General features: G+C 42.3%; 1 pseudogene; it reads right to left on the bottom strand.

Moving 5' to 3' along the window:
* Positions 1-41,781: 41,781 nt before the first annotated feature.
* Positions 41,782-43,930, bottom strand: LOC133376622 (large ribosomal subunit protein eL28-like; annotated as a pseudogene).
* Between the last annotated feature and the right edge of the window lie 100,249 nt (positions 43,931-144,179).

The following is a 144,179-nucleotide window of genomic DNA, read 5'->3' on the forward strand; positions in this document are numbered from 1 at the left end:
CCTGGCGCCGTGGACCAAGGCTCAGCCGGACGTTGTCCCGCCAGATCTGTGGGAGATTGGCAACTTGAGTCGGAGAGAGCGATAAGCCTGTCCATTGCACCCAGTACTATGGCCAGCTACCAGAGAGCAGGTAGGGAGCTATTGGCTTTCAGGGTAGAAAGGGGTTATGTACAGCAGTGGCCCATCCCAGTGGAACACCTCATAGAGTTTTGCATGGAAGGCAGGAGGAAGGGCCTTGCCGTTAAGACTATTCGAGGTAAGCTCTCTGGCCTATCCTTTTTGGCCAAGTCCCGAGGTTTGCGGGACTTTTCTGATGACTTCCGACTTCGTAAGATGTTGGAAGGCTGGGCAAGGGAACACCCCGCCACTTCTGATCTTCGCTCCCCTATTCACCCAGAACTTTTGCTAGGGCTCTTGTCCCAATTTGAATGTTTATGTTCATCGTCTTTTGAGGCCCTGCTTTTTCATGCGGCCGCACTTACACTGTTCTTCAGAGCTTTTAGGATCAGTGAGGTGCTGGCGGGGTCCAGGACTGACCTATCCTCCCGTGCCCTTTTGCTGTCTGACTTTAGTTGGACGGAGGGACAGGCTACCCTCCAGCTACGCTGGTCAAAGACTGATCAGCGCAGGAGGGGACGTATGGTGGCGCTTTCCCCCTCACAGCTGCACGAAATTTGCCCTGTAGCCGCATTAACCAAGTTCTTAACAGTCCGTGGACAACAGCCTGGATACTTATTTGTACATAAGGATGGCCTCCCCCTTTCTAGATTTCAGTTTTGGGCGGTTACTAGGTTAGCCCTTGGGCATATGGGACTCGATCCCAACACGTTTGGAACACATTCTTTCCGTATTGGCGCAGCGTCTACGGCTGCCTGCTTGGGTTTTTTCCCAAGGCCAGTTACAGTCCCTGGGCAGATGGCGTTCTACAGCTTATAGGTCTTATATTCGGCCTTTTCGAGGGGTTCCAAAAACCAGTTTGTGACTTGTTTCTGTCACTGTTATGAGTTTCCATTGTTTGTTTTGACAGGCCGCTGGAAGGGAGACGAAAGAGTGCACATCCTCCTCTGTGGCCATAGTATGGTCTTTTGGGCAGGCAGTTACTTAAAGCCAAGTCCCTCAGTTGGCAAGCATGTGTGACATGCAACAGAGAGGCTACGATGGCCTCAGTTACTAAAAGCCCAGTCCCTCAGTTGGCAAGCATGTGTGACATGCAACAGAGAGGCTATGACGGCCTCAGTTACTTAAAGCCAAGTCCCTCAGTTGGCAAGCATGTGTGACATGCAGCGGAGAGGCTACGACGGCCTCGGTTACTCAGGGCAAGGCCCTCAGTTGGTGAGCATGTGTGACATGCAGTGGAGAGGCTACGACGGCCTCGGTTGCGCAGGGCAAGGCCCTCAGTTGGCAAGCATGTGTGACATGCAGCGGAAAGGCTACGACGGCCTCAGTTGCTCAGGGCAAGGCCCTCAGTTGGTGAGCATGTGTGACATGCAGTGGAGAGGCTACGACGGCCTCAGTTACTCAGGGCAAGGCCCTCAGTTGGTGAGCATGAGTTTATCCCGTAGACACTGGAATTGTATGGGTGACCCTAAGGGGATAAATAGGACCCGCAAAAAAAGTAAATAGGCAGCTCCGTCTTGCTCTATTGGACTCTGGTGGTTTTGTCATTCACCATCCAGAGATAAGGCGCAGTAAGGTTGAGCTATATCGGTCAGATGGCGTTCATATGACCGATGTAGGTAATGATATCCTTTAGAAGACCTGCAGAGGGGCTTGAAGGACATCTTGTCTGAATGTGGGGTAAAGGGTGACTAAACAGAGGTTTGTCCCCTTTCTGTGGCGAGGAAGTGCAGGAAAGGTTGAAGGTGAAGGGCAGCTAGGTGACACCTTTAGGCACCTTTGGAGGTGATAGGCGGTTCCGGAGGCCTGCAGCTCCGGGTTTTACGGCCCGAGGGCAGGATACGGGTCGCCTTTGGGGCCAACAGGTCTCATCCACCCGGAGTTTCAGGGCACCGGGGGGCGGTGACGCAGGTTGGCCTCCCTACGCACAATTGGAGTGTGGTCAGGGCAAGGGGTTGACAGATTGCACCCCTTTGCCCGACACGGGTTTGGGTCGCCCGAATAGCTGCAAGCAGGCTTTGCCTGACTCACCAGTTGAATCCCGCACTTATGTTCCCCTTTGCAGGTTCGTTATCATAATATGAATTTGGTTTAATAAAGTGGCCCATTGTTTAACCCATCATATTGTGTCTGCGTCTTATTTCACCCCTGGGTCGCAACCCCGCTTCGCACCCGGGACTACCGGGTTGTGGGGCGTGTTTGCGGCCTGGGTGAAGCCTGAGCCTCCATGTCTGGAGAGGGCAAGCGCGCCGGACTGGGGTGACGCAGTCACGGCGCGCTTCTAGAGGGGGCGGGGCATGCAAGCTTACTTAAGCTCGTGCCATCCACCCCCTCTCCCTCTTCATAATTGTGGCACCCGCCCTACCCTCCCTCTGCTGCAGTGTGATTCATTTGGTCGCCTCTGGGGCCTAGTAGGAATTTTTGGCTTGCCTGCGTTTTAGCCGGCGAGTTTCTTTTGCCTACTCCATACTGTGGTTAGCAGGAAGGGCATTCAGGGTTAGTACGGGTTTTTTTTCTGTGGTTATTAGGTTGATTTGGCTGTTTGAATTTAATACTTAATGGTCGCTTTATTGAGGAAGTGCGGGAAAGGTTGAAGGTGAAGGGCAGCTAGGTGACACCTTTAGGCACCTTTGGAGGTGATAGGCGGTTCCGGAGGCCTGCAGCTCCGGGTTTTACGGCCCGAGGGCAGGATACGGGTCGCCTTTGGGGCCAACAGGTCTCATCCACCCGGAGTTTCAGGGCACCGGGGGGCGGTGACGCAGGTTGGCCTCCCTACGCACAATTGGAGTGTGGTCAGGGCAAGGGGTTGACAGATTGCACCCCTTTGCCCGACACGGGTTTGGGTCGCCCGAATAGCTGCAAGCAGGCTTTGCCTGACTCACCAGTTGAATCCCGCACTTATGTTCCCCTTTGCAGGTTCGTTATCATAATATGAATTTGGTTTAATAAAGTGGCCCATTGTTTAACCCATCATATTGTGTCTGCGTCTTATTTCACCCCTGGGTCGCAACCCCGCTTCGCACCCGGGACTACCGGGTTGTGGGGCGTGTTTGCGGCCTGGGTGAAGCCTGAGCCTCCATGTCTGGAGAGGGCAAGCGCGCCGGACTGGGGTGACGCAGTCACGGCGCGCTTCTAGAGGGGGCGGGGCATGCAAGCTTACTTAAGCTCGTGCCATCCACCCCCTCTCCCTCTTCATAATTGTGGCACCCGCCCTACCCTCCCTCTGCTGCAGTGTGATTCATTTGGTCGCCTCTGGGGTCTAGTAGGAATTTTTGGCTTGCCTGCGTTTTAGCCGGCGAGTTTCTTTTGCCTACTCCATACTGTGGTTAGCAGGAAGGGCATTCAGGGTTAGTACGGGTTTTTTTTCTGTGGTTATTAGGTTGATTTGGCTGTTTGAATTTAATACTTAATGGTCGCTTTATTGAGGAAGTGCGGGAAAGGTTGAAGGTGAAGGGCAGCTAGGTGACACCTTTAGGCACCTTTGGAGGTGATAGGCGGTTCCGGAGGCCTGCAGCTCCGGGTTTTACGGCCCGAGGGCAGGATACAGGTCGCCTTTGGGGCCAACAGGTCTCATCCACCCGGAGTTTCAGGGCACCGGGGGACGGTGACGCAGGTTGGCCTCCCTACACACAATTGGAGTGTGGTCGGGGCAAGGGGTTGACAGATTGCACCCCTTTGCCCGACAGGAGTTTGGGTCACCCGAATAGCTGCAAGCAGGCTTTGCCTGACTCACCAGTTGAATCCTGCACTTATGTTCCCCTTTGCAGGTTCATTATCATAATATGAATTTGGTTTAATAAAGTGGCCCGTTGTTTAACCCATCATATTGTGTCTGCGTCTTATTTCACCCCTGGGTCGCAATATATCTCTCTAACAATTGTAAATAGGCAAACCATTGAGAACTATATCCTTCCTTTATCAGTTGTTCTCTCTCTTTCATTATATATTCTCCATGTACATTTTCTAAAAGTTCTTGATAAATTAACCATTTCTCTTTTCCAGCCATTTCTCTTCTATAAAATGCTTCTTGACTTGAGACACATAATGGTATTTTCGAGTAAAACCTTGGTTTATATCTATTCCATATTTTCAACAGAGGACGTCTTATAAAATGATTATTAAAATCCACATTAACTTTTACTTTATCATACCATAGATATCCATGCCATCCCCACTTCAGATTATGGCCCTCCAAATCCAATAGTCTTTTATTCCTCAATAATAACCATTCCTTTATCCAGACTAAACAACAGGCAGCATAATAAAGTCTCAAATTTGGTAATCCCAGTCCTCCTCTTTCTTTGGCATCTTGTAATAATTTAAATTTAACTCTTGGTTTTTTTCCCTGCCAAACAAATTTAGAAATATCTTTTTGCCATTGTTTAAAAGGTAAATCAGAGGATATTACAGGTATTGTTTGAAACAAAAACATCATTCTCGGCAATACATTCATTTTTATCACGGATATTCTGCCCATTAATGACAATTGTAATTTATCCCATCTTAACAAGTCTTTCTTAATCTCTGTCCATAGTTTTTCATAATTGTTATGAAAAAACTTTGAATTTTTATTTGTCATAATAATACCTAAATATTTCAACTTTTCCTCTATTTTAAAATCTGTCTTGTCCATCAACTCTTTTTGTTCCCTTGAAGATAAATTTTTCACCAACATCTTTGTTTTTTGATTGTTGATCTTAAATCCTGCTAACGGTCCAAATTCTTTTAATTTGTCCATCAATACATTAATTCCTTCCAAAGGGTTTTCTAATACGATTATCAAATCATCAGCAAATGCTCTCAATTTGTATTCCTCTTTTTTTATCTTTATTCCCGAGATCCTTTTATCTTGCCTTATATCTCTAAGCAGCACTTCCAAGACCAAGATAAATAAAAGAGGAGATAATGTACCCTTTTGTATTTCACATGAGTCCGTTAACCCCCCATTAACAATTATCTGTGCCTTCTGAGATGTATAAATAGATCTAATCCATTTTATAAAATTATCTCCAAAATCCATTTGTTCCAAGACCTTAAACAAAAATTTCCAATTCAAATTGTCAAATGCTTTCTCAGCATCTAAAAAGATCAAAGCTGCTTGTTTATCATTTCGTTGTTCTAAGTATTCCAACACATTCAAAACATTCCTGACATTGTCACGTAATTGTCTTTTAGGTAGAAACCCCGTGTGATCTTCCTGAATAAATTGTTGCAATATTATTTTCATTCTTTCTGCCAAAATCATTGTAAAAATTTTATAGTCATTATTCAATAAAGATATCGGCCGATAATTTTTTGTTTTGGTTAGGTCCTGCTCCTCTTTAGGTATTAATGTTATATTGGCATTTTTCCAACTGTCCGGTATCTTCCCCTCTTGCAAAATAGAATTCATTGTATACTGTAAAGGTAATAAGAGTTCCTCCTCCAAGCATTTGTAATACACTGCTGATAGTCCATCCGGTCCTGGTGCCTTTCCTAATTTAATTTTACTTATAGCTTCAGATATTTCTCTTGACGTAATAGGACCATTAATAGCTTGTCTCTGAAAATCTGTAATTTTAGGCAAATTCTGTTTAAATATATACTCCTCTATTTTTTCAGAGGGAATTTCCTGACACTTGTACAAAGTTGAATAATATTGATGAAAAACCCTTTGGATTTTTACATTGTCTGTCAACATCTCATCTCCTTCTTGTATCTTTAAAATAAGATTTTTTTGTCGTTCTTTTCTTAATTTATATGCTAACCATTTCCCCGGTTTATTTGCAAATTCAAAAGTCCTTTAGCAAAATTTAATTTCCTTTCAATTTCTCTAACTGTCAACATTGACACTTGTTTCTGTAACATTTTAATTTGATTTACAATAGAAACTTTAGTTGGATTCTTTTTCAATTCTTCCTCTTTTTGTTTTATTTCTTCCAAGATTAATTGCATTTTCTGTTGTTTCTTATTTTTTAATTCAGAATTACATTTAATAAAATATCCCCTCATAAACGCTTTACTTGTATCCCAAACAATATTTTCATCTGTTCCTTTATGTAAATTGTGTTCAAAAAACTCTTTTAATTTCTTCTTACATTCTTGCACTATTTTATCATTCTGTAATAAAGATTCATTTAGTCTCCATCTAAATCCAAGATTTTTTTTTTTGAAAGTCAATATCACTGGATTGTGATCCGAAAAGGTTTTTGGTAATATATCCATTTTGGAAATGTCTTTCACTAGGTTTTTAGACATCCAAATCATATCAATCCTCGAGAATGTTTTATGTCTTTCTGAAAAATAAGTAAATTCCTTTGCATTGTCATTTATATACCTCCAAGCATCCACCAATTCTAGATTTTCCATCAATTCAAAACAAATCTTTGGTAATTTACCCTGTGTTTCTTTAATATTTTTCTCAGAAAGTCTGTCCATTTTTGGTAAAATTACTCCATTCCAATCACCCATAACACACCAATGATCATATGAAAACTCTGACAATTTTTCCATAAGTCTTGTGTAAAACCTTGTTTTATCTTCATTGGGGGCATAAATGCCCACTATCAAAATTTTTGTACCCTGTAAAGTAATTTCAACCCCCACAAATCTACCACTATCGTCCAATAATATCAATTTAGGAAACAATTGTGGATTAATATAAAGAACAACACCATTTTTTTTTTGATCCAGCCGAAATAAATTCTTCACCCAAATTTTTACAAATCAAATATTTGGAATCTTTCTTCTTGATATGAGTTTCTTGTAAACAAATTATATCCAATTTTAATTTTTTCAAATAATGAAACACTTTCTTTCTCTTCTGCGACGTATTGGCTCCATTTATATTCCAAGTTAGATATTTGTAATCCATCTTTAAGAACATAAGAACATAAGAAGAGCCTGCTGGATCAGGCCAGTGGCCCATCTAGTCCAGCATCCTGTTCTCACAGTGGCCAACCAGGTGCCATAAGCATATATAAGCATATATAAGCATATATAAAATATAAGCATATATTTTAAAAAGTACCTGATGCTCCCTTTAATCCATCATCTTCATTTCCCTCCTCTTCATGTTCCTGTTGACTTTGTTTCTCAGGAATTATATCCATGTCTTTGAATTTATCTTCTTCCATGTCTTTTGATGCTTTTCTCAGAAAGTCCCTTGCTTTTTGAACAGTATTCAATCGATATTTTTGTTGTTTGAATGTAAAAATCACTCCTTCTGGAACATCCCACCTAAATTGAATTTTACATTGTTTAAGTTTTTCTGTAAAGAAAGCATATTCTTTTCTCTTGCGTAAAAGTCTAATAGGGATTTCTTTCATCACCAGTATTTCCTTGCCATCAATTTTAAAGATATTATTGAAGTGTTGTTGTAATACCATATCTCTGGTTCTCTTTTTTACAAAATGCACAAGCACATCTCGTGGGATTTTTTTCATTGTTGCATATCTTGAATTAATTCTATAAACTTTATCTATTTCCAATTCCATCAGATCTTCATTCCAATCCAAAAATTTTACCAGAGCATTAACCATTTTATCTCTGATATCTTCACCTGTTTCTTCAGGAATTGCACGAAATCTCAAACAATATTCTTTATCTCTCAATTCCATCACAGCGATATGGTCCAAGTTTTTTTCCAATTCCAGATTTAATATATCTGTTCTATTCTCCAAGATTTGCACCTTTCCTTTAACATTTTTTGCCTCCTGTGTTACTTGCCCAATTGTGTCTTTAATCTCATCCAATTCTGTTTTGATATAATCTTTTGTATCTTTCAATTCCATCTTCATTTTATCAAATTCATCTTTAATTTCTTGTCTATCCTGTTTCATCTCTTGTTTGAGATCTTGTTTAAGATCATTAATCCCATCCATTATTTTCTGGAACATGTCTGGGGAGACAGCCCCTTCCTGTGCATCAGTTGAACCTCTTCGCTCCAGGGCCTTAGCTGCTTTCCTAGTTGTCATTCTTGGAAAGAAAACCTTTAGTTTCTGCTATTAACCAATGTTCCCAAACCTAGAGGCAGTCTATTTCTTTTTTTCCCCCAACAACAAAAGAGTTAATATTCCAGGCCTGTTAATATGATCTAGCCAGCAACAGTTCTTATCTCCTGCACGTCCAGGAATGCAAAACAAGTTTGGTTCACAGCGTCCAGCTGTCAGTAACATACACGAACAGCAGATTCGTCCAAAGAGAATAGTCCAAAAAAAAGAAAAAAAAATAGCCCCAGATATATTTCCTTCAAATAATCAAATCATCTTATCGGATAAGTTGCCTCTCATCCGTTGTAATCTTTATATGGTCAATTTCACTTATCCTAAGTATGATTTCAGGGGAGTAAATCCCATTTACCTCAATAATATGCAAATGATCAATCTATTCTCAGCAAACTTGCACAGGATCCCATTTCTTACCTCCTGGATTAAAAAGCAGAGAAATTCACTAATAGGTGAAAAACCTTGAGGTTTAAGAACGTACCTATAGCCCTTGGATATTTCTATCAAACTTCAAAATCAGGGAAATTGGGCAGCTATACTGAATGCACCAGGGGAGCAGGAGACCTGATCTCCTCTCTGAGATATTGTACTGCCCTACAAGTTTGTCAAAATGCAAACACAATTTGGGTTGGTCTTTCACAGTCCAATCCACTTCCTGTGTAGCTTGGAAGAATTTGGTAAAGTGCCTCTGAGCATATGGTGAGTGGTGGCAACACCTGCAATCAGCCCAAATAATAGAAACAAGATGTGTGCTGTGCTGATCTTGTTTTAGCAGGGAGGAAGCAACAATATATAGATATAGTTGATATAGTTCAGATGGTCACTTCAAATATGTTTGATTTCCTTTGCAATTTTAGTGAAGTTTCCTATAGTAAATCATTTTGTTTGCTTCTGTTTCTGTGAATATGTGAAGCACAGCAACACTTTGCAACACTAAAAAAAAGCTCCAAAAACAATTGTGGAATAATGGCACTGACTGTTCTGCAGAATAGTTTCCAAAGGACATGAGGAGTGTCTCAGTTTGCACAAGATAAAACAGTGGGAGATGAAATATATTCTAGAAAACTTCTAGGTGTGCTTTATGGTTTTAATTGACCATGCCCACCTTTCCTTAAGTGGAGTAGTTTAAGCATAGCAGGCTGAAAACATACATCTTGGGTAGGCCAAGTTTGTTTTTTCCAACAGCTAGAGTCATTGCTGAAGTAGCACCATATTGTAATCAGTCTGATTTTACATCAAACTGCCATTTCAGATTCAACAGTTAATGCACCCAAAATAGAAATAGAACATAACCTCCAATTTGAAAAACAAAAGGCTGTCTTCACCATCATATGACATTGACCAATACAAAGGCTTTGCAATTAATAAAAATAAATGTGGCACAGGTTTCTAGAATGAATAATGAGGCAAATAAAATTTTCTAGATTAGATTCTCTGTAGCAACAATAGCGACACAGGAAAAAAGCAAAGTAAGAAGAACACCAACAAACATACAAAAATATAATTATCTTTGGAGATGGCAGGTGTTGCCACCACTCACCATATGGTCAAAGCCTCATGTTACCCAATTCTTCCAAGCTACACAGGAAGTGGATTGGACTGTGAAAGACCAACCCAAATTGTGTTTGCATTTTGACAAATGTGCAGGACAGTACAATATCTCAAGAGAGGAGGTCAGGTCTCTTGCTCCCCTGGTGCATTCACTATAGCTGCCCAATTTCCCTGCTTTTTAAAGTTTGATAGAAAGATCTGTGGGCTATAGGTACATTCTTAAACCACAAGGGTTTTTTTTCCTATTAGTGAATTTTTAATGTTATTTTAGGCTACTTCGGTATGCAGCAGCCAAGGCCAACACCTTCTAGGCACTCCAGTGTTTTTTTTAAAGTAACTTAACTGGAATTGTAGCGATTACTTTTGAGTAACGGTAAAGCAGACCTTGGAAGTAATTTCTTTACAAGTAACGAATTACTTGTACAGGCATACTCCGCTTAACGTCACTTCACTTAACGTTGCCTCATTATAACGTCCATGCTCCATATGCCTGTATTTCTCCAGAAACACAGCGCAGCAGCAGAGGCTTTAGCTCGTGGGGGTGGAAATAGATGGGATCGCGCCACTGCAAATCAGCTGGGAGCCGTGATCGCGATCAGCTGGGAAGCATGGCAGTGCAGCAGCAGAGGATTTAGTGAGGGGGGTGGAAATAGATGGGATCGCGCCACTGCAAATCAGCTGGGAGGCGTGATTGCGATCAGCTGAGAGGCGAGGCAGCGCAGCAGCAGAGGCTTTAGTGCGCAGCTTTGAGGCTCCGCATGAAGGAGAGGTAAAAAAAGTTTTAAAAGGTAGTGCTTCGCTTTAAGGACATTTTCGGTTTACGTACTCGCTCTGGTCCCATTGAGTACGTTAATGCGAAGTATTACTGTAATTCATTACTTTTTTGAGGAATGATGAATGGGTAATTCCTTTACATTTTGATTGTAATAGAACTAGGAGTAATTTTATTACTTTTGTGGAGTAATTGTAATGTTTCCAGCGTTACTTTTGGGCATTACTTGGGGAGGGAAGCAGGGGAAGTCTTCTGCTCCTCTGATTTGTGGATGAAAATCATGTGCCTCAAACTGGGCTTCTGTGCAGCGTCCCTCTTCTCTCATGCTCTATGGGTGGATAGGAGACAATGAGGGAGGAGGTGGAGAGTGAGACTGGGTGGACTGGAGAAAACAATTGTTTAAAAAAATGGATGGTGGTGATGATGAATGGAGTGGAGGGAGAAAGGAGCCAGAGGGCAAGAACATGGATAAAGGAGGAGAAGGAGGCAACAGCAGAATGGAGATAAAGAACTGTGGAGGTGAAAGATTGCTCTGTGTATGTGCGAATAATGTGTTTGCACATGGCATACATAGGGGCCTCCACCACCCTCTCTGGCTACTGTGCTGCATTTTAACTTTTTTGCATCTCAGGGGAAAATGTTTGCTTGGGTGGGTGTCCCTTAGTTGGTGGCAGGGCAGGGTCTGGGAGGTGGTTAAGTGAGAGAGATTATGCTTGCTGGCGGAGGGGGGGTGGGTTGCACTTGGCTTGACATGCAAAGATCTAAGTAGTGGCCTATGCCTCCCTCCCCACCTCCCTTACCAGCAGAGTGACTGCTATTTTAGGATAAAAAGAATTATTCTACTACCTCTGTATGTGTGTGTTTATTTTTAATGTTGTTTTAGGCTACTTAGATGTGCAGCAGCGAAGGCCAGCACCTTGTAGGTGCTTTTTTTTAAAAAGTAATTGAAATGTAATTGTAGTGATTACTTTTTCTCAAAAGTAATCAGTTACTTTCAGAGCAATTGTAATTGTAATGGTAATTACTACTTTTTGGGGCCATTTAATGTAGCTGTAATTTATTACTTTTTAAAAGCAATCTTCCAAGCTGTGCGGTAAAGTAATCAATTCCTTTCAGAATAATTGTAATTGTAATGGTAATTTATTCCTTTTGGGGGCCATGTAAAAGTAATTGTAATTTATTCCTTTTTAAAAGTGATCTTGCAGGCTCTGAACATGGTTTACACAATGCCACTGCTACAACGTTGTATCTGAATGGAAGCCTACAGTAGCTTTTGCAGACACAAATCAAATAAGCTGGATACATGAATGAATGATTCAATTTGATGTATTAGTCTTATGCCACTTTATATTTAAAAAGTTCTCAAAATGATGTATATTTTTTCATACTTGTGCAGACTTGCAGAGATGCAGCAGAGCAGGAAGCTGCTTTCTGCTGAGTCAGAGGAAAGGAGAATCAGGGAGGAAAGATGAGAGAAACACAGCAGAATCTTCTCCTGCTGCTGTTGCCTCCTGCAAAACTCCATCTGCAAGTTTCCTCAGGTGTCAACTGCTACTCCCTGCAAGGCCTTGAGTGCCAGCTGAAGCCAGTTGGGGCTAACGAGGGAGAGCATAACTGCCAGAGGGTGGGGAAGAGAGCTCCCCTTCATGACAGCCACCTGCAGCTAAGGCAAGCGCCTTGGCATACATAAAGTACATCTCTAAATGCGCACTTAGCACCACACTTGGCATCACCAAGGAATCCCGCAGTGCAAAGCATTTTTCCATTTCAGGCTCCTTTTCACATGTGTTGGGGTAAGAGTAGTTGGGGAGCCTGGCATTGAGGTAATATTCAGCAGGGAACATAAGAGCGGTGGGAGGCAGACTGGCCATTACAGGGGAAGAGATGCTTGCTTCCCTTCCGGTCACCCTCCCAATCCCTGGGACACTGGTAGCCATGCTGGGAACTCCCTGGATCTTACTGTCCTGCTGATGAATGCAAGGTCAGTGATGAATAAAACCACTTTAATTGAAGATTTAATCCTGGATGAATGCACTGACATTGCATGTATTACCGAAACCTGGCTAAATGACCAGAGCAGAGTAGGACTTTCCCAGCTCTGCCTACCAGTTTTTGTGGCACTCCAGCAGCCTAGATCCAGGCAACAGGTAGGTGGGGTCGCAATTGTCTGCAGGGAATCCATCTTCCCTGTCAGGTACCCTCTCCCGAACACCCCCAGCTTTGAGTGTGTGTGCCTGGTGTTGGGTCAGGGAGACAGAGTGGGGATTCTGTTGGTGTACTGTCCACCCTGCTACTCAATGGTCTTCCTCCCTGAGCTGGTGGAGCTGGTGTTGAGGTTCTTCAGGCTGATTGTCTTGGGTGACTTTAACATACATGCTGAGGTTAGACTCATAGGTCTGGCTCAGGACTTCATGGCTGCCATGTCAACCATGGGCAGAGCTTGGAAAAGTTACTTTTTTGAACTACAACTCCCATCAGCCCCAGCCAGCATGGCCACTGGATTGGCCTGTTGGGAGCTGTAGTTCAAAAAAGTAACTTTTCCAAGCTCTGACCATGGGGCTGTCTCTAATATTATCAGGACCAACGCATGTGGCAGGACATACACTAGATCTTATGTTTTGTTCAGGACAGGAAAATGGTGATCTGAGGGTGTAGGGGTTCTTAGTGACTCCGTTGTCATAGACAGATCACCACCTGATAAGGTTTAGACTTTGTGCCCCCTATAACCTTTGCAGGAGTGAAGGGTCGATCAAGATAGTCCACCCCCAGAGACTCATAGATCCAGATGGTTTCCTGGATGCTCTGGGGGATGTTCCCAGCATGGCTGGTGATACTGCTGAAGCCCTGGTCAATCTCTGGAATACAGAAGTGACCTGGGAGGTCGACACTATTGCTTCAAAGCACCCTCTCCTACCAAGGAAGGCCCGTAATACACCTTGGTTTACTCAAATCTTAAACCTGATGAAACAGCAGGGACAATGGCTACAGCGTTGATGGAGAAAAACTAAATCTGCTTCTGACCGAACACAGGCTAGAGCTCATTTTTGAGCCTATCATGTGGCAGTGATGGCAGCGAAGAAAGCTTACTTCTCTGCAACCATTGTGTCTGCTCAGTGTCATCTGGCAATGCTTTCTAGGTGGTCCAGGGTCTTTTGGGCTCTGTCCCTACATTAGACTCTGAGCCCTCAGTCACTCATTGTGACATGTTTGCGAGGCATTTTGCAGATAAAATGACTTGCATTCAGACTGGCTTGGACTCCTCGTTAATTACAGTTGTGCCAGATGTCCCAAAGCCTCCTCTGGTCATTTTTCTATGGATACTTTTCAGCTTGTAAAGCCTGAGGATGTGGACAGGACTATGGGAGAAATGAGGGCCACTATGTGTTCTCTTGACCCTTGCCCATCCCAGTTAATTAAATCTACCAAAGTGGGAGTGGCTGGCTGGTTGGCATATTTACACCTCCCTAAGGGAAGATTCTAAGCCTACATTGTTGAAGGAGGCTGTGATAAGACCTTTGTTAAAGAAGCTTTCGTTAGATCCTGCAGATTTTAACAACATCGGCCAGTCCCTAATCTCCCCTTTTTGGGCAAGGTTATTGAGAATGTGGTGGCTGCCCAGCTTCAAGTATTCCTGAGTGATTCAGACTACCTGGACCCTTTTCAATCAGGCTTCAGGCCTGGTCATGAGACAGAGACTGCCTTGGTCACCCTGCTTGATGACCTATGCCGGGCATCAGACAGGGGGAGTGCATCCCTGTTGGTGTTGCTGGACCTCTCGGTGGCCTTCGATATCATCGACCATGGTATCCTTCTGGGCCGTCTAGCTGGGATGGAATTGGGAGGCACTGTTTTACAGTGGCTCCAGTCCTACTTGATGGACAGGACCCAGAAAGTGGTGCTGGGAGACTACTGCTTGACCCCCTGGCCGTTGGCCTGTGGGGTACCGCAAGGTTCCATTTTGTCTCCCATGCTCTTTAACATTTATATGAAACCGCTGGGAGAGGTCATCAGGAGATTTGGAATACAATGTCATCAATATGCTGATGACACTCAACTCTATCTCTCCCTACCACCTGATTGCAGGGTGGGAGTGCTCATCCTAAGCAGGTGCCTGGAGGCTGTGAAGGGCTGGATGTGGGCTAACAAACTGAAACTTAATCCAGACAAGATGCAAGTGTTGCTGGTCAAGGGGAAAACTGCACCAGGGCTAGGGTTGCAACCTATTCTGGATGGGGTTGCACTCCCCTTGAAGGAGCAGGTTCACAGTTTGGGAATACTCCTGGATTCTGCCCTGCTTAAATATCAGGTGGCTGCTGTAGCCAGGAGTGCTTTTGGCCAACTCAAACTGGTCTACCAGCTGCGCCCTTTCCTGGAAGCAATTGAATTGGCCACAGTGACACATGCATTGGTGACATCGAGGCTTGATTACTGTAACACACTCTATGTGGGGCTGCCTTTGAAAACAGTTCAGAAATTGCAGTTGGTTCAAAATGCAGCAGCCAGAATGTTAACTGGAACATGATGCAGGGAGCATATCACCCCTGTGCTTTATCGACTCCACTGGCTCCCAATTTGTTTCTGGGCCCAATTAAAAGTGCTGGTTCTGACCTTTAAAGCCCTAAATTGCCTTGGGCCATGTACCTGAGGGACCACTTACGCCCATATGTACCTGCCCGGGATTTAAGATCATCTGCCTTGGGTCTCCTCTGCGTGCCTGGAGTGAAAGATGTTAGACTGACAGGCATGCAGGAGAGAGCTTTTTCAGCTGTGGCCCCCAAGCTGAAACTGAAAGTGAGCTCAGGGATGGAGTTAAAGGTTGGCATCACTGGTATCAGCCTAGCCTCACAATTACAATCAGAGGCCTCGCCGCCTGTGCTCCTGGGCCCCATTTGCTGCTCTTCAAGGTCACCATTGTGGGTGGATGCATGTTCAATCATAGGAACAAGGTGAAGGTGCTGCAGCTGCCTCCACTGCCTCCACCCTTGCTTGTTTCTCCAGAGTGGTATGGGACCAGGTTAGCCCACTGGAATGGAGAGAGAGATGAGCTTGACTGTTTTTAGCATAGATATTTCTGCTTTATGAGTTTTGCAGTCAGGATTAGAAGTAACACCTGTGGTACCGGTGCTACATAAATGTTAACCAAGCTTCTCAGCCATATTGCCTGGCAGCCTCTAGTGTAGGGATTGAATATTCCATCAATTTCAGTTCTCTGAGTTTCTGATTTTTCTAATCTTAAATTCAGTTCTTCACACTCCTGTAGCAATTTGCATTTTTTTAAAAATGTGAATTTTTGTGCAAATTTCTCCTAATAAAACACATTTTGTATGCAGTTTGACTAATGTACACATTTCTGCAAGCAATGTCTCTTAATATAATGCATTTTTGTATGTTATTTCACTAATGTATTCATTTTTATACACACTTTCCCCTAATATGTGCATTTTTGTAAACACTGGTTGGTTGGAGAACTGCATCAGAAAATTCAGATAAGTTTAAATTTTGAAGGGTGGCTGTGTTTCGGTTCTCATGTTGTTTCAGAAAGTATGGATTTGATAGATTCAGCTTTCAACGTGAATTGAATTTCTCCTCCATTTCTACTCTAGTGGTATCTGAACTCTTAGTAGGGTCTCCTTGTAACATGGGTGAATATGCAGTTGTATTGAACCACTGTGCCTTTAGGTATAAAGTTTCTTTTATTTGGCCTTTTCCTTAATCCTTTTGTCAAGACTGTGGACATGCAAAGACTTTTACTGTTTTGATATTACACATACCCGACCTCAGTGCTGTTCTTTTGCCATTTTTATTTTATTTCCTTTTTTCACTTAGAATAAATGTTATAATTCATCACAACACCATAATATTCCATAGAGTAATAATAACACTTCTTTTCAAATCATATCACACCCCTAGTCTACAACATGCTTTGCAGGAAACTAAAATAAAACATCACATGACAAATGGGCTGTCACGGAAGCAATTTAAATACTGTAAGATTGTTTTGTTGGCTGTGGAAGTGTATTAACTACCTATATAATTCATGTAACTATTATTTGCAAACTTTTTCTCATAGATTATAATTCCTCTTGGGCATTACACTTTTTGTACTTTGCTTGAAAATGTTAAAAGGCATGCATAGATTCTGTAACAAGAGAGAGCTAACATCACAAATAACTGGTAGATTCTGAAACATTAATAACTACTATACCATTTGACTATAAATGTTAATACATTTAGAGACTAAACTTCTGCAGGCAATAGGGATGTAGTTTGTTGGTGCTAGTTTGGTTCTAATTTTGCCAAACTGGCAGCCAGTTACAGTTTATGTAAGTTTATTTTCTGTTATTTTCTACTTTTACCATTTTGATATTTTTTATTGCCGGAAAATAACATTGTTTTTATTTTTTCTACCAATGGTCTGTGTGTTTTTATATTTATATTCAAATGTAAATGAAGCAGGTAATTGCCCATCAAGTAGGTCTCTTGCTTACTTTCTGCCCTAGGACAATCAACTACATCCTCACACACACACAAAGGCCAGGCCCGGCCTCCAGGAGGTCTTCTGTATCTTTAAAAGTTGTGGAGGGGGGAGGGAAAATTCCACCTTGTGGTTTTTCCCATTACAGAGTTGCAAGAACACCTGCACTTGGCTGACTTTCTCTTCTCCTAAAGATACAGGATCAGACTCAGGCCATAGACCTGGCAACCCTAGCTGAGGGGCCTATGATAAGGCTGTGCCAAAGCTTCTGTTGGCATTTGTGCTGGATGAGGAATGGGCTAAAAAGCTTTTTGACCGTGCTGTTACCCTGATAGAGTGGGTGAATCCAATGTTGCTGGCCCTTCACACTGCTCACTTGAGCATACTGCATGGAAGAAAGCAATTAAAGTTTACCATGGCCTGGTGGTGGGAGTCCTTGTGACTGGGTCAGTGCTAAGAGACCAGTTGGGATGCTGCTGGAACCAAATTGGTACCACCACACCCGGTCTCCAGTTGGATATCCCTGTTTGAGTCCAACTTATATATTCAGTGAAATATAACCTTCCCTATGGAACTCCATGACAGTACCAAAACAAAGGCCATGACATTCTTTCCTTCTACTAAGGAGCAGAAGGTAGTATCCAGAGGGAAGATCCCTTTTCACAGGGCAACAGACCAGTGTGGTAGTTTAGGATGAGAGATAGAGAGGGCAAGTAGTCCAAGGAAATAAAGCATACTTCATGGATGAGTGAAGGGGAAGGGCCACAGCTCAGTGATAAGCACATGATTTATGTACAAAAGTCTCCAAGTTTAATCTCCAGGCAGGACTGGGAAGCCCTCTGTCTGAAACCCTGCCAGTCAGTGTAGATCAGCCTTTCCCAACCGGTGTGCCTCCAGATGTTGTTGGACCACAACTCCCATCAGCCTCAGCCAGAATGGCTGAGGCTGATGGGAGTTGTGGTCCAACAACATCTGGAGGCACACCGGTTGGGAAAGGCTGGCATAGATAATTCTCAGCTAGATGGACTAATGGTCTGACTCAGTGCAAGGTAGCTTCCTTGCAACAGGTGCCTACTAATGAACATTAGCACTTTCACGTGAATAAATGAGATGTCTCAGTAGAAATGCTGTTTTATATAGCTTCTTCAAAATTATATAAAAACACCTTAATTCACTGTAAAATTATCTCTTCCTTTACGATAAGGTTATCTGGATTTCTTACTTCTACAAGAAAGGGACTCAAGTGAACAGGTCAGATTTTCATATAGTTTAAAGTCTCCATTCATGACCCAAGAAGAGCAATATTATAAGTACAATATGATTTCCAATTTTACTTATTCCAGGAAGGCAGATGTGTTCAAGCATTTAATGACATCTCCAAAAATATGTTACAAAGAGTTAAACTGTTAACTTTAGTAATGCATACTGGACTGTAATATAGTATTTTTCACTAATAAATCTTTTGCAAGTAAAACTGAGGAGTTTCATATTGTTATAATATTGTAGTTAGGAGTGCCTTTTACCAGCTTCAGATGGCAAATCAGCTACACCTGTTCCAGGATTGGGATAGCTTGATCATTGTTGTCCATGCATTGGTAATCTCAAGGCTTGATTACTGCAATATACTCTATGTGTGGCTACCCTTGAGGTTGGTCTGGAGGCTGCAGATGGTGCAGAACACATTGACCAGGTCACTGTTCTTCAGCCTTGGGTTCCCAGATATTGTTGGACTACAACTCTCATCCTCCCCAGCTAGCTTAGCCACTTGCCAAGGGATCATGGGAGTTGTAGTCCAACAACATCTGAGGACCCAAAGTTGAAGAACACTGGGCTAGGTTACTTGTGGGGGCAAACTACTGCTAGCATATAACATGCTGTTTGCAGAATTCGCACTGGCTGCCAATCTGCAACCAGATCAAGTTAAAGATTTGGGTACTAAGGCCCTAGACAGCTTGGGATCAAATTATTTGAGATACAGCCTTATTTATTATATACCCAGTAGCTCAATGCAGTCTGAAGGAGAGCTTCTCTTGCAAATTCCAAAGTTACCACAAGTCTGCTCCACAGTAACTCACTGAGGGCTTTCAGTGTGGCTGCCCTTGTTCTGTAGAAGAGCATTACTGTCGAGATAAGGCAGGCACCGCTATTTGCACTTTCTGGAAACAACTGAAGACATTTTTGTTCTGATAAACCTTCCCATCTGGATGAATAGGTCTCTGCCATGGGTACCTACTTGGTATTGTTTTTCAATTTATCTGTTATTTTCTGTGTTACTTTGACTATTTTTGTAGCTGTTTGCATTGTATTTTATATATCACCCTGAAACATATTATGAGGAAAGTGATTAATTAACAACAGTACTTACTGTTTTCATTAATGTTCTCATTGTTGCCATAATCTTACTATTTGTGAGCTTTTCCACAGACACACTCACCCTGAACAGTAAAAATTCGAGGTTAAAAATGTTGATTTGGAATATTCAGCAGGGAGGAGGAGAGGCTAACATAAGATCTATTTTTATTGGGGATATATGAGAGTGGAGACGGAGAGAAGAGGAAGATAGTCTAAACAACGAGAAAAAGACATTACTGAAATTAGGAGAAAAACAGCTCAAAAATAATATTCCTGGTTGATGATGACTCCTGTTAGACATTGCCAAGTACTTTATTATGGCATGACAGCACTTCTGAAATCTCTCTGAGAAAAAATCGGAATGTGGCTCCTGGAGGACAATATCCATTGGCAATGCAGGCTTCACCGTGAAGAGAAGCCATTACCTTCTAATTTATTTTTAGTGAGATCAACACGGCCATGGACCTTGCTGTCAAGGGTGATTCTAAAACTCATTACTCAATGAGGTTCCACATGGTTTATCTTGGGGTCTGCGGTTGAGTGATGCTGATATACTGCACTTGTCTGACATTTTAAATATGGCATTTTACGAGAAGGTAGCAAGAAAGGCCATTTGGTTGAACTAATAAGGTAATATTTTTCTCCCATTCTTTTTTTACTACTGACTGGGATATTAGTTAGCCAATTAATCTAAATTCACAGGCACATTTCACTACTCTTTCTAGAGTGGATGCATTTCAACCAAGTGGGGAGGGGAGGAAACGTCTCTGTGTGTATATATACAAACTGTATATATATAGACAGACAGATAGATAGATATTCTTCCACCACCCTCAAAAGCTGCAGAAACTTGCTCCTAATTTTTGCCAGGGACAAACAGATGGGGGACAAGTATGGGTCTGTATTTATTTATTTCATCTACCAAGCAGCTTGAGTATCAAGGGTCAACCTCCTCAGTTGTACAGTGATCTCTGTAAAGGCTAAAAGAATAGTAGCCGGCATCTTTCAGATGATTTTTTAAAAAACCAAACATTGTAAATATCACCCAAAGTTGCTTTTGTACCATATGTAATTTTCTAAAAATAATGCAGTTTAAAGTAGCAGGGATTTTTTCTACTGAAATACTATTCTCACGGCTTAAAATTTGCCATGCCCAATATGTCTGCTCTATAACATCAAAGCAACAATCTCTAATATCAGTCAAACTTCCCACAATTTTAAAAACATATCCAGAGGTCATAGTGTGAAATCTCTCACTTTGCTGTTTAGTACCAAATTTGCCAGCACTAGAATCCAGACATTTTGTGTGGGTGAGTCTGAAATTGCTTGTACATGAACTGAGATACACAATTCCTGTACTTACTCATGAAGAAATCCTATAATACATTTTAGCCATTTCAACAAATGATTTGATGCCCTCTTACATTACAGGAAGCGGGTAAGATGGTCATCTTGGGCTTGTGTGTGTTTAGCCCTTGCTATGGAGAGCTCATTCACACATAAAGAAAAGGCACTTTAGAATACAGAGGGGAGACTCCATTTTTGAATGCTCCTTTCCATGTAAAATTCCCTGCATATAGAAAGCCAGCATGGCAGGTAGAAAGCCAGACTGGAATCCTTCTCCTTGACCTGCTAGCTTCCTACATTCAGGCAGGAGGGTCCAGGCCCGCCCTTAGCATGTGTGGGGCCCGGGGCAAAAGCATAATTGCCCCCCCACATTCTTTCTCTCTATATATTATAAATATATATTTAGAGAGAGAGAGACAGATTTTATTTACGAATATATGTAATTATAATATTTAATTTACATAAGAGGCTAACAACCTATTAAATACAGATATGATTACCTTCACTTCAGGGAATAGGCCTCTAGTCAACCTGTTTGTCCACTGGTCTCTCGACATCTGTATTTCCTTTGTCGATATCTGCTATATATGGCAGTCTATTTCTAGGCATATTTTCCCATCTTTATCTTCCTAACTGAACCTGGCAACCCTAATCTCACCAATATTCAGTCATGATGCTTACTTCCCAATGTACCTTTGTAGAGTTGTGGCTACTCCATAGCCTGATCCTTTGTAGTTTTTCTTGGGGAGTAAGTTTCCTAGTTCAACCATGGGGCTTTACTTGTAGGTAAATTTGTCCTTAGGGTTGTGTGGGTTTACACAAGAGTAGTCTCACTGAGCACATAGGATTATTGCAGTTTTTCAACTAGACCTTTGTTTATTCAGGAGTAAGAGCGGAGCTTGGAAAAGTTACGTTTTTGAACTACAACTCTCATCAGCCCCAGCCAGCATGGCCACTGGATTGGGCTGATGGGCGTTGTAGTTCAAAAAAGTAACTTTTCCAAGCTCTGAGTAAGAGTACAATCCTAATTCAATTTACCTGGGAGTAAGCACCTTTGAATTCTGTACGACTTACTTCTGAGTAGATGTAGTTAGGGTTGCATTGTAATGCCTGCTTGCACATTGACACTAGCTTGTTTGCCTGCTCACTCACTCAATAGGGCTACAATGCAGTACATATTTACCTGGGATTAAGTCCCATTGAACACAACAGAGCTTACTTCTGAGTACACATGTATTGGATTGCAGCCTGGGTCACTTACCTTCCCACCATTTGCCCATAATGCTTGCTTAGAAGGAACAACCATTCAGTTAAACAGGACTTACTCCAAATTAAGTGGGTTTAGGACAGCAGCAAAGAACTGCTCTCTATGTTAATTTCTAAGGGTACTGAAACTTTTTCAGATTTATTTTCTGTACATTATATTAGGTAAGTTGACACAGAGAGGGCAGATAGACAGGTATTTGTGAGAGAGGAAAAGGAAGGCTTCCATTGAAGGTGACAGGAAAAGAAAAAAATACAGAAAAGGGAGAGGAAAGTCAATTCTCCAGGTAAGGAGAACCTTTGTTAACCTTACATTAATAAGCAAATCCTAAGCATGTCTACTTAGAAGTGAGGACAATTTGTTTTGATGGAATTTACTGTCATGTAAGGGTGCACAGGACTGCAACTTTAACATTTCAGTGTTGATTTAGAGTGAAAATAGCTTAGTGGCTTTTTTAAAAAGAATGGTAAAATGGTAAGATTTTGAACCAAAATTAAAAAGGAGGAAAATAATAACCCCTCTCCCCATCTTTTGAACTTCGAGAGGGAGGAGAGAAATAAAGTAAATACCAACGAAGGGCAGTGGAATCAGGGCCTATGACCGGGGGGAAGGGGTCGCCATGGCGCAGTTGTTGACTGAAGGAGGGGAAAGAATTGCATTGCCCTCACAAGTATCAGGGCTCTTTACCTAGGACACGCTGCTCCTGCTCCTTCTCGTTGGGCGAGTGAAGTTTGGGGAGGTAACCCAGCCTTAAGCGAACCTTTTTGCCTTCTCAATGCTCTAGAGCAGAGGCAGTAGCGGCGACTAACAAGCACAGGTCTACTTGGCAATGGCAACAACAAACCACCACAAGAAGACCCAGGCCGGCCTCTCAAGGCGGAACTGAGCACAGAACGCAAAGCGCAGCGGCTAATTGACACTGCCAGAGCAATGGGGAAGAGCGGCAGCCGCGCACGGCAATGGGCGGGTCTGCATCACTAGCCTGCCTTGCCCTGTCGTGGAGTCAGTGGCGAAGCGACGTCCACGGACCGTGACACCACCTCCCTGGCTGCCAAGCACAGATTGCCAAGCACGGGGGCCCCCAAAGCACAGGGCCAGGGGCAACTGCCCTGCTTCCCGGTGCCTTGGGGCGGTACTGGGAGGGTCATTCAGATGAACATTCCTTCACCTCCATTATGAAGGGGTACAGTCTGAAGTTTTGTCCAGCAGGCAGCCTCCATGGATCATTTCTAACTATAATTGCATATTCTGACAAGGGTTCTGCTGGAATCCTTCTCTAGTTAAATGTTAAATGATGTCAGTTTCATGAAACAAACAAACTTCATTTACTGAAGGCTTTAAATCTCATAACAGTTTTTCTCCTATTTGAAAAAGTATCACATAGGACAGAGAGAGAGAGAATGAATGATATCTAGCTTTTCAATCTGTTCCTAGAATTGCAAGCAGATAAATTCTTGAGAAGCACAGAACACCAACTTTAGTTCATAAATCATATAGAGATGCACATGGACAAACAGGAATCTCTGAATATAATTTCACTGCCTTTCAACCATCTGCTACAAAAATATATTTTTTAGATCTTATGAAATTTAATGAATTTAATCAGAAAGAAAAATAGAGATCTCACAACAGCACAAATCCTTTACATGACTAAGAAGTAAGTCCTATTAAGTAGGTTCATAGCTCATAGCTGCCTTGCCCTTCCCCCGCTCTTTCCCAGTGTGTGGCAGCGACGCAGATGGAAGGAGGTCAGGTAAGTGCACAACTCCACTGGGCTGTCTGCTACTGCTAGGATTGCAGCTAACCCACAGATACAATCCTATAAAGTGTCTAGTTCCTTGAATCCACTGAATGTTAATGGTAGATCTGAAACAACTATTCCTTATGAAACAAATATTTGTAGCATTTGTCAATGATTATTAGCACAGCACAGAGTCCAATTTCCAAATGAAACCAACGGTAGCAACACACCAACTGTTCTGCTGGTTCCAGTGCATCTCTACCTCTCACTTCTGAAAATGCTAGTCAAACCCTGCCCCTTTTTACTGTAAACCCTGGTGTGATCAGCTTGAATGCTCTTTTTAAAAAATTCAGCTTCAAAGAGATTTTGCAACTGATTGGCAGATCAGCCCGTTCCCCTCCAGCTGCAACTAATGAAAATGCTTTGATCTGGCGACTAGTGTGTTTACAGTTCAAATGTGAGAAGTAACTTACTTTTGCCATTTTTGTACAGTCTGCTTCTTAAACTCTTTGACATCTGATCTTTTGGTACTGTCAAAATGTGTCTTCTGACTGATTGATGTCATAAATTATGCAATATGTGGTTTTGAAGCATTAGCAAATACAGTACAACATCATTGGTCAAGCAAAGTGAAGCCTTTAGCTTAACGGATCCATTCAACAATTTGTTTGCTTGTCATCTTCTTTGCAATGTTCATGATAAATTTAATTAAGACTGTGATATTGGAATGAAACATGGTACAGATGGTCAAAGCACCATTATACATCTTAAATTTGAATCCCAGCTCAATCCCCTCCTCTGTTTTCAAAGGCGAAGGATGTAAAGCGAATACATTTTTGTAAAATGGGGGGGGAGGCAGCATCTCCTTTGGGAATGAGAACTTACAATGACTGTGTACATTCAGAAGAATACTCCATGTCAAGCAGCTCAATTCATGCAGCCATTTTCAAGGAGGTCAGAAAAGCTCTATACACAATACAATGCAACATAAAAATGATTGAAGATTGAGAGATCACAGTGAAGCATTATGTGCATGTTTATGACAGAATTCTCTGTTCGACGTTTGAACCTTTGTTCAACCCCAACACTGATTTTCAAAGGGAAGAAGAAAAATGAAAAAATAAAGTGTAGTGTGATGTCTTGTCCTGGAGATTGAGACAGTCGATCAAAGGTTTGTGGGCAAGTTCAGATTATAATTCTACATAACATGTTCTAATACAGGATCAAGAAACCAAGGGGGAGTCACAGAAACCAGAAAGACTGCAAAAAGGAGAAACTTTTTCTTAAAAGTGCCAACTAAGAAGATTTATTCTAGCTCATTGCATTTCAGCTTCCTTCTTCAGGAGCAATTCACAAATAATTAAGAATATAATTATAAATATAATTATAAAATATAGAAGTCAAACATTGCCATACAAACAAAATTGTACACCATGTTATTTAAAATACTTGAAACATCCAATAACTTGCCTCATTGATGTAAGACTTCTGCTTGCGCAATGGAACTTCCTTCCGTCTCCACTTCCCACCCCCCCACCCCTGTGCCTCCACCTAAATCTGGTCCAGAGGATTGGCAGAATCCTCAGAACAAAGTTGGGGGCAGCAGGGGGAGGAGAGAGAGGCGAAGTTCTACTGTGCAAGCAGAAATCCTTGCATAAACAGGATGACTTTGTTGGATGCAACACATAACCTAATATAAAAAGAACTAAAAATATGTCGGTAATAAAAGTGGTTCAGACATAACTATTTTTGTTCCAAATCAATTAATACCTCTTCAAAAGTCTAAGCAAAACTCTGCTTAAAATTGTGTATCAAACAGAAAAAAATATCCAAGAAAAATGCAAGATCAGCCTCCTGTACCTGTACCCATTTTCAAGATGCCAGGAAGAGTGATGCCTATTAAACACTGTGCTGCTTCATCAGTTTATTAGATTTGCATGCCAGCTAAATTGAACAAGCCTTCAGAACCTGGCTCAAATGAGGAAAGTGTACAAGCAATTGTTAAACAATGCGCAGGTAGCTATTAAGAAATCTAAGAAGGAATGGTGTTTGACTGAAAAACAAAACAAGTCTCATATATTGCTAGAGGAGATGATATGATGAACTCAGATTTTCTATAGATGAGAATTGTTCCATTTATACTTTAGGATATTTACAGTGCAATCCTCTACATGTCTGCTGTGAGGTAAGTCCTACTGAATTCATTGGGACCTACATCCAGGTAAGTGTGTATAGGATTGCAGCCTTAGTTTTATTTATTTATTTATTTATTATTTGATTTATATCTCACCCTTCCTCCCAGCAGGATCCCAGGGTGGCAGCAATAGTTGCTGCTATTATTACTGGAAATCTTTGTGCAACACTGTTTGTGTAAATATATGTGCTTTGAAGTTACCATTAACAGGAACAGATGACAACATCTGAAGTTGCAATGGAACAATTAAACAGTTGTAAAGTTTCAGAAAAGGATTATTTACCACCAGAACTATTTAAATGTAGGTTGGTGGCAAAATGATTCACATGGAATACTAACAGAAAGTTTCCCTCGCAGGCTAGAATACTAAAATAATTGTGCTTTCCCCCTTCTTTTCTTTTTTTAAAGGATATAAAGTAGATCCAAAGAATTATCAGTCAGTAAGCCTTTTGGATATTTCTTTCAACTTTACACTCATTTTCTATGAAACGCATTAGAATGCTGGGCAGAGTTTAATGGATCCTGCCCCCCACAGAACAAAGAGTGAAGGGTTCTGTGCTAGAAGATTGTTTATAGATTATTCTTTGGTCCTTTTATTCTCCATCATTGGATTGACTGGCCCAGATGGGATTTGTCTACCATAGCATCTGGAGGGCACCACTTTGGCTACTCCTGATATAGATCATAGGCTCCTTATCTCACTGGCCCGCTCATTCCATATGATGGAATCAGGCCTTTAGCATGGCAGCACCTACTCTTTGGAACTCCCTCCCAAACAGATGGAAGGATTTGTCAGTTTTGGTACTCTCTGTTTTCCAATCTTAAATTCACACACATTTATGCAGCAATTTGCATTTTTTTTAAAAAAATGAAAACTATTCAGCATTTTAGTGCAAATTCCTCTTAGTATAAAAAATAAACACATTTTTGTATGCAGGTTTGGCTAATGTACACTTTTTTGCAAACAGTTTCTCCTGATATATGCATGTTTGTAACTATTTGGTTCAAATTTCAAATTTATTAATAAGGCAACCAAATACACAAATAAAATTAATTGTACACAAATAAATGTGTACAAAAACACAAATAAATATTAATTGTACATAAGCATGAAAACCTAACAAATTCAACAATGACAGTAAAATATACACAAGAAACAGAATCTTAAATCCCACAACTGGTCACATATACATGTCTAAGTTGAGCAGCCTTCATTGGGAATTTAGCTATATTGCTTGGAAAAGTTGCTTTTTTGAACTACAACTCCCATCAGCCCAATCCAGTGGCCATGCTGGCTGGGGATGATGGGAGTTGTAGTTCAAAAAAGTAACTTTTCCAAGCTCTGTATTAAACATTACAAACTTGTCCATACTGGACAGCAAATACTTCTTATCCATATCACGATCAGTGTGAATTTCGAAGGATGGCTGTGTTTTGGTTCTTGTATTGTTCCAGAAAGTGAGAATTTGAGAGATTTGGCTTTGTTTGTGAATTGAACTGAATTTCTTTTCCATTTTTACTCTAGTGGTGTCTGAACTCTCAGTAGGATCTCCTTGTAACATGGGTGAATTAGTAGCTGTATCGAACCATTGTGCATTTAGGTTTAAAGTTTTCAATTTTTTGACCTTTTCCTTAATACTTTTGTCAGGACTGTGAACATGCAGATACCTTTACTGTTTTGATATCACACATACCCAACCTGGTTGCAAATTTGATAGATTCGTCTTTAAATGAGAACTGAATCTAATTTCTCCTTCAACCCTACTGACTAGTAAAAGTGTAGCTTCAGAATATTTTGCATGTTTCTTTGCTTGCCTGTTTTATTTATTTCTAACATTTCTATATCACATACCAACCAAACCCTCTGGATGTTTTCCAAAATGTTAAAAACCAATAAACTATAAAATACAATAGCAAATAAACTAAAACAATATCAATATACCAACAACTAAAAATATATATTTTTATCAATATAAAAATATATCAATACCAACAACTAAAAATCAGCAAGGGCATAAATAATAAGTGCCTGAGATCTAAAATGCACTAAAATTTAAATAAGAGGTCTTCCAGGCCCCAGTAGAAGTCCACTGGGGACTTGGGTTACACCAGATCCTGGTGATAAACTAATGATTGACATGTCATTTCCACCAAGAAGACATAAAGTGGTGGTGGGAGCTTACATTGTGTGAGGGAGATGAGAGGAAGTGAAAGAAAATAGGAAAGGGAGAAGCCAGGTAACACGGGAAGATGTGCAATGGCAAGTATGTAGGCCTTTTTTTCTGTTGGGTTGGTAAGACCTGATTATTGAATGGTTTGGGGAAGATCCATACAGAAGCAGTGGTAAGGTAGACAATGCATTTTGTTAAACAGGATATGTTTGGACAAAAACATTTAGTTCAGCTTTGCATAACTTTGGAAACTGTTGTTACTGAAGGAAGTTTAGCCCAGCTAGCGGGAGTGCGGGGGTGTGTGCGGACCTCCGGCGTGCGCCCTCCCAGGGGCATGGACAGGGGTGGCTGGTTTCTCACGCGCGTGCGCTCCAGGCTGACGATCTCTCCCAGTGATTAAATCCTGGAGTCTGGACCCTGAGGCCCCACCCCGAGGGAGATCATCCAGGCCGCTGGCACCCTTCCCTCATGCGACGCCTCCAATCTAAGCGCACATGCCGTGTTGCACAGGCCGGGCAGGCAGCTCAGCTCTCTGCCGGCCCTCAGCGGCGTCTGCCTGTCCCGCTTCTTCCTGGAGCTGGTGCCGTCCGCAGCCTAGGGGTGGGGCCGGGCGGCTCTGGTGTCACCCCCTCCATGGTGTCACCCGGGTGCGGCCTGCACCTGCCGCACCCGGCTGGTGACGCCCCTGGTTTAGCCTATAAATTTTGCATCAACCTTGAAGTTAAATGCTTCTTTTTCTGATCATTCAAGAATTTTCAGAACACAATTGTTTTTCCTGAAGCTTTTGAAGCACTGCTCATTATGCCAGAAATACGGTTGTTCAACAATAATTAAACAACATACTATTTTCCTCTCAGAAATTGATTAAGAGTTCACATTTTAACTTTAGGAGAACTGAAACAAATGCATTGGCAGGTATCCAAATATACTAATAGAGATAGTAAAACTGCTCATTGCTGCAACTTGTTGGGGGAGGGGAATATGGACCCATTATTTAACATGAGACATTTAAGGTATTATATTCCTGACTCTAGCCAGGAACTTGGTACAACAGCAGCAAAAGATGGGGTGCCAGTAAAATATAATTGTTATTGGACTTGGTCTGGGAAGGCTCATTTGGTGTTGGTGTTGCATTTGGTGTTGCATTCATAATCCCTTAGTCTATCCCAGCCTTTCCCAACCAGTGTGTCTCCAGATGTTGTTGGACCACAACTCCCATCAGCCTCAGCCAGCATTGCCAATGGTCATGAAAGTTGGGAACTGTGGTCCAACAACATCTGGAGGCACACTGGTTGGGAAAGGCTGGTCTATCCCACAGGGTTGTTGTATTGATAAAATGGGAACCAACCATGAATAACATCTTGGACTCCTCAGATGAAGGGCAGGATTCATATGTGACAATTGTAGGAACATGCAGACATGACACTTGCTGTCAGCCTAATAAACTATTGTTTTTTAAGAGAGATTGTTATACCTGAACTGATCCATAGAATGTGTGTTGCTAATGTTACAGCAGGCAGAAAGTTGAACAGCCTCCCCAGATATTACATGCAAGGTGTGTGTGTGTGTGTGTGTTAACATGAGGGAGTTTTCAAAAATATGACACCCTCACCTGTAGTGTGATATGGCACAGTCAGGCATCCTACCATCTCATTGGACATTTTTGAAACCGGTCCACTCCTTACTGTTATTTTTCACTTGTCAGGAAGTTTTTTTGTCTGCTTGTTTGTTTCTGAGCACGTTGTTTCAGTTGAAGAAATACTCTGTGTTATACCACCTCAGAACTCTACCATACCTCCCTACCTCATTTGTCTATATATGTAGGCTTGGCCTTAGAGCCTGGCTACACATTATTGATGCAGATTCTGGCAGCCATTCCTTCTAAGCAGGGGAGCCACGTAGGCAATAGTGAGTAGAGCTACGGTAGCAGACTGAACATGTGCAAAGATACAGATCTCGCAAGAATGCATAGAGGGGAGTAGCTAGTATGTGGACAGAGCATTGCAGCGGCATAGAATAATTGGATTAGATTGTTGCTATGGCTGTGATGAATGTAAGGGTATATATTCTGTACCCAACCACCATTTTTTAGTCGAGTTGTGTACTTTGCTCCAGTGAAGCACTTTGCTGAATAAATAACCTTAAAACAGGCTTTGGCTTCGTTATTGAGTCTCCTCCAAAAAGAACCTAGTTGTAAATTCCACGACATTATTTATCACATGAAAAGCAGCTAGAATCTAATTATTGGGGATTCTGAAGGGTCTCTGTTTCTGGACCACTGTTTTTCAACCTTGGGTTTCCAGATGTTGTCATACCACAACTCCCATCAACCCAAACAGCTTAGCCATTGGCCAAGGATAATGGGAGTTGTAGTCCAGCAATATCTGGGGCCCAAGATTGAAGAACAGTGCTCTAGACAGTTGGAGGGACTTGCCTTGAAGTCTTCCAGAGAGGGAAGCAGACACAGCTGTCCAGTGCATTTTCCCTTTCTATCATCATCTCTAGTTTTCTAACTCAGATAAATCACTACTAACAGGAGGAGGAAGTACAGGGGATGCTAGCGTCCCCCCCCCCACTGTTTCCTTTATGGATCTATCTGGCTAGTTTGGTGTAATAGTATATTGCACTTTCAGAAGATACAAAATACCCATAGGGTAAAACTTGAAAACTCCATAGAAATTAGCATAGACTATGAACTCAGAAACCAATTGCATGTTATCAATTGGCATGGCCCCTTGCTAAATCAGTATTATTGTTCAATTACTATAGATCACTCCAGCAACTTTAATTTATTTTTAGTTTTATTTCTTCTTACCTAAAATTTGGGGCGGAAGGGGAGAGAGACAACCACAGATATCATCACAAGACAGAATTGCTTGGTAAAGACCATGGGATACTGCACATGAGATCTGGTTGCGTTTTATCACAAAACCAAACAGTTTAAAATTCAGTAAAAATAAGATAAAGTACAAGTTTCTACACAAGCAGCAACTTCTCTGTGCTTTGTCTTCAAGTTTAATCCAAGTTTTTCCCTCTTCCACCTTCTTCCTAAAACAGACCCATTATGTGTAACATGAAAAATCTGGAGTTCAGAATCATCAGTGGCTGCTGAAAGAGACCAAATGTCCCTGCAACATTTTATCTTTTCTCAGAAAGATTAAATTCCTGTTCAGTTCTCCAGATAACATCTGTCTTATCGAATTGAGGGGAAATGTGTCAGTTTCTGCAGACCCGCTGCGTTTCACACAGCATTAGATAACAGATGAAAGAAATTAACTTTGTAGAGATGGGGAACAGGCATATATTGTGTCACAGCATGATCTAGTGGTGAGATCTAAGAAAACCTGGAAAATAGACTTTCATGTCTTAAACTAGTGCAGATGTTTAGACAAACTACAGTCCTCTATGTAGCCTAATCCTATGCATGCTTCCTCAGCAGGAAACCCACTGAGCACAATGGGCCTTAATCCCAAAACAGTATGCATATGACTGTAGGCCTGGTTCTATGCATATTTCCTTGGCAGTACTATTGAATACAATGCAGTTTATTCCTTAACAAGTAAGTGTGCGTGCCCATGCATTGTGTAGCCTAAGGCTGCAGTCCTAAACACAGTGAGACTTATTTCTAAGTAAATGCATCAGATTCCATGGTTATCATACTTTCTGACAAATTTTCTGGCATTTTTAAAAAAATATTCCAAACTCCTCAACTGTTAGAAAATTTTAGTCCATCCCTTTAAAACGTTTGGCAAAATGGCCTCCCTAATTTCACCATCTGTGAATTTTGGGTGCAACTGTGGATCCAATTTTAATATTGTTTGGTATTATTTTAATAATGCAGAAAGCAAAGGCCTTGGCTCATACACTTTCCAGCTCCTAACACATTGCTTCCTGCATTCACTAGTAAGAATGACTGATTAATTAATTCATTAATTAATTGATTAATTAAGGCCCAGTGCCTGCAGGAGGAAGGGGACCATTACCGTCCAGGGAAGGAGAACTGTTTGCTGCTGCTGTCTGCCAGCCTGCCTGCTGGCCTGCCTGCTTTCTTGTTTGCTTGCTGCTGCTGTTGCTGTTGCTTGGCTACCACCACCATCACCCTCTCTCTGTTGGACTTCTGCTCGGCAGGTGCCACCAGGCCCCAGGTACTCAGCCAGCTGTTGCTGATTTCTTCCACCTGTCCCTTCTCTGGAGGGGATACATAAGCTGGCTGGCTGAGGTGGCTCCTGCTTTGTCTGCCTTTTTGTGGGTCTTAAGTCATGTGCCTGGGAGAGAGGACTCAGAGCCAAGTGGGGAGACCTGAGGGGCCCCCAATCAGTGTAGTGACAGGTAGAGGGAGATATGGCGTTGTGAGGAGGACTTGCCAGGTAAGGGGAATGCGGCCCAGGCAGTTAACAACTGTACCTTGTTCCGGTCCTCCCCACACCTGCAGGTTTGTTAGTTGCCCTATCAGCCAGCTCTCAGGCCTCCGGATGCTGCTCCTAAATGCCACATCGATGCATAATAAGATCTCCCTCATTCACGATTTAATGTATAACCGAGACCTGGGTGGGTGAGCAGGGAGGAGTCAGTCTCTCTCAGCTATGCCCACCAGGGTACCTGGTTCAGCATCAGGGTAGAACTGAGGGTCGGGGAGGGGGGTTGCTGTGGTCTATAGGAGCTCAGTCTCCCTCTGCAAGCACCCTGTCCATGTGACTACTGGTCTGGAGTGTTTGCACCTTGTGTTGGGTGAGCGGGACAGACTGGGGATTCTCTTAATGTACCGCCCACCCCGCTGCCCAACAGACTCCCTAGCTGAGCTAATGGAAGTGGTCTCAGGTATACTGTTGAGATCTCCCAGATTGTTGGTTCTGGGGGATGTCAACATCCATGCCAAGGCCACCTTATTCAGGGCTGCTCAAGATTTCATGATCTCCATGACAATCATGGGACTGTCCCAATATGCCATTGGCCCAACACATGTAGCAGGGCATACTCTAGACTTGGTTTAGGCAACTGGACATGGAGTTGGTGATCTGAATGTGGGTCGTACATCAGTCCCTCTGTCATGGACAGATCACTGTTTGCTGAAGTTTAGACGTACACCGGCTTTTCCCCTCTGCAAGGGTGGGGGACCTATTAAGTTGGTCCACCCTCAGAGACTAATGGATCTGGATGGTTTCCAAAGGGCTCTGGGGAGTCTTCTGGCTGATAGGGCTGGCGCTCCTGTCGAAACCCGGTTGAACTGTGGAATACAGAAATGACCTGGGCAGTTGACATGATTGCTCCTGAGCGCCCTCTCCTGTGTAGAGTTCGTACAGGTCCATGGTATAATCCAGAGCTGAGAGCGATGAAACAATATAGGAGATGGCTTGAGTGCAGATGGAGACGAACTCCTAGTGGATGCAATTATACACTGGTAAGTGCCTATGGTAAGCTGTATTTAGGGGCAGTGAGGGCAGCAAAAAAACAATATTTTGCTGCCACTATCAAATCATCAATCTGGCACCCAGTGGAGCTCTTCAGAATTGTCCGGGGGCTATTACACTCTGGCCCCAGGGACATGGTAGAACCATCTGAAGCACACTGTAATGAATTTACTAGGCACTTCCAGGATGAAATCTCTAGCATCCGCCAGGACTTAGACTCCAGTGTTATAGCAGGTTAATCAAGCGGGGTATCCAGAGCACAGCCTTGTCCCGATTTCTTGGATGAGTTTCAGTTGGTACAGCCTGAGAACGTTGACAAGGTGCTTGAACAGGTTCATACAACCGCTTCTGTGCTGGATCCTTGCCCTTCTTGGCTAATAAAAGCTAGCAGGGATGGAACAGCTGGCTGGGCCAGGGAAGTGATTAATGCCTCTCTGCGAGAGGGGGTGGTCCCTGGCTGCCTGAAAGAGGCAGTAGTGAGACCATTCCTAAAGGGACTCTCCCTGGACCCAGAAAATCTTAATAACTATTGGCCGGTAGCTAATGTTCCATTCCTGGGCAAGGTCCTTGAACAAGTGGTAGCAGGCCAGCTGCAGACACTCTTGGATGAGACCAATTATCTGGATCCATTTCAGGCAGATTTCAGGCCTGGTTTTGGCACGGAAACAGCCTTGGTCGCCCTGTATGATGACCACTGTCGGGAGAGAGACGGGGAGTGTGACTCTGTTGATTCTTCTTGATCTCTCAGCGGCTTTCGATACCATCAACCATGATATCCTTCTGGGAAGACTGGCTGAGTTGGGAGTGGGAGGGACTGCATGGCGGTGGTTCCGCTCCTACTTGGTTGGTGGCCCAGCTGCGCCCCTATCTGGACAGGGATAACCTGGCTTCAGTAGTCCATGCTCTGGTAACCTCCAACTTAGATTACTGCAATGCACTCTACGTGGGGCTGCCTTTGAAGACGGTTCGGAAACTGCAGCTTGTGCAAAATGCAGTGGCCAGATTGGTAACAGGGACCAGACGGTCCGAACATATAAAACCGATTCTAGCCTGCTTGCATTGGCTGTCTGTATGTTTCCGAGCTCGATTCAAGGTGCTGGTTTTAACCTATAAAGCCTAACATGGCTTGGGACCACAATACCTGATGGAACGCCTCTCCCAATATGAACCCACCCATACACTACACTTAACATCCAAGGCCCTCCTCCGGGGGCCTACTCTGAGGGAAGCTGGGAGTCTGGGAACAAGGGAGAGGGCCTTCTCAGTGGTGGCCCCCAAATTATGGAACAATCTGTCTGACGAGGTGTGCCTGGCACCAACACTGTTATCTTTTCGGCACCAGGTCAAGACTTTCCTGTTCTTCCAGGCATTTTAGCATGTGTTTTTAAATTGTTTTAAATTTTTAAATTGTGTTTTAAACTGTTTTTAAAAGATGTGTTTTAAATTTGTATATTTGTTTTAATGTTTTTCGTTACTGTAAACCACCCAGAAAGCTTCGGCTATTGGGAGGTATGAAAATACAATAAATAAATAAATAAATAATATACTTTATAACTACCAGAGTGACTTCTAAGTGGTTTACAAGTATAAAACTAATTACAAAAAATATTAACACATGTAATTAAAATAGACAACTAACTATAACATTTCATTCAACTGTCAGTGATCTGAAAATTTTCATCAGAAACTTTTCTGAGAAAACGTCTGGAGAATTTCATCACCATCACCATTAATATTTGGCAGAAACAAACAAACAAAAACCCTTACCTCAACTTGCCATCTACAAATAGGGTTGAGAATTTTAGAAGGGCACTTTTACTCAGCCCTAGAATTAAGCATGACTCATATTCCCTGGATGGGGAACCAGTCTAGCACATATATTTCAAATAGAGCTATATGGTATAAGGCAGCATCTTTAGTGTGTACCACCCACCACGAACGTTGGGCAATAGGCAGCACTGCATAAGCATGAGACCATGCTAGTCAGTGTCTCCTTCTTCTATCTGATTGATGCATCCTTCCTTTGCCTGTCCGCCCAACACAATGAAGCCCTAACCCCTCTCTTCCCCTTTCTCTGTCTCCCTCAGAGAGAGAGAGAGAGAGAGAGTGTTGGAAGAAAAACAGCTGCCATGACTGCATTTGATTGTGCTTTTATTTTACACACACACATGTAACAGAGAGAGGGAGACAGAGATAAGAGAGAAAGATCTGAGGACTGAGCCTCCACAATAGCAACCGACAGCTCTTTCTCAGTTCTTGCTCCCTTTGGCACAATACAAGTTCCAGGAGCTGCAACTCGAGGTCAGGCTACCTCCTTATTTTTCCCCTTTGCCAAAACAGCATCATCCTTTCTCATCCTCCTCCATTCCAACATCTGCACTGTCTACCCACCTACTACCAAGCCAGGTGCAAGATCTTTGTATTAATTTACAAAGCCCTGAACAACTTAACTTAGGGGCTGCCTGAACCATTATATCCCAGCTTGATCACTTAGATCATCTGCGGGAGCAGTGTTAGTCATCCCCTGAGTTGGTGAGGTTCATTTAACATTGACATGAAATCAAGTTTTCAGTGTTATCAGCCCAGTTATCTGGTATGCTCGCCAATGGAGATTCAGCAGGCACCTTCTGTTTTAACCTTTAAATGCCTGCTGAAAACCTTCCTGTTCCTCCAGGCTTATGCACGTAATTAAGATGTCTTTTTGCAGTAGCTGATCTTTGTTTTTATTGTATTTTAATGGTTTTTATTGTATGCTTTTTATTTGCTGTAAACTGCTTTGATTTTTTAAAAAATGAAATAGTGGTATAAAAATATCTTTATAAATAAATATAAATAATTGTATTTTATGCCCCCCTCCCCCCGAAAGCAAACAACAGACTTGTCAGTTTCAGTTAGTAAATCAAAGAAGATAGGCTGGTCAGTCAGTTTAATGTTATATCCGATAATGTTTTACAAAAAAGTACCCATGTTGAAAAAGCCATGGATGCTTGGTAACATTCAGCATCAGTCTGCAGAGATCACAGACATGCAAACTGTTGGGGAGTCCAGTTTCAGTTCTGACTTCAGTGAAAATCCACATGCATACCTAGTGATAATGAAGGAACAAGAAACAGTGAGGTTTTTCAGGTCCATTAGCATTTATAGTTAGCAAAGGCTAGGGATGGGTGAGAATTTCAATACAGTTTGAATTTTAAGCAGAATTTATCAAATCCACACTTTCTGAATCAATATGAGAACCAAAAGACAGCCATTCTTAGAAATTCACATTTTTTAGAATTTTGTGATGCACTATTTACAATATTTACAAAAATGCATATATGAGGGGAAAGTGTGCATAAAAACGAATATATGAGTGAAAATAACATGCAAAAATGCATTAGATAACGAGAAGTGGCTTGCAAAAAATGTGTACCTTTGTTGAAACTGCTTACAAAAATGTGTTTATTAGGAGAAATTCGCACTAAAATGTTGAATTTTCATGTGGATTTTTTTAAAAAAACGCAAATTGTTGCAGAAATGAGAACTGAATTTAAGATTGGAAAAATGAGAAATAGAGAGAACCAAAGCTGACAGATCTTTCCATCCCTAGCAAAGGCACATTATACAGGCCTCCCCATGTGACTATACTACATTCAGAGTGCTTCTGGGAAGTTTGAATGTGCCCATTTGTTAAAATCCCTCTGGATGTGCTAAACTACTGTGGCAAGTGCAAGGCATGGTCCGACTATGGAGTGTTAGAGTTTGAAATCAAAACATGACTTAAGGTTTTAAAATTTTATAAAAATAAATAACATTCCTTCAACGTATGATAATTTATTCATTACATTTATACCCTGCCTTTCTTTTCATAATAGAAACCCAAAGCAGCTTACATATGGTTCCCAGGTGGTCTCCCATCCAGGCACTGGCCAGACCTGACCAGGCTGCTGGCCTCATGTGCCTTTAGACCATAGTTAATGAATTTTACCATTGTTTTTCCTTTCTAATACAATATGTTGACATTTTAGTTCTCTGAGATAGTTAATTTGGTCCTGAAGTGTTGTTGAGGTGCACCAATGATGTGATGTTCCCAGGATGATGATGCTCTTTTTTACAGGCTGCTCCTCACAGTGATTCCATCTTGTGCATCAAGCTGTACTGATAACTCTCTAGACTATATTCTGCTGCCAGCTTCCAACATCAGACCACGGCTTCTGCTTCAATAAATCCACTTTCAAGGATCCCAGCAAACTTGCATTGCTCTTTTCCCTTTTCAGCTTCACAACTCTCTCCCCTCCTCTCTTTTACTCCCCAGTATTTTAACTGCCACTTTCCCAGCATTCCACTCTCCTTGGCAACAGGTGCCTGGAGCTGTGCATGCTCTCCTGACCCCTCTCTTCCTTCTCCCCACCGAGGTGAACCTTCCTGCATCTGTCACACCAGCTTAGCTATACTTATTATTATTTATTTATTAGATTTATATCCCGCCTTTCCTCCCAGGAGGAGCCCAGGGCAGCAAACAAAAACACTTTAAAACATCATAAAAACAAACTTTAAAATATATTAAAACATCTTTAAAAACATTTTTAAAAGCTTTAAAAACATCTTTTTTAAAAAATGTGTAAAAACAATTAAAAAAAAAAGATTTAAAAACATATTAAAAAGCAATTCCAACGCAGACGCAGCATGGCATGGCAATAACAAGGGCTGGAGAGGTGCAAAGCAGATGTTGGCTCCTCTCTGGGAGCTTGCACATTCATACAGTCCTGATAAGCTGTAGTTTGGCTTTCCATGTTGTGTCAACCAAGTCAGTGTGTCCTTCAGAAGCAGAGACTTCTCAGTAGTGAGAACTACGTCAAACATAGGGAGGCCTGCCTTGCCCCAAAATTTAGTCCCTCCAACACCTCAAAAAGGCTTCCAGAATCAGCTGGTTTTTAAAATATTCCATATTTTTGAGTTTTATCTGGCATCAGTCTCCTTTTTATTGATTAGTGCTATTTTTCATTCTGTTGGAACCACTTTATTTGGTAATTCTGTTTTGCTATTGTTTATCATTTATCAGTTTGATAGTTATGGTTTAATGATTTGGTGGAAGCTGCATTGAGTTTATTGAAGATAAAGTAGATCAGAAATCTAGAAAATAAATCAAATGACCTCCCTTAGAGCTCCCAACTCTCCACTTTTGTGCAAGCGACACCTGACTTTATATATTGTCTCCCTCTACCTTGAAATCTAATTAACCTACTTTGTATTTTCTGTGTTCATTTTCCTATGCACTGGGGTTTCTTAAGATAAATAATGTCACTGTTAATTAAGCATTATTTCCCTTGTAAGTCAAATGGTGCAGTCAGAGATGAAAAATTCAAAAATAATCCCTGTTGGATCTTCAGCAGTTGACAAGTGCATCTTCCCTTCCAGTGGGAACAGGAGAGGAATTTGATTTTGTTTGCATTTATAGGTGAACCTACCTAATTCACACTTTCTGAAACAATATGTAAACTGAAACACAACATGTCATCTGAAATGTCACACATCTCTGAATTTTGTAATGCTGTTCTCCAGTGGTGGAAAAAAGTGTACAAAAATGAATATACTAGGGTAAAGCATGCACAAAAATGCCTGTATCCATGAAAATAGCATGCCAAAAATTCTAAGGAAACTTCCTTTGTAAAAATGTGAATATTAGGCAAAATTGCATGCATGGATGTGAATATTAGGAGAAAATTGCACTAAAATGCTGCTGATTTTTAATGAGGACTTCTTTTTTAAAGCATTGCAACAGATGTGAAAATGCGGGTAGAATTGATGGTTGGGAATGTATGAAACTGAAAGGGAGCAAAATTGACAGATTTGCCCGTCACTACTTGTCAGCAAAGGAGATAAACCCTCTGTACGCCTAAGGATACGTAATCAACTCAATGTCCTAAAGATTCTGGTTTTAGGGAAACAATGGCTTTCTTACATTGCAGGTTTACACAGGGAAAAGCTGTGAACTGTGTCTCAGGAAACAAGACACAGCTATTGCTTCCAGTTACATCCATGGTATAACTGGATGTAATGTTGGGGGCTAAATATAAAAAACAGTTTGCCAAGCATTCAAGGAGAGTCACTGAATTCAAAACATAATGAAACTGGATCTAGAGGTCATTATTTCTAGCCAGCAGCAATGTACAAATACTTTTGAGCCAGGTGCTTATTGTCTTCATTTTATGTTCTTTTATCGCTTCTTTGCTGCCATATGTTTCAAATACATCCAGGTGGCTTCAAATACAGACAGATTCTGCCAACGATGTAGACTCTCAAAAGCAATTACAGGAGAAGTGAATTTCAGCATTCCATTAATGCATGTCCAAAAAGTTTCCAACTTTTTGCTCAGTTTCAACAAGGGTAAACTATTTAGGTTGTGGAAGTCTAGTGTTATAATTATAAAACCCAACAGACTCATAGTTAGAGATGGGGGAGAAATTTGATTCAGTTTACTTGTCAAGGCAAATTTATCAAATTCGCACTTTCCAAAACAACATGAAAACAAAAACACAGCCATCCTTTGAAATTTGCACTTATCTGAATGTTGCGATGCACTTCTCCAACCAACCAATGTTACAAAAATGCATATATTAGATAAAAGCGTGCATAAAAATGAATATATTAGTAAAAATAACATCCAAAATGCATTCTATTAGGGGAAATTGTTTGCAGAAATGTATACATTAGTCAAAAATGTGTACGAATATATGTTTATTAGGAGAAACACTAAAATGCTGAAGATGTTTTATGAGGATTTTTAAAAAACAAATTTGTAAATTGCTGCAGAAATGCGAACAATTAAAGAGTGGAAAAATGAGGAATGGAGAAAACCAAAACTGACAGATCCTTCCATCCCTACTCATAGTACAGTTTGCTCCTATAACTCAAACATACAGGCTCAAAAAGGAAATCCCTTCTTGTCCGTTGAAAAGCAGTGGCAGATATTATGCTTGGGCTTACTGATCCCCCACAACTTGTACTGAGGTTCATTGTAGGACTTCCTTCTTTTTGGTGTGATAAAGCCAGAGAAGGGGAAATTAGAAATTAAACATTGTCTATGAAATAACCTGCTGATAGAGCTACTCATAATACTTTTAAAGAAAAACTGACCTTCTAATATGAAAGCTTAATGCAGTCAGGGCTGGCTGCAGGCATGCCAGGACCCTTGGGCACCAGCCTGCCCCGGGCCTCTCCGCTCCCCTTCCTCAATCCATGGCAGGAGCTGCGGATGGCAGGACAGGAGCTTCCAAGCCGCTCGCCATCCCCCTGCTATCCCCCCGCTTCACCTACCTTTCTCTGCTGTTTTTTGCATCACCACATCTTGGATCCAATAATGCTACCTTGGCTTTTACAAGTTAGAGTTATGAGGTGTAAATACACCACAAAAGGTAGGTATGATATAGTATATGCCAGTTTAGTATTTTTGCTCTGTTCTGGTGAAATGATGAATATATGTACAATGAATAATAACCTCATTTTCAGAAGACTTTAATGACACATTTTGTTACATTTGTTAACTGGTCCTGGTACATAAGTACAACTTAAAATCTTTTGTAATTTTACCACTTTAACAAAGTGATGTGATTCTCCGGAGCATTGATGTTCCATCTTGGAGCAATTCACTCTGGCATACCACTTCAGATGGCTGAATATGGATCAATAACTTGTTAAGGAGTAGGAAGCAGAGAGTAGGAACACACAGATAGTTCTAATGGAGGGATGTAGAATGTGGAGTCCGCCAACAATCAATATTGGGTCCTGTGTGTTTACTTGTTCATAAATGATACAGACTTAGAAGTGAACATTGAGGTAACCAAGATTGCTCTTTATTCCAAAGGTGGTTAAAACAAAAGGATTTTGAGAAGCTCCAAAAGGATCTCTCCAAACTGAGTGAAATGACCAGTAAAATAGCCAAAGCATTTCAGTGCAAGCAAGTGTAAAGTGAAGCTAATTTCACATATATGCTGATGGGGTCTGACTCTGAACTGGTGGGGACTGAGCAGTACTGAGACCTTGAGGTAGCATTCAGATAGCTTGGTGAATATGCTGACCCAATGTTTGGCAGCTGTGAAAAGACAAATTCCATGCTAGGAATCATGGACTGGATTTTTCCAATAAGGACTGAAAATAAAGCTGCTGATATCATAATGCCATTATAGAAATCTATGGTGTTGTTGCATTTGGAATACTGTGTACAGTTCTGGTCACTGTGCCTCAAGAAGGATATTGTAGCATTGGAAAAGGTTCAGAAAAGGGCAACTCAAATGGGCTTGAACATCATTTGGGGCTTTTTAGTTTAGAAAAAAAGGTAAGTAAGGTAGGGGACACAATAGAGGTATATAAGATTATGCATGGGACAGAGAAGGTGGATTGGACAATTTTTTTCTCCCTCATAATACTAGAACTGAAGGAGCTCCATTACATCACCCTGATTGGTAAATACAATGTTGGGCCTAGAAGGTAAGAAATACAAAACAGATCACGCAGATACTTTTATTGCATCATTTTCTGGTAGTAAGTGTATGAAAGCTTTGCAACAAAGTTTTTCAGCATTTAATTTATTTACAACCTGCACCTTTAGAGCAGAAATGCTCTCAGGGCAACTTGTAATATGATTACAGGTTACTGTAATGCACCACAGTCAGACCTGTAATACTAATGAAAACCAACATTACAGTCCCTCCCAAAATTTTTATGTAGGCAGAATAAACCAGTTGTTGAACTCCTCAGAGAAGCCTATCAGGAATGATTGAGAAATTTAAACTTTCTGAATTCTGATATGAACTGACCTTATTTTCTCCTCCTGGACCAATGTGCTGGCTGGGATGTAATTATCCAGTGGTTTCATAGTACCCAAATGTTCTGTCAGATCTTGGCTCAAAAAACATGTTAAACAACATATTTTGAGTGCAATTACTTTTTGAAAATGAGTATTTAAATGCCTATTAATACAAATTTTGATTTTTAAAAACATCTCAGATTAATGTGAAAATTAGGGAGAGGATTTTTGGAAAATCTCAATGTCTTGCTGATCTGCATAACTTTTTTGTAATTCACATCTCATTGTTTAATCTCCACAAGAAGCTAGTCCTTACCTCACCCTTGCTTCCGCTAAAAATACAAACAATTATTGCATATTATAGGCATTGTTATACATATATGACATGCATATTATATGCATATAACTCCAGGTTTCCTAAAGTAACCAGCACATAAACAGATACATACAATAATGTGTATAACTGCATAAAATACATATGTATTGATAAACCTATAAAATTATGCTGCAGAAATATAGTACAGACAGGGCTTGACTCTTTTATACATATTGGCTTTTATTCAACATAGTGCTGCTAAGGCAATTGTTCCATCAGGGCAAGGATTTCTCCTTGTGTGACAGAACAATCTTCTCTTCTTCTCCCCCTGCATACCTTCTAAATATGTTCTGAGGTTTTCCCCAACCATCCAGAGCAGATCTGGGGATGGCATGGTGTGTGGGGAGTGGTAACCCCATTGTGCTAGTGCTAACTTTAGGGTAGCATAAACAGTTAACTGAATGTCTCCCAATATACATATAATTTTGCATATAATTAGTTGGGCTTCTTTTTAAAAAATGCATGAGCAGCTCAGACGTGGGTGCTTAATACAAGAGGCAGTCTGATGCAAGCGAAACTCAGCTGGGTTGGAACCACCAAATGCCATGTATAAAAATTTGTTTAAAATGGATTCCTCCTCCATCTTTAGTGGAAACACAATGGAACAGATGTATAGATGAACTGAAGACTACAAACAAACCTCCTATCCTTACCATCAGTACCACCAATCACAGCAGACTGCCTCACAGAATCTTCCCATTAACTTTGCATTATCCCTCCTGTTGAGATGAGGTCTTCATACATGGAAGAATACCTCCTCTACCACTCCCCCCAAAAAAACCCCAGACCTACAAGCGTTTTGTTGCATTTGTATCCAACCTTTTATTAAAGAAACTCAATCAGAGCCAGCTTTAGCCTTATAGCATATCCTAGCAGTGAATTTATTCTTATTTATTTGTTTATTATTTGATTTATATCCTGCCTTTCCTCCCAGCAGGAGCCCAGGGCAGCATTCTTCAAGTGCCAATTTTCCTCCTCCTCCTTTATTGGATTATCTGGCAACTGGTTTTGTACAGTTTGGGTAGCCTGGGTCTGCTTCTTCTTCTCCACCATTGGCTTCTGGTTGCATGGAATTGCACTCACACAACAGGGCAGCCTTACTTAGCTCCATGTGGCAGTTGTTAGTGCGAAGATGGGGCACAGGCTGCTGAAAGTGGCACACTTGCTTTTGTTGATGGTGATCTTCACATCAAGGTGGCTGGCCTACATGCTTCTTGAGGACTACAGTGATGCCCATCCTGTTAGTAGCTGGCTTCACCCCAATCGTCTTGTGATAACAGCCTATTGTAGTGAAAAGAGTGGCAGGCTTTAGGATTGTTGGGTTTGCTTGTTCTTCTTGATAAGTAAACTTGAGCAGTTGCACGCTATCATCCATTGCAGATGGACAGCCATCATACAGAATCTCTCTTTTGCTATGGCAGTCAGAAATGGAAAAGAAGGCTTGAGTGCCCTTATGTAACTAAAAGGCACCATCCATTCACAAGAGTATCACCCAGTTTGGGGAAACCCCAAGATTTGAAGAAGTACAAAAACTTCTTTAGAAAACAACATTTAGGGCACAAGGAAATACCCCAAAACAGCCCAACAAGGACTGAGCATGCTGTCTGTCTGGCGATGTGGCTGTCTGTCGAGGAAAAACAACAGAAAACTGTTCGGTATTATAAAAATACCAGAGAGAAATAGGAACTAATTTGGTTGGTCCTATTTCTTAGCAGAGATATAAAGACACAAGCAGCAGAGTGAGAATGTAACCAGCCCCACCTTTCTCTATATAAATAACAACAGACACAATCTTCTTAGGTAAAAGATAAAAAACATTTACTCACAACCTCTTCATATGTTAGAAACATAGGCTGTAGCTTAGATGAAAGAAAATAGAAGGTATTCAGTCCATCTTTAGTGTTTTGGTATTGATGCTCTCAGAAGAGAGCATCATTTGCCATGTGGCCTCTCTCAATGGTGGATTGATCAGCAATGGAGAATATGCAAGAAATCCCCCAGGACAAAGGAGGAGGAAACCAGGTAACTAACCCCACCCACTAGGAAGTTATATCATGATGAACAGGTACATGGGATATTCCCAAATATCCCTTAAATGGAACATGCAACATTTGCCTATTCCAACAAAAACAGTGTAAGGTAAACAATGTGAGATAAAATGGAGTATCCTGGGAAAGGGCATGATTAACTGGCTAGAACTCTGCTCAGGAACACTCCACATTACATTTTTTTTTGTTACAGATCCAACTTGTTTATTTATATGTATAATTTTGTGTCCCCCCCTTCTGTGATAACACACAGTTTGGGGAAGTGCATTGATATATTATAAACATTTAATCATACAATAAATCAGCAATCAGATATTAAGCAAGTTAACAGACAAGTAGATAGACCGATAGATGAAAAGATAGATACACTTTGAATAGTGTACTTTTTTGATAAACAATAAATGAGTGCCTTAATTATGGCAGTATTAACTCAGGAAAGCAACGGAGGCATTTTAACAGTTGCAGTTGGCAACTCAGATCATATGGAACTAGGGTTGCCAGGTCCATGGCCTGAGACTGATCCTGTATCTTTAGGAGAAGAGAAAGTCAGCCAAGTGCAGGTATTCTTGGAACTCTGTAATGGGAAAAACCACAAGGTGGAATTCTCCCTCCCCCCTCCACAACTTTTAAAGATACAGAAGACCTCTTGGAGGCCGGGCCTGGCAACCACAAAGCCCTTGGTTCAAATCTCACCTCTGCCATGAACGCACTAGATGGTTTTAGCTAAGCTGCAGCTTCCCTTCTGAAAAAAACTGGCTTGTCTTAAAGCCTTGTTGGCAGGACAGGTGAAGTACTTTGAACCCTCAAAAGCAATACATACATAAAAGCTAAGTATTATTAAATGGATGAACTCATAAATACTCTGGAATATAGAAGGCAATAGAAAGTAGACTTTTCTGAAGTCAGATCCATATGTTTCCATTTCCAGTCATCAGCACTTAGTACAGATTGCTCAGCACAGCGGCCAAACCCTTTTTCGCTATGGCTTCAGAGAGCAGGGATAGATCAAATGGCCTAAATTACTGGAAGGTAGATTTCGGTTGAACATTAGGAGAAGCTTCTTGGCAGTAAGCAGTTTGACAATGGAACCAGTTCCCCCAAAGGGTGGGGGGTTCTCCCTCACTGGAGTCTTCAAGCAGATGCTTAACAGCCATCCATTAGAGGAGATGCTCCAGGGTTGGTTCCCTTCAATTCTGTAATTCTAACAGCACAATCCTGCATATGTGTACTTAGAAGTAAGTTCCATTTAATTAACTGGGGCTTACTCCCAAGTAAGTGGGTATATGATTGCTACCTAACCGTGGTGAAATCTAATGTCCTCTAGGAGTCTGAAAAGCAAACTGTAAATGGCTTAAATAAATAAATAAAAATTGTAAATGAGTTTTTTTAAAACCCCAACAATAACAAAAGAAAGAAGAAAGCCGTGTCTGTTTTCCTTTCTTATTATTTTATATTTTACTGATCAGAACTTGTTATTTTACTGATCTTCCTTCCAGAAAAGGGCTCACATTAGTTCGTATAACAGGGCTATCACCTCACCTTTTCTCCTCCTAACAATCTTGTGAGGTAGTTCAGGTACAGATGCAGTGACCTGCTCAAGGACACCTCATGAGCTTCAGGGCACACTAGGTCCCTATCCAAGGCCAACATTCTCTCTACTACACTATACTGAAGTCACTTGCCTTTGTTCTGGATAGGGAATTCTGAGCTCTCTAAGAGAAGTCATCCTGATACATTGACATCACCTAACATCTAGAACATTAGTAGCCAAACTATTGGGCATGTGTGCCACCCCAGATGTCATTCACAGCAAGAGGTACAGTCATTCTTACAGCATATTACAGTACATGTGCAGCCCCAGTTCCAAGTCCAGTACCATCCAGTGACTAGTGCTGTAATCTGAACTCTACTTATGTGTTTATTTTCATGAATTATAAACCAGGCAAGTGATGTTCAGGAGACTCGGTACAATGAAACTACTTTTAAAACTATAAAATCAGGATTCAATTAAGAAGCTTGTAGGAATTTTTAAAAAGTCTTCAGTAGGTGCTGTAAGTTCAACAGAGACAGGGCCTATCTGATCTCAGCTGGAAGGGAGTTCCATAAAATTGGGTCCACAATACTAAGTGCACAGCCCCTGGTGGATACTTACCAAGGAGTAAACCCCACTGAATTCCGTAAGATTTAATTCTGAGTAGACATGTTTAGAATTGTGCTGCAAACTCTGTAATGACCCTATCCACACACCAGTACATCTAAATGTCTAGGCTCATAGTTTCTTAGTGCTGGAGGCATATAGCAATGCAATGTCATTCTTTGCTGACACCTAGTGGCATTGTAAGAATCTGAATTTCACTGGCAATAATAGGACAGAAAGCAGGAACACATAGGCAGGCCTTCCAAGACAGCCTGTGAATCATATCTACTAGAACATTAGATTTCCCAGATGTGTCGCTTGCTCCTGTTTAGGAACAAGTTTGATTTGTACAAAGACTATCACATACTAAAACAGTTATCTCTTCCCGGAAGACATACAGAGAAGCCAATGTGCATTGCCCTTTAAAATAAATATACTCTGATGCTTTTGTGACTTATAAAGCCAATTCTCAGCAAGCCTGATTGTAAAATCAACACCTTATAAAACCACCTGTGCAATTAACTCACAGTATAGCATGTCTATGGTATAAAATTTGCACACATTCCCGATTCGTTCATGGTTTGAAATGCCCACAGAAATTATACAGCCACAAGAGCAGAGCTTGGAAAAGTTACTTTTTTGAACGACAACTCCCATCAGCCCATTCCAGTGGCCATGCTGGCTGGGGCTGATGGGAGTTGTCATTCAAAAAAGTAACTTTTCCAAGCTCTGCACAAGAGTGGCTGTATACTATAGCCAGCGTGGATTTTTCACATTCTGCAATGTTAAATTGAAAATACCCCCATGCCATTCTGATGCTTCCCATAAGCTCATTTCAAAACAAAACCTTACAAAACTTATAGTCCTGAACTCAGAAACGCTTGCTTAACAACACTCTCAATTTTCATGGCAATACACAAAACAGTCAGAGAGAATCAAGAGTTCAAAGTCTAAAGAGAGAGAAACAAAACCCAGAGCCCTTTTGGACTTTTTTCTGCCTGAGTTCTCATAATCTGTTGAAATTCATTAAAAATCAGCCATATTCACAGAGTACCTGTAATCCTAATACTGACCTTGCCCCATACTCTGACCTTCATCTTCTGCACTTTAAAAGTTTAAACAATGCCCAGCTGATTTTTAATTAATTTAAGAAATTTTGGCTGGAAGCCAATGATAACGCAGGGCATGCTCAGTAAGAACCAACTGTCAGTGTTCTAAAAGCCAGACTCACACCTGCTTGGCTTGGCTAATCAGGGGGCCACACCCACACCAGACCTTGATTTCACTTGAGGCAGTCATGGCTTCCTTCAAAGAATCCTGAGAAGTGTAGTTTGTGAAGGGTTCTGAGAGGAGACTGGTATTCCACTGACAGAGCTTCAGTGGCCAGACTGGTTTAACAGTAAGCCACTCTGATTGAAGGTCTGTGAGGGGAACAAGGCATCTCCTAGCAACTCTCAGCACCCTTCACTAACTACACTTCCCAGGATTCTTTGGGAGAAGCCATGACTGTCCAAAGTGAAATAAAGGCCTGCTGTGGATGTACGATTGGTAGGTTCTTGGCCAGAGACTGATCCCATATCTTTAGGAGAAGAGAAAGTCAGCCAAGTGAAGGTGTTCTTGCAACTCTGTAATGGGAAAAACCACAAGGTGGAATTCTCCCTTCCCTCTGCACAACTTTTAAAGATACAGAAGACCTCTTGGTTGCCAGGCCCGGCCTCCAAGAGGTCTTCTGTATCTTTAAAAGTTGTGGAGGGGGGAGGGAGAATTCCACCTTGTGGTTTTTCCCATTACAGAGTTCCAAGAACACCTGCACTTAGCTGACCTTCTCTTCTCCTAAAGATACAGGATCAGTCTCAGGCCATGGACCTGGCAACCCTATGTAGATGTGGCCAGGGACAGCTTTGGTTTAAATCTGGGTGGGAGGCTACATGTGCCTGCTGTAAAATAAAAAGGTGGGGGAAGGACTGAAAAGCAATGATACTGTTTGTTTTCCTTTTGCTATCTCTGCTATGTTTTTGGCACCTTTTGAAGACTTTTCCTCTTTCAACAAGCCTTTTAAGTTGAGACCTATTCCAGTCTGTGTCTGTGTTAGAATTGCTTTTAATATGTTTTCTTTAATAATGTTTTTAACCATTTCTTTAAAAAAGATGTTTTTAAAGCCTTTTTAAAAATGTTTTTAACATTGTTTTGTTTTTATTTTAAGGTCATTTTAAAGTGTGTTTATTGTTTCTGTTTGCCGCCCTGGGCTACTGCTGGGAGGAACGGCGGGATATAAATCAAATAAATAAATAAATAAATAAAGGAAAGGGGCTTCCCTTCTGCCCAGTACCCACCCACCCAATCTCCTCCCCCTCCACCTCCACTCCCTCCCCCTCCCCCAGGTCAGTGTTGGACTACGACCTGGGAGACCAGGGTTCGAATAACCACACAGCCATGAAGCTCACTGGGCGACCTTGGGCCAGTCACTGCCTCAGCCTCAGAGGAAGGCAATGGTAAAACCACCTCTGAATACCATTTACCATGAAAACCGTATTCATAGGGTTAACATAAGTCAGGATTGACTTGAAGGTAGTCCATTTCCATTTTCAAACCTGATTGCACAGAAATAAATCCCATTGAACTCAAAAAGTATGCAAACGATCAAACCCGCCCTCCCTTCTCCTTCCTCCTATCCCCTCCCCTTTGCCTCTTCCTTCCCCCTTCCTTTGCCCCTCCCTCCCCATCCCCATCCCCTTCCAACACCCTCCTTCCCCTTCCGCTTTCTCCTCTTCCCCTTGCTCCTCTCCATGGTCAGTTTTACCTATTTTAAGCATGATTGCATGGAAGTAAATACCATTGAACTCTATACGCATGCAAATGATCAAACCTGCCCTCACCTCCCCCTTCCATTGCCCCCTCCAATACGCTCCTTCCCCCTCCCCCTCCTCCTCCCCCATGGTCAGTTTTTCCTATCCTAAACATGATTGCATAGGAGTAAATCCCATTGAACTCAATAAGCATGCAAATGATCAGACCTGCTTTTTCCCCTCCTTCCCCTCTCCTCTACCTTCCTCCTCCCTTCCCCTCTTCCTTCTTCCTCCTCCCCTGCCCACCCCAGCCCTCCCTCCCTCCCCCCTGGTCAGTTTTACCTATCATAAGCATGATGACACGGGAGTAAATCGCACTGAATTCAATAAACATGCAAATGATCAAACCTGTCCTTCTCCTCCCCTCCCTGTCCTGCCTGCTCCCATCCCAGTCCTCCCCTCTGTGTTTCCTCCCTTCCCTCCTCCTCCTCCTCTCCTCCTCTCCTCCTCCTCCTCTCCTCCTCCTCCTCCTCTCCTCCCCCTCCTCTCCTTCCCATCCCCTGTGGTTAGTTTCACCTATCATAAGCATGATTGCAGGAGAGTAAATCCCACTGAACTCAATAAGCACGCAAATGGTCAATCATTCTCAGCAAACTTGCACAGGATCCCATTTCTTACCTCCCGGATTAAAAAGCGGGGAAATTCACTAATAGGCAAAAAACCTTGCGGTTTAAGAACGTACCTATAGCCCACAGCTATTTCTGTCAAACTTTAAAAAGCAGGGAAATTGGGCAGCTATAATGAATGCACCAGGGGAGCTGTCCTTTTCTCCTATCCTCTTCTCCCCCCACCCCTTGCTTTTTTTAACCATTTGGGGAGGGAAGGTTGGTGTGTTTTCTTCACAGGGCTGACTTTTTTTTTTACCTCTGTGGCCTCATAAGGAGCCATTACTCTACCATATTAGGCAGCAGTAGGACTGCAGACCTGACCTCTCTGAGATATTGGACTGAAATTTGTCAGAATGCACACACCATTTGGGTTGGTCTTTCACAGTCCAATCCACTTGCTGTGTAGCTTGCAAGAATTTGGTAACATGTGCCTCTGAGCATATGGTGAGTGGTGGCAACATATATAATTCTCTATCTTTGGAGATGACAGGTGTTGGACTATAGGTACGTTCTTAAACCGCAAAGTTTTTAGTGAATACATCTCAATGGGCTATCAGTAGATTTGTTATAAGCAACCATTCTGGCAACCTGAGTTACATGCATGTTGAAATGGTTCTAAATTGCATGGGAGTCTCCATGCAAAGAGAAAGCTCCCTGCTGCAGGCATCATTCTTAGCACAACAACAGTAATGGGCAGTGAGGAAGAGGTTTGAGGAAGTGTGGGGACCTCAATGTGGTGTGGGTGTGGCAGCAGCATAGCAGTAGGAGCATTGGATATTTGGGATTTTTGTTGTGATTAAGGAAATTGCAGAATTCCTAGACAAGTGTCTAATGAACCCATGAAAATGGCAACGTTATAAAAAAGCAGTGAAATGCTCTACTATTTTTATTATGTCTTCCCTGAAACACAATGTGCCATAAGGGGTTATAAATTTAGGATTCCATTCTGAATCATTCTGTTGCTGCCTTCAGTTTTTTCCAATTTTCAAGTTAAAGTACCAAAGCTTTGCTCTTTTTAAATTAAATTAAATGTGGTTTTGTTAACAATGACAAAACCAAGACTGTCAGGCTTTTTGCATGCACTGTTAGGTACTGTGCTTTTGTTCAATGCACTGAGAATCACACTTGGAACTAGGAAGCCACAGACTCACTTTGCAGCCTCTACAAAGCCATTTTCTCATATGAGCTGCCCATAAGGAGTAGCAACAGCAAATGCACGAGTGAATCCCACACTCAGTTTTGATGATTTCAATGTGAAATGGGCAGAGCTTGGAAAAGTTACTTTTTCAAACTAAAAATCCCATCAGCCCAATCCAGTGGCCATGCTGGCTGGGGCTGATGGGAGTTGTAGTTCAAAAAAGTAACTTTTCCAAGCTCTGGAAATGGGGCAGTTGTGCCCTTTCCCTTTAGGAAAATGTATGAATTGTAGTCACTTTTTGGAGCGAGCACATCACTCTGGTGGGGAGGTGTGCAAGTTCTCCCTTATATGTTCAAATGGAGCACCAACTGAGTCAGTACAGGTGAGTTGAAGATTTGCCATTACAACTTCTTTTTAATATAGGAAACTAACCTTTGTCTTCCCTCCCCATTATTATTAGTAATAATAGTATTGATGAATGAAATGTTTAATATTGTCCTTTGATAATAGTGGCTTTGCTCACTGAGTTTCCATTAGATAACAAGCAATAGAAATGATAAGGTGTGCTACAAATTAAAAGTGCTCTATAAATTATTCACAGCACCAATAGCAGCTTCTGCTGAAATTTAAGTTGTCTGATGTAGAGAACTGTGCTGATGAGGCAATTCCCTTGCAATGGGCAAGTAAAGTGGAAATGAGCCTGTGTTACTAAACCTCTACATTTTTGTTGCACATATTTGTATCCTGGTTAAAAAGTAACTATATTCACACACTTTACAAAAAAAAATCTATTTTTTGTTGTTATTACCCACCCTTCACCAGTAGGTCCCAGGTTGGGTCACAACAATATAAAATACATTACTAAAAACAGTTTTAAACAAATTACATTCACAAATAGAGAGGGTCCTATATCTCTCAAGTGTCAAAGCCAGGGTGAAGAGGTGCATCTTCAGCATATGGTGAAAGCTATATAATGAAGGTGTCAGATGCACCTCTGTGGGGAGAGAATTTCACAACTTAGGGGCTACCACCGAGAATGTCCTCTCCTGGGCTACCCCCCCAAACTACTGCAGAACTACCAAGTGGGGCCCCTCTGCTGTTCTCAACTCCCAAGAGGGTCTGTAGGAATGGAGGTGATCCTTCAGATATTTGGGACCTAAGTCATTTAGGGCTTTAAACACCAAGATGAGCACCTGAACTGGGCCTGGAAATGAACTGGAAACCAATGCAGCTATTTCAAAATGGTGGTTATATGAGTTCTAAAAGGAACCCCTGCCAGTAATCTGGTTACTGCATTTTGGACCAGTTGAAGTTCCCGAGTCTTCTTAAAGGGCAGCCCCACATAGAGTGCATTGCAATAATCCAATCTGGGAGTTACCAGAGCATGGATTACAGCGGCCAAGTCATCTCTGTACAAAAGGGGCAAAAGCTAGTGAACCAGCTGGAGTTGGAAAAAGCCATGCCTAGCTGCCGAGGCCACCTGAGCATCCAGTAGCAATGTTGGATCCAGGAGTGCCCCTCAAGTTGCGCCTTCCAGGTGAGAGAAATGCCATCCAGAACAGGCAGTTTCTCTACTTACCGGACATGAGAACCCTGGACACACAACACCTCTGTCTTTTCAGGATGTAGCCTCAGTTTATTGGCCCACATCCAGCCCATCACTGCCTCCAGTGTAACACTTTAACCACCTTTCCCAATTCAGATGGAACGGAGGGAAAGAGCTGGGTGTCATCCCATATTTATGGCATTTTACTCCAAAATTCCCGATGACAGCTCCCAGCGACTTCATATAGATATTAAACAGCATGGGGAAGAAGATGGAACTCTGAGGGAAGCTACAGGACAACTCTCACAGTGCTGAATAGTAGCCTTCTATAGCTCCTTTCTGGAAACAGCCCTGGAAGTGGGAACAGGACCACTGAAGGACAGCGCTCCTCAACTCCTAACTCCTTGAGACACTCCAGAAGGATACCGTGGTCAGCAATACTGAAAGCTGCTGAGAGATCAAGGGAAATGAGCAGGGTTAAATTCCCCCTCCATCTCTCTCCCAACAAATACCATCAAGCCACCTGTTGGGTATGCTTTAAATTGGATTCCTGCATTGAACTGGGGGTTGGACTCTATGGCCTTATAGACCCCTTCCAACTCTATGATTCTATGATTCTAACCGGGGCACTTTCAGTCCCATGACTAGGCCTGCAGCCAGACTGGAATGGATCCAAGTAATCACTTTCCTCCAAGCATGCCTGAAGCTGGACCACTTCCCTCTTCTTGCATCTTGCCCAGTGATATTTGCCACTGGGCGTTAGCTGTTTAACATTTCGGGGACCAGGTCTTCTTAAGGAGGGGATGCACCACTTCCTATTTCAAGGCGGATGGTTCTTCCCCCTCCTCCAGTGAAGCATTCATCACTCCCTGGACCCACCTTCATGTGTTCTCTTTGTGTTTTGTTTTGGTTTTTGATATGTTTCCGCATTTCCGTTTCTTATTGGCTTCTCATTCTTTCTCATTAAAAGCAGTGTAAAAAGAGTACGTATTTAGAACTGCCAAGTGACTAATTACGGCTTGGCCAAAATCCACACCCTTTTTATCACCCTGTTCACAGGCTGCATGTGTGACAGTTTGATAACTTGGGGAAGTGCATGAAAGTGAGCAAGGGAGTTGAGTGGGGGAAGGGTTGGTGAACTCTTTTGCCTTGTCCAAGGCAGAGCTCCCACTTTCAAGTACATCCTTGGGCAGCTGGAGGGCTTCAATGCACTGGCAGGGCTCATATTTGATGTGCCTCTCAACTTTTTCTGCCCCTTCACTCTTTTTTCTTCTATTAAGAAACTTTACAATACAAAACCATAAGGCAGGTGTGGGGACCCTTTTGCCCTCCAGATGGTGCGGAGCTACCGTTCCCATCCTCCCTGGCCATTGGCCATGCTCACTAGAGCTTATGGGAGTTGTAATTCAGCAACATCTAGAGGTGCAGAGGTTCTGCACCTACTAAAAGGGTTGCATCCAACTAAGTTCTACTCAGAGTAGACTCAGTGAAAGTAATAGACATAAGTTAGTCATGACCATTCACTTCAATCGGTCTGCTCTTACTAACAGTGGATATAACCCTAAGCAGCAAAATGACATTACAATTTTTTTCTTTTGTTACAAACACAAAAAGAGGAAACCCCTTTTCCAGTCCCTTAAAGCTGTCGCCAAGAACAACAGAATGTAATGCAGGCCCCACAAGTACTCACTGTCATGGAAGTGGACCTACCAAAATATACTTTGCCTGGGCCCCCTCACATCTGCAACCAGCTCTGTTTAAGCAGAAAATGTCCTAAAAGGCTGATCAGTTCAGCCCCACTGAAGTGGAGTTTCAGAATAAAGATCATGAGAGTGAAAGGCCAGTCCAAGTTTAAACTATCTTGATGGCATCCCTATGTCAGTACCAATCCAGGTATTAATCACTTCTGTTGTCCTGCTAGCAGTGTCTATTTCTTAGGGACGGGTTTTTTTTCTGGTGGTTTTTTCCTTTTCCTCTCTGTGTTCCAGACTGCAGAGGAGAGACATTTTCTCCACCAGGTTGATTCGTACAATCAAAGTAAATTCATGTCTTTATCGAATATCGGCTTAAAACGGCTTCTACGTGCTTTCATGAGCTATTGCTCCAAAAAAAAATTAACTATCAATTTTCTTAAATCTAACATCATGGTATTTTCTCGCCGGACCTCTATACACCCTTGGATCATTAAGGGCCATTCTATCGATCAAGTCAGGCAGTTTAAATATCTGGGAGTTATATTTCAGGCAATACTCTCTTGGACTGCCCATATTTCCTCTCCGGTTCAAATTGCCTTGAACACCTCCAAGGCTATACGCTGTTTTTTTTTACCAATACATCCCTGCTGCGATTCAAGTTTTTAAATACAAAATCTTTTCTCAACTTTTATATGGAGTTCCGATCTGGGCCCCGGGCTTTAATCCCAAGGTGGAATCAGTTTTATCTCGCTTTCTGAGATCTATTTTTGGTATGCCCCACTGTGCATCTGTTGCTGCTCTCCATCTTGAGGCTGGGCTCCACTCCACTGAATGCACGGCGTGGCTTATTGCCTTTAGGTATTGGATTAAAGTAATTTATGCTGATCCCTCGAAGGGTTATTTACATCTTCTATGGAAAGACCCTTTTACCAGTTCTTGGTCAAAGAACTTTCAGAATAAATTAAAGATGCTTGGCCTTTCAATCGACTTTCTATTTGTTATGGATCCGTCCTTAGCCAAGCACACCATAGAACAACGTATCAAAGATATTGATCTCCAATACTCTAGATCGAGGGCCAACACCATTTGTTCTCCTTTGTCGTTAGGGTTGAATTTCGCTTTTCCCAACCATGCTGCCTATTTGGCAAACTTAACTACCTCCACATATCATCTGGGATTCTCTAGAGCAAGATTTAATTGTTTCCCCTCTGCTATCCTTGAAGGTCGCTTTCAAGGTATTCCATTGGCAAAGCGCCTTTGTCCTTGTACTTTTACTGAGATTGAATCCCTTGCCCACACTTTCCGTTGTAACTTGTATGACGCAAAACGATCTAGACTTATCTTTCCTATTATAAACCGCTTCCCCGGTAGGTCTTCCAATTGGTATTTGCATTACCTCATGTCAGACGTTGATAAGATATCGACACAATCTGTTGCCAAATTTTTTAATCTAGTGCAGAGGCTAAGAAAATCTTCCCCGTTTTAAAATGTATATGTGTACTAATGACTTATAATGTTTTTATAGTTGCTGTATTACTGGTGAACTTTTATATTTCTTGGGTCTTTGACCGCAATAAACCAATACAAATAAATTCATAGCTTCAGATTTCTTTAGTGTACCTCTTTAAAAAATTATAAGTTTATTTTGAGAAACTTGTTTCTGTAAAGAGATTATGACTCTTCCAGGTTATGGTATGGGATATTCCACTGGCTTAACAGCTCCAAGAAAGAGAGAGGAATGTCAAGTCTGAGAATTTTATGAGCTGCTGTTTGCAATATATACATTTCTAATTTTTTCTCTGTTTTATAGGATGATTCCCACAGTGTTTCTTAAGTTTCAGAGTTTATTTGTAAGCTTAGCAATAATTATTTCTTAGCATATGTCTTAAAGAGTGCTAGGCATTTTTGGCTTGTACAGTAAAGAATAGCTGACTGACAGTGGGCAGCCTGGGCCTCATCTGCACTATACATTTAAAGCAGTATCATCCCACATTAAAAAGCTATGACTTTCCCCAAAGAATCTTAGGAACTGTAGTTTGTAAAGGATGCTGAGAGTTGTTAGGTGATCTCTATTCTCTTCACAGGGTTACAATTACCGGAGATATTTAACAGTCAATCCCTCTTCCCAGAGAACTCTGACTGTTAAACCATTCTAGTAATTGTAGCTCTGTGAAGGGAATAGGGGTCTCCTAAAACTCTCAGCACCCTTAACAAGCTACAGTTCTCAGGATTCTTTGGGGAAGTCATGAATGTTGAAAGTCATATAATATTGGCTTAAATGTATAGTGCAGATGAGGCCTTGGTGTCTAATATGGGATTGATAACAATACCATCCCACAACATCAGCTGCAGAAGGACCAGTGATGGAGTCATGACATTATTGGGCACCTGCTGTGGCCCATCCCCCAGTTGGGTGTTCATTGCCCTACTGTAATCCCCTCCATCATCTGGTCGTGATGCTGGCAGAGATCACAGAGTGGGAGCTCTACCCTCCCAGCCTTAGGGGTTGGCACCAGCCCTGGTGAAAGGCAAAGGTGGCGAGGCACTGGTGGCAGGCAAGAGGCACTGGCAGTTAGCAAGCTCAGGCCTTCCCCAAAGTCGAGCAGGAAAGAGACCTGTAGGCTCCCAATGTGGGGCACCAATGAAAGAAGGTGGTGAGTGGGGGGATTGGAAAATGCATAGGGGAATGAGTGGGGGGTTGGGAAAATGTTTGAGCAAGGATGGGTGCAAAAGTGCCTGGGGGAATGAGTGGGAGGGTTGGGAAAATGGATAGGGGTGTGCTAGAATTCCACCCAATTTGGATCTGGTACCAAATTTCCCATTAACTTGCTTATTCACTATTGTTGATGATTGGATTTTTATTTAGTGATCTTCTGTGCCTATTTTTGAAAATGGATTTTAAAAAAAACTACCTCTAAAATATCTATATTAAGAACAATAATTTCTTTGATATTTCTTTTCAAAACACCAATATTTCCTTTCAAAACACCAATATTTCCCCTCAAAATATCAATATTAATATCAATATTTTTTGTGAAGGAAAAAATGGATTGGTAAAGCAGCCGCTAGCAGACAAAGAACAAATTCAAATTGATACAGGCCTGTGAAGTCAATGGAATGCTTTTGAACCAGGACTGGCCAATGGATCCATCCCTACCCTTGGGTGCCAGTGTGCTTGTTGGTACCTCCTATGGAACCTATGAAAGGTCTTAGTAAGTATTCACTAATAGGCAAAACCCCTTGCGGTTTAAGAACGTACCTATAGCCCACAGATATTTCTATCAAATTTAAAAAGCAGGGAAATTAGGCAGCTATAGTGAATGCACCAAGAGAGCAGGAGACCTGACCTCCTCTCTCAGATATTGTACTGGCTGTGTATTGGCCCTCCAGGCTTGCCATACAAGGAACTGCTGAGTCTGCCCAGGGCAGCCTGTGACAGTTTAGTTTCAGTTCTCAGTTGCGGTTTGGCCTACAAGCAGCACCATGCTATGGGCCTTGTTCTCTTCATATCTTTAGTGATAGTAAAGTTCTTCTTGTTGTATATCCTCTATGTGGCCTTTTCCTTCAGAATACTTTTTACTGGCAACTAGGATGGGATACCGTGAGGCACATGGAGTGTTTTCTTCATGCGTTAAAGGCTGAAAGGCAGAGAATATTTCTCCTTGGACTTGATTAAGACATTAGTTGGGCCTTGTGAAAATCACTGCAAAGTACTCCAGGTCAGTGTGTATATTTGTGGAAAATGGCCACCCAAGGGAATCTTGAAGAATTTAACCCTGCATGTCCCAGCAAGTGGGAAAGTTATGCAGCCAGGCTGAGATTTTACTTGGCAGCAAATGGCATTACAGAGTCAGAGAAGAAGCGCGCTGTGTTACTCAGTGTCTGTGGGCCAGACACTTCTGACCTAGCCCAGGCCCTCGTAGCACCAGCAAAACTTGCTAATACATCTTATGAGGATATCCTGAATGTTTTACAAAGACATTTCTCTCCAAAACTGTCTGAAATAGCACAATGAAATTCTTTCTACAAAAGAAATCAGGGCCCAACAGAGAGTGACATCAGCATTTGTGGTGATTACAAGTATACTATCAATAAAGCCCTGCATCAGCATCCATATCCAATCCCAGCAGTGAGTCATCTTTTGGCATCACTTTCACAAGGAATTTTTTGTGTGAAGTTTGACCTGGCCCAGGCCTATCAGCAGCTGTCTGTGGATGATGCTACTGCCCATGCTCAGACTATCACCACTCATCATTGAGCATTCAGAGTAAAACACCTCCAGTTTGGTGTTTCTGTGGCTCCCGGAATTTTTCAGAGCTTAATGGAGGACATCCTTAACAGAGTACCAGGTGCCATACCATATTTTGATGATGTCTTGGTTGCTGGCAACTCCATTGCTGAACTTGCCACACAGGTGCAGAATGTACTACACCATTTTGTTGTTGCTGGTCTCCAGGTCAAGCATGAGAAATGTGGATTTGGTGTTTCTCAAATTGAATTCCTTGGCTACAGTATTGATGCCGCTGGCATTCGGCCTACCCGGCAAAATTTAAAGTGATCCATGAAGCTCCAGTGCCCCATAATAAACAGGAACTCCAAGATTTCTTGGAACTCTTGAATTTCTATCACACATTCTTGAAACATAAGGCTACAGTGGCAGAACCATTGCATTGCCTTCTTGACAAGCATGCTGCACGGCAGTGGACAACCCGGCATGAGGTTTTCCGTGCTGTAAAACACCTGTTATCATCTGACAGCATCTTGATGCACTATGATGAATGGAAGCCCTTGATTCTCACATGTGATGCATCTCCATATGGTATTGAAGCTGACCTGAGCCACCACCCTGAGGACTCTCATGAGGTGCCTATCGCTTTCTACTCCAGAATAATGTCTTCAACAGAACGGAATTATGCCCAAATTGATAAGGATGCCCTAACTATTGTAGCTAGTGTAAAAAAAATCCATGACTGTGTCTATGGCTGACCATTCACTATTGCTACTGACCACAAGCCATTATTGAGATTGTTTGCCCCTAACCAGTAGATGCCTCAAATATTATCTCCACTCATGTTACGGTGGACAATTTTCCTGAATGCATACGATCACACTTTTCAACATGGGCCTGGCAGGAGCATTGCCTATGCTGATACTTTGAGCCACCTCCCTCTCACTTCCACTGGGGTTGATGAAACCCCTCCGCTGGAGGTGCTGTTATTAGAGTTGTTACTGGAACCAAGCCTCCATGCTGGAAATATTGCCACGGTGTCATCCAAAAACCCAGTTCTTGCCCATGTTCTCAACTGGGTGTGGAGGGGATGGCCATGAGGGAAGCATGAGGAGAAATTCAGACCATTTGTATCCAAACAACATGAACTATCAGTGCACAAGGGATGCCTCCTGTGGGGAAATAGAGTTGTCATTCCTACTGTGTTGAGACATCGGGTGTTGGAGGCCCTACATGTCGGACACCCTGGTATAGTGTGAATGAAGGCTCTGGGGTGCAGCTATGTATGGTGGCCCAAGATGGACAGCAAGATTGAAGAATGTGTCAAGAGATGTGAGAAGTGTCAGGTATCAAGACCAGCTCCACCACATGCCCCAGTGCACCAATGGGAATCGACAAAAACACCATGGTCATGGCTTCATATCGACTTTGCAGGCCCCTTCCAGGGACAAACCTTCTTGATTGTTGTTGATTCATACCCCAAATGGTTAGAAGTGGTTCCTGTATCATCAATGATGTCCAGTGTTGTTATCAAGACCTTACGCAGGCTTTTCACAACATATGGGTTGCCCAACACCATTGTCTCAGACAATGGGGCCCAGTTCACATCTGTGGAGTTCCTCACATTCCTGGATAATGGAATGATTTGGCATGTCACTTCAGCCCCTTTTCATCCAGCAACCAATGGCCAGGCTGAGAGGATGGTCAGAACAACAAAGGATGCATTGAAACGGGTTGTAGAAGTTTTCTCCTGACACAACACATCACACCTTGTGCCACAACTGGAAGGAGCCCAGCTGAGCTATTAATGAACAGATGACTGATGACTCTGCTTGATTGGATGCATCCTGACTTGCCCAAGGACTGACCAAGGGAGTCCATTGCAGTTCAAGAACCGGCATGGGTGTTCACCCCAGGTGACCCTGTGTATGTCAGGAACTAGGGTGCTGGTGAAACGTGGATTCCTGCCACTGTGACCCAAGCCACAGGGCCATTGTCCTATAGGGCTCAAACACCAGACGTCCATGTGCTAAGTCGACATGTGGACCAGATGATAGGGCAAAGCCTAGCTCCATCAGTTCTCTCTGAGAGTGCTGGAAATACTCAAGTGAGAAGAGAAAATGAGTCAGTGGCTGCTCCTGAAGCTGGACAAGAGAAGTTGCGCCTAGACCCTGAAGTGGACCTGCATGAACCAGAGCCAAATGGGGAGCTACGTGATGCGCTATCAGCTTCGATGCAAAACTGTCACCAATTGACCTGCACCAAGGCTTATCCCAGGTATCTTCAGGACTATGAGAGCTAGGAGGAGGGGTGTTGTATATTGGCCCTCCACGCTTGCCATACAGCTGAGTGGCCCAGGGCTGTGGCAATTTAGTTTCAGTTCTGAGTTGCAGTTTGGCCTACAAGCAGCACCATGCTGTGGTCCTTGTTCTCTTCATATTTTTAGTGCTAGTAAAGTTCTTGTTGTTGTATATCCTCTGTGTGGCCTTTTCCTTCAGAATACTTTTTAGTACTGCCCTACAAATTTGTCAAAATGCAAACACAATTTGGGTTGGTCTTTTACAGTCCAATCCACTTCCTGTGCAGCTTTGAAGAATTTGGTAACATGTGCCTCTTAGCCTATGGTGAGAGGTGGCAATACCTGCCATCTCCAAAGATGGAGAATTATATTTTTGCATGTTTGTTGGTGTTCTTCTTACTTTGCTTCTTTCCTGTGTTACTAATGTTTCTACAGAGAATCTAATCTAGAAAATTTTATTTCCCTCATTATTCATTCTAGAAATATGTGTCAAATTTATTTTTATTAATTTCAAAGCCTTTTTATTGGTCAATGTCATATGATGGTGAAGACAGCCTTTTGTGTTCCCAATTGGAGGTTATGTTCTATTTCTATTTTGGGTGCATTAACAGTTGAATCTGAAACTGCACCTTGATGTAAAATCAGACTGATTACAATATGTTGCTACTTCAGCAATGACTCTAGCTGTTGGAAAAAAGAGGATGCATGTTTCAGCCTATGTTTAAACCACTTCATTTAAGGCAAGGTGGGCAGGGTTAATTAAAAACATAGAGCACACCTAGAACTTTGCTAGAATATATTTCACCTCCCATGGTTTCTTCTGCAAACTGAGACACTCCTGGTGTCCACTGGAGACTATTCTGCAGAGTAGTCAGTGCCATTATTCCACAATTAAGTTTGGAGTTTTTTTAGTGTAAATTTTGCAAAGTTTTGCTGTACTTCACATATTCACAGAAAGAGAAACAAAAGAAAATGATTTCCTATAGGAAACTTCACTAAAATTACAAAGTAAATCAGACATATTTAAAGTGATCATTTGAATAATATCAACTGTCTTAATATTGTTGCTTCCTCCCTGCTAAAACAAGATCAGCACAGCACATGTCTTGTTTCTGTTATTTGGGCTGATTGCAGGTGTTGCCACCACTCACCATATGCTCAGAGGCACGTTACCAAATTCTTGCAAGCTACACAGGAAGTGGATTGGACTGTGAAAGACCAACCCAAATGGTGTTTGCATTTTGACAAATTTGTAGGGCAGTACAATATCCCAGAGAGGAGGCCAGGTCTCCTGCTCCCCTGGTGCATTCACTATAGCTGCCCAATTTCCCTGCTTTTTAATGTTTCATAGAAATATCTGAGGTCTACTGGTACGTTCTTAAACTTCAAGGATTTTTGCCTGTGAGTGAATTTCTCTGCTTTTTAATCTGGGAGGTAAGAAAAGGGATCCTGTGCAAGTTTGCTGAGAATGGATTGATCATTTGCATGCTTATTGGGTTCAGTGGGATTTACTGCCCTGCAATCATGCTTTGAAACTGACCACGGGATGGGGAGAGGAGGAGGAGGAGGAGGGAGGGGAGGAAGTGCATAGGGGAGGAGGGGGAGGGGAGCAGGCAGCAGGGGGAGGGGAGGACAGGTTTGATCATTTCCATGTTAATTGAGTTCAGTGCGATTTACTCCCATGCAATCATGCTTAGGATAGGTAAAACTGGTTGGGGGGAGAGCGAGGGAGGGCTGGAGTGGACAGGGGAGGAGGAAGAAGGAAGAGGAGAGGGGAGGAGGAAGGGAGATGAGAGGGGAAGGAGGGGAAAGGTAGGTCTGATCATTTGCATGCTTATTGAGTTCCGTGGGATTTACTCCTATGCAATCATGGTTAGGATAGATAATACTGACCATGGGGAGGATGAGGGGGAGGGAGAAGGAGCGTATTGGAGGGGGCAAAGGAAGGGGAGGTGAGGTTTGATCATTTGCATGCTTATAGAGTTCAGTGGTATTTATTCCCATGCAATCATGCTTAAGATAGGTAAAACTGACCATGGGGAGGAGGAAGGGGAGGGGGAATTGGAAGGGGAGAGGATGGGGAGGGGCAAAGGAAGGGGGAAGGAAGGGACACAAGGGAGGGAGGAGAACGGAGGGTGGGTTTGATCTGTTGCATACTTTTTGAGTTCAGTGGGATTTATTTCTGTGCAATCATGTTTGGAAATGGACATGGGCTGGGAAGTCGATCCTGACATGGTGACCCTATGAACAGGGTTTTCATGGTAAACTATGTTTTACCATTCTTCTGAGGCTGAGAGGCAGTGACTGGCCCAAGATCACCCAGTGAGCTTCATGGCTGTGTGGGGATTCAAACCCTGTTCTCCCAGGTTGTAGTCCAACACTGACCTGGGGTAGCAGCAGGGAGGGTAGGAGGAGGGGGAGAGGAGGAGATTGGGTGGGTGGCCACTGAGCAGAGAGGAAGCCCAAAAGTGTCATTGCTTTTCAGCGTTTCCCCCACCTTTTTATTCTACAGCAGGCACATGTAGCCTCCCACCCAAATTTAAACAAAAGCTATCCCTGGCCACATCCACACCATGCCTTTATTTCACTTTGGACAGTCATGGCTTCTCTCAAAGAATCCTGGGAAGTGTAGTTAGTGAAGGGTGCTGAGAGTTGCTAGGAGATGCCTTGTTCCCCTCACAGACCTTCAATCAGAGTGGCTTACTGTTAAACCAGTCTGGCCACTGAAGCTCTGTCAGTGGAATACCAGTCTCCTCTCAGCACCCTTCACAAACTACACTTCCCAGGATTCTTTGAGGGAAGCCATGACTGTCTCAAGTGAAATCAAGGTCTGGTGTGGGTGTGGCCCCCTGATTAGCCAAGCCAAGCAGGTGTGAGTCTGGCTTTTAGAACACTGACAGTTGGTTCTTACTGAGCATGCCCTGCGTTAACATTGGCTTCCAGCCAAAATTTCTTAAATTAATTAAAAATCAGCTGGGCATTTTTTAAACTGCAGAAGATGAAGTTCTGAGCATGAGGCAAGGTCAGTAACAGGATTACAGGTACTCTGTGAACATGGCTGATTTTTAATGAATTTCAACAGATTATGAGAACTCTCAGAGAAAAAAGTCCAAAAGGGATTTGGGGGTTTTCGTCTCTTTTTAGATTTGAACTCTTGATTCTCTCTGACTGTTTTGTGTATCGCCATGAAATTTAAAGCATTGTTAAGCAAGCATTTCTGAGTTCAGGACTGTAGTTTTGTAAGGTTTTGTTTTGAAATGAGCTTATGGGAAGCATCAGAATGGCATGGGGGTATTTTCAATTTAACATTGCAGAATGTGAAAAATCCACACTGGCTATAGTATACAGCCACTCTCATGGCTGTATGATTTCTTTAAATATCTGTAATGCATGAGAGACTGTTTGCTCTTCCTGCTGTTTGGCCTCTCTAGTTTTGAACATGGCCTCTTAAACATTCCCACATTTCAATGAATGCCAGGACTGAAATACACCTTCCCTTCTGTTCTATACAGAGGACAGGGGCAAAGAGCTTCCTTCCATGAAAAAGCGCAGTAGTGGCTAATATAGGCAGAGCCTCCCCTAGGCATTGGGAAGTGGGGCAGTTGGCCCCGGCCCCATGCTTTGGGGGCCCCCGTGCTTGGCGATCTGCGTATATCGAGAAGCTGGGCTGGGTTTTTCCTCTCTCTTCAGCCGTGCAGCGGCCGTCTCGCCAGCTGCTTCCCAAGCTGATTTTGGGAGGGAAATTTGAATTTCCTGCTCTTGGGGAATGTCCCGCTCTTCACCTGCGTGCTTGAGCAGTTTTTTCCCTTTCCTGCCTGCCCGCTCATCAGCTGTGCAGCGGGTGTGTGGCGCTTAGCAAGCTAATTTTAGGCGGGAGGTTTGAATCCCCTGCTCTTTGGCTGCATTCCTGAGTGGCTTCCCTGTGCTGCCACCCGCTCATCAGCTGTGCAGTGGGTGTGAGGCGCTTAGCTAGCTAATTTTAGGTGGGAGGTTTGAATCCCTTGCTCTTCAGCTGCGTGCCTGAGTGGCTTCCCTGTGCTGCCGCCCGCTCATCAGCTGTGCAGCGGGTTTACAGCACTTGCCAGCTTTTTCTGGGTGGGAGGTTTGAATCTTCCGCTCTTTGGCTGCATGCCGGACCGTGTTCCATGTGGTGTCGTTTACTTAAGTAAGAAATGATTCTTGTAGTGTAGTGTGAAAATAGTGTATCTAGTACTGTTCACGTTGAGAAAAAAATAGTGCCAAGACAACAGAGGCGTGAATTCGATTATAAATAATTATGCCGCTAGTTCATTTGAGTGTTGACAACTAAAACATAAGTACCACTGCATCTGCTTTTTTCTTAATTCATTTTTGTTTACATTGTGATAATTTCATTTTAATTTCGTAGATCTATCTAAAATTTATTATTATTATAGATACTTATAATGAATGCAAGTAGAGATTGAGATAGAAACAGAAAATACAAAAGTGGTGCTCATAAGAGAAAAAAGGCTGAGAAGAAAAAAGAAATAGAAAATCTTCAAAGAGATGGGCTGCTTAAATGTTTAAAGACTGCAAAAAATGAGGGTGATCAGAATTCTGTGGAGTCGCTTACAGTTTATGAACAGGACATGTTAAATTCCACTGAAAATGAAACGTATTCTCGTAATATATCGACTTCGACTGAATCACATGAAATCTGTGAAGCATCATGTTCTTCACATAATACAAACTTAATTGATGAACACAGAGAAAAAAATGTAGAAAAGTGTGCGTATAAAATAAATAAAATCTCTTTCTAAATATATATATATATTGTGCTTTTATACCGCCCTTTAGCAATAAGCTCTCAGGGCGGTGTACAACAATAAAAACAGGTTAAAATACAAGTGAGTATAAATAAAATGCACTATAAAACATGTGAAAACAAGATTGCAACAAAAAAAATTAAAATTAACATTTGAAATTTAAAATTTAAATTTAAAAACCTGGGCAAAGAGGTAGGTCTTTACCTGGCGCCGAAAAGATAACAAAGAAGGCGCCAGGCATATCTCGTCAGGGAGGTCGTTCCATAATTCGGGGGCCACTACTGAGAAGGCCCTAGTTCTAGTTATTGCTCTCCGGGCCTCGCTATGCATTGGAACCCGGAGAAGGGCCTTTGATGTCAAGCGCAGCGAACGGGTAGGTACATAGCGGGAGAGGCGTTCCGCCCGGTATTGCGGTCCGATGCCATTAAGGGCTTTATAGGTAAGAACCAACACTTTGAATCTAGCCCGGAAACATATTGGTAGCCAGTGCAGTTGGGCCAGAATAGGTGTTATATGGTCAAATTTCTTTGTCCCAGTAAGAACTCTGGCCGCAGCATTCTGCACCAGCTGAAGTTTCCGAACCGTCTTCAAAGGTAGCCCTACGTAGAGTGCATCACAGTAATCCAATCTAGAGGTTACCAGAGCATGGATAACTGTGGCGAGGTTCTCCCTGTCCAGGTAGGGTCGTAGTTGGGCCACCAGCCGAAGCTGGTAGAACGCATTCCGTGCCACCAAGGCTACCTGAGCCTCCAGAGACAGGAGCGGATCTAATAAGACCCCCAAACTACGGACCTGCTCCTTTAGGGGGAGTGTAACCCCGTCTAGGGCAGGTCGGACATCAACCATCTAGGCAGAGAGCCCCTCCACCAACAGCATCTCAGTCTTGTCAGGATTGAGTCTCAGTTTGTTAGCTCTCATCCAGTCCATTATCGCGGCCAGGCAGCGGTTTAGTACATCAACAGCCTCACCTGAAGAAGATGAAAAGGAGAAGTAGAGTTGCATATCATCAGCATATTGCTGGAAACGCACTCCAAATCTCCTTATGACCTCACCCAGCGGCTTCATATAGATATTAAGAGCATGGGGGACAGAACTGAACCCTGCGGGACCCCATATTGGAGTACCCAGGGATTCGAGTAATGCTCCCCAAGCACCAACTTCTGGAGACGATTCTCGAGATAGGAGCGTAGCCACTGCCAAGCAGTGCCTCCAACTCCCAAATCCGCAAGACGCCCCAGAAGGATACCATGGTCGATGGTATCAAAAGCCGCTGAGAGATCCAGGAGAACCAACAGAGTTACACTCCCTCTGTCTTTCTCCCGGCACAGGTCATCATACAGGGCGACCAAGGCTGTTTCTGTACCAAACCCCGGCCGAAAGCCCGATTGAAATGGATCTAGATAATCAGTTTCATCCAAGAGAGCCTGGAGTTGGCGAGCGACCACACACTCTAAAACCTTGCCCAGGAATGGAACATTTGCTACCGGTCTATAGTTGTCAAGGTTTTCAGGGTCCAAGGAGGAGTTTTTTAGGAGCGGTCTCACCACCACCTGTTTCAGGCAGGGTGGTACCACTCCCTCTCGTAAAGAGGCATTGATCACCTCCTTGGCCCATCCGGCTGTTCCATTCCTGCTAGCTTTTATTAGCCACGAGGGGCAAGGGTCCAGAGCAGAAGTGGTCGCCCGCACCTGTCCAAGCACCTTGTCCACATCCTCGAGCTGTACCAACTGAAATTCATCCAATAAAACAGGACAAGACTGTGCTCTGGATACCTCATTAGGTTCAACTGTTACAATATTGGAGTCAAGGTCCCGGCGGATGTTCATGATCTTGTCTTGGAAATGTCTCGCAAACTCATTACAGCGGGCTATTGATGGTATTATTGCGTTCTGAGGACCAGAGTGTAAAAGTCCCCGAACAACTTTATAAAGTTCCGCTGGGTGGTTAGAAGATGACTGAATGGAGGCAGCAAAGTACTGCTTCTTCGCTGCCCTCACCGCTTTCACATAGAGCTTGGTAGAGGCCCTCACAAGTGCAAGATTACATCCATCGGGAGTTCGTCTCCATTTGCACTCAAGCCGTCTCCTTTCTTGCTTCATCACTCTTAGCTCCGGGGTAAACCACGGAGCCGCTTGAGCTCTGCAAAGGAGAGGGCGCACTGGGGCGATCGTGTCAGCTGCCCGGGTCATTTCTGTATTCCACAGATTGACCAGGGTTTCGACAGCAGCGTCAGTTTTATCAGCCGGAAAACTCCTCAGAGCCTTCTGAAAACCCTCAGGATTCATTAGTCTCCGGGGGCGGACCATCTTAATTGGTCCTCCCCCCTTGCAGAGGGAAGAAAACATTGTGAGTCTAAACGTCAAGAGGCGGTGATCTGTCCATGACAAAGGAATAGATGTAAAATCCCTCACTCCTAGATCACCATCCCCCAATCCAGTGGCAAAAATCAAGTCTAGAGTGTGCCCCAAAATGTGCGTAGGGCCAGTAGCAAATTGAGACAGCCCCATGGCTGTCATGGAGGCCATGAAGTCCTGAGCCGCCCCAGACAAAGCGGTCTCGGCATGAATGTTGAGATCCCCCAATAGCAAAAATTTGGGGGATTGCAACACCAAACCCGCGACCACCTCCGTCAGCTCAGTTAGGGAAGCTGTTGGGCAGCAGGGAGAACGGTACACCAACAGTATTCCCAGTCTGTCTCGCTGACCCAACGCAGTATGAAGACACTCCAGACCATTAGTCACCTGGATAGGGTGCCTAACAAGAGGGATCGAACTTCTATAGACCACAGCGATTCCCCCTCCCCGACCCTCGGATCTACCCAGATGCTGAACCGAGTACCCAGGTGGGCATAGCTGGGAGAGATTAATGCCTCCCAGATCGCTCGCCCAGGTCTTGGTAATAAACACCAGATCGGCCGCCTCATCCACAATTCAATCATGGATGAGGGAGGTTTTATTATTTACCGATCTGGCATTAAGAAGCAGCAACTGGAGATCCAAGAGTTGGCTGATAGAACTACCAGCAATCCTGTGGGTGTGGGGAGGACCGGAACACGGCACAGCCACCAGTTGTCTGGGCCGAGTTCCCCTAAACTGGCATGTCCTCCTCACAACGCCATACCTCCCATTACCCGTCACTACGCTAAGAGAGAGAGAAAGAATGTGGAGGGGGGAACTATGCTTTTACCCCAGGCTCTGCACATGCTAAGGGCGGGCCTGGATATAGGCCCCTTTTTCTTCTTGATGGAGGGGCCGATGGGGAAGCCATTCCCACTTCATGTTGTGGTCTTTGAGATTAGGATTCCAAAAACCAAGCAAAAATGTGACCTGTGGATCAGGATTCAAAAAACAGGCAAAAACATGATCTGCGGATCTGAACCTCATTTAGGTGAATGTGAGTGTACTGCCTTCAAGTCGATTCCGACTTATGGCGACCCTATGAATAGGGTTTTTATGAGGCTGAGAGGCAGTGACTGGCCCAATGAGCTTCATGGCTGTGTGGAATTTTTGTAGCATTTTGTAATTTTGTTTAAAAGCTTCATCTTTTACCATTATCTTTGTATTTCTGAATATGTTTTTATTTCACCAAGGAAATGCAGATAAATAAGTCCCTCTTTTGCTCTTTGCTTTTAAATCAGAAAGAAAAAATAGAGCAAAGGGGCGGTGGGGTGGGAGGAAGGATCTCTTCAAAAGAATTACAGGCATAATACTATTAAGAAGTAATACAATAGCAGTCTGCAGTGAGTGGCATTGCTGGAAGAGATGCTGAAAACAATTCAAGCACCTTCAATTAGGCTGCTGAGCAGAGGGGATAAAAACAAATATCTTCCTTCTGTTCCCTGCCTGTTCTCTTCTCATTTCTGTAAGGCCAGGACTGCTTTGCAATGTAATTGCTGCTGGGAACATGCGGTTGTGCTGCTGGGAATCTGAGTCACTCTCACTTCAACAAGCAGCAGTGCTTCAGAGAGCGTGATGAGAAGAGGAAGAGCTGTATCGGATGCTTCTGAGTTGACAAAATCAAGTCATCCAGTATGGAGCTGATTATTTCAGGAACCAATGAAAGGGGATATGGGGCACTTGCTAGAAACCATCTGAGGCATGGTAAATTTGCACAGTGCTAACTGTGTCCTCGAACAGGGTGTCCTGCTGAATACTAAAAGGTTCCATCAGCAACAGGATGGCTAATTAGGGTGAACAGCATTTTAATGATGCTGTTCTTCAGCTGGAGATCTAGGAAGAAAGAAAAGATGCTGCCAGATGCTTGTGATAGGATCTGCAGACAGGCTTCATTTCAATGTCACCAGCCCAGTTTTGCTTCCAGGTTGGCAGAGAGAGCAAGCTCAAAATTCAGAACTATGCTAATTCATTCCCCCTCTTGTTCAGATTGTATTGATTTATTTCCACTATTTACAGGTGACCCAATAACCCGTAGGATTTAAGATTCTGTAGATTATGGGCTAGCCCAGGGATAGCCAATGTTGTGTCCTACAGATATTGTAGACCCCAGTTCCCATCATCGCTGAGCATTGCCCATGCTGGCTGGTGGTGATGGGAGTTGCCATCCATAATGTGTAGAGGGCACCACATTGGCTACCTCTGGGGTAGGCTTTATATCCAGGCAAAAGTGGCATGTAAGGTGTCTTATGAAGGTAAGCACAGGCCCCATGTAACCACACAACATCTTTGGACAGATGCCAAGGACCCACTGCCAACTCCTGCCCTTGGATGCCCCTTTAAAATTTTAAGCCACCCTTTTATTTTCCCTACAATGTCACCAACATAGCTTAATACCAGGCATTTTAGGGATTTACAAAGGGCCCTGAGGATGATGCTTCTTCAGTGGCACTATGGAGAAATTAAAATGGCAGCTGCCTGCCACCATTCAGCACTGCCACTGGGTAAGACTTCCAGAAAGCACCACTGACATAGGAGGAGGTCTATTGCCAAGGCCCTCTTCAAACCTGGAGCTGGTCCTGAATAAGCACAATACTTATAGCAGACTGTACTGCTACGCTCTAGACTATAGTCTGACAGATGCAATATGGGAAATAAAAAAGATTTCATACGAAGTCTGTTGAACATAGTTATGTGATGGCACCTTCCCCCAGCTATTTTTTAGCCCCATTAAATGAAGTTTTATTGCAGGAGAAGAAAGTTAGGTGTATGAGAGTGACATTAAAACATTCCACAACTTTAAGAGATGCCGTTTTCTTCTAAGACAGGGATAGGGACCTGTGGTCCCTCAGATGTTGTGGGATTCCAGCTCCCATCAGCTCCAACCAGCACAGCCAGTGGTCAGGGTTGATGGGAGTTGTAGTCCAGCAAGCTAGGGAGAGCCAAAGTTCCCCACCTTTGCTGTTGGGAGGACATAGCACCAAGTAGTCTAACCACAGTTAGAAAGTAAACATACGTTAGATTGCACTATGAAGAGATGCATGAGTCACAAAATGACTCACAATGGCTGAAAATAATGTAAATAAGGAATTTCTGATGTAAACAGTGCTTTGAAACTGTTTGTACATTTTTGTTGTTGTTCCATTTAGTGCCCCTCCCATGAGTCTGATAGCTTCATTTCCTATAATCTGAAGTGGTATACAAGTGCTTTAAATGTATGGTGTGGATACTGAGGTCAGCAGAACCCTTAACAAACTACAGTTCCTGAGATTCTCTGTGGCTGCTAAAGCACGCTGAGAGTGTCTTAAATGTATGGTGTGGATGTGTCCAGAAAATCACCGAGATCCCAAGTCCAGTCTTGTTGGTTTTAAATTAAAGCTCTGTGACTTTTAGGAATCACAAAGGCAATCAGAAACTGCTAACTCTAAGTCAATCACAGCAGATACATGAAAGAGATCCTACCTGAAACCCTCACAAAATAGTCTCAGGTCATTGGGGTTTTTGAAAATAGATGGGGCTCTAGTGACTGGCTGCCAGGCTGGGTAGGATCAAGGTAATCATTGAAGCTTCTGGTAGATAGACAGAGCCTGTGGAGATTGGTGGCTCCAATGTCAGTGAGGCAGTGTCAGCACCTTGGACAGCTCCTTGAAAGTTTGGACTAAAACCTGAAGCGGATTGACTTAACTTCGGAGTGACCAGCCTCTACTGGACAGAGTGAGATCTGTCTCCTTCCTTCTTCTCAACACAGCCTCACCTACCACCAGGCCAAAATAGAACCAGCAATATAGGAGGTTCTGGAGGGACAATGATGTTCAAGGTCCTCACCCTATATCTCCAACTGCCACTGCTGCTCTTCCTCATCAAAAGCCACCACAGCCATGGTGAAAGGATTCCTCACAGCCATGGGGAAAGGTTCCTCACCCCCTGGAAATAGGTTGCAGAGCACAGATCCAGCAGCATCAGATACTTATCTTCCTTGAAGGCGGGACTTCCCTCATCTGGGTCAAAAAGGAATTAACTCATTTCTTTTCTTCTCAGACAGCACAAAACAGAAGGGATGGCAATGCTCCAAGTTAAAACGTATAGCATTTATTTGTCACTTTATACAAAAAATGTCCCTAAGCAACTTACAACACTGAAAAATACAAAATAGCTATAGTTTAAAACAAGATAACAGGAAGTAAACAAAATACAATCAACACAATTTCTAAAGTACTTATCCAAGAGAACTATAAAAAGGACAAATCCTACCCCACTCCACTAAAAGATGAGCACCACAGAGTTCTCACCCCAGAGTGCCTGCTGTCCCAACTGCTTTGTATGCGTTCAAACGTGACCTCTGGCTTTGATCATTGCGACAACATTTTGTTTGGCATCTGATAGTTCTGTAAGACCCCAATGATACTAAAGATTAAGGCTGAACTGAAAAGCACCTTACAACTTTGCAGTGTGGCTTTCATGCTTCTCAAAGTTGGAAGCTTTTTGACTGTATGTGTGTGCATGCTTGTGTGCATGTGCACACACACAGGGCTGGCTCCAAAGGGCAGCCAGGTGGGGCCCTGGCCAAAGGCCGCATGGCTCACAGGGGCCCCTGAATGGCCCCTTGATATAGTGGGGGAGTAGTACTCCCCTTCCATGGCAGGCTCCCTGCTGCTGACCACAGAGAGGGAGCTGCCTGCCGGCTCACTGCCTGTGCCCGCTCCCTCACTCACCCTCTCCCCACCTGCTTATCCTCCCCCACCTGCTTGCTCACTCACCCTCTCCCCCTGCTCACTCGCTTGCCTGCCATCCTGCCCCCCCGCTCGCTCACTCGCTCGCCCGACCTCCCGCTTCTCCGTGCGTCTGGTAGGTAGGTAGGTGGGGCATGCATGCATGCAGGTGCCAGTGCCCAGGGCAGGCTGGTGCCCAAGGGTCTCAGGATGCCTGGGGCCGGCCCTGCACAAACGCATGCTGGAGGCAAAACTTACCATGCTGCCTCCTGGCCTCGAGCAGGTATCTTTCTTACCACCACTGCCATGCACATACCCACCCACAGAACATCCCTAGAATGATGTGTTACTGCCATATCACACTGTTTGATGATGAAAAATTAGCTGGCAACATTTTTTAACCCATATTTCACCCTCAATATTTATTTATTTATTTATTTCCTTATCACTTCCTATGAAAAATTTCAAAGCAATTTGACAACAAAATATCAATAAAAACACACGTTTCATGTATAAAAGACTAAACCATTTCTTTTATGAAAACAAGTTCAAATCCAGTACAGATACAGACTGGGATTAAAAACAAATCTGCTTACAAAGCTTATTGAAAAAAGGTCTTCAACAGGTGCCAAAGCAACAACAGAGACGGTGCCTGTCTAACGGTAGGGAGAGGGGAGAAATTCAATTTACTTTGCATTTAAAACCGAATCTATCAAATTTGCACTCTCCAAAACAATATGAGAACTGAAACACAGCCATCCTTGAAAAATGCACTTATTTGAATTTTGCAATGTAGTTCACCAACCATCCAATGTTTACAAAAATGCATATGTTAGGGGAATCTGCAGATAAGAATGAACATATTAATGAAAATAACACACAAAAATGTGTTATATCTAAGAGACACTTGCAAAAATGTGTACATTAGTCAAAACTGCCTGTAATAATATGTTTATTAGGAGAATTCACACTAAAATGCTGAAGCATTTTCATGAGGATTTTTTTTAATCGCAAATTGTTGCAGAAATGTGGAGAACTGAATTTAAGACTGGGAAAATAAGAAACTGAGAGAACTGAAAGTGACAGATCCTTCCATCCATATGGGAGAGAGTTGCAAAGTGCTGCCACACTAAAGGCCTGACATTCTATGGACTGAATCTCCTAGTGAAATGATATCTGCAGGCAGGCCTCTCCTGCAGAGCTCAAATATCAGGTGGGATAATGTACAATCATTCCATGGGGATTGGAAGGAATGTCAACTGGCGCAATTTTTTTCCAACCCCAAAACTGTAAAGCAGATAAGCCTGTCCCCACCCTATACTCCAGATACTCCTTTCTATTTCCAGCTGAAAATTACCTTTTCCATTATTAGAGATATAGACATGCCATAATATTGCAATATTTTCAAAAGTAGTATCTGGTGTGCATCTCCTATTCATGCGTTGTTACTGAAGAATGCATTGTAAACTTGAATCCTACCAGTAAGGGCAGGGATGGGAAGCCTAGGGCCCTCCAAATGTTGTTGGCCCAGCAAAATCTGGAGCACCACAGGTTCTTCACCCCTACGGGAGGGCCTCCCAGGAAGGCTGTAATGAGAGCTTTAGCTAGCATCCTGCTCCTAAAAGATTTCACTAGGGCTAGTTATACCACTCCTAGAATAAGTGGTATAACACTCTCTTGATGTTGGAGGGAAGAAAACATCAGTCTGAAGAAGAGCTCCATTTCACTGGATTTTTCCCCTTATCTCATTTAAAACACAGCCTGAAGGTATTTCTCATGGCTACTTCATATACAACTTCTTATGAGGAGAAATGAATCACCAGGCTAGGAAAACACACGTCCAGACATTTGGCTGCTTGAAGCAACCCCCAATCTCCCTTACCTCCCATGGCTAACAAACACTCTCTACATTCTTGCTGCATCATATACACACCCATCCTCCCTTCATCTATCCCCACACGCCGCCACTTAAAGGAGGTTGTTTCACCATTCTGCATGGCAGGGTTGGTCCCGCACATATTTTGTCATTCTAGGAAATAGCTGGATTACAATTCCTCAAGAAGTTCAGTGCCATCACTTCTGGGTTAAATCGAAACAGGATTTTAAAAAAATCTACATGTGTTAATTAGCTTATCAATGCCAGGATACCTATGCTATCTATGACTCTTTCTTGTGAATGGCTTCCTAGCCCACTACACAACAGCAATGCCAAGCAAATTATCACCAGTCTTCTACTGTAAAAGGTGTACTTATTTAACATACATTTAAGCTCTAAATCATTACCTGTGATCATATCATATCATTTGCATATCATTGCCATTCAACTCCCATCTTACGATTTTCTCCTTTATATAGATTTCACTTCATGCATTTAAGGAAGGGAGATTGAGTCAAAATATGCTTATGCCACAGTGAATTTGTTAGCTTTTAAAATGCTGCAAAACTCTTCATTGTATTTTGTAATGTTTGTAAATGTTTCTTTGTATACATGGTTTAGAGAGCAAGTCGGCACATGCAGACAAACAATACTCACACTACCATGCATATGCCACAAAATACATGCCTTTTATGATTCAGAAAACTGTCTCATTCTTAGAAAAAGGAATGTGAAATAGATCTCACCTGTTCTGCTTCTTATACTACAACTATCATTTACTGTATTATTGCCAGTTCTGTTATACATGTGATTGACCACTGAGCGGCAGGATAACTCCATTGATAATGTTCTCACACTGTCTGATAACTTAGATTAAGGACAGTTATAAAGTTTCCCTTACTTGTAAAATTTAGTTTGAAGTGCTCCTGTTGCCTTCTATGTGCATGGCTCAACATCTGGAAATACTGTATTTGAACCAATATTCCATTCCAGCCCTTATTTCCAGCCCCCCTCCCCTCCCCCCAAAGCATCTCAGTATGGGACAGTCCACTTCCAGACTTGTGGCTGGACTATTTTCAGGTGGTGGTGCTAGTTGTGCAAAATGGCATCTCCACATGAAGCAGTGGTGGCTGGTGGCTCCATGTCAGTGGGGCAGTGGAATCCACTCCAGGTTTTACTCTGAATTTTTAAGGAGCTGTCCAAGGACTAAAACCCAGAGCAGATTTCACTGCCCTACTGACATGGAGCCACCAGCCGCCACTGACATGAAGACTGAATATAAACTTGTAGTGATTTACACTTTCTCAGATAGCCATATAAACACCAGTACTACCCATGTGGAAGTATTCATTGACACAAAAAGCACGTTCCAGAGGTGCAGGGCAAGAAGCCCAGCAATGGCCCTGCATGTGCTAAAGCCATTCACATATGAGACCTCCAGAAATTCTCAACAGAGACTTAAGCAAACTGCTAAAGGGCCAGCCTGCATATTACTTGAAACATGCAACCCCTGTACCACCTAGTAATATTTAGTGTATATCTGCCAAGAAGTCACTAAGTCCAGGGTTTCTCTACCTGCTGCAGGTGGCAGTCAGTGATGTGGAGGGGGTAAGGAAACATTGTGCACAATGATTAGGGATGTGATCTGTTGGTAGGTGCCAGTTCAAAAACATTCCATTGGCCTAACAGGCCAATATCAATTTTTGTTCTTTGTCCGCTAGCCGTTGCTTTTACTGATCCATTTTTCCTTCGCAAAAAATCTTGATATTAATCTTGATAATTTTAAAGGAAATATTGCTATCTTGAAAGGAAATATTGATAAATTAAAGGAAATAATAAAATTATCATGCTCAATATCAATATTTTAGAGGCAGTTTTATTTTTTTTAAAAAATCCATTTTTGAAAATAGCCACAGAAATTGCTACATAAAAATTCAATCAGCAATAATAAGTGAATTAATGGAAAATCTGGTACCAAATCTGAATTGGGTGGAATTATAGCACTTCCCTAACAAAGATGTTTAGTCACATGACTGTCTTAACTAAATATTATCAGGGCACAAGGTGGGGAGGGGAGGGGAGAAGAGAGACACAGACCAATGATGGCCACACATTTAAGATAATGTTCACTTTTTGTTCTTTACAGATCTGTGTTATACAAACTTAGCCGATCTATGAACACCTACATGATTACTCACAGTGCAGGCTCTATCTCAGGGGTGGGGAACCTTTCCCTTCTACATGTTACTGAACTACAACTCCCATCAGCCCCAGCAAGCATGACCAATGGCCAGGGATGGTAGTAGTTGTAGCTCAGCAACATCTGGAGGTCCAAAGGTTTTCCCCACCTGCCCTATTTAAACAAGATGTAAGGAACCCAGACCTGTAAAAGTACCTATGGAACCCACCAAGAAAATGCCAGTGACTAGACTGGCATTTGTCAAGTTCTGTTAGTCAAGTTGCCACAATCAATAGAAGCCACAAGTAGAGGAAACATTAGCCAGTTTGTGCTTCCTGATGCTGTGCTTCCAGTGTCATATTTGAAAAAGCATTTGCGTGGAGAGAATACACAAGCTCCAGGTTCAGAACTAGTTTGAGCATGTGTCCCCTACACAAGTCCCTTTTGGGAACATTACGTTGGAAGCATAGTAATACTAATAACAGGAAGAGCAGATAACCTGAGGAAATCATAACCAAGGCTTGTTCTTGGTTGGTGGTTTGTGGTTGGTCTGGGAGGTCCAGGTGAGATGTTAAGCTAGTGCTAGTTTTGACCTATAAAGCCTTACACAGCTTGGGACCACAATACCTGATGGAACGCCTCTCCTGATACGAACCCACCCGTACACTACGTTCAAGATCAAAGGCCCTCCTCTGGGTGCCTACTCCAAGGGAAGCTCGGAGAATGGCAACAAGAGAGAGGGCCTTCTCAGTGGTGGCCCCCAAATTATGGAATTATCTGCCTGACAAGGTGCGCCTAGCACCAACACTGTTATCTTTTCGGCGCCAGGTCAAGACTTTCCTCTTCTCCCAGGCATTTTAGCATGTGTTTTATATTGTTTTAAATTTTTAAGTTGTGTTTTAAATTGTTTTTTAAAAGATGTATTTTAAATTGTATTTGTTTTTAGTTATTGTAAACCGCCCAGAGAGCTTTGGCTATGGGGCGGTATACAAGTTTAATAAGTAAATAAATAAATAAATAAATAAATAAGCCAAATCTTTACTTAGCTCAGTGTAGCAGCAAAAAGGAACCGAGAGGAGCAAAGAGGCCGCAAGCTCCTCTCTAGAATCCCATGCATTGAGGCCCCTCTTGTTCTCAGGAGAAGCTCACATGAATGTCTGACTGGCAGTTTCAATATCAGCAGTAGAAACATGCTATTTCAGTCCAAGCTGAAAACAGCACTAATGAGACCCAAAATTTCTAGAAGAATTGAGCCAATGTCATTTAATGGTGAGTATATCCATCCTTTTGGCCTCTCTAGGTAAGCAACACAATTTTCAAGTGAACTGTAGTATCCCACTTGCTAACTTCTAGCCGCTTGGTGTGACTCATTTTTGTGTGTGTCTGAAAAGCCAGCAGATGGAGCTGGGGAGCAGACCTGTCAATGGAGAACAGCTGCTGTAGCACGCTGGTGTCAGGCTGTCTATGCATGTGAAGGAAAGAGAGGAGAGTTGTGGTGGCCAGCATGGCAAGTTACATGAATGTGTGTGCATGTGCACATCAGGCCTAAGAACAGGACTGCTGCAGCTCCATGATCATTTGTCCTTTTCTGCACCTTTCCTCAGCTTTTTAGAGGTATGGCAAGCAGAGCTGTACACAGAATTCCATGTGCAGTCACACCATAGATTTGAATAAAGGCATTATAATATTGGCACTTTTACATCTTGTGAACCACCAGGCCTATACAATTTGCAATCCATGAGCCATGTATTGTGGCCTTCAAGGTGTTTAATAGGGGAGCAAAAACAGGAGGTTTATAAAATCACAGGGGGGGAGGGCTACATTCATCTTTGTGAATCACAGCTTTTGCAGGCATAATATATGTTGTGGAGAGGACAACATGCTCAAGAGAACATGGATAAAAAGTATAGGCAAAGCAAGTCTATCTATATAATAGAAGTGGACAAATCATTCATAGTTTAGCCTAAGAGTTTTAATTTATTCTAATTAATTATATGACCAATGCAAGACCAACATTAGATGTGTGGGCAGAATAATTCTATGGGAGGGTGGGGAGAAGAGCTTTTGTGGCAGGGAAATCTTCACTTCCTAAGCCCTGCCGACAGTCAGTGTGGCGGGGGGGGAGCAGTTTTTTTCTTTTTCCTACCATAGATTATTTTAAAAAGAAATTCTCCCATTGATCACAATTAGGAGAAAATAAACTCCTATTACCTCCAGGGCTGATATAATAATAATAATAAATAATAAAATTTAATTTCTGTGTCGCCTATCTGGCCGATGGCCACTCTAGGCGACGTACATATAAACAGTTAAAACACAATGTGGTAAAATACAGTAATAGAATATAAAAACAATACAGCAGCAACAATAACACTAATACAGGGTAAGAGGCATTTCAGTCGTAACAATTAACCCTCCCCGGAAATCCCAAAGGCCTGTTGAAAGAGCCAGGTTTTTAAGGCTTTATGAAATACATTTAGGGAAGAGGCGTGCCGTAGATCTTGTGGGAGGGAGTTCCAAAGGGTGGGGGCCGCCACTGAAAATGCCCTCTCTCTAGTACCCGCCAATCTAGCTGTTTTTGTCGGTGGGATTGAGAGAAGGCCCTGTGTGGCTGATCTTGTCGGGTGGCATAATTGGTGGCATTGAAGGCGCTCCTTTAGATAAACTAGGCCGAGACCGTATAGGGATTTAAAGGTTAATACCAACACCTTGAATTGGGCCCGGAAGACAACTGGAAGCCAGTGTAGATCGAACAACACTGGTGTGATGTGATCCCAGCGGCGACTATTCGTAAGTAGTCGAGCTGCTGCGTTTTGTATAAGTTGTAATTTCCGGACTGTTTTCAAGGGTAACCCCACGTAGAGCGCATTACAGTAATCCAAACGAGAGGTGACCAGGGCGTGTACTACCAGTGGGAGCTGATGAACAGGAAGGTAGGGTTGCAGCCTTCGTATGAGGTGTAGTTGATACCAGGCTGCCCGGCTCACTGCCGAAATCTGAGCCTCCATGGACAGCTTGGAATCAAGTACAACCCCGAGGCTGCGGACCTGGTCCTTCAGGGGTAAATTCACCCCATTGAACTTCAGGTCAACATCTCCCAACCTTCTCTTGTCCCCCACGAGCAGCACCTCGGTCTTATCGGGGTTCAACTTCAACTTCAGATTCCAGGCACTTGGACAAGGTCTCCACAGCCAACTCTGGTGAAGATTTAAACAAGAGATAGAGCTGAGTGTCATCCGCATATTGGTGACACTGCAGCCCAAATCTCCTAATGATTGTCCCCAGCGGCTTCATATAAATGTTAAATAACATGGGAGAGAGGATAGAACCCTGTGGCACACCACAATTGAGAGGCCAAGGGTCTGAAACCTCCTCCCCCAATGCTACCTGTTGATACCTATCGGAGAGAAATGAGCGGAACCACTGTAATACAGTGCCTCCAATTCCCAATCCCTCCAGGCGATGTAAAAGGATACTGTGGTCGACAGTATCAAAAGCCGCTGAGAGATTGAGGAGGACAAGAAAGGTGAATTCTCCCCTATCTAATGCCCTCCTCATATTATCTACCAGAGCGACCAAGGCTGTTTCAGTTCCGTGACCATTCCTGAAACCCGATATGGTTTTGCAGTTTTAGTCTGTGCTAGGGGAATGAAGATGCTTAGGAATCTGGAGATGCTTGACTTCCCCTGATGTGTCCCCATCATGTCCTGGGACGCCCTGTTTCAGCCTCCACTATGGGCAGTGTTTTTGCCCATGGAACAATGGTGGTTGCAGAGATCATAGGAATCTGACTTATACCAACTCAGACCATTGGTCCATCTAAGTTCAGTATTCTCTACACTGACTGGCAGCAGCTCATCAGGGTTTCAGAAAGTGAGCTTTTCCAGCCTTACCTGGAGATGCCAGGGACTGAACCTGGGACCTTCTGCATGCAAAGCAGATGCTCTACCTACGACGCTGTGGGCCTTCCCCTGAATTATTGCCTTGCCTGAGTTTTCTTCCATCACTTTGGGGCACTTCCAGTTGTAGACCTCTCTCTCTCTGCCCATGGAGAGGGGAGATTACAGGATTCAACATCTCCTCACCTGCCTTTCCCAGACATGTAGGGCTACTACTAAATCCTCAGCCTTGTGTAGTTTCTATCAAACTAGATTGTTCATGCTGCCCTGGGCTCCTACTGGGATGAAGGGTGGGATGTAAATCTAATTAATAAATCATCAGTCGTGTACAATTCCAACCTCCCTGTGGCAACAATAAATAAATATCCAGTAGTACTGCGGATTTTTCTTCCTGGTTGGTAAATATCTAATGAATAAATAAATCCTGAATTCTAATTGGGCGTATAATTTAAAATGAGCATCACTTCCAAAACAATTGTGAATTTATCAAAGCAAATCATATGGTAATAGATCAGTGGGGAACCATTTAAATGAGTTTACTTATATAATCCAAAAAGAAGACATGGCGTTCTGTTATTCATTGTATGCCTTCTTGGTACTTTAAGTTTACAAGAAATAATATGTGCTAGCAGACGCTGCACGACCCCTTTGGTTAACACGGGAGACTTAACTGCCTAGAACAGTGAGAGGTACCACTGAGAGAAGGTTGCTTTCTAATGGGCAACCAGGTCCTCAAAAAATGATGTGCCAGCTTTCAAGAGCCACTGAAATACATTGCTGAAATTTTTCATTGAATGCCTTCACTCAACCCATTTATGTGCAGAAAGAAACTTTGTGCGATGTTAATGTGCCTATATCTGGCATTGAAGGTTCTTGTTGCCATAGTAGTACTGTCTTATTCTTTTGTTCCATTACAGTGCCCTGGGTAACACTTTGTAACACTGACACATTACAAGCTATGCTGCTATAATGATTGCTGTTTGCACCCCCATCCTATCAGCTTATCTCCTAATATGGCAACTAGTACATTGAACCACTATATACCCAAGATATGGTCTCAATTCCTCACCTATAAAATTGAGATTATAATGACATTTCTCATTGTCCAATTGACCAATTGCAGCTCCAGAATTACATCAATGTAGACACTGCCTCTCAGCCTCAGAGGAAGGCGATGGTAAACCACCTCTGAATATCGCTTACCATGAAAACCCTATTTATAGGGTCGCCATAAGTCGGGTTAGACTTGAAAGGCAGTCCATATCCATTTCAATAGGCTAACAAGGCACAAGGTAATGAAAAACAATGATAGAGCCCTTCTAAATTCCCTTTATTCCTATGTGTGAACTAAAGAGATGCTTACATCTTCTCATTGAAAACAATGGAGCTTAATACTGTTTACCTTTGGCTAAGTTGTGCTCATTTGTTCCAGAACAGAAAAGAAGATTGTGAATTATTTATAATATTCTGAGTGAGAATGATCTGAAAAATAAATAGTCTGAGCGTAAGGAGAATTGCAACTGCCTTTTTGGAAAGGCCTATTATTTATCTTTATGCGTCGGAACTGACTTCTTCACCACTTGAGCTATTCACTTCATGTGAAATGCAGGCTACTAAACAACTGATGTCCCCACAAAATGCCTAGATTAAAATGATACAATCCCATTTAACTGTATAAGGACCATCTGACCACCATTGTTCATTCATTCATCCATTCATTCATGCATACCCCATAGAAGCCATGGAGAAGTGCTATGATCACCTGTGTGTCTCTTGCCCAAATCCCTGTTCCTGTCACACCCCATCTTTGGTGCAGAGATCCTGCCTTTCATTAAGCTGGAGTTCCCTGCTATGTCTTAACCAGGGAATTCTGGTTTAATGTCAGTTAACAAACCAGGATAACAAGCCAAGATCAGAGCCATAGCAAGGTAAAGTGCGACTGCTGAGAGAGGTAGAGAGAGGTGAGTGTGCAGGTGAGAAAGACAGTGTCTGGTGCCCAGCCAGATCTATAGTTCATGGCCCAGGTGTAAACCAGAGAGGAGAGGTTCTCCCTTTGGTCCATCCCTAAACCCCTGCTATGGGACATCTCAGCGGAGCCAATTGGCCAGGGAGGCACCTATGTGCCACAGTCCAGCCAAGTGACACAGAGATAAGCACTGTCATACAGCTGTAGGGCATAACAAGTGCCCACTGCAGAGCTGGGATCCTAGGCATATTACAGAGGAGTATCCTTCTTAGAGCAGCTACCATAAAAAAGCTATTAACATGGGGGTAGGGATGGGGAAAAATTCTATTCAGTGCCCATTTAAAGCCGAATCTATCAAATTTGCACTTTCCAAAACAATATGAGAACTGAAACACAGCTGTCCTTTGAAATTCATACTTATCCAAGTTTTGCAATGCAGTTCTCCAACTAATGTTTGCAAAAATGCATATATTAGGGGAAAGTTTGCATAAAAATGAATATATGAGTGAAATAACAGAAAAATGTTATCTTTAAGAGACGTTTGCTTCCAAAAATGTGTACAGTAGTCAAATGCATACAAAATGTGTGTTTTTAGGGAAAATACATGCTAAAATGCTGATGAATTCTAAAAAAAAAGAGAAAATCCTCATGAAAATGTATTGACATTTGCTGCCGAGATGAACAGTGAAAAATTGCTGCAGAAGTGTAGAGAACTTATTTTAAGATTGGAAAAATGAGAAGCGGAAATAACATAAACTGAGAGATCTTTCCATCCCTGCATGGGAGGGGCGGGGCCTTGCTTGAATAGTTCATGTATATACTGAAGCATGAACCAAAGGAGTTTTGGGACGTCATTTTCTCAGTAGTGCCTTTTATTCTGTAAAGAACTGCACCTATTATTAGAAAGAGAGAGAAATTGCAGTGCAGCTTAGTGATTAAAGACAAAACAGTTGCCGGCTGTCACTGGCAACCTCCAAACAAGGCTTGCGTCTCTAGGGCTTATTGATTAGAAAGACCAACATATAATAGATGCTATATGCCATTACTCCCTGATACAGCCAGCATTTTGAAACCTCTTTAAAAGGTCACATTTATATAAGGGAAAGTAAAAAATGAAGTGATCTCATCTGTTCAATAATGACAGAGGGAAAACAGGTAGGGGTTGCTATGAGCTTGATAGTCTTTCCCATCAAGACAGGAACTCTGTGACAGAGTACACAAGTTGCACAAAGAAAGTTAAAGGCAATCCTAACCATGACCACTCAGAAATAAGTCCTAAGAAATTCATTGGGGTTTACTCACAGGTAAGTGGGGTGAGGATTGCACTTTTTCTTTTCTTTTTTGAACCCTATATAGCACTTTCCCTGCTTTGACCTTTCATTCAATGTGATACTTCCAAAACAATGTTTTTTATTGCAGCAATCCTAACCCCTCTTAACTAGGAGGAACTACCACTGAATTCAGTAGGACTTACTCAGGGCCATCTCCAAAGGGTGGTCAGGTGGGGCCCTGACTGAGGGCCCCACAGCCCACAGGGTCCCCTGAAGGGCCCCTTGTTATGATGGGGGAGTAGTGCTCCCTTTCCATGGCAGGGTCCCTGCCGCAGATCGCAGGGAGGGAGCTGCCCGCCTGCTCACTGGCCTGCCCCTGCCCGCTCACTTGCTCTCCTCCATGCTCACCAGCTCTTTGCCCCTGCCTGCTCTCTCACTCGCCCTCCCCACCTGCTCATCCTCCCCGCCTGCTCACTTGCTTGCCCTCTCTCCGCCCTCGCTCGCTCACTCACTCACCCACTGTCCCGCTCCCCTGCCCACTCCCTCGCTCACCCTCCCCCACACACTCCCCCTCCCCCCACCTGCTTGCTCGCTTGCCCTCTCCCCCCACTCGCTCATCTGCTGTCCCGCCCCCACCTGCTCACTCGCCCGCCCAACCTCCCACTCCTCCACCTACCTGGTAGGTAGGTGGTGCATGCATCCATGCGGGTGCCAGGGCACAGGGCAGGCTGGTGCCCAAGGGCCCTGGCATGCCTGGGGCCGGCCCTGGGCTTACTTCTGAGTAGGCATAGTTAGGATCGCACTGGTAATCTCTAGCAAAGGAATTCCAGTTAGCAGGAGAGCCATCACCAATCAGACTAGCTTGATCAGAGGTCTGACTTGGTAGGAAACAGTAGTTCCACACATGCCCCTGACATATCAGATGGATTTGATTGCTTTCTATATTTTGTTAATATACTATTTTGTAACATGTTAAGTGGTTCATTCATCTCTCTCTTTCCTTCAGACTAAATCCAAGGAAGGTTAAAAAAATTTCCATTTTACAAATAAAATACTGAGGCACAAAGACTGCCCAGGTCAGCACATTGTTACACAGGAATGTGAAGTAGAATTCCCAGGGTTATATCCATTGGATCTCACTTTCTTTCGTTCTAATGAATTTATCATCAAACAGTGGAAACAATAGGCCTATTTTTTTTTTCTTTCAGACATCTCACTACAGTGCCTACCCTTGAGACAGTCTGATGTGCAAACCTCTGTGGAGGCGATTATTGTAAGCCAGTGAACCAGTCTCTATGTATCACTCAGAGTGCCAGCTGTCAGTGCACAATAGCATTAATTCCATTGAACAATCAATTGAATTTCCCCTGAGAAGTAGCAGAAGTCAGTTCTCTGGCTTGCTATGATTTACCACGTGTTACTCCACACACTCAGCTCTCCATTCAGGAATTCAAGGATTAGAACACAGGCCCATGTAATTAATTGACAGAAGTGCCCAAACTTTTGATGTGGGTTTGTCATTTGAAACATCATCCTGGTTAGAGTCCATTGTTGTGTTTTTAATCCAATCTACAAATTTTCAGGGAGGAAGAAAACTCACTCCTTAAAAGCAAAATGTTAGCAAAACACAATCTTGTAACTCTTATTTTGCCCTGATGTCCAGCATCTTGTCAGTAGAAAGTCAGAAGACAATTCTATGTTTTTATAATTATTTTTAATAGACTTGAATTTATATTTATTTTTTATACTTTTATTGTTTTGCCACAGCAAATGGAGTAGCGTGTGAGCAGACTCAGCAAACCCTTTAGAAACCTCTGAGGCTAAAGCACCACTGAAGCTGATATGGACCTTAGCATTGCATGGGAGACTGCTATGAACCCGACATATGATGTCATATGATAATAACAATTCATGTTTTAAAAAAACATAGTGCAGATATGGAAAGATAAGACAGCAGACATAAGACAGGGATTCCTAAAAAGGAATTCTGCCAGATTTCAGACGAACATGTCCAAGGGATTTTGTGCTCAGTGCCTTTAGATATTTTGGGGTACGGGGAGAACTGCAAGGGATCCACTTTTCTCCTTGTGGTTTTGCTTGCATGCAGCAATTCAACGGCTTTACATGGGCGCACCTAGCACTGCCACCCAGCAGGAAGCAAAATGATTTGGGGAGTAAGCTGACATAGGCATTGGTAACTCCCATCTCCCCCCATCCCAAATCCTCCATGGTCTCCTGCTTGAGCTGCTTCTGCTCCTTGGGTGGGGTGGGGGGAAGAGCAAGAGGGAGACTTCTCTCTCTTGCTCTGCCTGCCTACCTCTTGCCCCTCCTGCCTCACTTCTCTGACTCTTCCTAGCAAGAAGAATTGGTGCTGTCTGGGAAGTGGCATCATTAAGTTGCCGGTGTCCTACTGCCCTGGAACCTTCCCTTTACTCAGCTTGTTCCTACAAGGCAGGCAGATTAGATGACCCAGCTGGGATCTGCTGCCAACTGAACATGATCCCAGACTATGCTCTGCCTCTGGCTCCCACTACTAGTGCTGCCAGCCTCAGAGTTGGGGTGGGGTGGAACCTGCAGCTGATAGATGTCATCACTATTCCTGCCTGCAACAGGGAAGGTGTATTTCCATTTGGTAGAGGGAGAACTCAAACTGCCAGGGATATTGCCTCTGCCATTGCCCCACCTGTGTCCCTGGGGCCACCACATGGTTTGCTGCCAGCACCACATATGTGCCTCATGATCAGACACCACAACAGATTGTTAACAATAGGGATATGGGAGTGCAATGGTGGTGGTGATGATGAAAAAGGACAAAATGCATGTTTTGTGATGCCTTGCTGCTTACAACAGGGAGTGCTTGTACACTCAATAAAAGCACTGTCATCTAGTAACAGATAGCAGTGTGTGCCTGGATGAGCCACAACTACACAGAGTGTTAAGAATTTATAATAATTCATATACAGTAATAACAATAAACTAACAAGGCAGACAATGCTTTGGCCAGGCCACGAAGGAAGAGTATAGACAGGTAGCATGGAATTGCAGGGATGGCGTCAGGAAAGTTAAAGCTGAGGATGAGCTGAGATGAGTGAGAGATGCCAAAAACAACAAAAAAGCTTTCTTCAGGTAAGTCCATAGTAAAAGACAGAGAAAAGAAATGGTGGCACAGCTACTCAATGAGGATGGCAAAATGATAACAGATGACAAAGAAAAGACAGAACTGCTCAATTCCTACTTTGGCTTAGTCTTCTCCCAAAAGAGGGTCTATGACCCTGCTGGCAAAAGTGAAGCTGAAGGGGCAGGATTGGAGCTTGAAACTGATAGATAAATGGTAATGGAAGACCTAATCACATTGAAGGAAAAATCTGCAGTGCCTGATGAACTGCATCCTAGAGTATTGAAGGAACTGGCTGAAGAACTCTCAGAACCACTGTCTATTATCTTTGCAAAATTGTGGAGGATGGGTGAAGTGTTGGATGACTGGAGGAGGTCTAATGTTGTCCCTATCTTCAAAAATGGCAAAAGTGAGGAACCTGGGAACTACAGACAGTCAGCCTGAAATCAACTCCTGGGAAAATTCTGGAGCAGATTGTAAAGAGGTGAGTCTGTAAGCACCTTGAAAATAATGCAGTGGTTACCAGAAGTCAACATGGATTTATCAAGAACAAATCCTGCCAGATTTATCTCAATTTTTGGTCGGGTAACGTCCCTGATAGACTGAGGAAATGCTATGGACATAATATATCTCGACTTCAGCAAAGCTTTCGACAAAAGTGCCCTATGATATTCTGATTAGCAAGCTAGGTAAATGTGGGCTGAATGGAACAACTATCTGGTGGATTCACACTTGGCTACAGAATCATACTCAAAGAGTGCTTATCAAGGGTTCCTTCTCAAACTGGGGGGAGGTAATGAGAGGGGCACTGCAGGGCTCAGTTCTGGGCCCAGTGCTCTTCAACATTTTTATTAATGACTTGGATGAGGAGGTGCAGGGAATGCATATTAGAATTGCAGATGATACAAAATTGGGAGGGATAGCTAATACCCTGGAAGACAGAAACAAAATTCAAAGGGACCTTGATAGGCTGGAGCATTGAGCTGAAAACAAAAGAATGAAATTTAACAGGGATAAGTGCAAAGTTCTACATCTAGGAAAAACAAACCAAATTATAAGTTGGGGGATACTTGGCTCAGCAATACTACATGCAAGAAAGATTGTGGGATTGTTGTTGATCATAAGCTGAATTATGAGCCAACAGTGCGATATGGCTGAAGAAAAGGCAAATGCTATTTTAGGCTGCATTAACAGAAGTATAGTTCCCAAATCACGTGAAGTATTAGTTTACCTCTATTCAGCAATGGTGAGGCCTCATCTTGAGTACTGCATCCAGTTCTGGACACCACACTTTAAAAAGGATGCAGACAAACTGGAACAGGTTCAGAGGAGGGCAACGAGGATGATCAGGGGACTGGAAACAAAGCCTTATGAGGAGAGACTGAAGAACTGGGCATGTTTAGCCTTGAGAAGAGAAAACTAAGGGAAGATATGATTGCACTCTTCAAGCATTTGAAAAGTTGCCACACAGAGGAGGGCTAGGATTTCATCTCAATCGTCCCAGAATGCGGGACATGGAATAATGGGCTCAAGTTGCAAGAAGCCAGATTTTGACTAAACATCAGGAAAAATGTCCTAACCGGTACAACAATGGAACCAATTATCTTGGAAGGTGGTGGGCTCTCCAACATTGGAGGCAGCTGGACAGCCACTGTCGGGTATGCTTTAATTTTGATTCCTACATTGAGCAGAGGGTTGGACTTGTTGGCCTTCAGGCCCCTTCCAACTCTATGATTCTATGGCCTGGCTGATATATAATAAAATGAATAAAAATTACTCAGACCAGGCTAAGTTGTATTTGTATGAAAAAGACACACATGTGCACACACACACATGCACACCAAGAATTTAATAATACAAGGCTGACTAAATAGAAGAGAGTACACTGAAATTAAAGCAAACTTCTCAGACCAGAAATATTCTAAGGAGAAGTGGAAGATCCACTGATTCTAACAAGAACAAACATAACACTAAAAACTAAACCCCCAAAAAACAAAACTGAAGCTGAATAGCCAAGGCAAGCGGGTTGTGTTGTGTTGTGTTGGAGAGTGTGGGTGCCAGGAGGTGGCAGCGGGTAATGAGTGAACAAACATGCAGGTGGGCTACATGGCAGAGGGGGTGGTGATGGTGCAACAGCCACGGCAAACGGGTTAGGGGAGGAGTGTGGGTGTCTGGGGCGTGGTGGGGTGGGGGAGGGGAAGTGGGATGGCAGTTTGTGAGTGCCTCTGTGTGTGTGTGCCCATGTGTGTTTGGGGTGCCTGGTGTGTGTGTGTTTGGGGGAGTTGGTGAGCGAAGCAGCAGGGGTACTCTGCCCCCCTAATATAATAAGCTTAGAGACATTAGTTTCACTTTTAGCAGACACTTATCTGCAACATTGTTGTTCATCCAAATCACTGATGCACTAGAAAGCACTTCAGGGGGTCCCCACTTTGATTCAGGTCAGTTCATACAGATCTCACTTCATGTTGGACAAAACCTAGCTTTCCTCTGCAGCACCCTGCTACATAACCCTATTATATGTTGTGTGTGTGAGAGAGTGTGTATTAGGGGTTTGCGCTGCCCTGCCTTGTATCTGTATCTGCTTTTTTAAATCCAATGTTTCTGAATCTCTCTGTGCTCTCCTTGTTTCAATCTATAATTTTGGTTTCAGGCCACTGTGTATAAAATGAAGCTCTGTGTTCCCTATTATTATGAGTCTAAAAATAACCTCCTCCCCTCCCCCCTTTTGTCCAAAAGGAATGAAATGTACAGGTACATGAACCCCTCCAGAGTAAATTAAGTCTGCAACATTGCAAACAAATGCTCCAGCAGATTATTATCTCTATAGTCCATATTAGGACAATTCCAAAGTCCGCAAATTTCATATTTTTGAGGAGGGGGGTCGTCTCTTGTTTTTTCTTCCCTTAAAATAATTAAGAGGTGGTTGAGTGGTATGTATTCTTGTATGCACATTTCTTAAACTACATCTTCAGTGGCCTTTCTTGTGTCTGTGTCTTCTAACAGGCCTTGCAGGCCTCTGATTGGACTTTCAGTGTGAGGCTGGCTAGCTGCCTGTGGAGTTCTGAAGAGCTCTGAGTGGTTGTTTTTTGTTGTTAGAGCAGAGCAATGTAGGATTTATTTTTAGAAACTTATATGAAGCTTAAAACTTTTTTTAAAAACTCCTCTGCTACTGTGATTCAACAACAAAAATCTAGACTTCTGCAGTGCTCCACAGGCAACATATTGAACAGTCTCACTTCTTGCAAAGCCCACAGACCTAGAAAAATATAGAGCTATAAGGGTTAGAAAACTACAGAAAATTCAGAGTGAAACAATGCTTTGTTGGGGCCCTGATCTGACTTAGAGCAGAGCTTGGAAAAGTTACTTTTTTGAACTACAACTCCCATCAGCCCAATCCAGTGGCCATGCTGGCTGGGGCTGATGGGAGTTGTAGTTTTAAAAAGTAACTTTTCCAAGCTCTGACTTAGAGGGTTTATTGACATCATGCTTCAACTCGGGGGGGGTGTCACTCCAAGTTGCCCTGCTTACCTCATTATTTGGTCCACCCCCAGAGTCACTGCACATCCCTAATATAGATATGTACTAGGGTTGCCAGGTTCATGGCCTGAGAGTGATCCTGTATCTTTAGGAGAAGAGAAAGTCAGCCAAGTGCAGGTGTTCTTGCAACTCTGTAATGGGAAAACCACAAGGTGAAATTCTCCCTTCTCCCTGCACAACTTTTGAAGATACAGAGGACCTTTTGGTTGCCAGGCCTGGCCTCCAAGAGGTCTTCTGTATCTTCAAAAGTTGTGCAGGGGGAAGGGGGAATTCCACCTTGTGGTTTTTCCCATTACAGAGTTACAAGAATACCTGCACTTGGCTGACTTTCTCTTCTCCTAAAGATACAGGATCAGTCTCAGGCCATGAACCTGGCAACCCTAATATGTACAAATTTAATGTGCCCATACACATACAAATGCAAAAACATGAAAGAGATGGGTTATTGAATGGCAATTTGAAAGACACTTGCCAAAATGGTTGCACTTATGGAACCCAGTGAATCCTGCTGATGCCTGTAAGAACCAGAGAAGATTTTCTACTCAAGCCACAAATGGATGCATTCGGCGGTAGTAATATCTTGAGTTGGTGCTAGGTGATACAACTCATTTAATTTACCCAATGGGTTCTAGCCACCAACATTTTACTCAGAGTAGATCCATTGAAATTAATCATGTCTATTAATTTCAGTTGGTCCTTCTCTGAGTAGGACTAGCATTGGATATTATTATTATATATATATATATATTTATTATTATTATTATTATTAGTCACCTCATACCCAATGGTCTCTAGGCAACTTACAACAGATTTAAAAACATACAATATAAAATAGTTTAAAAACATACAATATAAAAACTTAAAAACCAAACCAAAGAAACTAAGACAGCACACCTCAAGGGACAAAGGCCTGAATGGAAAGGAAGGTCTTTGCCTGGTGCCTAAAGATGGATAAAGAAGGTGCCAGGCATGCCTCCCTTGGGAGAGCATTCCATGGGCAGGGTGCCACCACTGAAAAGGCCCATTCTCATGCTGCCATCCTCCAATCCTCCCTTGATGAGTGCAGGGTCCGGGTCAACTAATATGTGGAGAGGTGGTCCTTGAGATGTTGAGTTCCTGAGCCATATAAGACTTTATAGGTAAAAAAACAGCACTTTGAATTGAGCCTGGAAATGAATTGGTAGCCAGTGCAGCCATGCCAGAATTGGTGTTATATGTACCAACCAACTTACCCCGGTCAGCAATCTGACTGCCAAATTCTGCACCAGCTGAAGCTTCCGAACCCTCTTCAAGGGCAGCCCCATGTATAAAACATTGCAGTAGTCAATGCATGGGGTTGTTAGACAGAAAGAGTAATATTTGTGTTCCTCCCATTGACTCTCTTGTGACTTGTTAGTTTGCTTGTTTGTTTTTTGAGCCACATCCCCTATATTTGTTTTCCCTCCATGTTTTGAGAACAGGCCATCCTGAGCTCCCACTTGGAGAGATGGCTATGCATGGAAGAAATAAATAAACCATCACTTTTCTTTCTCACCTTTGCCAGTGGTCTTAACAGACTGATTTGTTGCAACTGCTCTGTAACTCTGCTGACTTCCAATAGTATCAACATGGGAGGCATACTGTCACTGAAGCGATATCAGCAATGGTTTGCCCTTCCCACACTTTCCCTGCATAAAGCGATGAGGTTTCTTCTCTTCCCACCCATAAAAGATTGTTCTCAGTGGAGTCTAAGGAATCTTTGTTGCAGCTGACGCAGACAAACCCTAAATTAATTGTAATGCACTATTTCCCATTGTCCCTTCACATCAGGATAAGTCATTATTACCACTTGGAGAAATGAGCAGTGATTCAGTGAAGAATCTGACTATGCACCCTTACTAGGGAATAAGTCCCATTTGAAATCTGTCAGACTCTCTGGGCAACCAGCCACCATCTTTCTCTCAGTCATAGAGTGCAATGGCACAGGTCAAGCTAAAGAGCTGAGGGGGTCCCAGATATGAGAGGGGTAGAACAGCTGTGAGTGCTCTATCACATGCCAACCAATGCCCTTCAAAATAAAAATGCAACTCAAAACTAGATGCAATTGGCGATTTTGGTCACCTATGCAGCTGTACACTATAGAGAAATACAGAGTGAGGGATGGGATGGCTCTGCCTGGCCCTAGATTCACTCTCAGATGTGCCTGGACATGAGAAAGTGATAGGCAGGCAGTATGATCAAGAAAAGGAGCAAGTAAAAGGGATGGGGGTATCAGGAGTCAGCTCCAGTCAGCAGAGGGGGGATAGGACATGGGCCTAACAGTTTATGATTGATACTGACCACAGATCTATGTGGGCATTGATCTTTATTTTGTATAAATTACATGTACCTGGGAATCAAATAAGTGCCTGTGTGCTAAATGTTATCCTGGCTAAATAATAATAATTTATAATTATTATAATATTATAATAATAATAAATAATAATAATAATAAAAAAAATTATTTTTAGGCCGCCTATCTGGCCGAATGAACGGCCACTCTAGGCGGCGTAATTAATGACCACAATTCATTAATTAATCAAATGTATTAAATTTATAACCCATCTTTCAAGTTACCCAAGGTGGTGCAAAACAATCCATTAATACACATCTACACACACACACACACACACATACACACAAGAATCAAAATATGAGGGGAAAATGGAAAATCCAGCAACAACCCAGCTCTTACATCAATAATTTTCATAAACCTGAGAAAACAAATAATCAAATGTGTCTTAATCTGAGGTCTAAACACACTTGTTGGTATGAGACAACCATATCTTCATGGGGAGGGAATTCCACATTTGGGGTACCATAACAGAGAAGGCTTACTCCATGCTGTCAGACTGCAGCTATGGGTGGAACTGTGACAGAGCCTGAAGAATTATACATTTCAAGTTACAACAAAGCAAATTGGGTAAAAATTCCACAACTCCAAGATTAAGACACTAAGGTTGTATCACAACAGAGTGTGTTGCTTGTGACCTTCACAGTCCAGCATCTTTTTTTCTTTTATCTTTTTCCCTGTTTAAAAATGGTGATTCATGTATCTGTACCTTTTAATCTCTTGTGCCTGTTGGTTGCAGAGACATCCATTCAATGCAAAATCATGCTGTGCACTTTCAGTATCATATGGATAACAAACTACCCAGAGAGATATTTGAAGATTGCTAAAAAAAAAAGTGACAGACAAGCAGCTTGTGAAAATCCATTCCAATAAATGACATAAACTGAAAGACGGCAAAAATTGTTCTGGGATTGTTCTATGGAAGATTGGGAAAGAGTAGGCAATGAAGGATAAATAAATTAATGCAAATGAAAGCCCCAGAGATTCTAATGTACTTTTCCTGATCTAGAGCTTTTTCTTTATTGCAGCCCACTCATCTGGACTGTGTAGATTGCACTCTGTAGGTTAACTAGGACTGAATAATCTGAGCTGAGACTTAATTTCATTCAGGGTATGCATGCTTTTTAGTTCCAGCCAATGTAACATGTTGTAAATTGTTTTCCAGCAAAAGTTGATCCAGTGATGTAGGTTTAAACACCCAGACAGAGTTTCATTTTTGAAAACCAAACATACCCCATAAAATCTATGGATTCTTGCCACTGGAGTGCTTTTTTATTCCAGCCAATGTTGACGTCTTGGGATAAAAAAATGTCCTGATTTTTCCCCCCCACACAAAAACTGATCCGGAAAAGCAAGCTTCCCCTGAAACCACATCATTGGTTTGATCTTGGGACATTTTACTTCTTCAAGATACATTGGAATAAATTTGGTGTAGAAAAACTGCCCCATACAACATTTTGGCTAAGGTCTTTTCTTTAAATAGGTCTAGGTTAGAGTTTGGGTGCCAATCAGGTGGCCTCCATCCTGCTCTCTCTGGACTGGTATAAAAATTTATTTGCAGCTTATATCGCATTTTTATGGTTGTTTTATGTAAACTGCCTTGTGCGAGCTTTAGCCTAAGAGGCGACCTAGAAATATTTCAAGAATCAGTTATTTTAATGACTCCTGGTTTATTTAATTTACTGGTATTTAGTTGTGCTGCCTGTTGCTGTTTTTATTACATTGCTGTTGCTGTGTGTGTATTTTAAATTGTCAGCCACCTTAAAACAACTGCAAAAAGGTGGGATAATAAATCCTAATATAAAAAGAAATTAATCTGAGTAGAGGAAATTTAGAGAAATAATATGGCCATGGTCATTTAAGGCTTCTCTAAATCCATGCAGTGCTTCACCTTTTGCTGATGTTCATGCAGCAACTTTGCACTGGAACTCTGCTACATGAAGAGCAGGCAGTAGCAGTGACTGATTGATTAACTGTGTCTCTTCAGCCTGTGTAGCTATACAATAGCCTCATCCTCTCAGAAGACATAATGCTCGGAAATGCTCCTTTCAAACTAATCTCAGCTACATACTGGGCCCTCTGATAAAGCATGTATGGGTGTAAACAAATGGAACAGAATTGGACACAGAGAGCACACTATTATTAAATGGCCTATCATTATATTCATAATTGCTCTTTAAATGGCAAAAGCAGTTCAAGCTTCCATTCCAAGCCACAGTGTCTATCAAAAGTCATTTTGTGTTGGGTTGTTACTGTTGATGTCAGCAAGGTGTCTTCTACAAGAACACCATGTCCCAGGAATCAGGTGAGGGAGTTCAAGAGATAGTTCTTGAATTAGTTGTCTGTCACATTTTGCAGGACATCATGTTCTGGACAGTTAGGTGGCCCAAACTGTGTTCTTTCACAGGATAAGGTGTTTGAGAGACATAAACAGGAAGATACATTAAATGTTAGGTATTGCTTTTGCCTATCAACAGTTCCGGTCACCAGTGTGTATGTGTGTGGCCATCATCCCCCCCCCCCGAATAATAATCAGAATGGCACATTGGTGGTGTTGCGGAAAATTGTGGTCACCAGCTTTAATAGAGTTATAAGAGACTGCCAGTAATTGCAGAGACTCCTATTACACAAAATAGTAAAACAGCATCACAAAAATAGGAGCCCTGTTGTTGCTCAGTATAGTGTTTTTATCCAATTGGGGTGTAACAAAGAAATTTCACTTATGGCAGGGCTACACAGATGAAGAATTGAGGTTATGCAGACAGGGGCCTGTTCCCATTGGCTTCTATTAAGTTCTGTAGGCCAAAGAAAATGGCCCATAGAACTTGGGGCATAGTTGATGGGGTGGGGAAAATATTTGTCCAGGTCCAGACATGAATAGCATCAGAGAACAGGGATAGTTTTATCTCCCATCTTGCAGGTGCCAGTCTAGATTAGTTGGTTGCAAGAAATAAATAGAGCCCTTTAGTTTCTTCTGTATCAGTAAATGGTTGCTGTTTTTGTCAATGTGTAATGTGCTTGAAATCCATGTTGCAATGGGAACAAAACCTGCCTACCTTGTCAGCCTGGGCAGCCTAGCCTGCACCAACAGGTACCAAGTAAATATATTCAGCAATATATTTGGATTAACCATGATGTTAAGAAAGATTCAGAAAAAGACCATGGACAGATTGTTGTGAGCCCAACACATAATTAATTAGCATAGTTTTCTGGGAGTTTCCCAATGCAGAGAGTATGTCCATTCTGCAAACTGCACAGGGACTCTTGAAAATACTCATATCACATAAATGCTCCTCCATATAGTTCAGAATAATCTATACTGATTGGCAGATTTCAGATAGGAATTTTCCTCAGTTCTTCCTGAAAAAGCCAGGATGAGTTCTGGGACCTTTTGCATGCAAAGAATTTTGCATGCAAAGAAAGTATGGCCCTTCCACAGCAGCAATATAAGGCTTTGTATACACAGCATTATACTGTATTCTGCATTCAACACACTCTGATATCTGGTTTTTTTCTAAATAGTTCTCAAACAATGTGAACCTATTGCGTACTTTATGCCCCTGAAAAACTAATTTCATTCTTAAAATAAAAGCTCAGTGCAGATTGATTCTGCATTACCCTCCAGTGTATCCATTTGAAAATGGATGGAAGTGGTCCCAGCAATGGGGTGGGTGGGATGTGTGAATCCACCCTTGGCCACAATTGTGGACGGGTGTATACCAAGATGGCAGTTACCACTTCCTTCATCCCCCTGGGGCATGTGCAGGGAGGAAAAGGTGTTGATATAGCCTAATCAAGGGAAGGGTTTTGAAATGTGTGTTGAGTAACTACAATCACCTTTGTGTCCAGCAGGGTATAGAATTAATCTAGATTGAAAGCAGCATGTTAAGGACAAGCATAAACAATTCCAGACTGAGAAAAAATTACTTCTTTGCACTACAGATGGGTGCGTTTACACAACCTAACTTCCTTATTACAAACCAGAATGACAGTACCTATGTATTGTTTTTACAGTTAACATTTTTATGCATTGTACTTGTTTTGTATTTATTATTGCTATGAGCTGCTTTGAGACTTTTGTGTATGGGAGGCAACATAAAACTTAATCAAACAAACAATGCTCCTAGCAGGTGAACAATTATGAGCCAATCTACACATTCAGAAAAGGCATGGGGTACAGTCCTCAGAATAAAGGTGGTGGTTGACATTTTGTGTGTGTGCAAAATTAAATAGCCCTATAACAACAACAACAATCCTGACCATAGAAAACTAGGGTGTGAAAGAGAAGAATTCTAGATTTCTCCTTGACATACTCATTTTGTGTGTGTTCAGGAAGTTTTAATATGTCTAGGAAAACATTCAGAAATGCAGCTTCCCATCTGTCTTCTGAAGTGGATTGGTCCGAAGAGGCTTGTTTCACATGCCTGAGACGAGCTGTCATCTGGTTCCTCCTCTCCTAGAACTATTTCCATCAGCAGCCATTCCACCTGGCTCCATCTGATGGAGAAATGACTCAGGAAGCCCTACACTGTTGATCTGGCTGGGGCCAACTACCATTTGGGTTCTTCCCTCCCAGAATGGTCTCTCTCAATGACCATTCCATTTGGCCATTATAACAATCATATAATATCATCTAAGAACTGACACCTGAATTTGCTTATTTTCTTCTTTCTTCCCCATCCCTTTTTCCTTGTGTATCATTGCTATTAGTGTATGCAATTATTTTAAATTAGCATTTGCTTTGAATGCACTGGCAAAAAATGTATCAAGTATCAATAGAATATAGATCTGTTTGTGTGCATATCACCTTTGGTAAACAAGATTTATTTCAATATGTAAAGACACAACTGAGGCACATCTCCACCAAGTGTTCCTTAAAGTAGCCCTGCACAATAGAAACAGACAACTTGTTACAAAGTTTGAGAATCATATCATACAGTTTTTCTGCACTTTATTGCATCAGACTGAAGACAAGAAGCTGCAAGGACTGAATATTTCCTGACCAAATAAAACCTTGTACACACATAACTAGCACATCACAGAGAAGTCTAGCCAGAAGCTTTCTGTATGATATCATAGTTTTCTATGAGCAGGGAAGCTGGGGGGGGGTGACACTCAGGGTGTAGTCACATATGTAATCCCCACACACACAATCTTTCAAGGACAAAAATACACTCTGTGATTCTGCTGAGTATGTAGAATGGCTATTAAACTCTAAAGTCTGTATATTTCCAAAGTTCAAAGTGCCGGTGTTAACCTATATGACACTCTAAATAGGTTGGGGCTAGATCAGCAGTGAACAGAGTGGTTGGGCTGCACTGCTCATCTGACCTGTGTCCTGCTGAGTCGTTGCAGCATACAGGGACAGAGAGGGAAGGGGCATGGCAGTGAGGTTGGTGAAATGCAAATGCAGCTGAGGAGCCAATCCGGCATTGTGCCCCTCCCACTCTCCATCAAGTATGCTGCAGTGACACCGCTCCCCTATTACACCATCCTGTATTGGGCCAGATTATCTAAAGGGCCACATTCATCTGTATGATCCCACTCCTACGAACATCAGCTTTGGAGGCACACTTATATTTACTCAACAGTAAGATCAATCAGGTTGGTGAGCACAAGAGAAAGGGAATTCCTACAGATATGAAACTCACTCCCAACTTTAAGTACTCATGACCCCTACAGTGCAGGCCTTGAAAATAAATGTATCTGTTTCAGGCTGTCTTTCCCTAATAATTATTTGTGTTGCTGGGTTTGAGACTCTCAGTCATTTTAATGTGTACATGAACTATGGCATGGTGTTTTAATAGTATAATTTAGGCCTCTGTTTTTAATTTCCTGCTTTATAATGTTGCATTATGATCTGATGTTTTAAATATATCTTCATGTATCTTATTTTGGTTGTGTATGTTGCCTTTTAGGGACTACGTCCTAATAGATGGCCTAAAATTACTTTAAATTAATAATGAAGATGGTGAGCATTTGGATTCTAATGGCAAAGAATTTTTTACAAGTGGGACCTGCATGAAAATTTAGCAGCATACAGTACTCCTGTTCGGGCTCCAGCCAGAGAGCCGTGCCCTCCTCCAGGATGCTTCATTCCACACATACACATCCAACAGATACTCAACATGATGTGGCCACTGAGTGTGCTCCTTCTAGGGTAGCCATATGTCCTACTTTACAGAGGGCAGTCATCTATTTAAAAGATTGGTTTAAAGATAAAGAACTGTAAGAAGAGAGTGCTGGGGCTTGAAATTACCCATCAAATGTTCGGCAGTTAGGTCACCTGGTCATATTCCCTACTTATGGTGATATTTAAATTATAGCAAGTATTTCTAAATTTGCATCTACACATATACATTAGCATTTGGGCATTTCATGCAAATCTACCCATTTTTGGTGATGTGTAAAGGTCACTTTAGGCTCATCCTCGCTGGGCTCTTTGGGTCCCCCCCTTTTTCACTAATTTTATTATGTACTTCTGCAAACCTTGAGGCTTTCCCAAGCCTGCTGTTACCTCCCTCTTCTGTGTGGATTGCTCCATTTTGGCTGCAAAACGATTGTCACTCAGAGGATAACTTCACTGTTAGCATACAGAATTTCGCTAGTTGGCCTCTAGCTGCTTTTGCTTGACTTCCCTGCTAAATTCTCTGCACCTTGTGCTATTGTATGCCTGCCTGCCCCCAAATTACTATGGAGCATCACATGTAAAATGACATAAGTAATAGAAAATTAATTAAGCTCATGCTCACTGAAGGGATTTGCTCTTGGTAACATGATTCTGAATAATCACCCATCTTGAGTATGCAGCTTCAGTGCAGTTTGCAAGCAAAAGGGGCTATTAGGAGTTCTGCCATCATTGACATGTCATTCTTTCATGGCCGTACCATATGGGCAATAATAACTTAAATGGATTCTAGCAGATGTTAAGCACATAGTGCATGGCTTGGAATCCACAGTTAGGCCTAGACTGTTTGGATAATGCCTTAATTGGGATGTTTTGCCCCCATGAAACTGAATACGCTGGGTGTAGACACAAAGCAAGCGACAGCAGGCGACATCACATGGGATGGTTGTTTTAGACTGATAATTGATTTGTTGAGGCTAGCAGACCAAAGAAATAAGGTGAAAAATGACAGTTCATTTAAAAAGCAGCCCTCCTCTCTCTAGCCCTACATAGCTGCATGCTTTTCTTGTGAATTTATTCATTCAAAATTATTACATCTCTTCATAGTGGGCTCCCTTTGGGAGGAAGAGCGAGATATAAATTTAAGGAAATAAATAGTGAGATTTCCTATGTCGGAATATAGGAATTAATTAATTAATTAATGGACACAATTAATCAACGGGCACAATCCAGAGAAAGGTAGGCATGATTAGATCCTATGGAAGCAGCCCTTAAAAATGATATGCACTATCATGTGGCATGTACAACATCTTGCTGGATTGGAGTTTCTGTATCAAAATACCCTGGAGTTCCCCAGTGCTTCACTGCACATATCAGCTAACACCCAAACTTAGGTGTCTGTGAGTGGTGGAGATGCAGACTTTGAATATGAACTGATTATATAATCACCAAAATAAAGTGGTTGAGCTTTTTCCTGGACTTTCCCACTGGCTGCAGGTGGCTGTGTTTTCCATATTGAGATATTATTGAGATATTCCAGAGAGAGAGAGATGCTCCTTTATGAAAAGGAAGAAAAATTTCCATACAAAGAAAATGATTAACTATTATTCATCTGTAAAGCACCTACAATTTTCTAAGTGCTGTACGTATGTTAAAACTTGTCAGTCCCTGCCCAGAGGCTTACAATCTAACTGACACAATAGAAAAAGAGAAAAGAATGGAAAGAAGAGAAAATCAAGCAAGGAAAACTAATATGCTGCCCTTCACTTTCTTCCTGGCATGCTGTTTTTTACTGAAAAAATTCTTGTATTTTACAAACACACAAAGAAAGAAGTAGAATTTTATCACAGCCCAGTGAAGCAAGTATGTGCTTAAATGTCAGTAAAGATGATTCAGATCTTATATCAGGACCTCAGAAAGATGGAATTAAGTACATATGTCCAAAACAATATAGTAAATGGTCTAACTAAAGAGTCTTTATTAACATATGAAATGAATGACACCATCTGTCCCTGAAGGAATCTGAGGGCTCATCCAGATGACTGTATAATGTGCAATATGATCGCTTCGTGTATTCATTAATTTTCGGTGGTCCATATGATGTTGTCCGTTTTTGCGCATTTTTGCACAGTTAAATCCACTTTTGCAGTGCCGCAAAAAATGCAATATGCTTTTTAAAATCGGGAATCATCTGCTGTACCTTAAGACGCTTGGATGCAATACCGCAGACTTTAGAGCTGTGGGCGGTCCATGGGCGTTTCCCCATACCCCTTCCCTCGTTCCCAGCCAATCATGTATTTCCACTTTTGCACTTTTGTATATAATGAATGACTTTGAGTCAAGTTAGACACTGTATGCTGGATGGTGTGATTAACCATTCCTAAAAATATTTGTAACAATCAACTCAACTCTACCAACTGATGGCCACCTAACCCCTCATTGGCAGAACATGCCATTCAGTAAATGCTACATGGCATAATTTGATCCTGGGTTGTGCTGAATCCCTTTTGGCTATATGAAAGTCCACTTTCAATATTATAAGTGTTATGAATTCGCTCTTGTCTAGACGTACACAGGAGTCAGGACTAACCTGCAGCCAAAGAATTGGCCACTTTGGCCTGAACCAATGTGTGAAAGTACTTGTTTTTCAGCTCTCTGTCTACTTTGTCCCACTTCTTTCACCACCTCCTCCCTTGGCCAGCATCTTGGAACCCTTCTCCCTCTCACCCTTCAGCTTACAGCCCTGCCTGACTTTAGGCACTGTGACATTTTTTCTGAATCCTCTCTTTCTTTAGTCTCCCACCTCAGTTCTTTATTTCCTATCCTCTTGTTTTAAAAGCCTCCATCTCCATCATCTACCCAGATTTCTCTCTCAGTCCCTTACCTATTCTTTCCCTCCAGCCACCTTATATCTGGGATCCACACCCTTTAAGGCTGCAAACCAATACATATCTACTCAGAAGTAAGCTCCATTGGGTTCAATGGGACTTACTCCCAGATAATTGTGTACTGGATTGCAGCGCAAGTGTCCCTGATTCCCTTCTCTTTCTGCATCTTTTATGCCACCACCACTTTTCCTCTGGCTGGGAACCCTGCTCCTCCCTGCCACCCTTCATGAACATTCCATGCCATCACACCAGCTAGCCAATTATTTTCAGAGATTTTGCCTCTATAAGTGCAATACAATATTGATATTAAAAGGGAAACTTTCATAGGGGCTGGTAGACACAATCAAGAAAATGTTAGGCTAATACTTACCTGCCATCTTTCTTCATATACACTGTTAGGAAGTCAAGGTAATAATTGTCTCTTCTTTTGTCAACGACGTTCTCCTGTTGTAAATTTTAAGGATAGTAAGTTCCTTACTTAATGTAATATCCTATCAGCAGTTAAGTCATATTTTTATCATTGCCTAACTCAGATCCACAACTTAAATTACTTGACAGGCAGCCAGGGGAGGTGGGGGCAGGCAGGGAGAGAGACATCATATTATCAGTTGCAGATGCTTACTTCCTTGTGAAGCAGATAGACAGTGAAATTGTTTAGATTAAAATGCAATAAATTCTTAATCAAGGAAACTGTAGTTCAGGCGGCGTGAACTGTGCTTAAGGGAAAATTTGGAAGAAGTTATGCATGAATAATGATATATTTTGTAGCAATAGATTGTGGAGATGAAGAAAATTCCAATCTACAGCAAGAATGATAACAGCACATTTCTCCATATCTTCAAGTATTTAGGAGAAGATGGTAGTCTATAGTCCAGCATTGGCATAACAATAAAATGTTTTATTATTAATAAAAGGGACATGCTGCTGTTGCCAACACCTATTATGGGCCTAGGAAAGCTGAGCAGCAAAAGGCCTGTCATCACTATTGTACCAACCCCAAGTGTTTGTTTGTTTGTTCCAAAAGATGGGCATTTGTTCTTATTCATTCATTATTATATCATCCACTTATTTAAAATTAGAATTATTTGGTTTGGTCAATAGTATATCTTTTATGATATAAGCAAAAACAGATAAAAGGTAAAATTCATATATGCCTATTTGTTCAGGTAGAGGTGGCATACATACCACATATTTAAAGCACATGGCTTTCCCCAAAGGATCCTGGGAACTGTAGTTTTTAATGGTGCTGGAAACAGCAACTCTGTGAGGCAGCTCCCATGATTCTTTGGGGGGAGCCATGTGCTTTAAATTTGTTTTAAATGTTTGGTGTGTACGCAGACAGAGTTTATCAGTTCTTACAGTGTGATCCCATGAAATTTGACCAACATGATCAAAATACTTATTTCTGAGATTTACCATTCTTCTCCTTAAGGCAGGTTCTAATAATGGGGGCCCAGATGATTTATAGAGGAAAGAACTGGAAATCCTTGCCAACGTATGTTTGTGTATCTCTGGCCACCAAACACTTAAAAATGTAATTCATTATATATTATACTGTTCACTGTATTCCATCCATTCCCAGGTACATATTTATATCTCCAGTTCTCAGTTCTCTGATTTTGACAAGGAATGTTATTTAATATTGGGAAAGGATAAATATGTAATACTAGGGGCTGCGCCCCTGCTCACTTTGCTTGCCAACCCCTTCTACTGTTGCCAATGTTCTTCCCCCTTCCTCCCTCCCTCCCTCCCTCCCACACAGGTGGCCAGAGCTCTCCCTCCCTCCCCCTGCACACTGGTTACCAGCGCTCCTCCCCCCTCAGGTTGCCTGCACTCCCCTGCCCCCTCCCCCCATGAGTCACAACCCCTCCCTCCCCCTCCCTCCCTCCACAGGTCATCAATCACCAGCTCCCCCTCCCCCCTCTTCCTCCCACAGGTCACCAACCCTCCATCTCCTCCATGGGTCACCAGCCATTCCCCTCCCTCGCTCCCTCCCTCCCTCCCACGGGCCTCCCTTCCACCCATCAATCCACCCACCTACCGGTTCAGGATCAGGCCTTGCCAACACAGCTGCTGCCACCTCCACCCCTCTCACTCGCTCACCACTGGGCAACTCCACTGCCAACACCGGGCAACTCGGGTGCTGCCACTGCTGCCACCAGGTAGCTCAAGTGCCTCCATTGCTGCCCTTGCAACTGCCACCAGGAACCTCGCGCACTGCAGCCACTCCCACTGGGTGCCTTGAGCACTGCTACCTGGTGTCTTGTGTGCTGCAGATGCCACTGGGTGCCTCGAGCGCTGCCTCCTTCTAGCAGTGTCATGCTACTCATCAGTGCTTCTGCATGACACTTAGAAAAATATTGTATAGTAAGATATGAAACAGCACAAAACATTAGATACAGGTTTGTGCAGTGCATTCTGACAAAGTGCCTTAGTTGGTGATCAATTATAATTATCTTAAAGCTGTAGAAAACTGTGTATTATAGAGCCTATGCCATAAGCCCACAAGACAGGGCTATTTTTGTAATACTCTTTGTTGTAGACAAACTAGGTTGTTCTGACACAAACCTTTCAGAGAAGTTGCTATGTTTCCCATTTACAGAAATGTAGTCCACTGTTGGTATCCCACTCGTGTGTGTGTGTGTGTGTGTGTAAAGTTGATTATAGCAACAATGCAATGAACTAAGGGCTGGAGGGCAGGGTGAAAAGCACCAGGGAAAGAACTGAGGGTTTAGCTTTGGGTAGAAATACATCATCTGGATCCCTGGTCTACCTCTAGAGATCTAGAGATCCACCCACTGAGAAGCAACAGTGGGGCAGACCTGGAATACAAATATCTCAGAGGCCAGCTTTATCTACCAGAAATGATAGACCTGCTCTTGGATGCTGATTTTGTTTGTTTATACTATTCTCTTTGTCCCCTTCCAATAAAAATTCTTGTGGATGCCCAAGCCTGGGAGGAAAAGTGAGTAAACAAAAGGTAATACAGTGGAACTCATCCCTTCTCTTAACATGATGGGAAATATTTTGTTAAATTTTGAATTGAATTTATAAATTAATTTGCAAAAGTGCAGAAAATGAAAAGATGCTTTCTATATTGCTTTTACATATTGAATATCTGATATTAGGAAAGTAATCATAAAAACAAACATATGTCTTTCTTAACAGGTACAGGTGGCCAGATGTTTTAAGTTGTTGCACCTAATACAAATATATAAAAGGTAGTGGCATTTTTGCTCTCTTTTTTCTTTTTTTGATAAAATTACTTGAAGCATCAGACATGTATACTCAAACAGGATATAAGAAGAAATTATTTTCCAATTCAGAATATAAACCATTTTGGCAAGCTTTCAATCTGATCTAATATAAGAGTTTGAAGAGTATTTAAGTTCCAAAAAAGGTTTAGGGTCATAATGTACTTCAAAACTGTTACAGCCAACTGCTTAGCATTCCAAAAGACTTGAGTGAGAAGAGAACCACTCGTGGTGGTAGTAATAGTTTAGGATTGGCTGTGTAGATGATGATTGTTATGTAATACTGCCCTTTGTGGACTGTACCACTTCAGAATCTGATGGAGATTTTATAACTTGGATGCTCCCACATGTAAAAACACAAACAAAAATGCAGACCTGCTCAAAGAAAACAAAGAGATAAGCAAGAAAACTAGGCTAGACCCTTTCTCCCTGACATGCTTGCTGTGCCAAGGCAGGGAGGTTTTGACATGGGGAAGCATTCAAACATGCAGTCCAAACTGGCAGGGCCCAGGAAGGGCTATACCAAAAGATTTTCTGCATATCTTGTTGAGCCCATTCAACAAAGTTCTCTCTCTCTCTCTCTCTCTCTCCTCAATTTTAAAGAGCATTTCAGCTCTGCTTCTGTCTTTGGCAGACTGTCTAGGTTTCTCCTTTGTGCATGACTTTGGCAAGCAACCTGGGTTTCTTAAAAAAAACAATGCTGAGATGTGTCAAGTTATTTTTAATAGTGTGCATGCAGCAAAATTTTCATCAACTGTGATTTCTAGCAAGATGTAATATTAATAGCCTATGACAGGGCCTGTTGTCTGTGTAGCATTATTGCATGATATGTCTCCTGGATGTTGAAGAAATGAAGGCATTCTTTCACAGTATGCTTTCAGCCAGTGACCTTTCTTTAGTTCTAAGCTTTCCTTTCAAAATCAACTATATACAGGATCTTTAATGAGTTTACTTCAGAGAGGCGATGACATCTGGACAAGGGTTTAAACAATATTTTAGTATCAATTCTGCTTAGAATCATTCTTTGCAGATACAGTGTTGAATGTTTGCTTAAATTCTGTATCCAATATTCAGTCTTACTTTGACATCTGCTAATATTTAATATGGGATCAGATATTTAGCAGCATTTAGTATTTGGCATATATTTGATGTTAGACAGTATAAGTGGGACCCACAAGATAATGTGGCAGTGTGGAGTGCACCTTTTAGGACACAGGAATGTAGGAAGCTGCCTTATGCAGAGTCAAGCCATTGGTCCACCTAGCTGACTGGCAGTGACTCCCCAGGATTTCAGGCAAGGAGTCTTTCTCAACCCTACCTGGAGATGCTGGGGATTGAACTTGGGACCTTCTGCATGCAAGGCACTGCCACTGAGCTACAGCTCTTTCCTTGTGCCGGTCCCAGAAAGCCAGTTGTGCCCTTTCCTATGGCGCTCTGTTTCTTTCTCTGTTACTTTCTCCATCCCTGGTTTCCTGTTCCTCCCCCACCCCAACAATTCAACATTCTGTGCCCACTGAGCAAGTTCCTCTGTAGGGCTTTGCTTTCCCCCCAAGATTTCTGTACTTCTGCAAATCTTAGGATTTCTCTAGGCCTGCTGAAACCTTCCTGTTGAGTTTGCTAATAGTATACAGCATTTTCTCCTTCTAATGGCATTTAAAACTTGACTTTCAGTATTTTATTTGACTCAGTATGTCAGAAATACATTTTATAATGTATTTATCCTTATATTGTACAGCTCTCTTATTGGAGTAATTTAATACCAGGGTTTGGTATGCTATATTTGATATGAATGTTTACAGTCAGTACTGGTTTTGGTTTGATGAGCCAAAAGATTCTAATTCATTCATTCTGACATTTGGAAGAAATTTGCTTTTAGCAATGCTTGACTGAAATTCATAACTGAAGTATGTGCATCTTACTTTTGCCTTAACTATATCATGTGCTCCGCAGTTCTTGGAGGATGGAGGGGTGTGGAGTCTTTTCTAACTATCAGTTACAGTTTCCAAAAAGGCTACAAGTTTGTAAAGAATATGGCCTTCAGGGGAAAAAATCAGAGACTAGAAAACGTCTGCTCTGCCAATGGGTAATCGCAGCTCTGAAACATATAGTTCACTAGAAAAAATAACACGGCTGTGCAGCAAGTCCACATGATAATCATAGCTACTTCCTAATCAAAGTACCTGAAAATAGTGTAACATGTCCAAAACTGAGACAGACTGTCATCCCGTACAATCAGATTGCACACTAGTAGTAGAGCAGGCTAGCACAGCTTGAGACCCAGCAACCCAAATGAAGCTTGCCAGTTCTGCCAGATCTTGTACCATCCCCATTTCTGCAGTTACAGGCAGGCAGCAAAACCAGAAATGTGTATCAAGCCTGCCTCCTCCAGTTATTTCTCTACTTCTTAAGAACCATCTTGCTCCGAAGTTGGGAAAGAGTAGAACAGCCTGCCTATCATCTGTCTCCAGGTGGTTCCAGCTAAGATGCCCTCTCCTTCCCCCACCACAACATGACTATTTAAGAACCGTCTTGCCCTGAGGAAAGGAGACAAAACAGCTTGTTTGTCATCAAATAATCTGCCTGAACAGAGACAGATAACAAGATCAGACAAGATCACAGCACAAACAGATCTCTAACTCAATCATAAACTGTGGTAAACAGCTCAGAAAATAAACTTTGATACCTAAGGATCACTGGTTTAGAATTCAGTTCAGATTAGGGATGGGTGAGGAATTTGATTCAGTTCATTCTGGAAAGAAGGGTGAGAAATAACTAACTATCTAAATAAATAAAAAAATAAATTTAAAGGCGAACTTAGCTAATTCACCCTTTCCGAAAACCGAAAGAATATGCAAACCGAGACCATTCTCCAAAATTCTCCAAACCATTCTCCAAACTTCGCACTTCTCTGAATTTTGCAGTGCCACTCTCCAGCCAACTGATGTGCACAAAATGCATATACTGGAGTACAGTGTGCATAAAAATGCATACACCAATGAACGTAATGTACAAAATGCATTATATTGGGGAAAATTGCTTTGCAGAAATGTGGATATTAGGCAAAATTGCACACAAAAATGTGTATATTAGGAGAAATTCACTCTAAAATGGTGATGAATTTTTGTGAGGATTTTTTTAAAATTGTAAGCTGATATGGAAATGTGGAAAACTGAACTTATGGGGGGGAGGAAGAGTGAAACCCAAACTGACTGATTTGCCCACCCCTAGTTTAGGTACATGCCAGCGCTCTCCTGTTTTCCTACATTCCACGGAAAGTGAGATCATAAAGAATGACTTCACTTTGTAAACCGCTGAGAGCTACATACTCATGAGACAGGCGAGCATGCCCAAATGTCAAAGAAGCACCTTCATTTCACTGAGCACTGAAACCTTTAAAGCCTATCTGACGCACACTTACAATGTTGTGGGCTTCCAAAACTGTGGGAAGGGATACCTTGGGTGTAAGCTCCTGCCTTATCTTTCAGTTCCAGCCTGCATCTAGCCAGACCAGAAATATTGCAAGTGTGTAACAATTCACAATAAGGTAAATCTATCAACTTTTCATAGTTTTACTTTTACTGTTTCCAGGCCCTTGGCACTCATCTGCTAGGAAATTTGCCCAGTGACTTGATAGCATTAGCAACATCATGCCCTGTGTTCAGTTTGGAATGGAGAAGGCATGGGAATTTTGCATGGAATTAATGAACTCGGCTTCCTAAGAGATTCTCCAAAACAGCAGCACCATCATGTACACTGACAACCTTTAGAGCCAACCTGCATTTACTACCATCTGAACTACCTCTTTCCCCATCCCCCCAAATTATGTTGCTGTATATATTATATATGCATGCATCGCTAGAATACATTATGCTATTCTGATGATTAGCTTGTCTTTGTGATGGAAAGAATGGTAGTGGTACTTGGTATTTACAGATTGCTCAAAAGCACTTCATGGGCGTTATCAGTCAATAACCCTTAGTGGGGAACCTCAGGCCTAAGGCCCAAATGCAGCCCTCCAAGGCTCTCTGTCTGACCCTTGAGACTTTCCCCACATCACATCTTTTCCCCAGCCACCCACCCCTCTCCCCAAGCCATGCCTCTCACTGACCACTGCTTTGCACCTTTCTTAAGTGTTTTTGCCTGCCTGGCCCTTGAATGGTGAAAATGCCTTTTAGCTTGCCTGGATGGAGGATAGGGAAGCAGGCGTGTGTATAGAAACTAGCCTGCTGGACAAAGGTAAACATTTACATTTGTTGTTCCACACACTTTTGCCTCTGGCTCCACCCACCACTTGCACATGGCTCAGAAGAGAATGAAATCCTTGGGCTGTAAAAAGGTTATCCACCCTTGCCTTGGAGCAGCCTTTCCCAACCAGTGTGCCTCCAGATGTTGTTGGACCACAACTCCCATCTTCCTGACCATTGGCAATGCTGGCTGAGGCTGATGGGAGTTGTGGTCCAACAACATCTGGAGGCACACTGGTTGGGAAAGGCTGCCTTGGAGGACCCATGTAAGGCCAGACAGTATTCGTATCCTCAGAGATGGGGGATGAAGCTGACTGTGGTGTACCTAAATCCGTCTAATGAATTCACGAATGAGGCAAGGTTTGAACTGGAGATATCCCATCTCATACGCCCTAAGGCTGCAGCTGTATATACCCGGGGTGGATCAGCTCTGCAGAGCCTTCTGGTCTGAACTGTAGTGTCTCCTCCAAAGCCTTGCCACCTCCTACAAGGCCCTAGTGCTCCATAAGGCAAAGTAGACTTTCAGCCTGCTCACAGCTTCAGCCTGCTCTCTGGTCACTGTAGACCCTTTCTTGCCATTCCAGTATACCTCTTTCTCTTCCTCTTTTTCTTCCTTTGAGAGAGAGGGGTGTATGAAGTATAACACAGGTAGCCAGCGTGGTGCCCTCCAGATGTTACTGGACTCCAGCTGCCATCAGTCCTAGCCAGCTTGGCCAATGGTTAGGGATGATGGGAGTTGAAGTCCAGCAATATCTGGTGGGCCCCATGTTGGCTACCCCTGATGTATAATATCACATGGACAGTTTAGGCAGGGAAAGTGGGAGGGGATCTGGAGAAAAAAGAGAGATCAGCCTGAGAGTTTCTTAAAAGGGCAGTGCTTCTTAAAAGGGTAACACCAGTGCTATAATGCAGAGGATCTGGGATGAATGGATGCATGTTTGTGTGCTTAATAAATGTGTGTGAATGGGGTGTGGATCTATGTCTAGGTGTGTGCTAAAGTTACTTTGGCCCTATTCACTTTTGGTTTTGGTCCCATGATGTACCACTGGCATGCAGTGACCAGGGGATTATCAGGAGGCTGACTGCGGCTGCCTGTTTGCTTGCTTGCTGCTGCTGCTGCTTGGCTACCACCACCCCCCTCTCCCTGTTGGACTTCTGTGCTGCAGGCTGCCACGCCTTGCAGAACCAGCCCCCAGGTACTCAGCCAGCCCTTGCTGATTTTGTCCACCTGTCCCTTCCCTGGAGGGGATACATAAGCTAGCTGGCTGGCTGAGGTGGCTCCTGCTTTGTAGATTTCCTGGCTTTTTGTGGGATTAGCAGATCTAATGTGCCTGGGACAGAGGATTCGGAGCCAAATGGGGAGACTTGAGGGGATCCTAATTAGTGTAGTGATGGATAGAGGGAGATATGGCATTGTGAGGAGGACTTGCCAGGTAAGGGGAATGTGGCCCAGGCAGTTAACGGCTGTGCCTTGTTCTGGTCCTCCCCACACCTGCAGGTTTGTTGGTTGCCCTATCAACCAGCTCTCAGGCCTCTGGATGCTGCTCCTAAACGTCAGATCAGTGCATAATAAGATCTCCCTCATTCATGATTTAATTGTGGATGAGGCAGCTGATGTGGCATGTATAACTGAGACCTGGATGGGTGAGCAGGGAGGAGTCAGTCTCTCCCAGCTATGCCCACCAGGGTACCTGGTTCAGCATCAGGGTAGAACTGAGGGTCGGGGAGGGGGGTTGCTGTGGTCTATAGGAGTTCCATCTCCCTCTGCAAGCATCCTGTCCGTGTGACTACTGGTCTGGAGTGTTTGCACCTTATGTTGGGTCAGCAGGACAGACTGGGGATTCTGTTGGTGTATCGCCCACCCCACTGCCCAACAGACTCCCTAACTGAGCTGACAGAGGTGGTCTCAGGTGTACTGTTGAGATCCCCCAGACTGTTGGTTCTGGGGGATGTCAACATCCATGCCGAGGCCACCTTATCCAGGGCGGCTCAGGATTTCATGGTCTCCGTGACAACCATGAGACTGTCCCAATATGCCATTGGCCCAACACATGTAGCAGGGCATACTCTAGACTTGGTTTTTGCAACTGGACAGGGAGATGGTGATCTGAATGTGGAGGGCCTTACATCAGTCCCTCTGTCATGGACAGATCACTGCTTGCTGAAGTTTAGACTTATAATAATAATAATAATAATAAATTTAATTTATGTGTTGCCTATCTGGCCAGTGGCCACTCTAGGCGACGTACATACAATAAATATAGCAAAATACAATACAAAAAATACAGTGTAATAGTATAGATTATAAAACAAACAATACATAATGGGAGGCATGTAAACAAAAAATATTAGGCCTCCCCAAAAATCCCAAAAGCCTGTTGAAAGAGCCAGGTCTTTAAGGCCTTGCAGAACGTATTCAGGAAAGAGATGTGCCAAAGATCTTGTGGGAGGGAGTTCCAGAGGGTGGGGGCCGCCACTGAAAAGGCCCTCTCTCTAGTACCCGCCAATCTAGCTGCTTTGGTTGGCGGGACTGAGAGAAGGCCTTGTGTGGCCGATCTTGTTAGGCGGCATGATTATAGCGGCTTTTCCCCTCTGCAAGGGTGGGGGACCTATTAAGCTGCTCTGCCCCCAGAGACTAATGGATCCGGATGGTTTCCAAAGGGCTCTGGGAAGTCTTCTGGCTGATAGGGCTGGCGCTCCTGTCGAAACCCTGGTTGAACTGTGGAATACAGAAATGACCCGGGTGGTTGACATGATTGCTCCTGAGCGCCCTCTCCTGTGTAGAGCTCGTATGGCTCCATGGTATACCCCAGAGCTGAGAACGATGAAACAATATAGGAGACAGCTTGAGTGCAGATGGAGACGAACTCCTAGTGGATGCAATTATACACTGGTAAGTGCCTATGGTAAGCTGTATTTAGGGGCAGTGAGGGCAGCAAAAAAACAATATTTTGCTGCCACTATCAAATCATCAATCTGGCACCCAGCGGTGCTCTTCAGAATTGTCCGGGTGCTATTACACTCTGGCCCCAGGGACACGGTAGAACCATCTGAAGCCCGCTGTAATGAATTTGCTAGGCACTTCCAGGATGAAATCTCTAGCATCCGCCAGGACCTAGACTCCAGTGTTATAGCAGGTTAATCAAGCGGGGTATCCAGAGCACAGCCTTGTCCCGATTTCTTGGATGAGTTTCAGTTGGTACAGCCTGAGGACGTTGACAAGGTGCTTGAACAGGTTCATGCAACCGCTTCTGTGCTGGATCCTTGCCCTTCTTGGTTAATGAAAGCTAGCAGGGATGCAATAGCCGGCTGGGCCAGGGAAGTGATTAATGCCTCTCTGCGAGAGGGGGTGGTCCCTGGCTGCCTAAAAAAGGAAGTAGTGAGACCACTCCTGAAGGGACTCTCCCTGGACCAAGAAAATCTTAATAACCATTGGCCGGTAGCTAATGTTCCATTCCTGGGCAAGGTCCTTGAACAAGTGGTAGCAGGCCAGCTGCAGACACTCTTGGATGAGACCAATTATCTGGATCCATTTCAGTCAGATTTCAGGCCTGATTTTGGCACGGAAACAGCCTTGGTATGATGACCACTGTCGGGAGAAAGACGGGGAGTGTGACTGTTGATTCTTCTTGATCTCTCAGCGGCTTTCAATACCATCAACCATGATATCCTTCTGGGAAGACTGGCTGAGTTGGGAGTGGGAGGGACTGTATGGCGGTGGTTCCGCTCCTACTTGGCGGGTCAGCTCCAGAAGGTGGTGCTCGGGGAACATTACTTGGCACCTTGGACTCTCCAGTATGGGGTTCCACAGGGGTCAGTTCTGTCCCCCATGCTGTTCAACATCTACATGAAACCGTTGGGTGCAGTCATCCAGAGCTCTGGAGCGCGTTGTCATCAGTATGCTGATGACACACAGCTCTTTTTCTCCTTTTCATCTTCTTCAGGTGAGGCTGTCAATGTGCTGAACCAGTGCCTGGCTGCGACAATGGACTGGATGAGGGCTAATAAACTGAGGCTCAATCCAGACAAGACTGAGATGCTGCTAGTGGGTGGTTCTTCTGACTGGATTGTGGATGTCAAACCTGTCCTGGATGGGGTTGCACTCCCTCTGAAGGAGCAGTTTTATAACTTGGGGTTCTCCTAGAACCATCTCTGTCACTTGAGGCTCAGGTAGCCTCGGTGGCACGGAGTGCCTTCTACCGACTTCGGTTGGTGGCCCAGCTACGCCACTATCTGGACAGGGATAACCTGGCTTCAGTTGTCCATGCACTGGTAACCTCCAAGCTAGATTACTGCAATGCACTCTACGTGCGGCTGCCTTTGAAGACGGTTCGGAAGCTGCTGCTTGTGCAAAATGCAGTGGCCAGATTGGTAATGGGGACTAGACGGTTCGAACACATAAAACCGATTCTGGCCTTCTTGCATTGGCTGCCTGTATGTTTCCGAGCTTGCTTCAAGGTGCTGGTTTTAACCTATAAAGCGTTACACGGCTTAGGACCACAATACCTGATGGACCGCCTCTCCCGACATAAACCCACCCGTACACTACGCTCAACATCTAAGACCCTCCTCCAGGTGCCTACTCAGAGGGAAGCTAGGAGTCTGGCAACAAGGGAGAGGGCCTTGTTAGTGGTGGCCCCCAAATTATGGAATGATCTCCCTGACGAGGTGCACCTGGTGCAAACACTGTTATCTGTTTGGCGCCAGGTCAAGACTTTCCTCTTCTCCCAGGCATTTTAGCATGTGTTATTAAATTGTTTTTTATTTATTTTTTAATTGTGTTTTTAAATTGTTTTTTACGTTTTAAAATTTGTATTTTTGTTTTTATTTTTTTAATTGCTGTAAAACACCAAGAGAGCTTCGGCTATGGGGCTGTATAGAAATGTAATAAATAAATGAGAAAATGCAGCCCTCAGACTGAAAAGGGTTCCCCACCCCTCCTATGCACACCTACCAAATCCCATCAAATGCAGTGAGTTGTGCCCAGACTTAATCAAACTTAAGAATGGACCCATTGACATCAACAGGACATAAGTTAATCATGCCTAACTTAGGCCCCATTGACTGCAGTGGGCCCACTCTAACTTTGGATCCAACCAAATGGGATTTACTTCTGAGTAGTCACCATAGGCTTGCTTTCTAAGCAACTGCATTACGCCAAGTGAATATGAGTCTATTGCACCTTGGGCTAGACTATGATGAGACATTTCAGAGGGATAGCTGTATTTGTTTATTGTTGTCAGAACAGAATCCTTTGGTGCCTTTGAAATTAACTAGAGGTCAAAACCTCAGTTTCCTCAGTTGCATGAAGTGATGGATCTGGCAAATTAGGCTCTAGTCCATAAAAGCTTGTGCAACAGTAAATTTATTAGAAAAGGAGTAACAGCGTCTTTTGTTATTTTTAGCAAAATGAAAAGATTGCTGTCTGGGAGAAAGGGAAATATTAATCAGCAAATGCCGTCTGATTCAAAGAAAGCCTATACAATTTATCAGATTCATGGAAGAGGATGGGGAGCTATGTTGATCCCATAGAACAGAAATATAAAATATGCAGGACGTGGAGTCATAAATTCCTCCTTGAGGTGTGGTTAGTGAGGCATTGGCATATCTATATGCTGCTTTACTACGTAGCTGTGCTACCCAATCATTCCTTGTGTTGTTCCCCTATCTATGGGTATGCAAGGTATCCTCAACATAGTAATTCATTAAATGAAACATCAATTCCATGGAGAGTAAAGGCCCATAGTGAACACACAGAAATAACACCTGATAGATTGTTCTCTATAGACACTTTCACATGGTAATGAAAGATGCTCATTTAGATGAGTAACGTTATTTATGTAACTAGCCTACTCACACAAACAAAGTTAGGGCCAATAGCTGGATGTTGATCAACCACTAGGGAGAGGGAAAAGAGATGGTCTTTCACATAGTTAATCAGGCAGATGTTGCTTGCTGTTGCACATCAAGCTCCTGTGCTATTATCCAGCCTGCACGTCATATAATACATGTACAGTGAAACAAAAGTGCTCTTACAGTTCTGAGCAATGTTAAACATACTCCATCACAGCTGATACTAAAGGGAACATGTGGGTAGTTTTCATGTTGACTGCTTACCTTACTGATGCATAAATGTTTGGTGTCTTTTAATTTGTGTATAAACTACACTGACATACACAATGAAATACTAGAATTGATTTAAATGCCCCGGCTCCTTGACTTTTTATTAATAGCAAATTTCCTGACAGATGTATTATGAATGCACTTGATAGGAAACTGTTGCCCTTCTTACCATTGTTTGGACCATTGTGTTCACTGGAGTCAAAAACTTAATTCACACTCTCAGTCCATCTGTAACTCTGAAAGTAAATCTGAGTTGAATAGTGAATGATGGTATTCAATTCCTTTTTTAATTTACATAGAAACCCTGAACATTGTGAGGACTTAACTATGAATCTGATCAAGGGCTCAGCAATTTTTACTAGACTGTCCTGAAAGCTATGAACTTCATGTCTAATATATGCACAGCTGCCCTACAATGCAGTATCCCTGCACCCTAAACCTATTATGTTCCATTGTTCCTGAGAACACTGTGTTCTGTCCTTTTTTCTTTTTCTTTATGGCTTGTCTTTGCTGATGAAAGTACATCTGTACTATTGGGTTTTAATACAGTTCAAAAATTCTGTCTCTGTGTTCCATGTAATTATCTGCACATCCCCCAGAATATAGAACTGTTTCTGGATGAATCACTCGCCTCTCCTGCTTTTCTATGAAGCTCTAAGGAATTATTATGACAGAGCATGAATTCAATTTGCCATTCGTTCATGAGCCAGGATGCTCAATCATGACACAGTTAGACACTACTGTGTAGGGCAGGCAAGTACATTACACTTTCCGGCAATTATTTCTCCCGCCTTCCCTCTCTCATTGTAATTGAATAAACTCTGGGCTTCAATTTATCCATCTTGTTAAAACTTATTTTCAATATTGCTTCCATTCTTCATCTCTTCCTCTTCCTTATAACCTGGAAAGAATGAAGATATTGGGAGCATTTATGCAGAGCTACTCTTTTTTATCTGTTCTTGGGAAGTTTTATAGAGACTGCTGACATCCTGAATCCTAGGTTATATTATATTTTGAAGTTTTGATAGCTAATAATGACACTAGAAATAAGCATGAACATGCAAGATCAAGTTGTAGCCTGCACAAAAGAAATAGATAAACAGATATAGATATTCAGAACTGAGGAAAAGCTCAGATTCTAGAGGTTAAATCAGGCTAAATCACATTGGTTTGTATTAACGGTATAAATTCACCCTGATCTACACGTCTTTATGTGCTCCAGTGCACATATGAAACATTCCCATCTGTTACAACTGCTGCATTCATTTAAATGTGGGGAACAGATCTACACATGCAAAGAATGTGCACATCAGTAAACTTCTTCTGTTGCCCTGAATAGGTCTGACCTTGTAAACAGAGAAGGGGTGAACCCATAAGAAATAGAAAAAAACAAATGTAGTCCATAAGAAGAGGAAAAAGCTTCTAAAATCCACATCTGGGCAATACTTTTATTAGAACCAACCAAAACATCACCGAATTGTGGCATGCTTTCAAATTCTTCAGAAATCTTCATGAGGCAAGATGTTATACAGAGTGGGTGGGGGTGAGGGCAAAGCCAGCTCAAGACATTTTTCTGACTGAAAAGGGCACCCTGTCCCAATTCCACATACAGAAGCTGACTGAACTAGTAGTTGAAACTTATTTCAACATGGATAATTGAACATATTCTACCATACCTGAGAAAGCAGGCACCCCACTAGAGCTGTGCTTCCCACACACACACACACCTTTTGGGGGAAATTTCCTCCATTGAAAGAATTGTTTTAAGAACAAGAGCAATTTAAGAATAGGACCCTCTGAAAAATTCAGTGAATAAGGCAGGTTGAGTGCACAACAAAAGCCTCCCCTGAAAAGCCCCCCCAAATCTGCTCACTCCATTTTCCCTGACTGAGGATGGATTTTTCATGATCACAATCACCCTATAATTAAGTGATCCTGAAAAAAAAAACCCACCACCCTGAATAGTAACATGACTGGAAGAGTTAAATATTAGAACTTTGTATTATGGGCTGGAGTCAGGCTCCACCTCTTGGACTTTCCTTGGCTCTGCTTTTCAGTTTCAGTCATACTCTCTAATCAGCCAGCAATAAAGAAGCATGTTTGTTTGCCTGCAGTACGTTTATTCTGCAGTTTTTATGATGAGTAGAGATCTGAAAAAAATAGCTACCCTAAGTTACGCTGTATCCTTTTAAAGCACTCACCATCATAGTGGCTGTTTTTTTCCTTTTTATCAAGAATTTGATGGCAAAGGATGAAAACAACCCTCATAGGAGGATCTTACAACGCTGATTTTAATTGATTTATATGGCTCAAGGAGAACCCAGAGGGGATACCCTAGACACACCTAAATCCCTAGTGTTTTCCCCCTTTAAGATATGCAGGTGTAAAGTTGGCAATTGCATGCATTCGGTGCCTTCCAGTCAACCTCTAAAACAATAGTTAAAAGTAGTCTCACTTCTTGGACAATTCTGAGAGCTCACTGCCAGCCCAGAGGCCAAGAAACCTCAGTCTCTGCCTATCCTCCAACACCCCCTTCCCTTAAATTTCCATAATTTGCCTTGTTTAGTGCAAGTAATGCTAAACCAATGACATAAGATATAAATATTTTGTCAGAGGCAGGAAAGAGAAAAATACAGGCATACGCTCTCACTCTCATACAGCAAGCCAAGTTCTAGCATTGAAATGGCCTAAGCAAGAAAGATCCTCATTACTCTGCCAGTCAAGGAAACCAGCAAAGGGACATGCCAATGTTCCTGAAAGCCATACCCAGGTACCCAGTCAGATCCACAGGTCACTCTGGCCAGGTAACATAGGCCCTGCTTCTGTATGTCCAGAGAGAGACCCAATTTCCTGGTGTGCACAATGTTTTATACCCTCACAAATGTTCTTCCCTCCTATGTAATAATGAATTAATTTATGCTAAAGCTCTTATGCTGATTGGTCATTGGCCATCCAATGTCCACCTTTCAATGACATACTTGTTTACTCCACAATGTCCAGTTGTTTCTCTTGTGATTAACCTTGTGGTTTCTATCCCCTTTTAGTTCTCCTTTTCATGAGCTTCAGGACTTTTCTGAGCCATGAGTGTCCACTGCTGTGACCAGAGGTGATCTATTTTATTTAAGCTTCTATCTATCTATCTATCTATCTATCTATCTATCTATCTATCTATCTATCTATCTATCTATCTATCTATCTATCTATCTATCTATCTATCTATCTATCTATCTATCTATACATACCATATTATGATTAATTGAAACCTGCATCTATATAAACCCCAAAGCTATAATTTCTATTTAAGCAGCATCCTTATGTCTGCATTATTCTAGCATTTAAAGCACCTCCCCTCCTCACACATGCCTGGTCCAGTTTCAGCTGGCTTGGAGCAAAACAGGATGCAGGATGCTGTCTCCCTTGTGCAATCTACAGCTTGTATCTGTACTCTGCACAGAGGCATTTTGAATTCTTTTTCTCTAATTCACTTTTGCTTTCATTCATATAAAAATACCATCTCTGTGTCCTATGAGGCTTCATCTCCTCTGAAACTAGCTAAAAATCCTTTAATTTATCGTACGGCCGGCAACAGGCATGCCGGGGGGCCCACTTCTGATGCATGCACGCACGCACACATGCCCCATCTACCTCTCTCTGAAGGGCCCCTCCTTAGGGTGGGTAGCACTCCCTTCTGCAATCTGCATCACGGATTGCGGAAGGGAGCGCTACCCACCCACCCTAAGGAGGGGCCCTTCAGGGGCCCCTTGGGACCCAGGGGCCCTCAGCCAGAGCCTGACCTGGCCACCCTCTGGCGCCGGCCCTGATCTATCCCAAACCACAACTATAAACTGTGTACAGGACTTTTAAGATACTAGGATCCCTTGTTGTCTTCTAAACAATGACTTAGGTACCCCTCATATCTACCCCTACATTTTTTTCTCTTGTAATTATTAAAAGATATTATAGATATAGCATTAGAGTCCCTTTTTGGGGTCTCTGATACATATTATCCCCCATATTCTGCATTGAAAAGTACCAAGTGATATTTCTGTGCTTTTGCTGCTACTTTCCTCTTGTGGTCAGCAACTGTCTCTCGCTGGGATAACAGGAAGATTTGTGGTTGTTCCTACATCTCTTACAAATTTCTCTAAGAGAGTGGCAAAAATCCTTGTTAGGATTGGAGGCCCTGATCAGTAAAAAGTTCCACTTTTCAAACTTCTACACTAGAGAAATAGAAATATAGGTGTGTACACTACAGTTAGCTAGTTGGCTGATAGGCCATCTAAGGTGCAACTCAGTCCTATTTTCTGATTTTTCCAATGTGTGCGGCTTGGCCTTTTTAGGGTTTCTGGACAGAAAAATCAACCCAGCAACCTGTAAAAAAATCCAATTGCTTTTCACAATTAGTTTCCAATTGCTTAGTTAGTCCTTTATATAGAAGCCAGTTTAAAAAATTTCCCTTGATTGTCCAACTAGAAGGAGGGACTCTCAAGGAGGAATCACCAAGCACACCCTAAAGTATTTATTTTATCTCTGTCCTTCCCTAAACTTGTAGCATGGACAAGTTTGTTTTTCAGGTGGAATTTAAAACTGAGATACCCAATGCAGCATCGAAGCCAAACTCAGGAGCTCACTGTCATTACCAAAGTAGTTCAGTTCATGAAGAATCAGAACACAGGGACAGACCACAGGTGAAAGAGGACTGTAGCCATATAGGCAAAATCAAGCTTTTGGATCTGGTATTCCTGGAGATTTCTCAAAAAAGTGTGAGAAAATTCAACCAATTAAACTTCATTCATGTAAGTTGGCATAGTCTCTGAATGGAGGAAGAGTGAGGGGAAGGTTCACTGCCTTTCCTTCCCCTGGTCTGGCTCTCACATCCTCTATCAGTAGAGGAGGGAGGATTGGCTGGCGCTATGCCTCAATAGAAATGTGACTGCCCCACCTAAGAAGGAAGGCTGGCTACAGGCCTGTGTGAGGGCAATACAGGGGAATAGTTGGAGACTCAGGAAAAATAGCCAGGGGCTACTACTACTGCCTCTGAGCATCTGCTACCTCAGGTTGCTTCACCCTACGTAATAGTAGGGTTGGCCCTGAAGAGGGGAAAAGTACAATTAGGTTGGATGTTGTAGCCATGAGGTCAGCTTAAAGACAGTTCCAAGTGGAGATTGCAGGCTAATACATTCATCCCATGTGCTATAGCTATCGGGTTGCAGCAGTGGCTGTTCCCCATTTCTCAGAAAATAAAGTCTGGTTTGTAACCCAGATGTGTCACCCGCTTTAAACAAAACCCATAGGATCCTGAGCAGACAATGGGCAGGAACCACCGAAGCTTGCACCTCTTTAACTGGAAGCCCAGCATAAACACAGAGCTTGTTGGAAGGGAAAAGGCTGTGCTAGCACCAGTGGAGGCTGGTTTGTTAGGGAAAATGCGACACTGCCCCACAGACTTCAGTTTATTTATTTATTTATTTATTTATTTATTTATTTATTGCACTTGTATACCGCCCCATAGCCGAAGCTCTCTGGGCAATTTACAGCAATCAGAAACATTAAAACAAATATACAATTTAAAACACATATTTTAAAAACAATTTAAAACACAATTTTAAAATTTAAAACAATATAAAAATAATTTAAAACACATGCTAAAATGCCTGGGAGAAGAGGAAAGTCTTGACCTGGCACTGAAAAGATAACAGTGTTGGCGCCAGGCACACCTCGTCAGGAAGATCATTCCATAATTCGGGGGCCACCACTGAGAAGGCCCTCTCCCTTGTTGCCACCCTCCGAGCTTCCCTTGGAGTAGGCACCCGGAGGAGGGCCTTTGATCTTCAACGTAGTGTACGGGTGGGTTCGTATCGGGAGAGGCGTTACATCAGGTATTGTGGTCCCAAGCCGTGTAAGGCTTTATAGGTCAAAACCAGCACCTTGAATCGAGCTTGGAAACATACAGGCAGCCAATGCAAGCGGGACAGAATCGGTTTTATATGTTCGGACCGTCTGGTCCCCGTTACCAATTTGACCGCTGCATTTTGCACAAGCAGCAGCTTCCGAACCTGCTCCTTCAGGGGGAGTGCAACCCCATCCAGGACAGGTTGGACATCCACAATCCAGTCAGAAGAACCACCCACTAGCAGCATCTCAGTCTTGTCTGGATTGAGCCTCAGTTTATTAGCCCTCATCCAGTCCATTGTCGCAGCCAGGCACTGGTTCAGCACATTGACAGCCTCACCTGAAGAAGATGAAAAGGAGAAATAGAGTTGCGTGTCATCAGCATACTGATGGCAATGCACTCCAGAGCTCCGGATGACCGCACCTAACAGTTTCATGTAGATGTTGAACAGCATGGGGGACAGAACTGACCCCTGCGGAACCCCATACTGGAGAGTCCAGGGTGCCGAGCAATGTTCCCCAAGCACCACCTTCTGGAGCCGACCTGCCTAGTAGGAGTGGAACCACCGCCATGCAGTCCCTCCCACTCCCAACTCAGCCAGTCTTCCCAGAAGGATACCATGGTTGATGGTATCGAAAGCTGCTGAGAGATGAAGGATAATCAACTTAGCCAACCCTCACATGCCTGCATTATTTACATCCAGTCCAGTGGGTGGCCCTGGATGTTGGCTTCCTCCTCCTCCCTAGTCTCAGTGTTGCCGTTACAGGAGAATGGGGACAAGGCTAGAATTAGTTGATTCTGTTTGTCATTGGCTCTGGCTCCATTTGCTGTTGGCCACCATGCCTTTTGCCCCACCACTCCCAAGGGGCACAAGCCACCACTGGCTAGCACCATCTCTTTGGTTTTGGTATCCTCCAGAATTATGCTGGGCACCCTGGACAAGGCTGGCAGCTGCTTGAGGGTGCTTGGCAGCCCTGCAAGGGCCACACAAAAACATTCCAGTGGCCAAATACAGCTCAAAGGCAGGGCCAAGGGGGGGAGGGCAGAAAGGGCATCTGGCCTTGGCCTGAAGGTCAAAGGTGGCCTCAGATGTAGACACTTGTTGATATTTTGGCAGTTTTCCAGTTTTGTGATTTGTTTTTATGCACATCAGACCAAATTGTGACATACTGTTTCAGCTTAGAGCTGCAAATTTAAGCAAAGAAGAGATTGATTTGATAACATACTTTTTGTTAACTGATACAGATTTTGTCATATGCTTAATATCAACTGTGACATTGCAAGAAAGCAAGATTTTTCCTCAGTAATTAGGGCATTTGTGCAGAACGGCTAGAAAACCATTTGTGTGGGTTTTTTTTAAACCAAAATTATTTCATTTTTGTTAGCAAATATTGTGCCAGTTTTTGTCTAGCCTACTCTTTCTCGTGCCTGTACCATCAGGGGTGGCCTGTCCATATAGGCAAACTAGGGAGTCACCTAGGGTGCCAAGTTAAACGGGGTGCCAAATTCGAGGGGGGAAATCCAAATTAAAAAATAATAATGTTATTTCAATTCTATGTAGGTCAGGCAGAAAAGTGTCACAGGGGAGTTGAGGCTTGCCTATTTACCTGAGCTATTATAGCAATAGAGCCAAGGGAATATAGACAGGAATCTTTAACAGCACTGGTATATTGGGTGGGATAGAAGAAGTAGTAAAACTGTGCACCCTTCTGCTAAAAAGTAAAGTGTGTGGGTTGGGTGTGCACAACAGGTTCCACACTAAATTCTAGCTATCATGTACAAATCTATTCTGAAAATTTGGTGTCTCTGTTTTATCTGATCTCAGAAATATTGGTTGGACAGGTGGATGGAGTGACAAACTGATTAATTATGCCTTTGTTTAAATAAATATGCTTTAAAATATTAAATGGAATATAGGGCAAAATGTTTCCCAGTTCCCTAAAAACCTCAGCCTAGATCTGCCCTTGAGTTTGAGGGTGGAAGCACCAATTGCATGGCTCACCGAGGGTGCCAGTTACTTGCAGCTAGTCGAGGACCACTCCTGTGTACCATACTATGCTATGCTACCCAAGTCTAATTTGGCTGGTGTTTGTTAGCTTTTCTACAGCAGACTGACTTGGCTACTCTTCTGGAATGCATGCATGTTGTAAAACTAGTAGGCATAGTCATGAAACCTAAAGCTTTCCTTTATAAATAAGGAAAACCAGACTCTCAGGAACCTAGACTCCAGCACAAATGAGACACACACAGAGAATACATACATACTGTCAAGAGCTGAGAAGTCTGTTAAAGAGTGGAAATTTATATACTGAGAGTAAGTAACTAAAATAAAAAGAACAATTTCCATTTGTCATTGCCTTTGTTTATTTCAGTAAAATCTATACAAAACCAAGTTGGTTTTGGCCAGAATGCAATGCAATGTCCATAAAATGCAAGCCTGTTTTTTGTTGCTGAAAAGGGCCTGGGACATCTTGTGTAAGTGTCTGCAGCATAACATGGACATTGATAGCCGACCTATAGTACTAAATACTGATTATGATTTCAGAATACCCAGTCTGAACCTGGCAGCTCTGTTGTGTTGGCAATTACAGCTTAACTGCGGAGAAGATTCTGTGCAATGACCTTGGGAAGATACAGAACACCCTGTGATTAAAAAAAAAATTACTTCTGAGGAGAAGCTGTTATTACCATAAGCAAATCAATATGAGAAAGATGCCCCATGTTCCTAATGAAAATGTGAAGTGACAATTGGAAAAAGAACTATCAGTTCTGACAGCAACAATAATACCTGAAGATTAACAGTGAAAAGTTTTTACTAAAAGGAAGTTATTGGTACTGAACAATTGGTACTTAAGCTGGAGTCCTAAGCACACGTATCTGGGAATTTAACTCACTGAACTAAATGGAGTTACTTCAAAATAAACATGCTAAGGACTGGGGTGTTAGTCTGTTTATTATTTTTCTTTACTCAGATTGATTAAATAGGGAGCAGTCTTTCACATTAAAAGTGGACTTATTTCACTTTAACTACCTGCTGCAAGCCAGCTAACCCTGCTCCTTGGACTGGCTACAATCAGTTCTCTATGGCTGTAAACACACTGGTCACCTACCCCAAAGCATTTCCATTAGCCACACCTGGAGGGGGAATGGTTTGATCTGCTGATCAGTTGCAAAATCTCTTTGAAGCTGAATTATTTTTTTTAAAAAACCTCAAGTTGATCCCACCAGGTTTTACAGTAAAAAGGGGCAGGATTTGACTAGCATCATATGCCCTTGTTTTCAAAAGAGAGAGGTGGAGACACACTGGAAGCAGCAGAACAGTGAATGTGTTTTTCTCCCATGTCAACATAAACTGAGAGGTGGGGAGCGGGAGGGCTGTTACCATCCAGATATTGTTGACCTTCAACTCCCATCATCCCTGACCATTGGCCAATGGAAATTGGAGTCAAGCAACATCTGGAAAGTCTCAGGTTCTTGTTCCTGTCATTAACTGTCCTTTCTGAGCAAACCACCACATTGCATCTATTTTTACATGATTAAGGGCTTACCACACTTACAATTTATAGGCCACATTCACACCAGACATTCATTCCACTGTTATTCCACTTTAAACAGTTAAGGTTTCCCTCAAAGAATCCTGAGAAGGGTAGTTTGTGGAGGGTGTTGGGAGTTGTTAGGAGACTCCTTCTTACAAAGCTTCAATTCCCAGAGTGCTTAACCAGTCAGTCCCTCTTCTCAGAGAACTCTGAGAATTGTAGCTTTGAAAGGGGAATAGGGGTCTCCTAACAACTCTTAGCACCCTTAACAAACTACATTTTCCAGGATTCTTTGTGGGACACTATGGTTGTTTAAAGTAGAGTAATAGTGGAATAAATGTATGGTGTGCATGTGGTTATAGTGCTATAGTTACTGTTTGATCTGACATTTTATAGAGTGCATTTGTAACTGTCTGCATCTTTGATTACGTGTTGCTGTTATTAGAGAGTGAGTGTGGAGTTTTCCTTTCCACCCGAATGGTAAGTAGTGCCCAAATTCATACCCCTTATGTACCCTTATGTCACACCCCTTATATACCCTCATCTTCCTCCAGCCAGTAAATGTCAGATTTATGAGCATACGCACGGTTATAGCCCTTTCATGTGTGTGTGCGTGTGCGCACATGTGTATCCACACACAACTGTAATTAACAAAACAGAGGTTTTTATTCTACTAGCAAAACGTTTCAGCTTCCACCTTCATCAGCTGCTAACATACAAATGCTGTTACCAAGGTGGCAGTTATAGAGCTTTAAGGATGGAATGCCCCTCTGGCTTCATTTGCAGATGCTAGCTGATGTTTGTACTGTCCATATGGTGCCAATGTGTCCAGGGAGTACATCCAGAAGTTCTCCTTCTTAGTCAATGTTGTTGGATCTGTTGGCATCTCTATATCTGTTATTGATAAGTCCAGCAGGCTGTGGCCATCAGTGTTAAAATATTTTTGCAACTGGTTGCTCCACTTTTTAAGTCAAGATTGCTGATTTGTGGTTTCAGAGGCATGTGAGTAGGTCAGTTGTATTTTCCTACATATTGGATATGATATCCTTTTTTGCATTTGATGACATAAATTATTCTGCAGGACTTACATGTGATGTTCTGTTTGACGTATTAAGTTCTGCCCATCCTAGTGCTTTTGAAAGCTGTTGTCTCCATGAGGTGTACACAGGTGTTACAGCACTTGGAGTGACAAGGATGAAATCCAGGATTACTGATAGATGGCTTAAGCACATTGCGTAAATTGGGAGGCTGGCAAAATGCTACAACAGGAGACTTGTTGATAGCTCCAGTAAGACATTCAGAGTTTGCTAGCAATGGGTAGCTCCCCCTGATTGCTAGGTGATAATTAGGAGTTGTTGGATGGAAATCTATCACAAATAGAATACATTGTTCTTTGTTTTTTGAAGCCTCATTATGATGGCTTTCTCTGGACAGAGTGGAGGCTTGGTGGATGTTGCAATTGATTACATGTGGAGGATATCCTCTCAGAAGAAGCTGTTCTTTAAGTCCACTAATCCTTCTTTGGTATTTCTATTCATTGTTGCAATGAACTTGGGTGAAGTTCTGTTTGTTGCTTTCAAAACTGTGTATGTATTTATTTTATTTAGTTATTATTTGATTTATATCCCACCCTTCCTCCCAACAGGAGCCCAGGGAGGTATGCATGTATATATATCCTGGTATTCCAGAATTCTAATCTTGTGGGAGTACAGGAGATTAGAAGAAGTTAGACAAGAGGAACTATGAAACCTCACGGCTGCTACAGCTTGACCCTGAACTCCCTTTGCTATCTGCAATATCTCTCCTTGGAACTGAGCTCACAAACTGAGGATCCATTCTGGATCTTTCACAACAATCAGATTTTTTTGTGTGGTAGAAGACAAAGTGTTTTCTTTAGTACGTTATTCTTGAATACAAGCTAAATAATGGTGATGTCATGTGGAAGCATGCCAAAAAAATCCAGGGAAAAAAAGGAACTATACTACTATAAATGGTAATTGCAGAAAGGCCCAAGTTTAATCAACTTTATTGCTACCAACAACACTGCCTTCTTCTCTTGGGTTAGATTAGTGAGGAAGAGGTAATTTAAGCCTTTGTCAGGAAGATCCCTTAGAAGCGAAATATTTCAAACATCCCAAATCTCTGTGAATCCCCCTACCATTGCCACTGCCGCTGCCACCCCAGTTTGCATTATGAAAAAAGCTTCCATTGGCACCTTTGTCAATGTGGCTCCTGCTTAGGCTGTTTCTTCCCTTAAAAGGCTTAAACATAGAAGAAGAAAAGTGCCTGACTCTTGAGTATTTCTTGCATTATCTCTCATGTTCCTCATTCCTGGTTCCCTGTTGTACGTCCTTGTATATTAGATGTGACTGAAAACACATTGATGCCCACATTATGTTTTAGATGTACATGTATAATATGTTCAGTGGTTAATAAAATAAGAAAGATGGCTCATGGCCAACAGCATAGAACCTATGGCAGTATAGATCCTATAGCATGTATATCATCAGTACTATGGGTCAGATAGCTCACAACTAACAGGTATGCTATGGAAACCTTGTGGCCTTCCAGATAGGCCCGGTGTCAGCAGGTGGCCAGGTTGGGCATTGGCCGAGGGCCCTGTGGCTAGCCAAGAGCCCTTACAGCTGGGGCTGGAGTTCCCACTTCATGATCCCTGCCAGCATCAGGTTGCAAGCCGCAACCAGACAGTAGCACAGATCATGGAGCGGGAGCTCCACTCTCCCAGCTGACATCACCCCCAGAGGTGCATGCATTCAGCACGCACTTAAATGTGCCTGGTTGCCCAGTGCATCAGCGTGCTTGTGTGCTATCACCTAACGGGGTGATTAATGATTATTTTTACTTAATCTGTCCTGTTGTGCCCCTAGGTAGGAAATCTTACAAATTACAGACAAATAGGTCTAGGGGGTGAGGCAGTGGGGGCTGGTGCCCATTTGGACTGGTGGGGCAGAAAGCAGGGAGCCCAACAGTCTGTGGAACCAAAGCCAGTGGCAGGCAAAGGCAACTAATTCTGGTTTTGTCCCCATCCTCCTTCCTGCAACCCTGAGACTAAGAAGGAGAAGAAGAAGCCGACAACCAGTAGCACCCCGTAGACCGGTTGTAAGTAGAGGTAGGCAGGTGGAAGCTGGAAGATGGCAGACTGATGTGCCAGTGCCCCACTTGCCCTAACGGATCAGCCTTCACTGTGGTGGAGTTATGCTGAGTGTATTTAATGTTGATTTGAGAATAGGAAGTCCTACAGGGGATTCACTTCCTTCCTTGTGGATTTTATGGGCAATGATTTAATTATGAAAATTACCCCTAGGAAAGTAAGCTGCAAAATTTCAGGAGTCTGTGTGTTTTGATGGGTGGAAAAAGAAGGGGGGGAAAACAGCTTCAGGCTTCTGTTCTGCTCAGTTAGCACCCAAGGTCACAGAAACTAAGTTCAAAGCTGATTTGATAGGAGTGGATTTGCACTTCCTGAAACAATAAGTGAATTGCAATGCAGCCATCCTTCAAATTTGCCCTGCTCTCAGTTTTGCAATACTGTTCTCCAGCCAAGTAATGTGTACAGAAATGCATATACTGAGGTAAAGTATGTGAAAAGGCATATATTAGTGAGAACAGCATACAAAAATGGATTATATTAGGAAAATCGCATACAAAATGTGTATAAGAAATTGACACTAAAATGCTATGGAATTTCCAAGAGGACTCTTTTTAAAAAAATGCAAACTGATGTGTAAATGCGGGGAACTGAACTGAAGATTGAAAACTGAGAAAAAGAGAAACCAAAATGGACAGATTCGCTCATCCCTAGGGAACCCTAATAAAATCATTTCTTCTGGTTAGAAGCTAGACCTGTTTGTCACAAAAGAGCTGTCCCTCCCTCCTCTCCCCACCCTGACATTTTCCTAGTTATATAGCAAGCTTGGGGAGAAATGTTTTAATTCTATAAGAAGGCCTGGCAAATAGCCCTGCTGGAGAAAATATCACAAAGCTGAGGGCGTCTAGGGGACAAGCTACACAAGATCAATTTTTAGCAAAATGGCAGGACTTCTTATTCAAATGACGCTAAACAAAGGTATCCAATACCCTCGGTCTAAATAATTATATGGCACAGATGAATAGAACTATGTAGTAACTGGGTAAAGGGAAAAGGGAAAGAAGAAATGAAGTCAGCTCATCATTTGTAAAGTCTGATTCCCTGAATACATGGAATAAATTGGTAAGGTAATTTAGCACACCTGTAATGTTCTAAATGAATAAGTTGGAAAAAATCTTTTGATTACATACATGGAATTATGTTTCTACATACCTGATTGTAATCTATAGTTTGCAAACTAATTTAGCCTATTTCTGTTTTATTTCTTTTTCCTTTCCCTTTTTAATTTTCTTTCCTTTTAAAAAAATTGAATTTGTTATGAATTATAATGTTGAAATAATGAAATAAAATTATGACTTTTTTTTAAAAAAGTTTTAATTCTTGCAGATGTACTGTCTGCACAGTTTTTTAAAAAAATCTGAATTGCTTCAGAGGTACCTGCTTCAGTTTGGGGTACTTCAGAGAGATTCTGCTTCAGCTGAGACAAGCACGGAATCTCTCTAACGCTGCCTACGTTGGTTCTTTATTCTGGATGCATCCTAATCCAATACATACCCCTAGGAAATAATTACCTATGGATAAAAGGATAAAAAGTTACTTACCTGCAAACTGGAAGAAGATATTGATAGTTTTCGTTAACTCTCATTCATATCCAGCTTCAGTGACATCTGCAAAGCAATCTGTTAATGAATTAGGTCCAGTTTGGATGTCACATTTTGATTCCCAACTGTTTCATTGGGTTCCACATAGTACAACAGTGTTACAGGGAGCAAGATGAGAGGAAAGATGAATGTCTTATCTGGCAGCAGGTATGTCTGTAATTCTTTCTTAGATGTAAATGAGGTAATGATGTTCATAATGTAAAATTGCTGCACATTACTTGAAGAGGATCCTGAGAGTGGGGACACTTGAGGCTAAAAAGTCAATGTTGCTGTTTGAAAGAGAGGGTGGAAATTGAGAAATCATTATCAAAATTATGATAGGAGCTGAGGTATTTCATGTCCAGGGGTGTAGTCAATACTTTTTTGGAGCAGGGTCCCAGCAGGGTCCCTAAATATCCAGCATCCTACAGACCAATCAGCATGAAAGTGGAGCATGTTAGCTTCTGAGAAAAGTTTTCTGGAACCTATCATTTTCTTCTTGCTGAACCTCAAAAAGACATACCTTCATCTTGCATTCATCGCTCAAACAAAATAAGAGACGGAAAGCTCATTGTATTATATAATCTAAGAAGGTTGTATAATTTTAGAAGGTGGCATAGTTGTGAGGGGAAGTGATGGAACTATCATGGAGGGACCCTGTACTTCTGAATTTGCCACTACACTACTGTTCATGACAATAATAATAACTTTTGTATCAGTTCACAGAGACAAGGGAGTTCAAAGACTGAAAAACAACTAGTGGATGGGGGGAAATCTGGTAAAATTCATTAAATTTGATTGGAGAGCAGAAGAGGCAGTACTTGAATTCAATACTGTAACAGTTCAGGCTGTTGAAGTCAGAAAGGGATTGTGTCTTCATCCTGTCAGGAGGCCTTCAGTGACTCTGCAGAGTGATTGGCCCAACCAGATAGTGGCAAAGCCACAAAGTCCTGTGGTACTGTTGGTGCCTGGACTCAGATGACTGGATGCACCTCCTGGGGACGGGGGATGGAGGGGGGGAGAATATCTGCTAAATTGGACGTAGTACTGGATTTTGACTGAATCCAACAGTCTGCTGTCTTTTGGGACCGGCACTGATTTCTTGCATATGGCTGGGGCTGTAATCAGCATGGCTTTTTGCTGCCCATATTTTTTCTCTGATTTTATGTAATTATCTTAGTAATTACAATTGCTATTATCCATTAACTTCCATGGATTTACATAAGCCTTTGTGTTAAAAAATACGTAATTTTTTTTTGCCACCAAAAAGCAAACATACAGCGGATCAAATCAGCAAGTGCAACAGGAAGCAGGAACAAAAAAGGTGGATCGGGATTGAACAACAGACCATCGGAATTACAAGCAGATTGTACCTATGCAGCAAACCCCATCCCTAGGAGGGGGGACCATTTTAAACTCTAGCCAGCCAAAGACCCAAAGTGGAGGAGCCAAATCCATGGAGCAAAGCATCACCAGCACCAGGAAAGAGCAGTGGGAAGAAGCCCTGCCAGATACACCACCCAGATAACTAGGGAGCAAGCTTGAAGGGCAGAGGAGGGAAGCCCTGTCAGGGCCACCAGAGTTTTGAGGAAAAAGCCCTGATCTCCAAAGGCAACCCTATTTGAGGTGCCATGGAGTAATAATAAGGAACCCCAGCTGGAGGCCTCTGATACTATGAGCCAGTGATGAATCAAGTTCTTCCTGGCCTCTCATTTCAGGTGTTAGGAGGGGATTTATTTCTTTTTAGAGACCAAACCTACTGAGACTCCATCATCCAGATTTGGGACATTCCTGTTGATCCTTTGAACCCATCCTTTTGGGATCCTGGAGAAGTGTGTAAGCTTGTGCACCTTGTGAGTACACTCCAGACTGGGCTATAAAGTCACAAACATCACCACAGGATCTGGCAACAGCAGTGGCAGCAGAGGGGCAGGGTGAGAGACTTTGTCATCTTCCTCCTCTGCTCTGATTTTATTGTACAGCTGACTCTCGAGTATACCTGCTTGGAACATCAAGCCTGGTGAGTAGCTGAGACTGTGTTGTCTCCCCACCACTGCCTGGAGGAAGTGTATCAGTGGCTCCTTGTGAACGCACTCCAGGCTGATCTGTAAAGACATAACCACTGCTGCTGGCAGTTATAGTTTGTCTGTTTGGCATGAGGACAGTGTGGGCTGTTTCCCCTTTTTCTGCCTTTGTATTTCCTTGTGGTGAGAGGGTATGGTTGGCAGGAGGGAGCTGGAATATCGTGGCTAATTGCATCTTGTGCTATTGCTGTATTTTTAATTGGTTGTGCCCAGTTACATTATTTTCTTGGCTTCTGCTGTCTCTAGGGTGGCTTTGTCTCTTTTAATGGTACATAAACTTTTGGGGATTAGAGTCCAGTTCATCAGATGCAATTCAACAAAAGCTTATGCCATAAGAAAAGTGCTAGTCTTTAAGCTACCACAGGAGTTTTTACTGCAGTGGAGCATGGCTCTCCCTTTGGAAATTAAACCAATCTTATTACTGCCATGATTTATCTGGAAGAGAGAGAATCCTGCTCTCTAAATCAGCCATATCCTCCCAATTTCCTCTATTATATAGAAGGGGATAACAATAGATATGAAGCACATAACCACCATCCCCATCCCCCCAGTAGAGCAGAGATGGGGAAGGTTTGGCTCTTTGGATGTTGTTGGACTTCCATCACCTATGGCTAGCATGGCTAATGTTGAGATGATGTAAGCTGGAATACAGAATTGGAAACCCACTGGTTCTCCATTCCTGCTCTACAGGGAAGGGTAGAGTGGGTTATGTGCTTCATATCTATAGTTACTCGTCATTTTTCTTTTAATGCAACTCCTAATTAGGGATGGAATCCATTGGCCAGTACCGGTTCAAAAGCATTCAGTCATCCTAACAGGCTGGTATCAATTTGAATTCATTCTTTGTCCACTGGCCACTGCTTTTACCAATCCATTTTTCCCCTCACAAAAATATTAATATTAATATAGATAACTTTAAAGGAAAAAATGATAGTTTGAAAGGAAATGTTGATATTTTGAAAGGAAATATTGATAAATGAAAGGAAATATCAATAAAATTATTATTCTTAATACTGATATTTTAGAGGCAGATTTTTTTTAAAAAAAAAAACAATTTTCACAAAGAGCCATGGAAAATCACTACATAAAAAAATCCGATCTACAAAGATAGAGAATAAGCAAATTAATGGAAAATTTGGTACCAAATTTGAATTGGGCAAAATTCTAGCACATCCCTACTCCTAATAATAGAAAAATAGGTTTGCAATGGAGATTTCTTCAAACAAAAAGTATTGTATTGGTTTTCTGTCCCCACTCATCAAAACATTTACATTTAGAGCAGCAAAACCAACAAGTCTCAAGGCACGTTATGTAGTAAGAGGTTTACTGAAGCACAAGCCTTTGTGGATTAGAGTCCACTTCATCAGATGCATGAAGCTGGGTATGCTTTAAGTGGATTCCTTCAGGGGGTTGGACTCAGGCCCCTTCCAACTCTACTATTCTATGATTCTATAAGTCTGGTCCTCAGTTGGCAGGGGGTGTATATAATTGGTATTGTGCGAGGGAATTGTAAGCAGTGGTGCCAAACTGCTGAAAGTACAGCCTGTGACAATTCTATGTAATGCTTAAATGAGAACAAGATAAGCACGGTGATCATTCACAATACCAATACGGGGCAATAACACATTCATCCTAGCTTTGCTATATTCAGGAACACTTATGTGGGACAGGCAGTCATTGTCACATTGGGCCAGATCCATAGTGGAGGCTAGCACCCTGTTTCCCACAGGGGTGGATCCACCCAAGGGGTCTTGTGCCACCTTAAAACCTCAGCCACAGCTCAGGGGACTGGCATGGCTGCCAACTCCTGAGTTGCATGAATGGTTCACACCATCATGGACCTGAGAGTCAAACAACTCCCTGAATTTTGTCCCAACACTTGGGCTCTGATGGTGTCATCAGCCAGCAGTCGGCCTACCCAAAGACTGGATCCTTGCCCTATGCTATGCCTAATTTTGTGAGCTTTAACTAATAAAGTTGTGGCTATTTTTATAGAGTAGCAACTGGCAGATCAGAGCAGTGGGGAGAGTCACTCACTTGGCTTCCCAGCACTGTGCATCACTGCCAATTAAAAAGAGTAGGAGGAACAAGGCAATGGGGAGCTCAGTGCAGGCCCAGCAGCAAAGTCAATCTGCCACTCCTGCCACTGCACCTGCACTATGCCAAACTCCCATCTGCCTTCCCCCTCACCCTCTCAATAACCAGCAGTGATGCACGGCATTGGGAAGCCAGGGGAGCAACTCCGCCCCATCAGCCAGCGCCAGCCCACCACTGTTTTTATACCCACCTCAGCTTGCAAGTAATTATTTGCTCCTGCTTACTGTACTGATACTTTACGGGGGGTGCATAAATCTTCCTAGCATTCCTGTATTAATTTATTATTTATTTATGTATTTACTTATTTGTTTGTTTGTTTATTGCATTTGTATACTGCCCCATAGCCGAAGCTCTCTGGGCAGTTTACAACAATTAAAAACATTAAAAACACATTTTTAAAAAGCAATTTAAAAAGGAATTTAATTAATTTCTGTAGTGGGACAGGAAACTAGAGGATTAGATTCAAACATTTTGATAAGTTCTAATTTACCAGGCTTATCCTGGAGTCCCCTTTGAAGTTGCTCGCTGGAAGAATTTTCATCACCACCACCACCACTTTATTTGTATGCCACCTTCCCACACACAAAAAAAGTGTTCAAAGTGGCTTATAACAAAGAGAACACCAATAGATCTCAAAATCAGCAATCACAAGAACAATTTCATACTAATAAAATAGCCACCTAACAACAAATATAACATAAAACAAAAAACATTTCAATACTATAAATGTAACAACATTACATCTCCTGTTTCAGTATTCATTGCCATGTGTTTTCCTATGAAGCGGAACCATGATTCCAAACAGAACCAAAGGAGGAAAGATGATAAGATCAAGCTGCTTTTTTCACGAATGTTCTCCTGTGATGTAAAGAAAAATGTTTCACATCCTGCTTTGTGGGCAACTCTGCATCAGAAACCATTCTGCTGTCATCATCCTTGTTCAGCGTTCAGTGAGGAAAATGGGGATTTATCATAACTGTTTATATAGTATGACTGGTTGCTATGGTTTGTTTTACATCTCTGGAGAAAAAGAACAAAACAATGGTCTGGCATTTGAGTCATAATTTGTTATTTGAAAAGTTAGCAATTGTCTTAAAGCTGTTACTTGTGCTGAATTATCCACAGGTTGAAAAGGACTTTTGGCAAAGTTAGAGCATTCATTTACTCACCCTTCTCCACCTCTCAGATGAAGGCTGCATGGCCTAAACAGTCAAGCTGTGGCATTCCAAATGATTTATTGCTGTTCTTATAACTAATATTTCAAGAATTCATCCTCATGGATGATTATTTACAATAATAAATTGCACACCTACCTTCACTTTCCATTGACTTCAGTTTCCAAAAAATAAAAAATCATTTCCAAAAAACATTATACAAAAAATACAATCTTCTTTATTCAGCATGTCCATGTTCATTGCTGAGGCACATGCATTTCTCTATCTCCATGTATTGAGCCTATTAAAATTGATGCATCTTTTCATATCCCTAAGGATGTGTATTATCTTTGTCTAGGGCCACTACTTGCATTGTTTGACTAGAGGCCCATTGAGCTGAGAAAAAGCAAAAGGAGATAGAAACACAGTCAGAACCCTAAATGCAACAATACAGCAATTAGTACATAGGGACAAAGAGAACTATTACAATAGTTACTGCATAGAAATAGAAGAGGACAACAAAAAGGAAAGAACAAGAGCCCTATTCCAAAAGATTAGAGAAATGAAAGGGAAATTTAAACCAAGAGTAGGGATGTTGAATAATTAACAGGGGAACACAATGACTGACCGAGATGAAATAAAAGGAAGATGGGAGCAATACACTGAAGAACTCTATAAAAGAGATGCAAGGATGACAGATACAATCACAGAGGAACCATATGAACCAGAAATTTTAGAATGCGAGGTGAACGCTGCTTTTAAAATACTTGGAAGAAACAAATCACCAGGAATAGATGGCATACCAATAGAGTTGCTACAAGCTACTGAGACTGAATCTGTCTGAATTTTGACTAAGATCTGTCAAGAAATATGGAAAACTAAACAATGGCCCACAGACTGGAAGCGTTCCATATACATCCCAATTCCAAAGAAAGGGGATCCAAGGGAATACAGTAGTTATCAAACTATTGCCTTAATATCCCATGCAAGTAAAGTAATGCTCAAGATTCTACAACAAAGGCTCTTACCATATATGGAGCGAGAAACCCCAGACATCCAAGCTGGATTTAGAAACGGAAGAGGCACCAGAGATCATATCGCAAACATACGTTGGATAATGGAATGGAGCAAGGAATTTCAGAAGAAAATCACCCTGTGCTTTATAGATTACAGCAAAGCCTTTGACTGCATAGATCATGAAAAACTATGGAATGCTTTAAAAGAAATGGGGGTGCCACAGCATCTGATGGTCCTGATGCCCAACCTATACTCTGCACAAGAGGCTACTGTAAGGACAGAATATGGAGAAACCGATTGGTTCCCCATTGGAAAGGGTGTGAGAGAGGGGTGTATTTTATCACCCTATTTATTTAATCTATACACAGAACATATCATATGGAAAGCGGGATTGGACCAAGATGAAGGAAGTGTGAAAAATGGAGGGAGAAATATCAATAGTTTAAGATATGCAGACGATACCACACTACTAGCATAAACCAGTAATGATTTGAAACGAATGCTGATGAAAGTTAAAGAGCAAAGCACAAAAGCAGGATTATAGCTGAACGTCAAAAAGATTAAAGTAATACAGAAGATTTATGTAACTTTACAGTTGACAATGAGGACATTGAACTTGTCAAGGATTATCAATACAGTCATGAACCAAAATGGAGACAATAGTCAAGAAATCAGAAGAAGGCTAGGACTGGGGAGGGCAGCTGTGAGAGAACTAGAAAAGGTCCTCAAATGCAAAGATGTATCACTGAACACCAAAGTCAGGATCATTCAGACCATGGTATTCCTGATCTCTATGTATGGATGTGAACGTTGGACAGTGAAAAAAGTGGATAAGAGAAAAATCAACTCATTTGAAATGTGGTGTTGGAGGAGAGCTTTGCGGATACCATGGACTGTGAAAAAGACAAATAATTGGGTGCTAGAACAAATTAAACCAGAACTATCACTAGAAGCTAAAATGATGAAACTGAGGTTATCATGCTTTGGACACGTAATGAAAAGACATGATTCATAAGAAAATATAATAATGCTGGGAAAAACAGAAGGGAGTAGAAAAAGAGGAAGGCCAAACAAGAGATGGATTGATTCCATAAAGGAAGCCACAGACATGAATTTACAAGATCTGAACAGGGTGGTTCATGACAGATACTCTTGGAGGTCGCTGATTCATGGGTTCACCATAAGTCGTAGTCGACTTGGAGGCACATAACAACAACAACACTTGGCTACTTGCAGAAAGACATTGAATAAAATTAGATCCAGCACAGCATCATAAATATGGGATGTCTGTAATAACTAAAACATCTGTATATTTTACTTAATCAGGTAAATATCTTTGGTTCAGCATGGTTTGCAATCTGTTGGCTAGGCATGTCAGACCCTCTTCTGCTTTCTGTATTTCCTGATTATTTCTGCAGCCTGTGTATTTTTAAATGCCTCTTTGCAGGGTGAGCCATTTTCCTTATGCAAACATAAGAAGCTGTATCACAGCAGAATTCATGCTTAGGTGAATTTTACTGCTTAACTGCAAAGCAAATTAAGGCTGCACCCATCATACTACTCTATTTTAATCAATATGCACTGACGTATAAGCATTTAGGTTCTAATCTTGCAGGAAGACTCATTAGATAGTATATGGCTTGCGCATATACTGTCTTAGTGGAATACAAAAAAAAGCTAACATTACTTTCTATAGATTTAATCTCCAGGGAGATGGAATGCAGAAGCAGTGTGTGATATCAATACTTTCCCTTGGACATGATTTCTGGCATATGCATCCAGGTTGTCCCCTTCCACAATCAACCCACTAGCATTCTGTCTTCAGGCTCTTTTTGAGCATTCTCTGTTGTGGTTCAAATATGTACCAGTTGAGCATAACAATGTGAATACAACACACAAAAAGAAATGTGGATAAGCATTATGATGTCCCACTTTCAACATGGAAGAGAGAAAAGCCATAGGAAATGTTATTCTGATACTGAAATAACCCTTCATCTGTCAGAGCCATGGGATGTATTGATGACTTGAACATAAGAAATCTTCCATTTGAGATTCCCATAACTTCACAAACTCATTAAGCTGCTTTGGGCAAGTGGCCGTCTTTCAAATCAGTACAATTTCTTTAAGATATGGCTTCCAACATTAGCTGCTTCTAAAATTAACAAACCAAAATCTGACAAAGGAATGAAGACATTGTCAGCCTTATTCGATTGTTTATCTCTAGCATGTGGTAGAAAGATATAGTGTCTCTGAACATAGTGTTTCCATTTAGCTATGAAAAATAATAACTCAGCCTACTTAAGTCAGATAGATAAATAATAACAGTCTATGTTTGTTCGGTGGACAGAGTGACAGAGGTGGACTGAGGAAGGAATCTCAGTCCAATATCCATCAAGGACTTATGGGGTGTTTGTAAGAAGACACTTGCCTTTGGCTTTAGTTACCCCTCCATCAAATAAAAGTGGTACAGTAATTAGTTCACAAGGGGTGAAGATAAAGACTGCAAAGCAATTTGTAAGTGGAAAGTTTGGTTTAAAAAATAGAAACTGAATAGATGGTTACATCTAAAACTGAGGAGAGGAAACTTTATATCAGGGGTACCTAACCTGTGGCCTTCCGGATTTTGTTGAGCTACAACTCCTATCAGCCCCAACCAGCATGGACAATGGTCAGGGGTGATAAGAGTAGTAGTCAAACAACATTTGGAGAGTCACAAGTTCCCCAACCCTGCTCTAGACAAATATTATGGGAAACAATACAGAGCATGCAAATACAGGATCTGAATGGATTTCACATGCTTGTATTCCTTTGAACTGGTGACAATAGAACTACCCTCTCCCAAGCATAGTGGAAGAGGGCACATTGGGTTATGTGTAACGTCACTGAAGTTAAACAGTGTGTCCTCAATAACCCAACAAAACAGAAACATAACATAAATGCCTGGTGAATGCAGTAGTACTTTAAATGAATCCACAAAAGCATAATCTTCCTCATTTCAGTAATTGATATTTATACACGGTCTTGACATTTCATAGCCTGTAATGAACCCTTGATCGCACATGAAGACAATAAAGAATTTATCCTAGGTGAAAAGGGGCATTCTCTGTTTTAATACTTCAGACACTATATACTACAATTTATTTTGTCTTTCACAGTTTTCTATCATAATCCATATTGGGTCTGTTAATAATTGTAAGGAGAGACTGACAGGAGAGGTACCTGAAGCTTATCAACCTAATTCAAAGCTGAGTTCAGCTGAAGAAGCTGGGCTTATAAGAACATTACAAGAGCCTGCTGGACCAGGCCAAAGACCTATCTAGTCCAACATCCTGTTGTCACAGTGGCTAACTAGATGGCTATGGAAAGCCGACAAGCAGGTCATGAGGGCAATAGCCCTCTCCCCTCCTGTGGTTTCCAGCAACTGATATTTAGAAACATGCTGCCTCTGACCATGGAGGCAGAACATAGCCATCATAGCTAGTAGCCCTTGATAGCCTTATTCTCTGCAAATTTGTGTAATCTTTTAAAGCCATCTAAGTTGGTGGCCATCACTATCTCGGTTGAAAGCAAATTCCATAGATTTAACTATGTGCTGTGTGAAAAAGTACTTTCTTTTGTCTGTCCTGAATTCTCCAACATTCAGCTTCATTGGATGTCCATGAGGTATGAGAGAGGGAGAAAAACTTTTCTCCATCCACTTTCCTTATGCCATTCATAATTGTACACACTTCTATCATATCTCCTTTTACTCAACTTTTCTCTAAACTAAAAAGGCCCAGATGCCACAACCTTTCCACATAAAGGAGTTGCTGAATCCCCTTTATGATTTTGGTTACCCTTTTCTGAACCTTTTCTAATTCAAAATATCTTTCTTCAGGTACACAGTATTCCAAATGAGGCCACACCAAAGATTTATACTATGGCATTACAATATTGGCAGTTTTATTTTCAATTCCTTTCTTAATGATCCCTAGCATGGAATTTCCCTTTTTCACAGCTGCTACACACTGAATCAACATCTTCACTGAATTATACTTTACAACCACAAGGTCTTATTGCTGGTCAGTCACTGACAGTTTATATACAGTCCATGAGTGTATATGTGAGATTAAGATTTTACCCCAACGTGCATCACTTTGTATTTGTTTACATTGAATTTCATTTGCTGTTTTACCACCCATTCACTCAGTTGGGAGAGGTCCTTTTGGAATTCTTTACAATCCCTTTTTGTTCTAGTCATCTTGAACAATTTAGTATCCTCAGCAAACCTGGCCACCTCACAGCCCACCCCTAACTCTAGATCATTTATGAACAAGTTAAAAACACAGGTCCCAATATCAATCCTTGGGGACTCCACTTTCTACATCCCTCTACTAGGAGAACTGTCCATTTATTCCAACTCTCTGCTCCCTGTCCAGTTCCTGATCCACAAGATGACCTTGGCTTATGATTATTACAGTCTCATTCCTCAACGTTTTTTTTGGGATCTCTTTCCAAGGAAGTACAAAACTAGTCTCATTGTGCACCACATGACTAGTCTACTGATAATAGCCAACTCACCACCGGATGGTCAGAGCAACCATGCAGAATGGTTCTAAGAAGCCGACGTATAAATGGTAACTGTAATTCAAATTTAAAATTATTTAAAATTATTTCAGCTCTAACCTACTCTTAAATTGCTGTGCAATGAAGAGTGGGTAAGAAAGGCTTTAAAATGAAATGAAATGAAATGAAATGAAATAGTGGTGGGGAAGCTCAGGCTCAGAGGCCAAATGAGGCCTCCAGGCCTCTGTCTCTAGCCTTCAGGAATCTCCCCAGGCCATGCTGCTCCTCACTGGCTCTCCTCCATGTCCTCCTTGAGTGCTTTTGCCTAGTCAGAATGTGTACTTGAACTGTGATAATGCCCTTGGCTTGCCTGGGTGGAGGATGGACCGGGGCGGGCGGTGGGGTTGCATGGCTGGAATGTATCCTACTGTACAAAACAAAGGTGAGATTTGCATCAGTTGCTGCACTCATTTCTGTCTCTGTCCCTGCCCCTGGAAGATTGCCTAGAAGGGAAAACAGCCCTTAGGCCCCCTGCTGAAAGGCTAATTTTGGCATCTGAGATAGAAAATCCCCAAAAGTGCCTGTCCTGTCCCTCACTCTGGCAGTAAAAATGCAATAATAAAAATCAATAACCAACATTTGCTGCCCTTTCACAACACCTAAAATCAGCAGCCTGAGGCACTCACTCAGCCTAGTGGTAAGGCTGACCCAGACTACACCCTCCCCGCCGCCCCAGTAACCCAAAATCCAACCAATACATAGGTCTGCATTGGAATAAATAATCTAGAGGCATATATTTTGTCCATCCCAAGAACTCTCTGGTTCAGTGTTTTGGTTTTGTTTGTTGTCTTCTCAATATCCCATACTTTTCAAGCGAAATTTGTGTTCTGCCTGCCCTTTGTCCATAGTTACATGTACATACATGTACATACATGTACATTAATAGACTAGATTATTGGATGGAACTCAGATATTATGCCTGCAGGTGTCCCCTACATGATGCACAACTCTGCCTGTCTGCATTCATAATCTTCAGGAAATGCTGGGCACAAAAGCGAGCGGCTGTGATCAGGACAACTCATATTAGCATGGTCCCATGCTTGACATAGGTTTTTCTAAAATAACTTCGGCTAGTGGCTCTGTTTAATATTCGATACATCTCTTTAATATCTGAACTGAGTGACAGCTGAAATGTAGGTGTTTGCATATATTTCAGAGTAACAGAAACCTAGAGCTGAAACAAATATTAATCAACATTCAACATTCCAATTTCACTCCTCAAAAAATTCAAATTTGCATTTTAATGTGAACTGTTTACATGAGAAATCCAATTCAGACACTTTAGAGTCCTTTTGGCATATCTTGATTGCTCTTTTTGGGTTAACTTCATATAAAAGATCCAGAAGCTCTCAATTGTAAAATACTAATCATCATTGCAAATTATTTATAAGGGTGGCATAAGGCTTTGAAGGAGGGGGGAGCTTGAAATGCAGACTCTCCCCCATTCAAAAAGTCTGGCTGAAACCCTGGAGAATTGCTACCAATAATTGTACTAATTTATTTATTTATTGCAATATTTATATACCACTAGTCCCTTAGAAGATGTGTTTAGAATTGCAGCCTTCGACATCTATCTTTAGTCCTGAGTGCTCTCATCTAACATCTCCAAAACGCTAGGCTCCTTTCTTCCTACAATGGCTTTCTGCTGACTGGCCTGGCCTGAGGGAACTTAAACCTTTCTTGCCAGAATCAAGTAGGCTATTTTACATATTCCCTACCTAGGCTCTGTTGGAATAGGCAAACTTGCATGGTTCCTTGTAAAAGGGAGATGTTCCCTTTAAGGGATATTTGGGGAAATATCCCATGTACCTGTTTACCATGATGTAACTTCCTAATGGGTGGGGTTAGTTACCTGATTTCCTCCTCCTTTGTCCTGGAGATTCCTGCATAATCTCCATTACTGATCTTTTTACCTCTGGGAGAGTCTGCATGGCAGATGCTCTCCTGAGAGCATCACTACCAAAGTCTAAAATGGACTAAGACTTCTATTTTTTCCCTTTCTTCTAAGCTAGAGCCTATGTTTCCTGAACATATGAAAGGTCATGAGTAAATATTCTTTATCTTTTACCTAAGAAGGTTGTGTCTGCTTTTATTTGTGCCTCGTTTAGCTAAGATTTCTATCTTTATTTCCAATCAGAGAAATGTTTTTGTTTGAATTGTAGGTGCCAAGCAACTGTGCTTGATGCTTAATGTATCATGTTTAATGACATCACTAGGGCCCACCTCTGTGACATCAAAAGAGCCCGCCCCTGAAATCTCAGGATCTGTGATGCTTCTGACCTGGCAACCCTAGGCTAAACCCATAGAACTCAATAGGACTTCTGAACAGATATTGTTTGGATTGAGATGTTGGTAAATCTTGACTAAGGATCCTCTGCAAAGATATCCATCTCCAAGCAGGGTTGGCAACATCCTGCCTTGAATGCCCCGCCCCTACCTTTTAACATGGCTGCTCCAAATTTCTTTACAGATTTGACCCTTCACTTCAGAAATAGGTCTGAGAAATGAGTGGGTTGCTATAAACTCACTTTGACAACCAACCCAATTCCAGTGAATAATAATTGACAGAAAGAAAACACACATGATTTGGTCTACCTTCACAGGCAGCAGCTTGGGAACAACAACAATTGCAGCCACACTTTCAAATATGTGAATTCTCTTTTACTGCTATTGGGCAAGAAACAAATTGTCATGAAACCAACAAGATGCATCTTCAGTGGGTTTAAGGGAGTTGAGCTGAGTGCATGGAACCACTGTTGTTGCTTCTATGGATGTAAGGGAGTGAGGTTAAAGGTAAATTAAATGCAAAAAGAAAAAGACAGTGATGATTTCTTAAACGCAATAACATACCAACCACAACAAGATTCCTGTGAGTAAGGCAGAAAACTCAGCATCCCATAACCAGTCAGGATTCATAACCAAAAATCAAAACTAAAAAATCCTAGCAGCCAGTCTGCCAAGGTCACAGAAATCCCCATGCAGCACAACCTGACCAGAATGCTGTGGCATGATTGCGGACATGAGTGAGATCCTATCAGCACATAATACCTCTGCTCTGAAATCTGCACTGATTGCTGATTTGCTACCAGGCCATGTTCAAGGTGTGCTTTCCATGTTATGGGTGCCACATAGTACTTGTTCTGCTCTTGTAAGAAAGCAGTCCTTTAGTGTGGCAGTACCTACGCTTTGAAACTCCCTGCCTATTGATATTAGGCAGATACCTTCA

This window comes from Rhineura floridana, chromosome 1 (genome assembly GCF_030035675.1).
Source record: "Rhineura floridana isolate rRhiFlo1 chromosome 1, rRhiFlo1.hap2, whole genome shotgun sequence".
Classification (NCBI taxonomy): domain Eukaryota; kingdom Metazoa; phylum Chordata; class Lepidosauria; order Squamata; family Rhineuridae; genus Rhineura; species Rhineura floridana.